The 144,179-nt window shown below is 42.1% G+C and overlaps 5 protein-coding genes across 7 annotated transcripts; 1 reads left to right on the top strand and 4 right to left on the bottom strand.

Annotated features, from left to right (window-relative positions):
- Nucleotides 1–38,021: 38,021 nt before the first annotated feature.
- Nucleotides 38,022–57,798, bottom strand: ANXA5 (annexin A5). 2 transcript variants are annotated; one of them, XM_084204707.1, is made up of 13 exons: nucleotides 57,681–57,798; nucleotides 57,554–57,596; nucleotides 50,979–51,063; nucleotides 49,864–49,958; nucleotides 49,382–49,495; nucleotides 46,761–46,851; nucleotides 45,711–45,790; nucleotides 45,230–45,286; nucleotides 42,717–42,810; nucleotides 42,250–42,345; nucleotides 41,746–41,804; nucleotides 39,610–39,732; nucleotides 38,022–38,562 (listed from the first exon to the last, which is right to left on the bottom strand). In XM_084204707.1, the coding sequence occupies exons 2-13, from the start codon at nucleotides 57,560–57,562 to the stop codon at nucleotides 38,500–38,502; spliced, it is 966 nt and encodes a 321-aa protein (XP_084060833.1). In that variant the 5' UTR covers nucleotides 57,563–57,596; nucleotides 57,681–57,798; the 3' UTR covers nucleotides 38,022–38,499. The 2 variants fall into 2 exon arrangements, with proteins under 2 accessions (XP_084060833.1, XP_084060834.1); XM_084204708.1 differs by having other exon boundaries at nucleotides 57,706–57,766.
- A 22,870-nt stretch (nucleotides 57,799–80,668) lies between these two features.
- On the top strand, nucleotides 80,669–85,335 carry EXOSC9 (exosome component 9). Its single transcript, XM_084204959.1, has 12 exons — nucleotides 80,669–80,762; nucleotides 80,926–81,020; nucleotides 81,462–81,581; nucleotides 81,668–81,770; nucleotides 82,181–82,318; nucleotides 82,432–82,514; nucleotides 82,692–82,824; nucleotides 83,266–83,354; nucleotides 83,502–83,648; nucleotides 83,971–84,161; nucleotides 84,460–84,538; nucleotides 85,051–85,335. The coding sequence occupies exons 1-12, from the start codon at nucleotides 80,697–80,699 to the stop codon at nucleotides 85,130–85,132; spliced, it is 1,326 nt and encodes a 441-aa protein (XP_084061085.1). The 5' UTR covers nucleotides 80,669–80,696; the 3' UTR covers nucleotides 85,133–85,335.
- Nucleotides 85,336–88,535: 3,200 nt separating this feature from the next.
- CCNA2 (cyclin A2) lies at nucleotides 88,536–92,985 on the bottom strand (the record flags this gene model as incomplete). Its single annotated transcript, XM_084204972.1, has 8 exons — nucleotides 88,536–88,587; nucleotides 89,006–89,139; nucleotides 89,415–89,528; nucleotides 90,284–90,488; nucleotides 91,012–91,235; nucleotides 91,568–91,683; nucleotides 92,510–92,744; nucleotides 92,848–92,985. 8 exons carry the CDS (start codon nucleotides 92,983–92,985, stop codon nucleotides 88,536–88,538), a joined length of 1,218 nt encoding a protein of 405 aa, XP_084061098.1.
- Nucleotides 92,986–94,341: 1,356 nt separating this feature from the next.
- On the bottom strand, nucleotides 94,342–110,239 carry BBS7 (Bardet-Biedl syndrome 7). Its single transcript, XM_084203943.1, has 19 exons — nucleotides 110,130–110,239; nucleotides 109,910–109,975; nucleotides 108,618–108,680; nucleotides 107,613–107,788; nucleotides 106,863–107,049; nucleotides 106,128–106,200; nucleotides 105,091–105,207; nucleotides 104,144–104,274; nucleotides 103,491–103,575; nucleotides 101,989–102,091; nucleotides 101,224–101,416; nucleotides 100,162–100,236; nucleotides 99,038–99,103; nucleotides 97,993–98,132; nucleotides 96,870–97,034; nucleotides 96,684–96,793; nucleotides 96,473–96,576; nucleotides 94,928–95,051; nucleotides 94,342–94,615 (listed from the first exon to the last, which is right to left on the bottom strand). Exons 1-19 carry the CDS (start codon nucleotides 110,163–110,165, stop codon nucleotides 94,482–94,484), a joined length of 2,148 nt encoding a protein of 715 aa, XP_084060069.1. The 5' UTR covers nucleotides 110,166–110,239; the 3' UTR covers nucleotides 94,342–94,481.
- An 876-nt stretch (nucleotides 110,240–111,115) lies between these two features.
- TRPC3 (transient receptor potential cation channel subfamily C member 3) lies at nucleotides 111,116–142,680 on the bottom strand (the record flags this gene model as incomplete). 2 transcript variants are annotated; one of them, XM_084204573.1, is made up of 12 exons in its annotated part: nucleotides 111,116–111,258; nucleotides 113,543–113,618; nucleotides 114,109–114,192; nucleotides 114,698–114,907; nucleotides 115,979–116,174; nucleotides 116,683–116,947; nucleotides 118,077–118,310; nucleotides 119,387–119,603; nucleotides 121,682–121,846; nucleotides 126,365–126,550; nucleotides 133,591–134,362; nucleotides 142,454–142,680. In XM_084204573.1, the coding sequence occupies 12 exons, from the start codon at nucleotides 142,678–142,680 to the stop codon at nucleotides 111,116–111,118; spliced, it is 2,775 nt and encodes a 924-aa protein (XP_084060699.1). The 2 variants fall into 2 exon arrangements, with proteins under 2 accessions (XP_084060699.1, XP_084060700.1); XM_084204574.1 differs by lacking the exon at nucleotides 114,109–114,192.
- Between the last annotated feature and the right edge of the window lie 1,499 nt (nucleotides 142,681–144,179).

Raw genomic sequence — 144,179 nt, 5'->3', positions numbered from 1 at the left:
CATTGCTATTCTTAAGACGCGTACTTGGAATTTGTACCTGTTGATGAATTTTTATTCTTTTCAAACTACACCACCTGTTTGAAAAGATCCTTCCAAACATATGCTGAGCTCTATTCTCCCACATGCTTGTGGCACCTACTGCACATAGTGTGCTCAGAGGATTTGAACAATTCCATCTCCGTTCTTTGTCCTAATCATTAATAAAAGTCAGATGTGTGATACCAAGGAATATAGAGATGCAAACCCCCCTATGCATAATCATATAGGGAATTTGGAATGTACATTATTATTCAACAGTAGTGAGATTTTAGCTCCTCCAAAACTAAACCAACATTTCTCGAACATTTTATAGTTTCAGCTTTTGTACTCTTTTTTATTCCATTTACTGAGCTGCTGCCTTATTGTGTAATTCCCTACTTTAAAAAATGCATCACTGATACAATGCAGTTACTGTAATAATTGTTGAAAGATAAACACACATTTATTTTGAGAAACTAGCTTCACACTGACAATGAAGGTCATTGTTTAAAAGTAACAAAAACATCTCATGAAGATGCTTCTCATCTCCAAGAAAACTTACTTTTTTATTTCTCCTAAGAACTGTTTGCCAAGAATCTTTATAATCCTCTAAGCGTCCCTCAAGGTTATATCACAGATGTTCAGAAATTAATTGAAAGTAACAGGAACAAAGTAGAGAAACCTTTTGCTCCTTGAGGTGATTTTTAAGTGGCAGTTAGCTCTAATAATCTCTGTGCACAGCCAGAAGCAGGTGCAGGCATGGGCCAGAATAATTTAAGCACTCGCAGTACTCACAGGGACTGAGTTTTATCCAGCCTTGAGAATCCTGCAAAATAAATGAAAGAATAGCAGGCTTCTCTCAGGAGCTTGAAACAGAGGAGAGTATTTTCTGAATGTGACACCCTGGCTGCTCTCCTGCCATGGCACTGGGGAAAAGGGCTGACACAGCTGTGTGAGCTCCACACCACCTGGCAAGCCCACCCATGAAAGGTGGGGTCTCAGAGCACACTTCCAACCTTTTAGGGCATTGATATCACCAAGGCAAGGATAAAGGCCCTTGAGTAAGTTCCAAATCAGATCAGATACATCCACATTTTATCTATCACCCCTCTGCTTCTGTGGCGAGGAGCAGTAGCTGTCTAAAGCACCATTTGGCAGCACTGTCCAGCAGTGGACAGGCAGTACAATTTCCCATCTGACTGGGACAAGAAGTCAGCTGTAACACACACATCAAGCCACCAGACAGAAGGCTGTTGCCAGCCCTTTGCAGCTGAACAGGGAATCACAAATCAGGCCAACGAGCTGCTGCTGGAGACACCCCAGGCAGCCCTAGGGCCAAGTGAAGCATGGGCCCAGCTGTCAGCTGGGCAAGAAGGGAGCCCACTGCACAAGCTTCTCAGGAGGAAAACCAAAGCAAGCCTGTATAGTTAAAGTGATTCTCTTGGGAGAGGAAAAGTTGAGGTACATGGAAAAATCAGTGGGAAAAAAAATCACATTTTTACTACAGATTCCAAACATACCTTAACAATCTACAAAGTTAAGGAGAGAAAAGATTTGAAAGCAAAGTACCAAAGCTCTGATCTCACTGCAAGATGTCCAAGAAACTGTGAAGCTCAAATAAAGACAAGTCAGATTTAAAGTCTCAAGTCTGTTAGGTACCCGGAGAACTGTACCGTAATGCAGGCTATACATTGTGTTAAACAAAGCTCTCAACACACTCCATCAAAGTGAACTTTGCAAAGGCTACCAAGGGGGCTGTTACCCAATGTAGAAGTTTGTAACAGTCAGCTCAAAATAAAATAAGGGAACTAACATTAATCATAGCACCGGTATCTTTTTTCTCAAAGGGGAGAGAAATGGTCATTTAAAGTAAGAGAGAGACAGATAAATAGATATATGTAAATGTATGGAGACTGGGAAAAAGCCCTGGAGGTCAGAGACCTCTTATTTGCCTAGATCCCACTCCAACTCGCAGAGTAGTGTAGTGCCAGTCCTGTGAGACACAAGGAGAAAGGTGCCAAGAACAGGTGGAGGAAATGACTGCGAAGCACAGATTTTGGGCTGATTGGGACATGGTGTAACCAGGAAGACTACCTGACTGTAAAGATTTGTGTACTAACTTTATAGCCAGAAAAACCCAGTAAAGATGAAGGGAAGGAATTAAAACCTCCAGCTCACTATGTACTGCTGGTTCTCCTTCCTTTTCTCTCATAGACTAACAACTTCAGTTTAGAAGACTTTTTGCCCCTAAAATTGAAGTGCACACAGGTGAAGAAAAGCAACTAAACTAAACCTTGGATATTTTTTTTCCTCTGAATATGATTTGGCTGCTGGTCTGTACAATTGAGTCAATGTCAGTGAGTGCTGTAGAGGCTGAATCACAGGTATCAGCCAGTCCCAGGCAGTTTCTGTTTGAAGGGAACACTTGCTAAAATCTCACCTTTTATTGGCACCTTTTCACAAACTTCATACAATCTTACAAATAATGCCAACTGTTATTCAAATACCTTCATATCAAAGTAAGTCTCCAACTATTCAAAAGTTGTTTCAAATCATTAAAACACACAAATAGGTTTTGGCTACTAAATACCTGTTATTGATTTAACAAAGCTACACAATAATATTTGTTTCTCTGCTGTCCTCAAACCAACTTTCAGTGGTTCTATAATCCTGGCTTACTTTCATTTGAGCTGTGCAGTCATTGAAAGACTGCTAGTAACAACTAAAAGGTCTAAAACAGGACCCATTTTTTCATAGCTGTCAGCACATTTGCCTGCTGTGACTTGTCTCTTAATAATTTTTGCTGCCCCGTGTTTATCCCCCTAAACCATATGTCACAATAAGACTGTACAACTCTAGGGTAAGCAAATGTAGAAGACTGAGTCAATAGAGAAGCCAATGTTTTTGATGGCTGACAAGTCAGGCACCCCCAGAAGTCACAGCTCAGCTTTACAGCTGCTTTTCATATTTTCCAGGCTGTATTACATTGAAGAGATTTCTCTTGCTCCTTTGGGCACACAGAACACTGATCATTTACAGTTTCATTCAGCCATCTCTCATTTGCATAACCCACATTTATTAATCATACACATTTTGGTTTTCCTCCATCTGGAGGCTCAGCAGACTTGGCAAGTCACCAGCAAACTGGCATTTGCTTTCCTGGGCCTGAGCTGAAGCGGCTCCCTTTAATTAGGGAAACAGTGACAAAACCCAAGCACACGCTGGTCAGCTGGAAGCAGTAGCCAGTCTGATCCCACTCCCAGCCACGTGCCTCCATTGAATGCATTCCCCCTGTTGTCTCAACACCCAAGGTTCCTTTGTACTGCTCAGTCTCCAATGTTTTGAAACAAACTAAAGCAAAACTCAGTGTAAATCTTTGTCCCCCACAGTCAAACACCCTACAGCATCTTTTTTTGGATCAGTTGACCCACTAATCATTCAAATGAAATTTTGAAGTGAAATGCCACATCTCATACCACAAATGTAGTTTGAGTCTCAACTTGATCCAAGCATCTTCACTTGAGATGCTCTGGTTTAATGACATGATACTTTTTCCACCAAGAGACCATAAGAATGGAGCTAAAGAATGAAAACACTTGATTTTTTTCCTTCCTTCTGAACTTGCACACAGACTTACAAAACAAGAAAGTGCAGAATTTGGCTGATGCTGTATCTGAGGAAATAGCTCCCAGGCCAACGTCACAGCTCTACTAACTCTAACTGGTTCATAAAGAGTTCTTGGAAACCAACAGCAATATTGCAGTCTGTGTCCAGGTATAAAGGTCTCTGAGCTGCCTTCAGCCTGGTAACCAGAAGCAGATTGACTGCTGCAATAATATGGCCAGACAGATTAACCTGCACTGAGCTCTGTGCTGGCAGAGCCACACTGCCTGCTCATGTGAAGAGGCTTCAGCATCTGCTGAGGAGCCAGCAAGCTGCTACAGTAGTTTCTGGATTTCTGGCTCATTTTGAAAGGAAGACCATCTATTTTAATAATAATTTCAAAAGTGCAGGGCAGCACTTTGAAATTCTTATGCAGACACTTGAACTTGGGATAGCTGCAGTTTTAATCTGTTTAAGGGTTGATTCAGCTAACACTAATCATAACAGAGGACAGGTGATGCTTGCAAAAGAATAGCATAGCTATCCATCATCTGAAATGTGTCCTCTGGAGCATCTTATTTGGCATTATTTTTCCTCTTTTCCTTTTTTCTCTCCGCATGTAATCACAGCCCTCATTGTCATCTCACAATAGACTTTATTCTTAGCAGCTCAAGGTGCTTTACCTTTTAAGTGGCGAAGCTCCAGTCCTTTCACACTCGGTATGCTGCTCTTCTGGAGTCCCTTCTTTCTCCCATGAGCAGAAAACTGTTTGGAGTGAGAGAGGCTGATTACAGTATTGCCAAAGGAAAAAAAAAATCAAGTTATTACATTTGTCTGAAAATTTGTTTCCCTGAATGTTCCAATCTGACTTTTCAGACCACAGATGTTTGAAACCTTCACAAACTCCACTGACAATGCTCACTCCCGATAGGATTTCACTATTTCTAATGTGCCCTGTTGCTGTTTTCACCCCTCATCTTTGGGTTATCAGCCATTTATTCTGCCAACCTAAGATTCCATACTGGGTGATAATTCCAAGCCATATAAGTCTTACCTGTCTTCACTTGGAAAGCCTTCCTATAGTCACTTCCTCCATAATTCTGCTTGCTTCTCTTAGTTTTGCTACCTGCCCACAGTCCTGCTTGTTAACTGACTTATCCATAAAGACAAATGCTAATTTGCTTTGCAAAATAAGCCAGGAGCCCACATTTACCCTGTGCTTTTACTTGCTGCTCCTACCCCTCTCCCTCCCATCCCACACTCCTCACCAAAGCTGCTCATGCTGTGCCACATAAAAAGCTGTTTTTCTTTAGCTAAAGTATAAAATGAAGAAATCTGTTGGGATCCAATTTGTCTCTTGCTGGTGCAGAATTTGGACCTCCGGAGGAATCTGAACTGCACCAGCTATTTACCACCTCAGCATCCACTACAGAACAGTTGCCTTAACTGCACATCCCTTCAGAACAGCTTCAAAGCTTTATCAGCTTTAGTTCTGCTGTTGCCCTGAGCCATATCAGCACCAGCAAGTAATGGGCAGGCAGGTAAAGCGTGACATCCAGCAGTGCCCTGAGTTTCAGCATGTTCAGTTGTCAGGGTTAATATAGCTGAGCACTGAGATGCTAAACATGACAATGGGATGTACAGCAAACAGTGTGCCTGCTGGCTGTGCTGGGGCAGAATCACCCGGGGCAGAAATAAAGCAATCAATGGGAAATAGCTGCATTTCATGGCCAGGTCCACATGGCACCAGAGGAAACATTAAGAATGTACCAACTAAACTAACCCCAAGAAAGGGAGATAGAAGTATTTGCATCATGGCAGCTCTTACCCTGTAATTTGGCTGCTGCTTCGGTCATCATTGATTTATATTTTTTTCCTGACCATAGCAAACCAAGGTCTAGTTTATTATCAAATCCATCTGAAAGAAAAGTTTAAGGCCTTACAACATTAAGTACTTTCCAGTACTGGAAAGCCTCAGCACTATCTTTCTTTGCTTTTACTTCCTCAGGTATTTTTCTTGTTAGAGATGCACATTTTTTTGCACATTCTCCAAAATTCCAGGAACAAAATTCTCTACAGATTTAGAAGTCTTTTCCCTTAATGGGCTCACAATCGCATTTTACTGTATTGATAAAAACAGGCTCCCAAAATGGTCTGCTTAAAAGCACATGACTCTCCCAAATTCCATGTTGTAAGGGGCACAGAAACTCACAGTTAAGGGTAATGGCCATGCAGCTTTGCATTGTATTCCTCACTAAAGGGAGCAAATTCAGTGATTTTGGGATGTTTTTAAGTTTTAATTGTAAAATGTTGTGAATGACAAATTCTTGTAATTGAAAACCCTATAGCACAACAGTAGTAGACTAGCTATATATTAAATTTTAAGTGGGGGTTTTTGCACATAATTACATGAAAAATAGTTTTTCAGTGATTTATCAACATTTATCTTGCTCAATTTTTGTGTTTCTCTGAGCAGGTTTTTTTTTCTGCTTTATTATGCCACATGGACCTAAATTTTACAGATATAAGTAAATTTCCATCCATCCAATAACTGAAGAAAACTGCTCCAATGTAAAACATAGAAAGTGAATTAGAAAACAGGATAAATCTTACCTACATTTTACATACTGCTCCTCTAGTTAATTAAAATTCATTCTAGAGTAAGTAGGAAATCGGCCTTTATCTTAGTGCAAGACATGTGGAAGCCCTTTCACTGAAAGCCATTCATATTACATTTTCTAGTAAAAAAAAAAGCAAGAAAAATTTTAAAGAGTAGCTCAAGTATTTCCATGTACCAGCCCTCAGTTCTTGGGTTTTTATCAATGGGAACCATCTAGAAGTGCTGTTCCACAGCTCCCACAAGTCTGCTTGTAGAGCTGGGGCCCCATGCTTAAAAATTGACATTGAATATGTAGACTTATTGTAAACAATTAATGAAAATTATTCTGTTGAAAAATATTGTGAAAAGGACCTTTTTGTAAACTTACCAGTTGCCAGCAGCAGGGCTCTTGAGAGTCTGAAGTCCAAACACAATGCAAATTAAAAATAACATCTGAAAGATGGTTCCTTAGCTATATTTCAAAACCCCACCTAGAACAGAGCTTTATGCAACAGACAATCCTACTGGGGACTGCTTCCTCTGTTCTCAGGGATGTACAATTACTACTTGTACAAATCATTCTAAGAGCATCAGAAAATGCATAAATGATTTATACCATTATTAAATGAAGAAGCTCAAAAAACTTTTTTTACAAGTTTATGACATTAATGTATGTTCTGTAGCTAAGCTGATGTGATAAAAATAATGAAAAGGAAATCAATCACAATGCAGAGATTACCCAGCTCAGATAATAAATGCCTTAATTTCTTCAATACCTTTTGAGAAAAGCATCAAGTAGATTAGAGAGCAATAAATAAATTAGAATGAATTTCACTGAAATTTATCCAAAAATCTGCATAAGGATGATCAGATTCTGTAAGTTTGTAAGAAAAAGTACAACTACTAATGCTGTAATTGACTGTCTGGGGCAACATCAAAATGAAGGCTGTGTGAAGAAAATGACTGGCTGCTCATAGAAATGCAGCAACCAAAAGCAGTTTTCAAAGAACAAACAGCTCACTCCATTCCATTATTCCAGGCTATTTCAACCCTCATTATAGTCATGGAAAATCAGCCCATAACCACTAAGAAAGCAAAGAACTACATTAAGATTTCTAGAATTCAATCTTCAAGGCTAATTTTTTTTTACAAATACAAACTAAGAACCAAGAAAAACAAACAACAAAATCCCCTAACATGATCCACCACAAAACGTATGCCTTAATTCTGAATAGTGTTGTCAGAACAATGATTTCAGTACTTTACTAGCTTGTGATTGTTAGCTGATAAAGCTTTGTACTTTTTAATAACCATTTGAGACATTTTTGCTCAGAGATAACTGGAGTGCAGATAATCACCACTTACCACATTTCATCTGTTCTTTTCTTCCTATGTTGAACAATCACAGGTTTGAAATGTTAGGGAATTACAGAAACTAATTGCTAAACAAAAAGTACTAGCGCTGTATTTAAACTACCTTAATCCTTTCTATCACAGAGGGATTCTATTCTATTGCTATAAAAGGAGCTGAATTTGTCTTTGTGTCCGGGTTCAATTCAGGTTTATCTGTTTTACTTCTTATGACTCATCCTGATGTTGCCATACAGAAAATCACAGGGGAGCGCAAAGTTACTCAGCCTGAGGAACAAGAGTTTGCTCAGTCACAGTCCCTCTGAGAGAACCAGGGGATCAGCCCCAGGTTAATTTCAGCAATGTTTTTGCAGTAAATCAAATAGGAAGTCTGGGCAAAATGCATGAAGTGACTGAAAACTTTCTTTATGAAGTGCACCTAAATGATCTACTTAGAGAAATGTCCTAGTGGCCATTTTTCTACTTGTGCATTCATCCTATCAAGGGGGCTTGGGGGGCAATTTTTTTTGTTCTCTTTGCTGAGGGGGACACATTTGGGATTTGGTGGAGGTTTTTTGTACCACTGAGATTCGTTTCAGAGATAGCTTCAGTACTTGCTTATTCACAAATAATTTCTTCCTGTAATCTGGGCCTAGCCTGGGCTGAGAAGAGCTGTGGTACTGTTGAGAAAGCAGAGACACTTCTCTTTAAAAATAAAACATTTTTTTCAAGGCCTAGCAGGGCTAAGTGATTTTTTTAAAATTTGTAAGTGAAAATGTAGAAGAAAACACTGCTGCAGAAATAAGATAAGCTTATCTTGAATCTCAGAAACCCAAGAATCTGAAGTTTATGAAAAGAGGGGAAAAGCATTTCTGTGACATGATTTAGCTGATGAGCGAGCTCCAGCTGCCCCTTGAGTATCATGGTACAACCAGATCGGCCTTTCCTCCAACACACCATTTCTGCAAAGAGCACAGCTGAGAAGCCAGATAATATTTCTGAAAACAGGAATTCCAGGGAATCAGGTACTCAGCTTTATCTGGCTAGCAAGAGATAAAACCATGCATTCAACTCCATCTTAAGAAAAACTGTTATCTGCTTCAATGGCTAAAATTGTAATTTGAAAGCTTGCTGATGATACAGATATATTTCACATTCACCAGGGACAGCATTTTCTGTTCCCCCCTTAATGCATAAAGGAAATACTATCTCCCATCTTAGCAACAAGCCATGGACCTATTTCCCATGACACACATTTTTCTTCAGCAGCTTACAAATCTCTGGCAATACTAGTAAATGCTGGAACAGTGCCTTCCAAAAATTTTAGAAATGAAAGGCAATTTGATTTGCAATGTTCTTTAGGGCTGGCACTCTGAAATTCTGGTCATCCATACCAAAAAATAAAAATTAATCCAAGCTAAAATGGTGAACAGGGTGAAAAGCAGAGCAGCCACCTCCCCGAGAGGACAGTTATAGATTGCCCTTGTGCAGTAAGCCTGGTAAATTAGGGACTGGGAGGCAGGACGTGACCGCTTCCCCCAAACACATGAAATCCTGTGAGGAGTAAGTGCTTCTCAAGATGAAAGACAATTCTCAAGAAATGGGAGTACAGTGGCTGATTTTGAACTAAAAATTAGGAGGATCAGTAGAGCAAGGATGTCCTGGGACAGTCAGGACAAAAGGAAATGGAGACAAGTAAGCCCCTTTTAAGATGGGATAAATACACATACAAAGAATATTGTAGGATATGATGGCTGTGATAGCAAGGTCATCCAGGAGAGCTCTTTAATCCCATGATCTTGAATATAGACAAAACAAGGAAGAAACATTTTTCCCTCCTGTTTAGGTGAGACACAAATTTAAAAGGTACATAGACAGGTACTACTAGAGTGCAAACTCCAGATGTAGGAGAACAGCCTTTCTGCAGCACTCCTGCAAATGAGTGATTTGGCAAAGAAAGACAAAATTATCTCAATTCTAATGTTTCACTTTCAACATTTCAATCAGTGCAGAAATACCTCACAGAAATACCAATTAGCTGCATCGGGACAACAAGCAATTTATTCCTGTTGATATCTTTGTGACAGTCTTAATTCACATTTCATGAGTTCCTTTGCCTCTTCTGCTGTGCTCTGTTTTAGCAAAAAATAGCTTTTTAAGTGTCAGTCAGGAAACTACAAAGCCACACTATCATAATGAGGGACAATTTCAACTCCCCTTGATTGGAATTGCAGATGCCAGCCCTGACAGCAGCCAGTGCCACTGCTCCCACAGTGGAAGTCTGGGAGTAGAAGAGCAAATTCCCAGCATCACAGAACAAGAAAATGTCATTGCTAAGATTCAAAAGCATGGAATTTCTACCAGTTATGCACAGAAGGCAATGGGCATACTTATTGGCCTTCCTGGACAAAAAGCAACTCTTAATGCTATTTTTTCTAGTTTAATTCTCTTTGCTTGAAGAAATATATTACCATATTCCATACGGAACAGAATTTTCAACAGAAAGTTCAAGTGAGACAAAGCCAACTGTACTTTAAGAGTACTGAAAGCTGCTTTCAGTTTTATCATGCAGACAAAACCCACAGTTTTATGTATTTACACTCCTCAGAGAGAGTGACAGCCCCTGTTTAGGTCCAATCCCTTCCCCAGGCACAAGCTGAGCCACAGCATATCCATGGCAACTACTTCAGCACATTTATTGGATCACACAGACAGTAACACCATGCTCCTGTCATAAGGCTAGTTTAATTCTAGTCTCCTCTTTCAATGAGTTACTGGAATATCGGAACTCCTACAGAATTCAAGGCTTTTTTGAGCTTTGACGTGATCACTTGCTGGATATTGACTTCAAACTCGGCACACCACAACACTTCAATCTCATGGAAGTGCCTTTGGTTTACTATTAATAAAACCCAAACCAAAGCTATACAAAATCAATGCAAAAAGTAGCAGAAATCTATCCTGCATCTGACTATGTTTTACAGTAACAAACAATCTGACTGGAAATCAATTCCTTGAAATGTGCTGCATCTGAACTACTGCTTCTGAATCTTGCATAACTTGAAATGGAGATTTTGTCTTATCTTCTTGCAAATGTTCAAATATGGCAGGAGAACAAGATTTGATTGCATTGAAATTTGTAGTTCATCTCACTTTATGTCTTCATGCTTTCATTTTGCCTTGCTCTTCACTCTCTCTGTAAGAAGCAACACTGGCTTTTCATAATACTGAAAGCCTTGTTTGCATTCACTCCTTACATAATGCTTCCATTCTTCAATATTAAGTTTTAGAAAGCAAGAACAAGGTGACCAGACCTCGCTAATTCAACAGATGCATCACTTCATCCTGAGAGATCAGATGAAATGACATATATATAAAGCATATTTCAGCATCCACTCCTTAGTTCACTCTTTAGTTCTTTGGGAAGGTGAATCTCTTATTCCTTACCTACTCAGAAATGAAATAAAAAGCCTGCTATTTTCACAGCTGCCATTAGCTAATAAATACAAGGCTATCAGTAAACACTAGCTGGAGATGCTGACAGTTACCATGGGTTACTAAATTAGTAAGAGCAACCTAGAATAATTTCTAATCAGAATTATACATGAGCTTTCTTACTTAAAGCCATACAAAAAATCTTTTGAATGCTCACAGCAGAGTAGGCATAGTTTGTGTTAAGTCCTTAGGAATAAATTTTAGCCCAAACAATTACAAAGAACATAGAAATAATTGCACTTGTGAAGCTCTCTGAAGCCTGCAAATTCATTTCTGTCTTTTCATGTATTCCTGCTGCTTGATCCCAAAGCTGGCATTACTCTGTGCAGTGAAAATCTTCATGCACCCATGCCAGAGGCACCGGATTGAGCCAGAAGGGCCAATTTCCTCCTCTGCAGCCACCAGAGGACCCACTTAGGCAGATGCTATGGAGAATGTCATTACTGAGATTGCAAACCCGTGCCTTACATTAGAAGGAGGCTTGTGGCTCCTCTTGGCATGGGGCTGCACTAGGCCACCTCAGGGAAGCAGGGCGTTGTACTGAACCAGGCAGGAAGAACAGCCCAGAAGTCCTGCTATTGTTTCCCCCTGCACCCTCAAAGCCTCGTGTATGCAAGCCCACAGAAAATAATGAGCAGCTCCTCTTTACTGTGACATGAGGGACGCTAGGCCCACAAGTTGCCCTGCTGCACTGAGCAATGAGGTCTTCCTGTTATTTTACTGTTTCTGCTGGAAATGATTTTTAAGGACAAGCATCGCTTTTATTTGAACTGCCAGGAGACAGATAATCTCCTGCCAGGAGACACATAACGGAATAAAATCTTGGGACTATATAGCCTCTGTTCCACAGCCTCTGACAGCACTCCCACATTTATCTCTAGGTTTGCCCATAACCCTGCAGCCCATTTGTACTGTGGTTGCTTTGCTTTCCAGAATCCAGCAAGCCTTTAAACACACAGCTGGGATCCTGTTAGCTCCCAAATCCTGTAGCTCCTCTAGCACCAAATAATACCCCTGTGCCTTGTCTGCTGCCTGACTTCTGTCTGGTCAGGCACCAGCCACTGATCCCTCTTCCCTACCAGCAACAGCCTCCTCCCTCATCACACTCCAACACTTGCAAATCTCCTACCTCCACCCCTCAAACACTAACTCAGATTTCCGGATGTGCTGGGAGTGGGGCTGCTGAACCCCCAGGTAAGCAAAACATGAGCTCTGTGCCAGCCAAGCGCACATCTTCTGAAAAGCGGCACCTGCCGCATGAGTGAATTGCTCAGTGCCCTCAAAGCTCAGAGTTAATTATGCAAAATGTAAATTGAGACTAAACCAGCTGCCCATGGGGCATACCAAAGAAATAAAGACATTAAAATCAGATTCCTGAACATGTTAGTGACAGAATTATGCCAGAGAGGACAAAGTGAGACCTGGGGGCTGACAAAATGTAAATAGCAAATAAAAAACTGCCATCCCAATTCCTGAGTGGGACCAGCAGCATTTCCAAGCAGCTGGTTCTGAGGTGCAGTTATGAACAGCAGGCAGAGGTACCAGGAACATGGACTAACAGATCACACACACAGGGACTCATCTGACAGATCACTAGAAAGTACTGAGAATGGTCATCTTGGCCTCAGCCATTATATATCCGGTTAAATACTAACAAGTAACTTTTAATGAATTATTTCAGAATAATTAAGAGCTAATTAATTAATAATAATGTTGGACCTCTGGTTATAAAAGGCATTCCAGCCCACCCCTGGTTAAGTTGTGCTTTTTAAAATTAAGTACTTGCATGGTTCTGAAGACAGAGGTTTAACAAGCTATAAAGAAAAAGCACCACATACATGAAAGCATTTAGGTGGTAAACACAAGCTGGATTTTTGTATTCCTTGCACATCACCTATTTATGCCAAAATTATGCAGCCCACTACATATGTATTAGGCATCATTCTACTGCCTGTTTTTGAAAATACAAATGATTGCATGATTCCAAATGATGGAGAAGTCATAGGTCAGAATCTGCAGCCCTTCTCTTTGGCTATACCTTTTCCAAATAAAATGTTGGAATAAGATATTCTACTCAGAATAGAATACTGAGAGAGAAAAAAGCTCTATAAATAAAATAATCAAGATTTGAAATGGCAAGAAATACAGACTTGTGCATACAGAGAAAAACAGAAACGGAAGAGCAGGCCCTGTTCTGCCATCCCTCAGCATTATTCACCTAATGGTGGCTTTCACTGCTGTTCCTTGCCAAAGCACCTGCTAACCTATATTTGGCTGTGAGCAAATGGCAGCCTTGGGAAGGATATTTCACCATGCCCATCATGTAGATGTTTCCAGATTAATTTCAACTCAAATGTAATTGAGAAGATCCACATTATCCATTTTAAAAACATACACCACCAACATGAAGCTTTACAATTGATAACTATAACATTCAGAGAGTCTCAGTTGAAAGGCTAAATAAGTACTTTAGTTGTTTTAAAAGATGGTTCTTCTACAATGGGAAATTCTAATAGTGATTTTTTTTTTCTGTTCTGAATGAAAATATCAAAACCAGCAGTCAAACAAACAAATCTCCACCTCAAAAGAAATGCCTCAATCTTTTTTCAGAAGTACAGAACTATTATTTCAATTCAGAACTGTGAGTGGATTTTATTTTACTAGTGAGAAAGATTGGTGCATAGAAGTGGATACAAAGTCATTGAAAACTACTTAAGATAACAGAGTAGAACCAAACCAGAACAAGGCTATTTTAACCTAATTTAGATGGAACCAGGTTGTATTCAACTACTTCTACAACTTACAAATTCAAAAAAAAAATTTTGCTTGTTTTTTCAACAGAAAGAGTTAGCATAGAGTCTGTTGTACTGATTTCCTTTCCCATCTAGTTTCCCTGTATATGCAGGACAAAACCAATCAAACATGAGGCAGAAGTCTAGCAATTAAATTCAGAGGAAGACTACAAGCATCAAAGTCACAATCACAGAGTTAAAAAGTCTTGTTCCTGCATACACCTTGAACAAAAACTTTTACTTCAGGTTTATCTACCTAACCTGGCAGCACCAGCACAGGGGGATAAATGGCACACATTTTGTCCCAGTTCTGCACTTCTCTGTACCCTATGTAATTATTTTCAAGTGTACAACTACAAGCCATAAAGAGCTGAGATAGTTTACAGCCACGCTGCACAGGCATCAGTCAGTACATGAAGTACAGAGGGATGACTAACTGGGCAATGAGTAAGTGATTGACAAGGTACAAAACACCAGGCTGTGTTTTTTGGTAATTTCAGCTCTGGGAGGCACAGCACTTAGGCTGCATGGGTCCCCAGCTCTTAGCAGGGCACTCAGGCTGGGCCCTTACCAACCCTGCTTCTGCCACCTGGAAAGCTTAACTCTTGCTCCTCTAAGAGATGTGGCACATCCACATCTCCAATGATTCAGAAAAGTAAGAAATTGATAAACGGCAGCTCGGGAGCAGATCCTGCTGTGTATCAATCACATCATGGCAGATGGTGAGCAATTCCCACCCTGGAAGTTGAGCAGTCCTAGAATGAGCAATAGAGGCTTCAAGTGAACATGCATTTCATACTTTTTTATTTAACTGAGCTCATTGCTAATGAAGGAACATTTAGGGAATGAGCTAATTTATATGTTTATTAGGGCACTGAGCAGAGCAAAATGCCTGGGATTAATCACAGCAACCCACAAGTTTACGTGAAAGAGAACAAAACCTAAACAGCAGTTTTGAAAACAGGGTAAATCTAAGTCCATGCCTCCCTTCATGAATGCTCATTAGCTTCCTCTCTTTAGTCACAGACAGCATATGTAGGCTTGCTTTCCTCCCCTGCCTCTTTTTCCAAAGCTCTGGAAAGGGACTCGCCTATCACTTGCAGATCTGTTCACGTCTCACTGTAAAAGCAGGCTGCTCTGAAATCACTTGCATTTTCACCACAAACTACCTTCTCTGCCACTTACACTGCCATCCTACCTCAACAGGCAGCATGGAACACAACTTGAGAGATCCTTGAGGGATTTTAGCTACTGAAAGAAAACATCCACTTTGTTTCTTTTCACATAAATTATGCATTATTTATTAGAAATATTTCAACCACCTGCACTCCCGAAACTCACCCCTCCCCCCACCCCCACTTCTTTTCTGAGCTCACCATTCTCAATCAAAAAATTGGTGCTTACATTTTCCCTACTTTAAATTCTCTCCCTGTTCTCAGCAAGCGCCATCTCTTGCTTCCCCTACAAGCACTCCCAGGCAGAATTGTTTATGACCCATGACAAGATCCCAAGTCAGAAGCAGCCCTGTGACATTTTGGTTTCATACACAGCCTAATGCACAACACCAGGACCCACTGGCTTTTTGGGAGGATGCAACCATTTTCAAACTCACTGTAATGAATGAAATCCCGCAAAGCAGACAATTCTTTGGGAAACACTCACCAGGAAGCCTCTCTCCTTCCCATGTTCTATTTAGCACATCCACAGAGGGGGGCTAAGCCTGCAGAGATGAGGTGTCACAGATATTTTGCATTTCATATTTAGGCTTCATGCACACAGGAGATTCCCTTGCAGTCTGCACTGAATGCAGCGGGCGTCCCACTTCCCTTTCCCATCCCAGGCTTGGCTTTGGCAGCTGCCCATAATCTTTAAGGCTGGGTCTGTTGCCGGTCCCACTCTAACAGTGGCACTGACCAAGGGAAATGCAGTTCATCCCACTTTCAGAAAACTCCCAGCCACGTGCCTGAAGGGCTGGTGTGGGCTCCACTTCACCCTCTGCACTGCCTTCAGCAGAATTAGATACCCAAAGCACAATTATGATCCAGTCAGATCTACCCCTTCCTTCTGTGGCTCTTACAAATCACAAACCAAGTTTAACTGTTACAAACTACAGAGCTGTTTCCTCTGATGCAACAAAATCCTCCTAACCGGCTCTGGTGAGACCCACCTGCAGTGCTGCATCTAGCTCTGGGGTCCCCAGCACAGGAAGGGTTTTGGCCTGTTGGAGCCAGCAAGCAAGATGATTAGAGGTAAGGAACAGCTCTCCTATAAGAAAAGGGAAAGAGAATTGGGATTTTTCATCTTGGAGACAGGAAGGTTTTGGGGTTAGCTAATTGTGACCTCCACTGTAACCTGAAGGAAGCCTACAAGAAAGCTGGAGAGGAACTTTTTACAAGGGTCTGGATTGACAGGACAAGGGGGAATGGCTCCAAACTGACAGAGAACAGAAGTTCACATTAGATATTAGGAAGAAATTGTTCCCTGCGAGGGTGGTGAGGCACTGGCGCAGCTTGCCCAGAGGAGCTGTGGCTGCCCTATCACTGGCAGCGTTCAAGGCCAGGCTGGATGAGGCTCTGAGCAACCTGGGATAGTGGAAGGTGTCCCTGCCCATGGCAGAGGGTGGAACAAGAGTATCTTTAAGGTCCTTTCCAGGACATTCTTTGATTCTGTGATTTAATTGTATCAAAGGTAATACAAGAGATAAAAAACAGAAGACACAAGGGAGAGGGATGGGCTTTAGGGGCAAGAATACCAAATATATGCCTAGAATAGCTCTCTGAAAAAAAAAACCCCAAATTTTCTTGTGTTTTATTTTTAAGTTCACGAGCTAATACACCCAGTATTAAATAAAACATGGGACTTGAATTAAAAACGCACCTTGAGATTCATCCAGCAAATTATTCAAGTCCAAGTGTTCCCCCTCAAGGATAGAAGAGCCTAGGCTAAGTGAAATTATATAAACAGTTTTCTGCAAAACAAAACAAATATAACATAATCAACAAACTGCTCTAAGATGCAAAGGGAGGTACATTCACAGATTGCTGGATCTTCCCAAGAGAGGCTAGAAAGGAGAAAAAGAACTATATAGCATGCTAATGACTGCTCAAATCACATTACTGCAGCAATGGGGAAGCATTCCAACTTCCAGAACTGAAACAGGGGGGTTGTTTACATTCCTGCACCAGGTACAGGCTTTGTGCTTACAGTTACAACAAAGGAAAACATCACTCCTGTGATATATTGTTTGAGAGGAAAATATTGGAAACACAAGAAGGAAAGTTCTAGAACAGATGAACTGGAAAATGTTCAATTTTGGTGCATTCTTAATGCACCATCTGTGATCTTCCCATAAAGATGGCCCATAAAGGAAGATATCCTGGATGCTATCATGAGGTCACTGCCCCAAGATTACCATTAAAGAGCCATAAATGTCATATCACTAAATAATCTCTCAATATGCTGCTAATAAAAGAATTGTTTGGAAGGGCTGTCACTTCACTCCAGAGCAACACTGTGAGGTTCCAGTCAGCTTTCAAAATTACACATAACCAAGCACTTGATCAATTTAATTGGTAGAACACTCACTCATCACTACCAGCAGAGCTTGCAAATGCAAATCTTCCCAACAGACATTCACTGTGCATCAAAAACAGGCCTCCAGCATCAGGGTTTTCATGTACCAGTACAATGAGCACCATCTCAATTTTGAAATGAGATCTGCTAACAAGTGTCCAAGGCTACAAATTTTAACTATGGTGCTTGTTAGAGCTGCATAAATAATCTTCCCCCACTGAGATGCCCAGCAGTCCCTGTAAGATGGCTTTGGGCTGCTGGCACCTCCTGGGGCTATTTCTCAGGTGTTCTGGCAGCCTCAGAGTGGTCACTGCATGTGGCCTTTCTTCTCCAGACATCTCTAAAAATGAAGTAATGGAGCCATGAAAGAATAAGACTGAAACGTTCCTCATTTAGGCTACTGGAAAGCTCCTTCATTGTCTTAAGCAGGAAAAAGTCCTTGCCATGGAGCTACAACATCCCTCTCTCTTAACAAAGACAGCTTTCTTTATTGGATCTTGATCAGTTTTTCACCCCTACAGGTTCTAAAACAGTCCCAGCAATGAGGGTTCAGGGCTTCCCAGGAACCGCCTTACAAAGCCAGTAGTTCTCACCCCCCATAAGAAAATTTCATCCTAAATGCTAGACTTGGCTTGATTTCATCCTGTTATTTTGGCAGTAGCCAAACCAATAAATTCTTCATCTATCTTCTGCTTAACGTTTGTAACACATAAGTTTTTTCATTATTTTCCAATTGGTGTTAAGATTCCAACTTGTTTGCCAAAAGTCCTTGTCTAGATGGTATCTAAAATCCAGTCTTCTAAATCGCAAAGATGTATCAGTAGAATAATGGCTTGTTCCCTGCTTGGTAACAAGGTTCCTCAGACCAGCCAGAATGGCTCCCCTTGCAGTTACACAACACAGCAGCTGCCATCTACTCACCCATCTCTAGGTTTCTCTTTCCATTACTTTATTTACCAAGTTTCTGCCTCAGATCTATCTTGGATTATTTTTTCCTTTTTATGTGCTAGTTTGCACTTTTCCTAGTTAACTGTAAAATTTTCTGACCGCATAGCAAGATCTCTGGCCCTGAGCTATTACTCCTATCTAGAAGTGATCTTCTTACACAAAAATTAGCTTTGCAAACTGGCAGTCCCCCTACAGCCAGAAGCATGTACGCACCTCCTATGAGTAAACTGTAAATTAAATAGCCAAAAGTCTTGTATTTTCAATATTAGAAGTAAATCTTTCTGCATTTCAATTAGTCAACCAAATAGACACAATGATTTTTTCCTCATTATTAAAAAAGTCCTTCCTGCTAAGACAAGGTCTTTAATTTCCAAGTTGCTCATGTTCCTCTAACACATTAAATAAGAGAGTTCCAACATATCAAGAAATGCTGAATATTGTACATCTCTCTGCAACTAAGCACATATGACTGAGTACTAGAAGATTCCTTACCTGCTCCCCAAATTGTTCCTGAAAACCAAGAGTAGAGTGACCCTGTGGCATGGCAGCAAACTACTCACTGGTCTACAGGTACCTAAACAAAATCTCCCCCCATCTGAACACAGAAAACCTTGCAGGTCCTGAAGTTCCTGTATTTATCCCCTCTGAAAAAAGATTTTTCTGAAAAGCAGAACAGCTAAGGAAGATAAGCTCAATCGTCCCTTTAACTCTGCTATGACAGCTGGGAGCCTGAAGTAATTGCTAAACGCCACCAAATTACTTTAGACATACAAAAATGAAGAGAAAAAGCACCAACCTCCTGCAGCGTGGTAACAGCAGGGAAATCAACTTCTCTGTACTTCCACCTTTCTTCTGTGTGTTGCACAGTTTATTTGTTCTTGGGATGCACGGGTTGCTATGCGTGGATCCATCAGTCGTTTAATTGCATTCGATTTATTTGGTTTAAGCCACAGAACAAGGTTCCTTTTAAACACCACCACCAAGGAGCAAAAGAAGTCATGCTTTGCCCAAGTCCTGGCTCAAGTTGTGGTAGGAACACCACTCCAAAAAGGAAAGGATTGGGCAGTTCAGTTTTGGCAGAATCTCCGCAAGCACCAGAGAAAGAAGTTTTCAAGACTAAAAAAAAAAAAAGACTGAAATCCAGCCAGCAGCACAAGTGGAGCATGGGAAACAGGCACACTCAGATTCAGGTGTCTGAAAGGCTGCAGTAGGGTTTGTCAACTAAAAGTTTTCAGAACAAATGCAGAACCACCCTTGTGGTAGGACATAGGGAAGACAGCATTACAATTCCTCCTCTACTCTGCTTTGCCTGCCCTTAAACTCTTTTAAGCAGGAGGAAAAAAAAAAAAGTCTACAGTTCTTTGACTTTTAAACCTATACATTTCTTTTCAGTTTGCTCTCATGGAGCAGGTCTTAGTAAGTTCACCTCAAAGGCTGATGTCTCATCCCACACACAGAAATGCAGCCCTAAAGCATCCCTGCTGTGCCAGCACTGTACCCAGAACAAGAGCCAGCTCCAAGTTATCCCAGTATGGCACAACACAGGCGGGGAGAAAAGCTGTTCGTTCTGCAGCAACAAGGGCTGCACTTCCACTCGAGCAGCAGCAGCCCCTTGGTTCTCTCCACAGAGCCTTTCCATCCACATCCTCAGTGCTGCACTTGACTCTCCCAACACTGCAGAAAACACTTGCTGCATCTTCCCCTTGTTCTCCACAGAGATGGCAGCCCAAAGCTCAAGAGCCAGAATGAAAATCAAGCCCCCACTTCAGAAAGCTATACAGGAGAACATCTTACAGCCCAGTTCTCATGTTTTATCAGTGCAGAGCTTTTCTGAAGCTCCCACATTACATCCCAAATGTTGCTGTGTTACACCAACCAGAGTGCCCAGGGTCACCTAATCCCCAGCCACCAGTGGCCCTGATCCCTGAGCAGGCTGCCAGAGAGATGTCAAAGGAGCAGATTAAAGGATTTGTACACCACAACACAGTAATAAACACCACTTTGGCCAGACCAATTAATTCCAGAGCTGACAGCTGTTACAGATGGCATGGCAACAGGTAACCAAGGCCACAATAATGACAAGGTAGCTTCAACCTGCACAAAAGAGAGTGATGCACATCATAAACCTGAAAAGGTATCTGCATCCATATCCTGATTGCTTCTGTGCATGAAAATCTGTGATGTGCCTGTCTCCTGCTTTGTAGGCATGCCTTAATAGGATGTGACTGGATATGGCTTTAATGACACTTTTGCACTCAGAAGCCTCTCCTCTAAGACAGACAAACAGGAGCTGCGTTTTGAGGTGGGTTTTTGTTTGTTTAGGGTTTGGGGTTTTTTAATTAAGCCTGTATAAAATGCTAACACTGCTTTACTCCAAAGGAGTTTTGCTCCTTTATGTATCAGAGCAGATAACGAGCCATAGGGCAAGAAAAAAAATTCTATTTACTACTGTCTGCAGCTTCAGTGACACCCAGGGGATGAGTGATTCACACAATCATGAAGATTTTGAATGCTGCTGTGACAGATGTTTCAGGGACAATAGTTTAAAAAATCCTGCAAAGATGTTTATGCAATGAAGTTGATGCTTCATTGTTTTCCACCTTATAATTGTTTCTTGAAGGCATAAGAACTTATATCCATGAGACTGAAGTTTGGCCTCTAATTCCATGCTTCACTGCCAGTGCCTTTAAGGAGTAATAAACACGCAAAATATTCCAGGTTTTCCATTAGGTTGATATCTCAGGAGCCTGAGTTCCATTCTATTTTGCAGAGTTTTATGCTTAGAGTGTTCTGAAACAAGAAATCTCTAAAGCAACCCTGTGACTTTTTCCTCATTAGACCATGAATCGCCAAGAGCCTCAGCCAGGATATGGTCTTCCAAAATCTGTATAATTATATTTCTTCATCACTCCTGGTCTAAGGGACTTTCTCTAAGACTTCTCTATAAGAGGCACACAGTAGCCTCTCAGTTTGCTGAGAGCTCAAACTCAGTTCTCAGAGAACTGCTCTAAACCTCTGCAGCACAAAATTTCTGGTACAAATAGTTCCTTCATTTTGACTGCTTTCATTCAAACCTTTACTTCTTCCTAATACCTTCAAATACCCTGTATCTCCACAACAATTCATTTCCCCAGGTCCCTCAATCCCTGCAAGATTAAACAGAGCCCATGCAGGCTAACACTGTGATATCATTACAGCCAGTGTCCCCAAGGCCAGATTTGGAGCCAAAAGGCCTTTTGCCAGACACCAGGTATTTCCATACAGGGGAGCTCAGTTTCCTGAAGCCTACCTCAGAGAGCACAGCATGCTGGCAGCATTTATCCCTTCCTAAAGCAGCAGTCTCCACCTATGGATGTCTGTTTTCCTTTACTCTCCTTTAGAGACACGTTTACTCTGAATACCACTGAAGGTAACTGAGCCATGCAAGTCATTTATTGAGTTTCAGAAAGAGCTCAGGAATGCTCTGATGCGTACTCCAAGGAGCAATTTTCAAGTGTAGAGCCACTCTCCTCTTCTGCAGTGCTGACAAACCTGTTGCCTTGTAATGTTCGATCACTGTGTTCTAAAAGCACAGAAAATACATTCTCTTTATCATGTGCCTACTAAATAATTTATTGCAGTCTTATTTTGATTCATATGCCAAACAGAGACCTGCCAGAGATTCAAGAGTCTCTCCTTTCCATATTATAAAGCCAGACTAGGATAAAGAAAGCATCTACATTAGCAAGAGGCTGTTGACTCCACACTGGTCTCACACCAGCAGGAATGACATTTCCAGTAAGCCAGCAAGCCTGGAACAGAACACGCTCCCCAAAAAACTGCTTCACTTAAATAACCATTTTCCAGATCAGCCTTATTTAAAGTCATGCACCAGACTTGACATTCCAGGGAAAACAAACCCCCTGTATTTAAGGTTTTGCTGATTAAGAGCCAAAGAAACACAGGCAGAGTGCAGGACTTCAGTCAATGTTATTTTTGTATCTCTGAGCAGAACTGAAAGAGATTCTACACAAAGCCTGTGGCAAGGGAGAGAAGCACAAGGGAAAATCTGCACTTGTCACAACAGATGCAGGCAAACATAACTGGGCAGGCTGCTCATTGCTCTATGAAATACAGGGATTGTGTGATGTGCTTTCAGACCAACACCATTAACTCCTCCAGACTCCACAAGACATTTCTGTCCTCATCCTTTTAAGCCTGTTCTCTGCCAAACAGCAAATTCCAAAATGAATTCCCCACGGTGTCTTCCTGAAATTAAACACCAAAACAGCTGCCTTTACATACAACCCAAAAGAAACTGATTTCTTTGCCTGGAATTTAATTTTGGGTTATCCATTACAACCTGGCAGGACTTCCCAGCAGCACGGCAACAAAAAGAGAACTGAGCATAGCATGACACAGAGTTGGGGGGGGGGGCACCTACATAAAGGAAAACCAGTCAGTAACTCCTTGGCAGATATCCTAGGAATTCGCTTGATACAGTCACCTGACTGTTAAAAGGACGGCTCAAAAAACACACCAGATTGTTTTTACAAAAATAAATCCTGACGGTTTGCAATGTTGTTAAGGTACAGGGTCTGTAATTTAGAGCCACATGTTGGTTACTTCCCTTTACCCTCCAAACTAGCAGCCTGCATAACCATCAGTAAAAACTTGCATCATTTGTGTTCAGTTTCATTACAGCAATCTGCACAAATCTGTGACAATTTATTTAACAAAATTCAAGAGGGGAAAACAAAATCAGATACTCACCATTATTTGCAGTTTGCTTTGGATACACACCAAGCAAGTATCCCTGTCTATTCTTTAATAATGCTCGCTGAAGCTCAGCTTAGACCTGCTCAGTCAACACAAGGCATCAGAAACAACTTATTGAAGTTTTTGAATTAGCCATCTTTGCTCACGCAAAGAAAAACAAAGATGCAGCCAGACCCTTTTGAAGATACCAGACACTGATGTGGTGGGAATAAAAAGATTTTTCCCCTTCCTACAGTGAGATTTTTTCCAGAATGCACATGAAAATTGTGACCACCATATTTCTCCCCACTTTCTCTTACTCTGCTGTCACTAAAGTATTAGTCATTCCTTCATGTGGCATCCATGACAGGCAAGAAGCCCAGGGGTAAGTTGTTCCATTAAAAGTATGGAGTACTTTGTCTTCCTCTAAGCAGCTGCAAACCCATATATAAAATCCTCACAGCAGCAGTGAGGACATAAGAGAAATGGGATCAATTCCCTTTTCTGTAATGCTTTGTTTTCCCTGTTTCAAGATCAAGAATTTCCTCATCTGACTATTTTGAGCTTTTGCCAGAATCCATTCCCTTTCAGAAAGCTTGGAATCAAAAAAGCCTTAAAGATAACACAAAGGTATAATTTCAAATGACTTTAAATGTAAATGATATAAAGTCTCTGTCTCATAACCCAGCCCAAAGGGCCCAAGATGAGAGCAGGGGAGACAGAGTCTGCAAATACAAGCACAGGGTGGTACCTCATGGACCTCATCCCAGTTTTTCAGCTCCCCTTCCTACTTGTGCTGCATGGATTTCTTTTTCCTTAATCAAACTTATCTGCTTACACATTTTCTAAACAAAACACTTGGATTGCTTCTCTTCTCATGAGAAATAAACTCATTTTTTCATTACATTTGCTCACAGCCAAATGAAACGTCTTTTCATTTGTAACAGTGTAATAAAGAAGCCAAAGTTAGAGTTTGCTCTCCTGCTCCTCAGCTGTCTCTGCGTGCCTGTAATGCAGTCATTGATTTGGGAGTAAAAGAGATTAATACTAATTGGCACAAGCTGCTGTGAGGAAAACTTTGACTAGCAATAAGCAAACAAATATTTACAGCAACAGCAGCTAAGCACTGGAACCAACTGCTCAGCAAAGCTGGAGGATATTCCTGGAGATGCTCAAAACTTGGCTGAACAAGCCCCTGACCAACCAGACTTCACTTTAAAGCTAATTTTTGGTTGGACTATACAACCTCCAAAGCTCCCATTCAATGTAAACTTAATGCTAGATTGAAGGCCAGATATTCATTGCCAGCTTGTGTGCCTACAAATCTTTGGAGATACATACCCCAAATCAATTTTTTATTGCCAGCCTTGTGGAAATGAGGCATAAGCCATACAATTCCATGCTGTTTGTTTGACCATTGTTCCTTGCCAGCTTCTCCCAAGCCTGCAACAACTTTGGAAACAACTGAGCCAACATCAGATAGATTTGATAGAGGGCTCAGAGCTATTCATATTTCCAAGTGTTTCAAAATAAATATAAACATTGACACATACTGAGCAGTCACACAGCTGGAGGCAACCAGAGCACACCATTAGAGTAGATGGCTCTGTCATTAAATGGTTTACAACATTCCTCTTTCCCTGCCTAAGGCCTTCATCCTGAATAAAATACAGCTACAAAGGGACTGGCAGAGCAGGTTGGCTGCATCTCTGAGGCAAGATGTAAGACAGACAGGATAAGACCATTCCTGAGTGCATCAAAAAAATCCAAGGAAAAATACTGTGTGGGAGAAGATGCATTTAATCCATGTATATATGCTGATTTATCTCCTCTCATGACAACTCCCTGACGACTTGCTGTGTCTTAGTAAATGCCTAAAATTTTCTAAAATGGAAAAAAGAACAACAAAAACCACTTTTTATAGAGAGTCCTGCTCAGCAGAATAAGTAAAAAAACAAAAGCACTGCAGTACACACAGGATCTATCAGCAGGACAGGTCCCTCCTTGTCACCAGGAGGGTCACAGCAGCACTACCTACACTAGCCTGGCGCACAGCTTCTGCTGATTTTCTGTGTGGCCCACACTAGAGACAGAAATGCTATTTTTAAGCAGGCATCCAAGAGGAAATCTGCTCTTTCATGAGAAACTACTTCATTGATAAGGGGGTCACAATCCAAATCACTGAAAAAGTAATCAAAAAGCAGATCAGAAGCACAGACAAGAGGCACTTACTGTGCCTTCCCTTTGAAAGCTTCAAAATCTGAAGTGTTTTTTGTGTCTAACAGACAATATTTTACACAATATAGTGGCAAATGCACAAGCTCTAAGAGCTGTCATACCCAGTGTACCTACAGGAAGGAACTTCCACTGCCAACAGTCTCCAAAATCACATGGTGAGCCCCATTCCACCCCTGTTGAGAAGAGAGGTGCTTTTACACTTTACGAACACAAATCCGCCTGCAAGAAACTGAATGAAGGTTTTCCTTCTGCTTCAGACAATTTTTGAGTACTTCAAGGTCACCTGAGCACGATGTCTTCTTTCAAATGGGGATTTGGCTTTTAATAACGCAGTAACTGGAGTCCCCATTTGAAAGAGAGGGTTCCAATTCAGGTGTGGCACTTCAGTAGTAAGATGTGGCACAAGAAATTTTAGATGTCTTTTGTCATAGCTTTTCTGTTTAATTATTCCATTTTTGGCCTTTAGGACTCTCAAGTAGTCCTGAAGTCTTGAGAACCAGCTGGCACTGAATAACTCTGCCAGTAGTCATCAAGTAATTGTACATTTATGCCATTACTACAAGCAAGTTGTTACTGTGTTACTGTAAAAATCATTGCTTCAAACTCTCTCTTAGATCCTATGCTCACTCCTCAGTAAGTGTTAACAATTAATTCATTCATCAACTTGCATTAGCTTACCACATAGCCAGGTCAAAAAAAACCTAAGAATTGATGTTCAGATTTATGCAAGCCAACATACTCATTTGCTCTGGTCTACTGAGTGCCTAATTCACCAGTGAGATTCTGGCTGAGACCAATTTGAGCCAGCAACAAATAGCTCTCAGCATTCTGTTTTTATTTCCATTTTTTGTCTCACCTATCTAAATCGTGGAAAGAAAAACATTTCCCAATACACACCCCTCCCCCTCCAAAGAAACAACCACTGTTTTTTTCATATCTACAACTCAAGACAGATCCAAAAGTCATCAACAACAATGAAAAAAGTCATCTTTCCTCAAACCTCAGTAGATACAAGAAATTAAATAGCCCAAGGGTATCATGTTCTATCTTTTCTTAACATTATAAAAAAATTTCAGTCCTTGATTTCCAAGGACTTTGTTAATATACGCTGGTTTAATTCCTGTAAGTTTAATCACAAAAAGTAATTTAATCTTACTTCTCATATCAGCATATTAGCATTTCATTTTCAGAGTATTTGTTTCAGCTGGTTTTATAGACCTATCTAGAAAAACCAATATCTCCCAACATTTTTCTAACACTTTTCATTCAAAACAACATCACATTTTCTGTAGTCTGCGCTCAAGTCTCCCCTCTCATTTTTCTCTGTACTTATTTATTGAGCCAGGCCTCACAGAGCAAGCTAAATATCTGTCACCCTTTAAATAATTTCTTTTTTCAGAGTTCCAGCAGGTTGTAAGCTAAAGAATATAACTCTCTTGTGGTGCCACCAGACAGCCATGTGTATTTCACTGGAACTCACAGAGATTGCTCAAGTGGAAAACAATCACATACATCAAAACAAAAAAAAAAGACAATTCTGATTTATTACTCAACTACCATTTTTCAGATTTTATGCAAATGCATGCATTAAGTGTGTTCTACCCTCTGCCCAGAAAACATTTTACCTCTCAAAATAAAGCAGCTGTTCAATGCTGGCATTGGAAAATACATTTTAAAAGCAAAACCAGCATAAAATCATGTGGTATTGTCATGGCAAGTTCCCTTCTTCCTGCCTTGCTTTCTCAGCTCTCCTTTGGGAAGGCAGAGCTCTTCCCTAGCACTTCTCTTCTCCTGGCTCCTCACCACCCTCAGAAGGGGAACACTTTTTCTGCTTTTGTGACTGTCAACTCCATGGAAAATTGAGGGTGTTCCAGGTTCCCTCCTCCTTCAGCACTTTCATGATTTCCCATCTCTTCCCTCATTCCCTTCCCTCTTTCCTTTCTGCAGGTCCTGGAAATAGTTATATATCTGAACAAGAACATTCTGTTACAGCCTAACATCTCAAACTATAATTTGTGGCTGCATATTAGAAGCCATAGGAAAGAGACTGAATTCAACCATCAGTCAGGAAAAGCATTATTGATTATCTGCACTTACCTTTCACAGAAAGCCACCTCTGTATTTCATGTCATTCTTTAAGTGTAAATTCCCCATGACAGGGGTCTCTCATCTGTCATCAGTTACTGTGAGAAAGCCACTGTTCCACACAGCCACAGACTCTTACAGATTTTAAAAGTCATCATCATATTTGAGATCATTCTGTCGGGCTGGTGAGTGCTCTGATGCCAAAAACCACATGAGGCAGAAAGAGCTGTCTGTGAACTGTTTTGCAGAAAGCAAAGTAAAATACGATTCTGGGCAGAGGGGAAGATGCCAGGTATCCCTAAAGCCCAGGTAACTGCCACAGAGCAGAGATAGGAAGGACAAGGCTGGTAGACTCAGTGCAGCCCTAAGGAAGGAGCCAAGAGGTAGGAGCCCCTCTGGGCCTGCCCAGAGGAAGTGGAAGGGAAACAGCAGGTAGTTTGAGTTTCAAAAATTATTGACCAAAGGTAACAGTATGTAATGACACAGTAATTCTAAGAGCCCTTGCAAAAAGGCTTTACTGAAGTGGCCTATTCAAACATGTTAAAAGCAACATACATACTTACCTTACATGATCCCAAGGTCTCAGTAATCTCCATGTCATTAAAAGGCTGCATAATCATGGCTAGATGTGATCTAGCCTGTGTAACACAGTGCCTATATGAGGCATCCAGTACTCTGTTGTCGGATTGCCAGCTCTTGAAATCCCCTAGGTAAGATATTCTGGCAGTTTCTGAAGCCTGAAGACATTGAGGTGCATGATTTCTTGGTGGAGGCACATCTGTCTGCCCACCCTCAGAGCTCACCATCAATGCCAAATGCAAGAGATTTTTAACCTCAGTGCAGTGAATCTGCAAAGGTGCAGGTCTCTGGCAGAAGTGGAAAATGGAAGCTCTTCTCTGCCTCTCTGCTATTTTTCCACATTAAGAACAGAGTGACTTCTACAAGCAATTTCCTAAGGAAATGCTATGACAGTGCCCTGCTTTCAATACCCCCCTCTGCTGGGAAAAACATGGCAAAATGTGAGAATCTACCGAATTCTCTCTGGGGGGATTTATGAGTTTATTCAACACTAAACTAAAACCTTCTCCAGATCTACTCAGCAGACATCCATAAAATAGAATACCCATTTAGCTTTATCAAGTTCTATCAAGTATGTTACATGGAGGGAACTAAATTACATATCTTCATAAAGCCAAATGAACTAATAACAAAAGAGTCAACAGCTGAATTTCGCTTCATGCAGAAAAAGTACAAGTTCAGTATCTTTTTCCACCTCAGTAGATATTTTTCTCCTCATCTATGCATAATTCTGGTGCCATTAAAATGATGGATAAGATGACAAAACTTTAAATCTCCTGTACATCCAATCAGAGCTCCCAAATGGCATGCCATCATAAGCACCCCAGGAGTCATCAATTACCATTTCTGCAGCTTTTTGAGCCTTTTGTTGATTTAAAAACAGTGATCCCAGCAAAGAGGGAACCATCACTGACTTGCTGTATTGAACCTGGACAAATATTTGTGCTTTTGCTTCCATTTCCACTACCCCAAAAAAAGACAAAATTCAATCTTCATTTGTGAAAGCCTCTCTTCATGGGTTAAGCAGATGGATAAGGAACAATCTTTGTTGCTTATTCCCTTTGGGCTTTGGTGGGAGATACAGAGACTTACGTTCAGAAGTTATCAGTCTGTCATTCTTAGGCAGACACAGAAAAAACAATTACTACAAACCTACAGTGAAGTTGCTTAAACATTTAATGTCTGATTTGGGGCATGCCCAGAAGTGCACCAATTTTATGGGAGCTCAGCCAACTCTTGGAAATGGAATTTGCAGCAAAATCTTCAGTGACATCATGTTCTGAAGTTGGCAGTGCATCTTTAAAGCAGGTATGACTACAGCTATTAAAAGTTCTGTTAAGTAAGCACAGTGTTAGAAATAACATGGTAACAGGCTCTCAGTGCGAAAGGCTCCATGAGGTTCTGTTTTCTAGGTACTAAACCAAACCAGTACATTTCTGAGTAACTGGTGTCTCAGGATGGATTTTGTTTCTCCCTGCTCTCTTCCCCCATGAATTTCTAAAATGTACTTTGTTACTGTAGCACTTGCTAGAAAAACGATGAGGAAAAAAATAAGCTTACACAGTCCGGCATCAGAAGGCAATTTTTTCAGGCCAGCCATGGTGTTCTGCAAGGTTTTCATTATGTGAGCATCAAGTGAGACTGAAAGGCAATCAAAAATTGTTCTGAAAGTGCCAGAAAACCTTGATTTCCTCCTGTTAGTCTATTCTCTAGAAACTTGCCCACACTGCAGCTTTTAGTGTTGTGACTTGACACCGCTTAACCCTAATCACAGCTCTCTCCCTGTAAGCCCTTGGCCACACTGCTTTCTCTAGGACTGACAGCACATTTATGGAATTAAAACCACCCTCCTCATCTGTCCCATTTCTCTGTCCAAGCCAGCAACAAATGAACACACTGCTCTTTGGAGCAAAGGGGTGTCAGGGAAGGAATGATATCACCAGGTTAGTGTTTCCTAGGATAACTTCAGGGTGACATAATACCCCAAAGACCCTAACTGCTGTGATCTAAGGCCAAAATCAAATCATACTTCCAGAATTTAGGGAGGAATATTTCTTTGCTCTATATTGCTCTGTTCATTGCACTTCCCAGTAATAGTGGACCAATCACTGACAGTATAGGAAATGACGTTCTTTTTATAGACAAAGCCCTGTAATCTTGCAAGAAATTTTAGGGGAAAGAAGAATGCAGCTAAGCACATTCACAAGTCCTTTTATGGACAATGCCCAATTTTGAACTTGCAGAAAAGGTTTAGACTTTGCCAGAGAAGCAAAGAACAAAACTTCTGATCAGCAAAGCAGCAAGGTTACTTCTTTTCCAACTTGTCTCTTTGACTGCTGCTGTGAAAGCCTGTTACACTTGCACTCAGAGAATGCTGAGATTACAGATCTCACAGAAAAAACATCCAGACCTTTCCAAATGGAAAAAATGGGACAATTACAGACTCTGTAGAAGTTGTCAATCCACTGCAAATGCACTCAGCCATGGAGTCCTCAGCGCCCCTCTGGCAGAGTGCTCTAATCAAAGGTCAAACTTTAATCCCATTTCTTTAATGTATGTTGCAGCCTGATTGCTATTTCCAACATGGGACCCTGTAACAAGCAGCTTAAAGCCCAAACTGCATCCAAGTCTTCCAATAGAGCTCTTGTGTGCTTCAATCTACAAGGACTACAAGACAGTTTAGGAACAGATTTTGTAAAAGCTTCTCTACTGTTTCAATCGACATAAGCAGGACTCTCAATAATTTGGGGTAACTGATACAAGCCCATGCACCCCCCTCCTGGGTCACTGGCCCAAGACACTCGGGCAGGAAGCCCCTGCCTGCCTCTTGCTTGCCAGGGCTACAGGACTGCCAGGGAAGTATCAGCTGCTGTACTGGAATGGGATCTTTGAAAAGATTAGTTTCCCACCACCCACCGGGAACAAAATGACTGCCAGAACATCTACCAAGAGATATCAGGGCAGTCCCAATCTGCAGAGCCTTGTTGGGGAAACAGATCTGCTGAAGTGATCATTTCATACAGCAAAGCCCACTGCTCCAGGGAGCAGGTTTTGTACAGCGCACAAAATTTTATAGAGCAGAACATTGCAAGTGGAGGGCAATCACTGTCAGAAGCAACAGGGGACTTTCAGTCCAGTAGAGAAAGATTGGGCTCTACAACATAATCATGCCTCTGTCCTTTCTAACCACTATTTCAGACTGAAAACATAGACTGTATGTTCAAAACTGTGGCTCTAGAATGAAAAAAAAATCAGACTTTGACGTAGTCAAGTATCAATTTGACTGTATGACACCAATCTGCTGCAATGACAGCTTTCAGTGTTACCAACACCATGAAAGATACCCTACAGCAAATCCAGCCAATGCTGAAATAAGACATTTTTGTCTACACAAGTCTCCCATCTATGAGTTTCATGTTCTCATTTTACAAATAACAAGTCCCTTGCCTCAGGATGCTTGGAAAGCTTTGTGCTATTGACTATTTGACCTTTCCCTTGCTGTTACTGGGGAGGCTAAGTTTACCAGCTTGAGAAAGGGACTTCAAAACCCAACTGTTAATTGTCAGGCCTCCAAAAGTAAATTTGTCCTGAGCAAGCAGTGTGTGCAGAAAGGGAATGCAGCTGGAGAGGAACAGTGGCAGGTTTTAGCACATGTGGACAAACAAGAGAGTAGCTGTTCCCACTGGCAGGTATTAATAGAATTTAGTCTGCTCATTTATAGCTGGGGTGGTTGTTACAGGCCAGGTTCAGTGTCCTGCACTGACAGCTGTGGGAACCCTGAAATATAAAACAAGAAGAAAGAGACAGACCTGCTTCTGTTGGTGTCACATCCTTGCTGTCCATCAGTTTGGCACTGCTGCAGGCAAACACAACCTGTAGAGTAGTGAGGGGGATACCTCTCTTCCTCCCCTGTTTCCAAGACTAGGAAATGGCCGAAGTCTGCTTAAAACAAAACTCCTGGGGCACACAGCCTCACAAACCACTGCAAATATTTACCAGAAAGGTCTTGTTCATCTCCACACACAACAGATATCCCCATACAAATGAATAAAATTAGAGGGAACTAGGGAGGAACAGATGCATGTCCAAAGCTTCCTTCAATTTGTGTTGATTTTTGGTTTATTTTTCCAAAATGTTTAGGTGAGTCTGCAGCCAAAACAGGTCGAAAAACACTGCCTCATCTTCTTTCCCCAAGGCAGGACCAGCCACATCTACAACACTCCTGACAGACTGTTCTCCACTGAATGGCTTCAGCTCATCTTGGCTGAGGTCAAGCTCATCAAGGTCAGCCCCAAGAGGCCATTAATTAACAACCTTCTGACTATATCAGCCTTTTCTTGTGTAGACCAAGTCTTACAGGAAGAGTTTGCAGTTTCAACCTCTGACTCAGCAGGCAGCCACGGGGAAGACAAACTACCCTGCTGGCCAGGGAGGTAAGGAGGGGGAAATAAACCCTGGCACCCGGGTAGGGGATAGGCAATTTAATCCAATAACTGGCTGCCAGCAGTGACAGTCACAAATCCATCACACACAGGGCTCCCAGCTGCCTCCCAGGAAAAGCAGCAGGGAACAGTGGGAGCTACACTCTGGTTTAAAACTTACCCATGGACCTCTGCATGAACTTGTCTTGTTAGCTTCTAAAAGTAATTTATAGCCATGGTCTCCACAGTGCCATTTAACAGCAAATTCCGTAACTTAATCATGACACAAGGCTTTTTTCCTTTCATTTTGTTTCTAAACTTCCTACCTGGCAATATTGCTAGCGTCCCCTGGTTCTTCTAGTCTGAGGACAGTAAATGATGATTCCTCTTCTCCAGGTCATTCATCAGCTTGCAGTCGTCTCTCATCCTTCCTTCCCACCAGTCATTTTCAAACTCTAGGCAATGCATACAGTCTCTAGGTCACCATAACATCAAGGCTCTACCTGCACATGGACTGAAGCAAGTGTGACAAGTGACCTTTTGTTTAAATTCAGTGTTCACTCGAGCCATGCCTGCTTGGATACTCATCTACAACACAAGAGCCTGATAAGACAGATGAAACAAACAAGGAGGCTCTAAACAAATACACATGTCGATACATCAGTGCAGAGTAAAGGTGACACATAGGTGCTGAGCCAAGGCAAAACACCACATAAACTGGTTAAATAATTAGGCAATCATTTTGACTGGGTTTTGTTTCCTCTAGCCAGGAGACGTCTCAGACAGATCACAGTGTATTTTTACTCAATGTAAATAGCATTAAGAGGTGATTGCTCTGTTATGCCCTTAAGGTTAACAGATGCTTTATACCCAGCTGCATGGGAGAATCACTGTGTATGCTCCTCATGAAGCAGCAAGTCAGATGACCTGCAGATGACAGCCTCTATAAAATGTTTTAACATCTAAACATAAAGCAGGAAGGAAAAGGGGAGGGGGCATAGGGGAAAAACCCAAAAAAAAAAAACTAAAAGACCCCAGCCTCATTCTTCCCTTCACAGGCTGTGCCAGCCATGTCTGCACCATTGGTAAGGCAAAGTTTGGCTGTGTACACTAAGGAACAACTTCACAGACCATTTCAAGTGAAGCCCACATGTGGGACTGCCCATGCTGCAAGCAGAGCTGCTGAGACAGTGAATATGATCAAGTGCAAACAGTGACAAAACACTGCCTTACTAAATTTGTTAGGAGCAGTGGGCGGCCATGGCGTAAAGTCAGTTTTCTTGCTAAGCTCCCACTGCTGAAAGTCCTCAAAAATGAATGGATCTTTTTTTTTTTTTTCCCTTATTTTATCATTGATATTCACTCTGTGGTGCCAGCACAGTCAGGATCTATAAACTCTCAATTTCCTTTGGTCATCTTTATCACCAGAAGACTGTTTTCTGAATGTAAACATCAAATGGCAGAAGAGTGAGCAGAGATAAATAGGTAAAGTAGTTAATGAGGCTATAGAGGCATCTGCAGAGTAACTTCCCTGATTCAATATTTCTGCATACAAAGACAAAGCAATCAGTGTGAAAGAACAGAACATGATGAATACCTGGCAACCGATACAGAGCAAGACTTCTAATGGCATTTTCACTGGATTTCACAGATACTGCCATGCCTCATTATATGCAACCTGTAGCCTTACTGAAGGAGGCTTTGAGAACAGGAAGGGTAAGAGGCAAGCACATTTACTGCCAAGTGTGTGGAAATAATCACCTACACTATTTGGCTTCTATCTCTATTTCCTTCCTTGAGGTTCCTTCACTGTCATGACACATTTCATAGATGTGTGTAAGAATGACTAAGATTTGGACCTTTTGGTATATCATTCTGCTACCTATTGAAATAAAGGCTAGAAGTAGCCGACAAGTTAAAGCTATCAGATTATTCTGCGGATGAAATTCTATTCACATGTGCTTTAGAGCCAGGAAGATTCATCAGCCCATTTCCCACAGATATCAGTGAATGATTACTTTGGCCATTTTTTCTTGTGGTAGCAGACCAGATTCATTTGTGTCCTAAAACATTGTTCCCCTCTCCTGCTCTAAGAGTTTTTCATGACATCCTACAAATGACACCTCTATTACAATGCCTGTTTGAAAGTAAAAACAAAACAAAAAAAGCCAAAAACCCAAACCATGATCTTTCCTGTCCTTTCCACCCCACAAGTTTTTCCTGCCAATTACACTGTTACTTTCTAAAATATCAGATCCTGCACAGTCTCCGAATTTCTTTGGAGAGTGCAGGGTAGTTATGCTGGTGCTTGAATGATAGAAAATAACACCCTAAGCCTACTAAAACCTGGCAGTAATTCAGGTATTGCAGGTTAGAAAGCTCTGTGAATCAAATAATACTGCACAGGAAAATCTGTTCCACTAAATTCCCAATTGTAAATGTGTGAGTTGAACAAAAACATTTTTTCATTTCCCATAACTGGGGAGTGAGAGTGGATATTGTCTATGCTCAGACTGCAGCAGGTACATGCTGAACATTAATAATGTCATGTGTATGAACACAGCTTCTATTCCAAAGAAGTGTTTTGTTCACTGTTCTCTCATTTCATAGTGGACACAAGATTACATTAAAAGATTCTGAAAACATAAAAAATTCAATTTTCTGACTCATGCTTTAGGTAAAGGAAACCAGATAAAGCAACCTGAAAAAGGTACCAAAAAAAAAATCAGTAAGCAATTTAAGACAGAATGAGAGAATTTGAGCACCATCACAGGCTGAATGAGATTAGCTGGAACAACAGCACCATCCCCTGCCCACATGGCAAATGGCACAGGCCTGGAGAAAATGACACTCCTGTCCCATTTGGGAAATGGGAATTCAACTCGCTCCATCGACACCCAGAGCAACTGGAGCTGTGACTACAGGCACTAAGAGATGAGACAAGGCTTTCCACTTAGCTGTGTTTGCTGATTACAGCAACAATTGAAGGCACAGCTAGAAAAAGCCTTGTTGGTTCATGTGCAGCCACTCCATGGGGTTTCAGTGTTTCTGCAGATGTTTTGTTGGGAACAAAATAATTATATGCCAAAAGCTTTGCTGAGACAGGTGAAGCCTTTTCATTTGCATGTCACAAGTGCCATGTCAGGATGAATTACAGACAGTGGGCAGGTGAGTTACCTACCAAGTGCTGTTTTAGACACATTCCATGTACCTATTCCAGGTAAGTTATCATATGGCATTTCCAGAGGACACCAGAAATACTCCAACACCACCAGAGCTGTGACCCACCACCTCTCACTGGAATGACTCACCAGTTCTGATTTCTAGAGGAATTCTACACTAAATCAAAAAGAAGAGTTATTGCTCAGGCTTTTCATGCATAAGATTGCCTTGTTCATAAATTACTGCTTTCAGCACATATTTGAGTAACTGGATGCCCACAGCAATTCCAGCTGTCAGAGAGTTGATATGAGATAACAAAATTAATAGCATTTATGAATTTAAACCAAGCAAAATCATAACTTGAAATGTATCAATAAGAGAACTGAGGGAAAAGAAATCCAGTGAAGAAGCTCATAAGTTCCTTTTCCCCCATACACTGTTCGATACTGCAAAGACAAACACACTGTGATGAAAGCAAACAAAGAACATCATACTTCTGGCAGTAAAATATGAGCCCTTTAAAGACTTTCCTGTGGGGGGAAGAGAAAGCAGGAAGGGACAGTAGTTTTTCAGGGAAAACCAACAATATTGTACTTAATGAAGTTTGGCTTTGCAAAGAGATTGATAGGATGTCTCAACCCTTCTGAATTGTGGCAAAATGAACTTAACACCAATTTTCATTACTCAAAATCAGAAGATGATTTTGAGAGAAAAAGCCAAACATGCCAATGATTAACTATTGCCACAGAGGAAGTAATTAATTCATTGGCAGCTGTAATTTAAAGCTCTTTTAGGAATGCACTGTACTGAAGATTGCCAATCTCATATTCCTAGAGAGCTGTTACACCGTAAATACCACAAATATTGCAATTCTGTTAATTCCTTTACATGTTAATTAGACTTCTTAGAGCAAGAAAGGTTCTCAGACTTTGTTTTCTCTGTTTAATTTCTTCAAAAGGGAAATTCAAATGCTTTTGCCTATTTGCATCTTAAAACTTCCTGCAGATGACTGATACCATACTGACCCTTAACAACTCCAGGCCAGAGCCACTACTTAAAATTCTGCAAGGAGTTTTGACCATTCCAATTAAATCATAAGTACCAGGTTTTTGACAAGGGTCAGACTCTGCTGGAATAGCTTCACATGCAAACCAAAAATCTACCAAACAACTGAAAAGAGACCATGAAGATCAGATGGTGCTTTCCTAAGAACCCTAAAGAAAATGAAGGAAGCTGAAAAATACAGTGTCTCATCTCAAAAGGAGTAGAAAGCAGTGCCTAAAGATTTTTATACATGATTTTGTCTTGGCAAATATTAAGCCATTAAAAAAAAAGTAAAAAAAAGATAAAAACCATAACCATCAAAAACCCCCAAAACCTCCTGCTATCCATCCCAAGTATTCCCAGGCCAGTGGTCATGCCAAGCTGGCAGTGCATGCAGCTGGCGATGACATTCCAGGATGAGTAGCTGTAAATTAACAATCCTTGCTAACACATTTGTAAAGGTTCCACAAAAAGCAAAACTGACAATTCATTTCAGGAAAGGAAAGAAAGCAAAATCTCAGCACCAATATAATTTTTTGTTCTGCATATTTTACACTGAAAACAAAGCACTTAGTAGCATGAAATCATGACTGATCAGTACTAATTCAGAATTACAATGTAAAAAATTGAAACTTTACATTTATTCAACATGAAAGTTTTAAAGCTCTTAATAACCTATGAAGACTCAGTTTCCGGGGGACTATTAAAATGTGCCATTTCTTCAGCTGGTGTGACTGACTGATAAGCCACGTTTAGAGCCATGGTGTTCAGACCTTACCAAGGCATGCAAGAGAAGCCTCTTTATTCTCCTTCACACACGTCAATTTGATTTTCAGATCCAGTCATAAATGCTGAACCAAAGCAGAGAATTCAAGGCAGCCCACCAAAAGGGCTGGTGCTTCTCTCCCCCTGCACTCTGCTCCCTGATAACCTGAGGGGAGGGATCCTGCAGCCATCCTCCTTTCTCACAAGACCCCTGAAGAACAGATCCAATCTCTTCTTCACCTGCTTCCATCCCAGACATCCTTGACCGGTCCTAGAGTGCAGCACATCTGCTCTATATTGGCCCTGCACAGCAACTCTCCTTCCTTCCCTGCTCCAGCTTTAGAGGAGAAGAAAAACACAAAGCAGCACAAAATGAAAATGCAATGCCCAAGCAAGCACCAACATTTTGGTTTTCCAACTGTACTGAACAATGGCATCACCACAGCACCCATATGCTAGGCTAGACATGAAGATGGAGAGGGGCAAAACACCATAGATACCTTAAAGCCTCAATAATGGGAGGAAATACATACCAACAGTCTGAGGCAGTGAAACCATATCAAAGGGAAAACATATAAAAAACATTACATTAGATTAAAAACCACATACAACTGTGATAAGAGGGGAAAAATTTATTGGTCCTTGAGATTTCCAATGATTGCTTGTAATATGCTCAGCAAATTCATTCCAATATTACATACAAAAGATTTCCTTGCTTGCCATCTTAGAATTAGCTTAACACTCAGTGGAAATGTAAGGAATAAAAAGCAAAAAAAGGATACTCTTGAATTTGTTGTGAAATACATGATTATTTTTTCCTATTTCAGCAAAACACCTGTAAAGAACTGGGTTCTGTGCTCAGCACCCACCTTCCATGAAAGTGACTCTCGCAGATCACAGAAGGCACTTGAAATTCCTGGAAGATGGGACATGGGGAAGAAGAGGGATAACAATGCGCTCCTTTTTACTAAGTGCAATCCTAGTGTAAATTCAAGCAGCCACAAAGCATTAAGATACAAAACCTCAGGCAGACATGCTAATGAAGGGCTGCAAAGCTGGAGGACGAGGAGAGCTGAGTGTCCCCTGCCCGTCAGTCGTCGTCTCCGCCGCAGAGGAGCAGCAGCGCTTTCCTGTAGTCCCCGGACGTGTCTTTCTGTCAAGGCAGCACAGCGGCACCGTGAGTCACCAGAGCAGCTGCCAAGGAGGGCCCCAGCCTGTGACACACTCATCCCACCCACAGGAAATCCACACGCATGACTCTCTGCTCAGGAATGACACAAGGAAATTCTCTGCCTCTTACATGAGAGCTGAATTTACACAGACTGCCAGAGACAAAAAAATCTCCAAAAGCTTTACTAGAAAACAGAGCTGCCTGTTGCACATTTGATGCAGTTGTCTGCAGGGGAGAGTCCAAAGGAGAAGCCCAAAGCAGCATCAAAAGCAGCACATGGGCAAAGTGCACCTGTCACTGCCTAGAAAGGCACCGGCTCTGCTCCCTGTAATCAATGGGAAGCTCTGATATGAAATCCATATGGGCCTGGCAGGCAGTGCCAAAAAAGAAACCCCACCCAGGCTAGTTAAGGGAGCATAATGTCAGGAATGACAATAGAAAAATCAAAAAAGCAGGACTTTCAGTATAAAACAAGAGGGAAAAAAAAAGTATTTTGACTTAACTTTGCAGCAACAGCTGGCTCCGGATTTCTTGCTGGCTCCTTCCCTTCCTGCTCCTTCCCATCCACTCAAAGGAAATTATGACTCAGAGTGGTTCCACAGTGAAAACCCTTTTCACTTGGAAATGTTGCCAAGGGTTCCACACCACAACCCAAGACCTAAACTTCAACCTCACAGTAATTCAGACTCCCAACCCCAGTGATATTTCTCTGAAGCCAGCAGCCTCTCTGCAGCACTGCACAATAAGGAACCCAGACAAGAACAAGGAAATGATGCAGTAGCTAAATATGGTGTGTGAGTAATTGCAATTTCAGAAAACCACATTATCTGCCCTAGTGAACGCTGGAAACATTTTTCCATAGGAAGTGTCCCCCTCTTCAACAATGCCATATCAAAACTGCAGAGGAACTCAATCTCAGAGTCCAGGTCACCCAGCTCTACCCACACTCATCCCCTGCCAAGAAAAACAGTGAAAACACTGACATCTCAATCACCCCTGCATTCCCTGAGAACAGAACAGTAATTTTACCTGAATCATTTGATACAATGATTTTGCAAAATTCTTTCTGAATTCTCGTCTAATATCCAGCAGATCAACTTCACTTCTTGAAACCATGACTCTGATCAGGGTGTCATCATCAGTGCCAGCCCCCTAAAGAGAAAAGATCAAATAACTCAAATACGAGTCTGTTCTGGACAGATGCTGCAACAAATTATGAAATACAAACAAGTACTGTACAACATGAAAGCAACAAGTGGCATCTCAAACCACTCCTGCCACAGTTCAGCTCCAAAGCAGAATATTTGGAACAGTATCATGAGACATTCACACTGAAATTGGCCAACAGAGGAGCTCTGATTCCTGGACCTCTATCAAGTGCCAGATGCTCAGGCCTCTCATTTCACTTTTCATCTCAGGCTTCAGCTGTGAATAGTCACAAATTTAAAAGACCCCAGTTCTAAGCTCACACAGTATCACAGCTGCTCACCACAATCAGAATCCCATATAAATCCCCCCTGCAGTGCACCCTGAGGCTGCAGACCTGCACTCAGCTCTGGAACTGGGCACCTCAATCCCAGTGGTGACCAGTACAAAGCAACAGTATACAGGTAGAGCAACTCATCCCATGAACTCTCCAGCTGTTCATTATGGGGGCAAAGCTTCACAAACCTTTTCCAACCACACAACCATACCCCACTCTGTTCATCATCCTCAGTGCTTGAAACATTTCACCTTCCTGCACAGGCCGAGGCCCTGACCCCTCTGCTCAGACAAGGCAGACTCCACACAAGCTGAAGCCGTACAAACTTGGATGTGCTGACCTGTGGATGCACCTCAGGGAAGGACTTGGCAGAGCCCCCACGGTCATCTTCAGCCTAACGTCCAGGGCCACTCAATCCTTCTGGGTGCAATATTCCTGGATTACACCTAAAAATGCCCTAAAGCTGCTCAAGAGTTATGCCATGAGTTCGGTGGTTTCTGAGGAATAAAAGCCAAGCTCTGCCCTACCTAATCGTTAAAGTCAACTCAGCCCAGTGCAGAACCTTGTTAGGCCAAACCAATAATTTGGAAGTACAAATTCCTCTGTCAAAGTAAAAATTCACAAAAATCTTTCTTATCTGAAGTGTTGAACAATTTTTATTCATATTAAAAAAAAATCTGGGGGATCTCACCAGCACACATTGGTCAGGCTCCTCACAACAGAAGTATATAAGAATTAAAGCCTACAGGAAAACTGCCTTCTTTAAAAAACAGAAATTAATAATTGAGAGAAAAGTAATCCTCCTCAGACAGCTCAGCCTACTGATACAATATTTTGTATTTTTCACCTGAACCTTATTCTACATTGGTATCCACAGAAGCAGTAAAGGACTTTTAAAAATTAAGCTACCATTTTGTGAGAGTGATGCGTCTCATCACTCTCAAGCTGTCACCTCATCTTCTGACAAGGGTACTTCAGGGCTCTCCAGCAAGGGCAAGGGAGTAATTCCCTCAGGGAAGCTGAAAACTTGCCTGAAAACAATAGAGTACCTGCCTGTGGGTTAATTAATAATACCCACTGGGAGTTAAAAACTACAGCTTTCCCTGCTTATCTCTTCCCATCCAAGAGAAGGTGAAGCCAACAGAAACATGGATGTACTGCTAATGCAATTCCTGCATGTAATCTTTTGCAGCTGTTTAAGCCTCTCCTTTTCTCTGCTGAGTTTCTTTTGCTTCTCCAAACAGGATATATAGTAACCAAAATGTGTTCCAACGCTACCCAATGCCCTCAGTCTGTAAATACTCACATCTAAATCAAAGAACACTAATTTGCACAATCTACAATTCTTCCTTTCCTCAGTACATCCACCACCTAAAGACACTGGTGTTTAATCAGCTGGGAAGTGCCCAGTCGATATTGCCAGATGTTTGCCAGTGTAGCAACAGCAAACTAAAAAACAGCTGATGAGACTAAAAGGTCTGTGGTCTGACAAATCCATAATGAACTCCAAAGAAACCATGAATTATTTGCACCTCTCCCAGCCCTGCACTCCCTGAACCTTTTGCAGATAGTTAGTGATACTGTCAGCATTTACAGTGGCAGAAGAAATTAAGAACAAGCTAAAGGGAGAGGATTTGTAGCCAGAGGAGATGGAAAGTGATCTAGGGAAAACAGTTACATACCTTCATGGAATAATACAGGGTCTCAGCAAAATAGGCAGGCACACTTCGGATGCATTTCACTGGAAAAGACAGATGATTGAATTATTGACTGCTACTAAATACAGGGCAATCTGATTGCCAAAACAAGGTGTGTGTTACTGGGTTATTCTCTCCAGTGGTGTCAGCTGGTCTGTTCCTCTGTTACAACTCTTTGGGTTCTGGGATTTAAGAACAAACATTTGTTTGTAGCAGAGAGATTTTACTAGTCAAACTCTCCAACACGTTCCTAGATAAGCTGCCAGGAATGCAGGTGAAGGCAGAGCTCTGTCTCAGCTCTGGCAGAGGTGCACATGACCAAAGAGAACACAGTTCACCACCTCTTCTACAGACATAAAAATAGATCCCAGGTGATTATGCTCCTAAAGGAACCTTGTTTTCACACCAGCCTCTGTGACAACTGCAATTTCAGGAGGCCTGGGAGCAAGCAAAGGCAGCCTAGTGCTAGACACGCTAGGACTCAATTACCCACTGCCAGAAGCAGCTTCTCCAAGTCACCAGAGGTCTCCCGGTCAATGGTCTCTTCAATCTGGAAGCCGGAAATGGTCATGTACTTGTCAAACACTGCAAAACAAAGCGTGCTCGGTCAGGGAACAGCCAACATCCCTGCCAGTGCCCCTCAGCTCAGGACAATGCCACCTGTGTGTGAATCCACAGCTCAGGTGCTACTGCCCACTCACTGTCTTGTTCTGAGCATCCATTTCCCATCAAATGCCCCCTGTACAACCCCTCCCTGCATCTGGAAGGAACAGCTCCATGCATTATTCCCAATGGCCGAAAAAAATTGGTAAGAGATTTCTGGATGGGCAAGGAGCAAGGAAAAAGGTATTGTCCCTCTATTAGCAGCTCAGAGTAGGCACCTCAATATGGGCTGAGCTTTTCCAGGCTGGATTTCAGGCAGAGGCTCTCAGCCCCTCATTAACCACACTACCTACCCCTCCTCAAGTGGGAAACACTGCGGGTTCCCAAGATAGTGATGAACTTTTCTTCATCTGTTCCCCACTTCAGCTCCCCGGCTCTGAACAAAACCTGTTACAAATTCAAGAGATCAAAACATCAGCATTTGTTTTGTGTCCATGCATCCTGTTGAAAAGCTCTATTTGTCTCACTCTAAGGAACATTAAATTTACTAACAAGCTATAGCTAGAGGGAAAAAAAGTGAAATGAAATGGCCAAGTACTGAATTAATCTTAGAAATAAATGTAAAAAACTGAAATTGACTGTGAAGGCATTTCCATGAGTAATGTAGCTTCAGGCCCTGAAAGTGACTGTGCACAGTCCTCTTCAAAAGGACTGAAGTTTGCTGAAACTGTGATAATACAGCAGACAAAATCTGTTCACAGTACTGCCTTTCCTGCCCATATTTCCCTTCCCTTTTTCAAACAGAGCAGCCAAAATTTGTTACGATTGGCTTCAACAGCAAAACCACACCAACCAGGCCCAGAAGGAAGTTCTCCAAGAAGGAGGGGAAGATGGATCTAGAAGCTCTCAGAAAGAGGATTTCCAGGCTGATAAATTCTTAGCTGTTTGAAACCAGATTTTAATCATGGTTTTAGCACATTTGTGGCTTTTCAGGCAAGTCTGTATTTGATGCAGACAAAGACCTGGGTGCATTTTCAGCACCAGGAAAGTAAAGTACTTCAAAAAGTTGGAATGAGCAAGAGCCAGGAAAAAACGAAAAAGAAAATTTGGAAAATGAAACAAGTTATTTTCCCGACAGTTGGAAAACTTTGCCTTTTTCCAAACTCTGTAAGGAGAAAGTATATATTGTAGTATATATGATCTTTTTAATATTAATGGTACAGAATGAAAAAAGGGTAGAGAGGAAAAAGCTCTAAAGGCACTCACTGCCAGGATATTTATTACAAATAACATATGGTAAGCCCTCCAAATCAATACCAGCACTCTCCATCCAGTAGCAAATGAGAAGTCCCAGTACAGCATTTAGAAAAATACCAGCAAAAGATTGATTTAGAGGCACTACAATTTGCAAACAGTACTTTATGTCAGCTTTAAGTTTGTACCTGCCTTGCCACTGGGCAATACACCAAATGTACCTCAACTGTATAACTTTAAAGAAGTGATATTCACAAAAGCTTTCCCAAAAATGCAGACTCTCTCTCTCCTTCAGGCATTCTCAGAAAAGTCCCACAATTGCTTTTAATTATTCTTAGTAAGCATAAACAAAAAATTTAAAAATCACCACTGAGCAAAAAGCTTGCCTTCTAATGTATCAAGTCCCTTCCAGAATATATGACTCGAGAAAAGCATTGGGAAGCCAAAATACTCCTACATCTGCACAGTCATGTACCTCAGTTCTGACCATCTGTACCTGGCAATAGCAATTAGAAAATGACTGAATCTGTTCCAGCTGTGTTGGGTGGTGAATGGAAAAGTCCATTGACTCGAGGTCCCAGCCCAAGTTAAATGCATGCAGCAAACCACAGAGACTGTTTGGAAAACCAGGGCCTTTTCAAGAGCTGGGTTTTAGTGCCTCCTAAATTTAGCTGCTCATTTAAACCCAATTAAAGGGGCCAAAAGGAATCTATCTGCCTACCTGGGCCAGCGCTTCACATGTTTCCTCAATTACAAAGGCCCAGCTAAAAGCAAGACTGAATTTCATGGAATAGTCTTGTTCACAATTCAAGCATTTGCCCCTCTAATTATCCAGCTGTAACTGTCACAGGAAATTAACAGCAGAACAACAATGCTTGCTGAATTTAAGTGACAAGGGATAGGCCTGTACCAGTAAAACATATTTTGCCAATCTGTCTCTCCATCTCACTGTGCTATCAGGAGAATGTTTTATTGATCTAATATTGTGTGTTTACTCCGTGTCACCTTGAACAATCCCTGTATTTCTTTCATCTCAACAGGCAATTTATGAGAGGAAAATGTCTCATGCAGAGTTGTCTGAAATAACTGAGAAGAAACATGTATCGAATGAGTTGTAATCAAATTGCTGAAATATTGACCATTACTCCAACAAAGCAAATGGCACCAGCTAGAGAGAGGCAAGGACACTGATTAACTGCTGGTACTCCTTTCCATCCAGAGCACAGGGTTAGGGAGCAGTCATGGACAAGGGATTAAATTCAGAGAGAAGTCCAAGTCAGGTATTAAGGAATGAACTGTTAACATCTGAGTTTTCCAGCAGTGAGTCCCTCTGCATCACCAAGCCTCAGCCTCTCTTCCACTGATCTACTCACTGTTTTATTCAGGCCCATCATTAAGTAATAAGCAAAACTGAAGTGTGAAAGTGCAAAAAATTTTGATCCCAGTATTTCAGGTTTTAGCACTCCTTTTGTCTAGAACATACATGAAAACATAAAAAACAAAATACCCCACAAAGAACCTTAACTATCACTTTCACATTTGAATTCCAGCTGTTTGCCATCTTTGTGAGATAACTTGTAGAAATACCCCAAACCCTAAGTCAGTCACCCACCTGAGCATCCTGCTCAACAAGAGCCTCATCAACTCCAGTATCAGGATCTCTGTTCCCCTAAACAGAATTTCAGAAGTTGTAAAACTGAAGAATTAGCAGATAAGTCAAAAAGCAATTATCTGTTATATTGAGCTTGTAAGTTACTGTGACAAGTCACCCCCTAATGCATCTTGTCCAAGACCACCTTGTTTTTCCCTTTTGCTTGCATGCGCCTGTAGGAAATAAGGGTCCTCTTCCCCTCGGCCCGCCAAACCCCACATAGCAGCACCTGCTACATCCATGGGCATCACAGAAGTGTTTTGCTTCAGTGATGTGGAAATGACTCAGAAGAGAGCCCAAGGCTAACCCTGCATGTCAGAGCAAGTGCCTCAGCTCCAGAGCAAGTCCTGCCTAGCACTGGGCCCATCCAGAACCCAGCTTAGTAAGCAGGACATGCTAAGTGCACCGAGCACTGAAAGTCACCCCACAACAGGACACCAACCTGCAGCAGCACCACCAGCAGCCTCTGGAAATGGCCTGATGTTTCCCCTGTGATCTTATCCTCTAGGTCGGCTTCATACTCTGCAAAACAGCATCATCTACTCACCACCTTGCAGGCTCCCTGGCTGTTCTCAGAGGAGAGCAAGGAACTGCAAAAAGTCCACTTGACTCACAATTTGTAGAATGATGTATCAGAAATATCTTTAACATTCAGGACATATTCTGCTTTCACTTACAACATAACACTACTCCAGAGATGGAAACTAGAGCACATCACATGTCATGCAAGGAAGAGATTACACACAATATTTTGAAGGACAAGGTGACATGCATGGATTCAGCTCCTTAAGAAACTAAAGGGGATACAGACATGGAGTCATGCTAAAATATGGCAGTCTCACTGTACAAAAATCGTGAGCCCATAGAAGTTTGCTACTAATAAATCTCTCTAGAGCCCCTAGAGACTCTGTGTTTGGGCTCAAAACTGGTTAAAACGAGAATTTCTTGTGTGGCAGGAATCTGCACAGAGCTAAAAGGAATCTGTTGATTCTGCACAGAGCTAAAAGGAAACATTGCCCTGAAAAACAAGCCCACAATGACAGGGTAAAAGCATCTACTCCTGTGGACAGCCAAAAGCTGCACCTGCTTTAGCATAAGTGCACTTGAACACAACACAGAACAAAAAGCAAAAAAAACCACAAACCCACACTTCTGGTTTATTATGTGATCTGTTTTCTTGTTTGCAATTACTGAAAATTGCCTTTCAGTCAAAGGGATGAAAATAATGGGTGGAGGAAATAAATGCTATTGAAAAAATTTTAACCATAAAGCACGAAGCACCACAACCTGCAGCCATAACCCTGAAATAAAAACTATTTCAATTTACAGTTCAAATTCTAGTACCTTTCAATATGAAGTTCTGCAACACAGCAGAAAGAATTCCCTCGTATTGGACACATCCATCAGTTCAGAGATAGACCTTATTTGAAAGATGAGCTAAAATCATATTAAAGGAACTGCACAGAGACCCTTATTTTATACAGAAAATTACCTTGCTGATAAACCTGTTTAATATTCTGTACTTCTGCAGGTGTTCTGGAGGCAAGAATTTCAGTCAACACTTTCTCATTGGTTCCTGCTCCCTGCAGGGGTGCAAGTATGAATCAGTTGATGGAATAACAAAAGGAAAATAAGAAATCCCTTTGACAATCAAAACCAAGCATAAACACGTATTTGGATCAAATAAAAAATTTCTTCTGATATACCGTGGATGTTTTGAAGATAATTTCTCCAAGTTTGTCTTGATCTCAAAACCAACCCCACAAATTATAAAAGCCCAGTGCTATAGGATTCAGAAAGGCCCTTCCACACCCAAACACAGCCAGGTGTGCCTCCTGTCACAGCACATGCCACAGTTGAGACAGTGACAATATACAGAGTGCCACCACATAATATCAGCAGGCTTCAACCCACACAGAGTAACACCACACCACTTCAGAAGGCTGCAGGCATCTGCCCTTCTTGTCCTTCAGCCCAGCCTTTTATCCCCTCACGCTGATGCCCTGCAGCTGTGTGCCCCTTTGGTGGTTGGTCAATGCCCCTGGGCACTCCATGGCTCATTGCTGTCAATGCTGCTCACACTTGCAGCTCATTGGGGATGGGGGTCAGGCACAGCCCCACTCCCAATCACCACAAACAGTGTGCCTACACCTCAGGTCCTTGCCATTACAATCAAGGACATCAAGAGAAGTGAAGTTTGCATCTTAGCTCTAATTCATACAGTGTCTACCACCAGCTGGGACACAGATAAGCACAGAGCCACCCAGCACAGATCTGCAGCCTGCTGTGAACTGTGTCTTTAAACCCCTTCTTCCACTGGAAACACTTTATACAAGAATTGCTAACCCAGATAGTTCCAGCAATTCTGCAGTTCTTATTGGCAACAGAAATAACAGCCATTCTTCCACTTTTACAAGGATAGGACTTACAAAAGCCAGGCCAATATCTTGTTTCCACAAGTCTAATCCTTTGTTTGCAAGAACAATCCACTGCTCTTTATAAGTACAAAGGAGTCATTTCACAAAAGCAACACTGAAATGCAATGCTGAGCATTTTTTGCTTCATCATGTTATTTACAACCTTTCCTGTAAGGAAAACACTGAATACTAAACATGTACAAAAGATATGCAACTGCACACAAAGCTAACCAGAACACAAACCTGCCAGGTTTCAGGCAATCATTTCCAAAATGCAGATTCTTTCATGAACATACCTACTCAACAAGGGAGGCAGGCACAGTTAAACTCGCTGTGATCCAAGCAGCAGCAGTGAAAATGGATGGCACGGCCTTCAGCACAGAGTTGGTGCTCTTAGCTGAGTTACCTTGCAGTGAGGTCCCTGCCATCACACCTGCTTTACTGCTACCCTCCTTGGCCCAACTGCAGCCAGTACTGACATTCGTTCCTGTGCTAACACATTCTCTGAAATTCCATGGTCTTGGGTTTAACCTTATTTTTTTTGAAGTGACAAGACCAAAACTACTCTTGTTTCACAATCTCTTTGCTGCCTACACCCATCTGTTCTGTCATTTCCCTGTCAGTCTTTGACTCCTAAATCAATAAGAGGAACTTGGGAGTACAATTTTTTATTAATCACCATGGCCTTTATCAGTTTCTCTGTCAGTTATCACCATCCCTTCCCCCAATGCACATAAAGGTATTACAGAAAACCTCCAGGAAAGAAGTTCGTTGCCTGAGGGACTATCTGCTGGGACACAGGTGCATGAGCACTTGCTTGCACAGTTGACTAAAGCCTGCATATTAACCAGCTGCTCATCCAGGATCTTGGGAGTTTGCATGGAAGTGTCATTCAACAAAGTACTACCTCATACTAGAGTCAAGTTCAGTGTCCTCTGTTTTGATCAATACTGTAAATAGTCCAGGGACATCCAATTCCTGAAATTCCATAGATGTGACAGAGGCAGAAAAAAAGACCACACAGAAGAGACACTGAAATTTCTACACATTCACATTGTAAATTGTTTGTTTACCTGGCCTGTCCAGAAAGTCACTAAATGCACTCACTAAAGAAAAGATTTAGAAGGGTAACACTGACAAGCCCATCAATTATTCCCTCTGTGTTACTGAAGGCAGTTTTTTAGAGGCCATTCAATACTACAGACAATACCTGTTCATAATTTTGGTGGACACCAGTTTACACAAGCTCATCAATTCTGGACTTGCACTGCAATCCATCAGGGCTAACACACTCTGTAGCTTAAATAACAGTCAAGAAGAAACCAAGAGCACCACATTTCTGTTAAATGCTCTGAACTAACCTTCAGACAGCTGCATAGTTATAAAACCTCAGCCGCTCACAGCAGAAAAATCCAGAGCCCTCTGAACTTCAGCACTGCACATCTACTCGTTGTCTTTAAACCAGAAGGAACAATTCTTATGCTGTGTAGATTTCTAAACTGCCTCTGAGTTACTGGGATGAAAAAATACCCAGGCAAAACCATGGCACTGGCATCAGACAGCATAACTTGGCACTTATTTTTTTAAGTCTGTTCCTATTAGCTATTCCCTTTAGTAACCAAAGATCATTCCTGAAAAACAAAAGTCAACCAAAAGCACCAATCATTTAATATAACAGAATTCTTTTTCCTCTTACCTTGATGGCATGCTTCAGTGCATGAGCATCAAAAATATATGCTGGTCTCATCAGAGACACCATCAAGGTTTCAAACTTGCCAGTAAGTTCTGATTTCAGGTCATCCACAAGATCCTAGTACAGAACAAACAGTGCTGTGATGAACAAGGACTACATTTTTTAAAAGGAGGCACAAGTCTGCAAGCTGAAGGGCTCTGGAGACACAGCAAAAAAGACAAGGGGCACCTCTCTTTTTCTTATAATTGGTACCTCAGCTGAAGCAAATAAGGCAGGAGAAAAAGATGAACAGGCATTTGGAAAACCTGAAATGCGTTGTGATTTTTTTAGGATAAGGCAGGGCAGAGGAGAGGGGGAGAGAAAAGCAAAAGTAGATACTCTTGCAAGGAATGTTTTACAAGGAATATGGTGAACGTGCCTTGTATTTTCGAGTAATCATTGTTAACCAGAACCACTTTGTTTCCAGAGGTATTTTTCCTTCTTACCCTGCCAAATAAGGTTTTAAAGGCAGAAGCTATTTCTTGACGCTGAGCATTGTTTCTGGTGGTGAGGATCGTCAGCACGGTTTCTTCATCAGTCCCTGAAGTTAGAAAGAAGAGCAAGTTACAAACACACTCTGAAAAACAAACTGCAGTGGCACAAACTCAAAAGGCAGTTAAAGATGCTCAGACAACAACAGCCTACTGGCAAACAGCAGAAGCATCTAGAGTAACAAATGTCACCATACCCCAAGCTGAGCCACCAAGTTTGGTGCGAAAACATGACTGGAGGAATGAACATGTTTGTTCTCCATCAGTGCTCTGATCCAGATTCTGCTCCAAGCACCAGCTCTAACATTTCGTCAGTGTTCCACAGAAAGGCCTTGCCTTTGGGCTCACTAACAAACGGCCAACTTCCCAGCAAAACTCAGACCAGCAATCCCAAACACCCCAGAGGGCAGCTATGTGGAGCTATTATCCATTTCATACACAAGGCTTGCAAGGTAGGTCCTCCCAGCCCTACTGAGTTTGCCTGTAGGCTGAGGTGTATCACATGTCTCTCCTTCCCCTCCTTCTGCTTCCTTCCACTTCAGAGAAAGCAGCAAATTGGTGTTTGTTCTCCCAGGAAATTTTAGGGCAGAAAGCTCCAGTGTGGGTTTACAGACCACTTCTCAGTCTGCATTCACACTGTGCACTTGCATTCCTTGCCCCAGTAACTGCACTGTGCTCACACTCTTCCAGGGCCAGGAGGCTGTTGCGGATTTTCCACGCAGAGCTCCTGCTATGCTGCTGTAACTCACCACAGCTGTCCCTGTAAATCCAGAGCTACCACGCTGCAAAACTTTAGTGTGCCCAGAACAGCATGTGGAACATCCATTTTTTAATGGGGAATGTGCAAACCCCTTCTTTTTTCCCTTATGCTAACCCAAAAATAAACACCCTTGAGAGCTGTGCAGTCACAACCAGGACACGCCCAGACCAGCGCAGTCCTGGGGCTGTCATTCCACGGCTTGTAAGCACACGCCCCACTTTAATCTACTGAGACAAAAAAGTAGATCACAAAGGAGGTTTGCAAAGAAGGAAGAGCCTTTTCTTTTCTGTAAAATAAATATTATCCTTACCCAATCCCTTCATGGCCTTACGAAGGGCTTCTGCATCAGCTCTGGCATCAAAAGGAGCAAAGGCTTGCACGGTGCCTCTCGTGTACTGAGGGGGAAAAGGGGTCAGGGAGAGAGGGAAAAAGCCATGAAATAGAATATTGCATCTTTCAGTTCATACATGAGCTCAGGCTAAATTTGAATTCATGATCCAAAAGCTGACTGTCTTTTTCTTGCAATTGTCTGGCTAAAGAGCAGTCTGTGGGTGTTTAAACACAGCTCACTCCAGAGGGACTACTATGGCTTCCCTTGGCAGTACAGCTAAATTTGGGTATATTTACATACCAATTCTGCAAACTATTGTTATCTCCAATACTGGAACCTGAATACAGGGAAATGAATAAGAATTTATCATTTGTTAAAGTAATTTTAGAAATTATTTGCACAAATCACGTATGCTAGGCAAATGGCACAAAGACACATATGGAAATAAGAACTTCTCCTCAAAAAAACCCTACAGGAACTCTCAAGCAGTACCACACCAATTTTTTCCATTGCCCTGCAACACACTGAACTCTACAATGGCTTTCCATTTTTTATCATAGTGCTTTTGAAATGAGCAACTTCTTAAAAAGTGATTCAGCTACATTAGTTTACAACTAAAAAAAAAAAAACCCAAACCGTTCAAACATAAGGGTAAGAGATCAGTTTGTCCAAACACAAAACAATTCCACTACGTTTCCATGGAACATGACTCTTAAGGGAATTTCTCTTTGGATTAGACACAAAAGGACATTCATCAGCTCTGTGGAAAAGTTTTGCCTTTATTTAAATAGGATAGCTCAAGAACCTATATGTGTTTAGCACAGTAGTTAATTAACTATGGAAGTGGCCAAAAGGGGAAACAGCTGTGTTTGGGGAACAGGAAGGTGTTTCCAACAGCTGAAGAGGGGAAATTTCCTGTAAGCACAGCCATAGAAACACAGCAATCAGAACAGGCAGGACATTTTTCCACGCTCAAGAAAGAGCACGATAGCAAGTGCCAAGTCACCTACTGAGATTGGCACCAGATTACTCCAGAGGCAGCACAGCCATCTGGCCTTCCCTGGAGCTAGGAATTTCAGCCACTCCGGTCTCCAGTCAATGCACTCATCAGAGACAGGTCAGCCAGAAGCAGCAGGGAGAAAAGAGCAGTAACCAGAAACTGCCCCAGGGCTCCTGTGCGCTCCTGCCAGCAGTGACTCCCCAGGCTCCCACTGCGCCAGCCAGGACTCAGGTTCACTTCTCACATTCTGACAGATCAGGACAAAAGCATCACAGCGCTAAATGGCAACCACACATTTCTTTTTGGGAGATGGATTCCAATAGCCAGGTTAGCTCAGAGGTGTGACAATCCCACTGGAACACTCTGCTTGCCCATTATAAGCCATTTTTTTTCAGGTAGTACTTGGAAAATATCTTCCTAGCCAATTCCAAAGGCTACCATGAAAGCAATCTCAAAGATTTGGGACTCACTTTTATGAACTGAATTTAATTTGGTAAAACAGACAAAGACTGAAAAGTCTTTGCCTCTTCCTCCCTTACTACCACTCCAGCCAGAGAGGGGTTATTTATTTTATTTTTGTTCCATATCATCTCAACATAATGAATATTACACAAGTACCACAATTCTCCTTTGGAAATGACCAATGTCAACAAATCTCAGAGGAAGCAGATACTGATGTTTTGCTTTCTTTTGCTTATCTTGCTATAAGTGGAAGCAAGTGGAATCCCCCTTGACAATTCTTAAGTCTTGTGACAACAGCCCAACATTCCTGTGTGGCTGTTATAGACAAAGTATGTGTGAACACTAAATGCCAGATGAAATCTCTCTGCATGGCCCTTCTCATTTTTATTAACTGACAGGAATCCTTCAAAACTCTTTTCCAAAGTGCTGCATAGAAAGCCTGAACACGCACTAAGCTTGATGAGAAGTTCCTGAAAATCTCCTGGTGCTGCTGAAGTCTAAAAGACTTCTCCTGATGTCTGAGCACCGTTTGCATTCCAGGCATTCCCTTGTGGCACGAAGCACTCAGTGGGTTTTGGCTCCCCACCCAGCACAACCACTCTCCACCAGAACTTGAGTCGCACCTGCCTTTAGGAGCCACGTGTGGGCAGATGTGATACTCCCAATAGTTGGCCCGGTACTGGGAAAGGGTGAAGCCATCCCTAGCTTCACATCAGAGACCAACCCAATGCTTTTTAGAGCACTCTAGAGTGGCCTGACAGTTGGGGTACAGCAGGGAATACTCAGGCACACTGTGTTCAACAACCACAAATCCATCTAAAACACTCCACTATTCACAAGTGCCCTTTTAGTTACTCCAGATCAGATTTCTCATTTGTGGAATACATGGACAAGAGCAGAAAGCTCTGTAGCAGTAAGACACTCAGTCCATGGAGGGAAGAGCTGTCTCCCCCTTCCCAAACACGGCACATTTTGGCCACATAAAGAGAAGGCAGCACCTCTTCTGAACCACTGTGTCACAGCCTGACCCAAACTTGCTGTGGCAGCAAATCTGAAAAGGAGCTATGAACCAGACAAACTTCATTATTTATTTACCTCTATGAAAAGATCTCTTTAGTATCGCTAGAAACATTCCTTGCTGTTTAAGTAAGCAGATACACAGTAACACTACCACCTCATAGGTCCTTTTTTCTTTGGATAGTAAATTCCCCACCCAGTAGCACCCAAAGCATATCAATGAAAAAGACAAACAGTCTTTGATATAAATCCTTTGTAATCTGGAGTTATCCTTTACTCAATCACCACACCTTACATCAGGTAGTAAAATATAAAGAGAAGCACAACACAAAAAACCTCAACACAAAGTGTACCACAAGATTATAACACCCCAAACCTACACACATTCTTTTCTGTCTACATTCCCCAATACAGTGATTGTTGTTAAGGAGTCACATGTACTGCAAGTGAAATTTGTGACCACACACTAGAAATAAACAGTGGCTTTCATTTTCTCCAGACACTTTTCAAGCAGACTAATGAAGCTCCTAGAAGCACAAAATGAGCATGAAAAGGTACAAGGGAAAAAATTAAAAAGACTACAAAGCAAGAAATAATACTGCTTTAGAATTTATGCCACTCCAAATGAGGAAATTCTCTGGTATTTTTGTCCAATTCTATGCTAGCATAGGTTCCCAGGAGAAGATAAAACCTCAGGTGAAATGTTTCTAACCAGCACCTCGAAGTGAATGTCTCCTGAGAGACAATTTAGCATCACAAACTAATAGCGACACATATCCTGGCAACAGTAACAATAGCCACTTAATGAGGTTCCTTTTCATCTTCCTCACCAAGACACAAAATATTTCCCACCCACAAGCCCCTGTGTTTAACCACTGTTAAATGCAGAGCATTGATATTAGCAAACAACAGACCATACTTGAACTGACAGACTCCTTCCCCACTACCATAGCTCTGTACCACTGACAGCAACTTCTCAGTCACAGCTCCACAGATGAAGAGCCACCCCCTTTCTCTGCAGCAACAGAAGCAGTATCTCAAACATTTGCTGCTGGAAAACCCAGTATTTAGTGTAAAGAAGGTGCTGTGAGACTTTTTGGGGTTTTTTTTAGCAGCCATTTGTTTACAAGATGGCACAGGAAACCGGTGGAGTGGTAAGATTGGAAATGGAGAATATTTAGCAGCAAAGAGAGAAGGTATGCTATTTCCAGCAGACAAAGGAGAGCTCAGAAGGTCATGTGCTTGAATAAATGATAGACTGCTGCAAGATGTCTTACACAAGACCCATCTTGCAGATAAACACAACACTGTGTTCACTGCTGACCTGAAAGCCTTCAGAGCCATTGGAGATCCCACACAGAGATGCCAGTTCAACCTGTGATCTAAAACCAACATGACACAAAAAATATGCCATTAATTCCTGACATTTCAAGGGCAGTACAGTGCAAATGGCATTGTAAGAGGATGGACACAGGCGCAGAACTGACGCAAATGTAAAACTAAAACGACATGTCTGCAAAACGCCTCTCCAAGTTCAACAGTTCTTCAGACCATCTACTTAAACAGGAGGAGTAAGCTCAGGTCAGCAGACTACTCACATCTGCCCCACTAAATTTAAACTCTTGAGAAAAAACAATTACACAACATCTGTGGTGAACTCTGAGTCAGTACACCACAGAGATATCAAAGATAGGGAGGAGGGATGGAAAAAAAAAGGAGGAGGGGGGTGGGAGAGATGGAGAAGAGCAAGGAGCAGCCACATAGGAACCAACAGAGACATGTGAGAAAGCCATCCTCAAGAGTAACAGAGCCAGAGGGGGCTGCTCACAGCACATTTCTGAAGGAGTGTTTGTACTTTGGAATGTGAGACAGCCTTCTGGAACACTATGGAGCTGGCAATACTATCCCTGTGTTCCAAGTCACACGTGCACATTGGCAGAACAGGAACTCCAGATATAGCGCAGAGCAGCCACACCTTCAGCAGCAGCAAGCGATCCTTTCCTGGCAGTTTACAAATGGCCACACCGAATACTCCCAAAGTTTTATTCAGGAAAAAAAATTAGTAGTAGCAGACCAAAACAGATCAGTCCTCAGCACCTGCTGCTTTCTTTCTAGATTTCTGAGCCAGCAAGCACAGGGCAGCAGCTCAGCCTGTTCACTGAGGAGGAGGAGATGGTGCTCTGTGCATTGCTGCAGTACCAAAGACCACTGCACACACAGCTGGGAGAGAAAGGGCAACTTGTCAGGGCAGCAGTGCTCCCTCCGAGAAAGCAGATAAACACAGGCAGGGAGAGACCAGCCTGTGCAGCACATGCTGTAATTTTCCTACAAAATGAATACACCTTTCTATCCTGGACAGTGAACACACAAAGTTCCCCAGGTCTTTGGGCAAAGAGAAAAAAAAAAAAAAGGCTTCACAGAAGTGGGCAAGGACAGGTACTTCAGTGACCAAGACTCCAAATATAACTTACCTTCTTCAAAGGTTTTATTCTTCAGTGATGTACCTAGGCTAAATTGAACTCCAGTACACTGTGCTTGTGCAGCCTTTGTAAACTCTGCAGCTTTAGCTGTACACAAGGAGTTTCTGTCAACTGACAGTCAGCATTTCATAGGCATTTTCACTCTTACCTCCATTTTAAAATGCAACATATAGAACAGGTGGCTGTCATGAGAAGTAGAGCTTCTTTAACTTGGCTTTTTTATTTTCATAAAATGACTTACAGGCTACAATGCTTCAACACTCCCAGTCTTTTGTGGCTGCCTAACTGCACAGGCAATGAATACTGCTTCCGTGGAAAGCAGCCCTCTGAATGGGGAAACTGGAGAACAAGGCCTCCCTAATAAAAACCCTCATTGTTCCAATGACTTCCATCTACCATCACAGATAAAAAGCCATCCCCGAGTGTCACCTTAGGCAGTAGAAAATTTACTACCTGAAGCCAAGAGTAACTGGTTTGCACCAGTGAAGAATGAAACATTCCTGTTAAGATGAATTAAAGTTTGTCTCTGAGACAGACAAGAATATTGTCAATTTCATGCTATTACTAAAAGGAAGTCACCCTTAAGCCTATAAACAATGCTACATAGACTGTAATAAAAGGCTTATTGTCCAAGTATATCCCTCTGGCCAGGTGTCCTGCATTGGCATGGGTAAGGGCTCCTGTTCTCCTAACATGCATCCTACAATTCAGGCCTGATGTTTAGAGAAAGAAAAATCCTTTCTTTGTCACGCAAAAGAAAACCCCCAAAAAACCCAATAACTTCAAGAATTTAGGAAAATTCTATTAAACACTTTTTTTCTTAAAAAGAAATTCCCTCTCTTTTATAATGAAATCCAGACATAATATGAGTAAATATTCACAAGGGTATTAAAACTACTAATCACTCCACTCATTAAGTGCAATTATTCTGACCTTTGTGAGAGCCCTAACAGACTTTGATTGCTTTCACTTTCTACAGCAGTACAAACCCCATAAACCCATTACAAACCCCTACAAATAAGCCATTAAACTCCTATTTTACTTTTCAGAGTGTATGCATTTGATGCAATTATAGAAACAAATGCTGGGGTCTGCCCCATTATCCACACCTTCATCCAGGCTTAAACCACAGCAACCAAAGGGCTGCAAAACAAAGTCCCCCCCCCCCCAAACGAAGAACTGCACAATAGCTCCAAGGCTCCCAGAAAAATTCATGTTAGTTATGGGAAAACTGGGAATAGAAACACGGAGCCCCAAGTGCCCACTAGGCACTGCCACGGCGATATTTTTCTCCTTCCTTTCAGTGGAAGGAGCCTCCACCCACGCACAATATAAACACAGGGTACTGAAAACTTGGCCAAACTAGTGGAAACTGGTGGAAAAAGAAAAAAAAAAGTTGTGCCTGACGTGTCCCTCACATGATCCCCGTTCCCCTCCCGTCCGCGTCCGGGCTTGAGGATGGACTGGTTTAGGAGAGCCCGAAAAGAAATCGCTGAGGACTGAAAGTAAGGAGAGGGATAATACGAGGATGTCCCCGGGAGCGGCCGGGCACGGACCGTCGGGCCGTGTCCTCCCAGAGCCGCTGCCTTCCTCACCTTCGCCATCTCTGGGATCCTCCGGGTGGGGCCGAATCCGAGTCTGCAAAGAGAGATGCGACAGTGAGGAACAGCGAGGAGCAGAAAGCGACAGCGCCCGCCCGCCTCGGCTGCCCGCGCCCCTCACCTCCCGCCGCGGCGCCCTGAGCTACCGGGAGCACCGAGTGAGGCACCGAGCGGGGCAGGAGAGAAAAGGGAGGAGATCCCGCTGCGGCCCCGCCGCTCTTGCCTCACCCGGGGGCCGGGCCAGCCCCACCCGGGGCGGGCAGCGAGCCTCGGGCGCCTCCCGGGGCCGCCTGCAGGCCGGGCACCGCCGGCCGCGTCCCGGCTTTCTCCTCCATCCCTCCATGCCCTGGGAGGGTGGCATTAGTGCTTTGTTTCTTAGCGATCGTGAACCTTTTGAAATAAAAATTACATTTGCCGATAGCCTCCAGCAGGTGCTCAAGCGCCCTTCGTATGAAGTCTGTATAAAATCGGTTCCCATGAATCTGAAGGGGATCCTATCCCAGCATTAAAGGGCAAGTCTGGGCTGAATTCCGTAAAAAGCAGACATTTCATCAGCTGACCTAGCTTGGCTTCCAAGTAAGCCAGGTTAGCACAACAAGCACAGTGTTGAACAGAATGTTAGGGCTGTAGTTCTTCAGAAATTACAAGGATTTCAGGTGATGACACTTTTTTACTTCATGTCTTCCAGCAGGACCATTTCCCTGGCCCAGGAATAGGGAAGATATACCCAATTTAGGAGAGCAAGGAGGATGCAGTCTGTAGGGCTACTCAAAGAGCTGCTCCATCTAAGCTGCAGACAGACTCACTCCCTCAGCCACACAGCCTTGAGTAGTCAGGAGGAGGAAAAGTGACTGCAACGCGAATGGAATTCACTGTCTCTGCCAAAATAAAGCATGAACTTAATCCCGCTGTGTGAGCAGTTTAACATGTAACAGTCACTTCTGTCTGAAAGTAAGTTGCATTTACCTCACAAACAGCAAGACAAACATAGATCATGATGTAAATTTAAATATTTTGTCCTGCATTTCTAGTTGCCCCAGCAGTGCACATACAGTTCAGCAAAAACATGGGATCCACCCATCTGGCTTCCTCTTCAGGACCAAGGAACAAACCGTTTGCTAAAATGCCCTGATTTACTTATTAAACTGTGATTTCAATCTAATCCATTGAAGTGGCATTCCACACATGCCCAAAGATGCATGAAGGGAATGAGAGCTGCTCAGAGCATGCATGTGGAAATGCACATATGGATTAGACTTAGAATCACAATATTAAAGAAAACATTATAGAGTATTCTTAAAAAAAAAGTTAATATTCAAATTGTTTACTATTTATTTAAGCACAACCTTGCTTAGACACCCAACCCTTTCTGCAAAATTAAGTCCTTTTCTCCTTACACATCCTACCCAGAGGAGACACAGGCCACACTGGATCATGCTTCAAGCTGTACCATCTAGAGAGTGCAGACATACAGAAATGCAGTGGGAGCTAAATCCACTCTGTTTAACACACTCCAAAATTCTGTCAATCCAAATAAGGCGCATGAACACTGCAGTAAAGGCTCCTCGAGTGCCACATGAAAGTCAAACCTCCTTAGTGAATCAGATGTGTGATAAAAATTATTGGGTGAGGTGGAAATTTTAAAAAAGCTGTATCAGTATCATGTGAACAACTAATGAGACTCTAGGAACTAATAAATCTGTAATCATCATTACTGTGAAATATGTTAATAGAATCTCTACTACAGTAAATATCACACAAAGGTCAGTAAGTTACTCTCCTTGACACAAAAATATCAACTAAACTTCACAAATAAAACAGACCCTTGCATAACTTGGAAAAATGTGTCTGTCTGACAAATTATTCAGCAATTAGCATGGGACCACCTGGAATGCATCTGCTCTACCTCCCTATCCTGGCTGCAGCAAGCCCATCCCAGCTCCCAGCACTGCAATCCAAGGTTTGAATCCTTGGCTCCCTGAAATGCTGGGTATAGTTTAACACAGGCACAGTGACACACAATTCCTGCTACCCTAAAAAATCTGTTCCAAGTGTGTCATGTGTATAATAGCACATTAAGAGGCAAGGTGGGGACAGCTTGGCTTTTTACCTTTCCATTTAGGAGAACGGATTTTTCTGGATTATAGGATTTTTGTTTGCTATGCCTTATTTGGTATACTTACTACTTTATAGCAACTCTCAGATTCAAGGAAATGATCCAAGACATGTGTTGAATTCCATTTTGCCCTTTAAACTTTGTGTTGGGGGCTGTGGATTTGGGATCAAATTAACACATGTCTTTTATTCTGCAGTAAATGTCTCTGTGTACACTTCGCTTCTCATTTCCAGTGTCAGAAGTCTATTCCATTCAAAATCAAAATATTTGAACTGGTTTTCCACTCTTCTACCTTCAATCAGCTTGTTATTCTGTTCTTTGTGAACAAACATGAGGTAACATTCAGTCAATGGGAGGCTACCACTGGATTTCTAATCAGTGAATAACAAGGAAAAGAATCTTGGGAGTGAGAACACAGAATATTTTTCTATTCTAAAAAGGGTCTGCAATGCATGATCCAAGATGAATTGCAATGGTAGGAAAAAGTTAAACAGAAGAGATTGTTCTTCTTACCAAGAGATGCTGGAAGTAAAACCCACTCCAGTCAATCTGAAATGTTATCAATGTGTGTTTAAGCAAGGGAATATTTACATAACTTCATTAAGCAAAGAGGCCTGGGAGAGCAGGGGGAAATGTTAGAGTAAAACCATGGGAAAGATTCATCAGGCCATTTGGAAAGAGCAGATGTTTGAAAAGAAAATAAATCAAATTATCACGGAATTTCAGCCTTTGCATCAATTTGAATGTAAAGGAAAAGGCAGGAATAGCTCTATGAGCAAATCTAGGATGAACCTGAAGACATGAATGTGTGCCTGGAGAGTAATGCATTTTGCACTGATTGCCTTCAGCAGAAACAATTCAAGTCGGTTGGAGATGGTGACTCACAAGCTGCAGGACCTTCATGGCCACCGTGGGCAGGTAGTTCACCTGACAGCAGCTCTAACAGTCAATAGTGCCCACCCACGAGTCACAAATAAGCCTTCTAGACTTAGTATAATTCTTGTTCTCATTCTTTAAAAATGAAGACAAATTCTCACACAAGTTAAGAAACCACATGAGGTCATAGCAATCTTTTCACCTCCCAAGCCCCTCCCTGCTCTTTGCATCTTCAATCACTAGTAAAACCATACCAGGATGTAACAGTCTGCTTCCCAGGGCTGCTTCTGGAACAGTGCACTTCCAATTCTTCCTTAACACAGAGCTGCAAACACCTGGAATAAAAAACAGCAGTAAAATATCAGAAAAAGAGTGGCATTGCCTTAACAGTATATTTAGCTCTGGCACACATTGAGACTTTGCAAGCAGGGCCCTGTCAGTTCCCAGTCCATTTCAAGGCACAAGTCTTGTCCATTCAGAGTGAAATCCTGGGGCTGTAGCTGCACAGGAAGGCAAGAGTGCATGCAGGAATCATCAGACATGTGAAATAATTAATTTGATATGGGGTTTCTAATAAGGGGCTTGAAAAAGTTTTCAGAGTCTGCTTGTAGCACTAAAACACATCTGGGTGTTTTTCTGGAAACAATGGAAAAGTCCAGGGGGATGAAAAGCTAGCACAAATGCAGTTCATTTCAGAAGCACAGCCCCTTGAAATTGTTTTAAGGAGTTTATAAAAAATAAGTAGGAAGATGGATGGTTTGCTGTATCAAGGCAGTCTCCCAGCAGGTCCTCACCTCCTGCCCAAAAGCATTCTGCCTCATTTTGCTACCAATGCTATTCCTGAGCTGTTATGTGATCCTACATAACCACCTTTAGATGCATCACAGAAGAGAAAAACAGAGCAAGGCCCTCCTTTAAAGCAGAGTTTGCTCTGCTATGTATCCAGAAGCTGCTGAAAATGGAAAGGTCCTTCAATTTATCAAACAGAGCTGGAGCACAGGAATCACATTAAAGCACTTCTCACACAGGACAGAAAGGCCAAGGCCTGTTATTGTCCTAGTTAAAATATTTCCTCCTAAAAATAAAATCTCATTGCAAAATAATAAAAGCCTATTGTAGAGGTACTGAGGGGCAATAGGCTTACCAAGGGAGATATTCAGGCTTTGGAAATCCCATGGAGCAGACCATTTCCTTATGGAATTATAAATGAAGATCAACCCTTAATGCTTTTCTGCACTTTAATGTCTCTATGGAAGTGAAAGAGTCCAAAATCCTTGATGAGCCACTGTCAGAAGCAAAGGTGAGGCTGGGAAAAGCAGAGCAGTTTCAAGTTCATGATTTGATTAACACTGACAGAGAGGAATCTGTTTTGTTCCAGACTTGGTGCCAGAGGATAGAAATTTCCCAGTGCCTCCTTTCCCTGAGCTCCTACTCGAGGGCAGCTCAGCACAAGTGGAGAGAGCTTTCAGCTGCACTCCAGCACCACGTGGGTGAAAGGTGTGAGGCAAACACTAAGCAGTAACACCATTAAAAGAAGGGACAAGAGGAGAGTTTTACTGGTTTACAGACAGGGGAAAAAAAACCAAACCTTCAAAGTTCAACACTGACAGGAAGTTTATAAAAATCTTTCCCTGCTGCATGTGCTGGCATCAGGGGGCTGCTGAAGGACAAGCTACGAGTACAAAGTGTAAGATTTTGTTGTTTCTTAAAGCACTTTGAGAGTTGCTTTGGAGACTAAATGTTGTTTTATATTCCAGCAAAGACAACTTCCTGTAAGTGATTCATTACTTCTAATCCACAACCCATTACAGAGCAGCACTCTGACAGATTCTTGATTTCTCTGGGGACACCAGTACAATGTGAAGAGGTTAATGGGAGGTGCAGGCATTCATACCAATTACAGCAGCAGGCAGCTGAATTTCTCTTACTGGAAAACAATGTTATTTTCATTTACTCAGAGGAGGTGCAGGTTTCTTTGAAATTGTCTTTAGAGCAAGACACATCACAAGGTTGCCATCAGTGCAATAGTCTCAATTCAAGCAAAGAAAAATCACTGGAGCCAGATTCTAGTCTTGGTTACTAGGACATCTCTACAGCACTATACTAAGGCAGGACTTGATTTCCAGGCTAATTCTTCCTGAGGAACACAGTTTACATCCCTCATTACTAGTCATGGAGACTCCTCCTCTAGGGAAAGGAGGGACAAAAGGAGCCAAGTGCTCAGGCTGTATTCCTGCATTTCCAGTTGTTCCAAGCTACAGCTTATCACGAGCAGATCACTTGGCTTTGTGCTCTACACTTCCACACAGAGATGGTGTATGAGGGCACAGCTCAGCTACAATAGCAAACACTTGTCTTGTCCCCCATGCAGGAACTTTGGGATAGCACTAAGTAACTATCCAGAGCAATCAATTCAAGTTCAGAAAGCTACTTCCCTTAACCATTACAGCCATTAGTTCTACTTCAGAGAGAAGAGCAGAGAGGAAAAAGAATTGAGTTCTGTTAGCTTAATGGAAATTCAAAAAATCTGAGGCACAAAAATAAAAATCACCCCTGAGTGGTTGTTTCCCTCTCTGTGGAGAAGAGAAATAAGTTTAGCTGAAATGAGCTGACATTAGGTCACTAAACAAGTGTGGGCTTTGCATTTACTGTTCCCTAAAACTCTTCTAAGTGAGGTCTTGTAACAAGACCTCTTTCTCACCAGGGGGATTTCCATTAGAAGCCACACAAGAGTCCTGGGATACAGGAACAGCATTATCTTCATTTCCAAATGGAGAACTCAGTGGTGTCCCCAAGGTCACTGCTGTGGACTGATAACTGAGCCCAGGTTTCAAGTCACAAGCTACTGACTTTGCACTGCTTTGTTCTTTCTCTCTCTACTTTGCCAAAGGCCCTCAGTGTCACTGAGAACTGCCTCCTTGATTTACCTATTGACTCGTGAAGAAGAAAAGAATCCATAAATTATTCTGAAGGTGCCAGGATAAGAAGCACCCTCCCACCTCCATGTGGCTGTTCTCACCTGACACAGCAAAAACCTTGGCTCCCATAAGGAAGAGCAGAACCAGGCCCACAGATTTCTGCTTTGGTTACGAGGAAGTAAGCCTGGAGACAAAACCAAAGCCTACATCAACCTCTTTTCTCTTCAGCCTTTCATTAAGTTTCTAAAACATGCTGATCTCAACTTTCCAAATGGCTGTTCACCAAAACCCTGACTAACGTCTGATTTGATTTCAAACTGTGTAGAGCCCACATCAAACCCAGATAACCTAGATAAACAGTTTTATCAGGAGGCATTTGTGTCCCACAGAGCTTTAATGATTTGTTTGGAACTTAATTTCATCCTTTCTGTCTATAACTTTCCATATAATCCTCAACACTTTGTGTTTAGTACTCTAAAACACAAGAAATTTTTAGCACTTAGTGCAAGACGTCTAAAGCCACTTTCCTGGTTTCTACAAAACATTTTGATATCTGAACTGAGACAAACCTGCCTAAATGGTCAGCACAGAAGTGTGCTTTCATTGCTCCTTGCCAACACACACCCAGACACTCTACAGTAAAATGCTCATTTCTTTATTTCCTAATTTTTAAACTTTAAAAGGCAAGCAGGCCACTCAAAGGTTCATGCATGAACAATGCCATTTAAACAGCAAGCTTTGGGCATAATCATGGATAGGACAAAACTCCATAAACCTTCTCCTGTTCACTGTCATACACAATCAAACAAACACAATATTTTGAGTTAGAAGGGACCCACAAAGACCAAGGTTGAAGGACCTGCCACTGCCTAAACTCCAACATTTGCTTCAAGAAAATATTCAGACACTTTAAAAGAGCATTTCTTAGCATTCTACTAATCTCACCTTGATCACTGCCAGGCACAAGGGGGCTCTGCCCTTCATGGATTATTGGCCCTACTGTTAACAAATAGGACACTGTCAAAGTTTCTCAGCTCCATCATATTTTCGAAGAGCTGGCTGTACGACAGAATATTTTTATTCTCCCTAAACTAGCTGTTTATCTGGGAATAAACTTAAAGTTCAAGAGAAACATCCATGGTATTGCTCCTCTACAAAGCCTCAGTTCCTCAACAACTCTTCTAGTGGAGTTTTTGTTACTTTAATTCGCATTTTCAAGGTTAAAACAATTAATATAGCACACCAACAACCTTCAGTAGTGTTAATGACAGCAGAGCTATAGGTAAACCAGAGCCAGGTTAAGGTCCAGAAATACAGGAACAAATGACATCCCAATGCAAACTATAGTTCTGTTTACTGAAAGATGCTCCCTCTCCCATCCCCAGCAATAACCTTTATGTAGTTATTATGCAGGTATTCACAAAGAAAAACTCGGTTTTCTTGATTCTATTGATAGCATTTCTAATCCTATTTTTTTTTTTCAGATTCGAGGATGAATTCAAAGTCAGGGGCTGCAAGTCTTTTCAGATGCACTCTTAGGCTCCTATGAAACCTCAAGCCTTTTCTTCTAGGAGTGATATGGTTAAAACAGTATTTACTCTTAATAATAGTGCCTTGATACAAATCTCTACCCAAGAGCTAATAGCAAGTACTAAACCCTAAACCATAGATTGGAATTGGTTTTGATGTGTTCATGTAACGCCTTCCACATCTCCTGACCCCTCACCAGACCAAGAACCAGAGTGGTTTTTTGGCATTCAGGTGCTACAGAATAATCTTACTTGCAAGGGGAACCGCAGACTGCCTGATGTTAAATGTCATTCCTTGCCTCCTCCTCAGTCCAGAGCTCCTTATTTTGTTGTATCTATTTTCAGTCAGTGGTTTGGCTGACTTCTCATGAGCTGCCTGCAACACCACCCGCTTGACCATACCCCAGGTAATCAAAACCCTAAAAAGGAAATTGCTAGTCCACTCCAGGTCTGGAGGCCATTGCTCAAAAAAGCAAATGCCCAGATCCAAGAGTGGAGTTAAGAAGGAAAGATGTCATAACTGAGCCAGTCAAATCAGCTTCCCAGAATGAGAAAAGAAGTATCCAGACATTGCCAACCCCTGGCATGGGTGAAACTGAGGTTGGACAACAGAAAAGTTTTGTCACACAACTTTTCCAAACACGGCAAATCGTGTTCCTCTAACTGCACAGCTCCTAACTCTGGACTGGTAAGAGGGAAGAAAAGGGGAGAAATTCCTGCCCTGATCCATCCAACACCTCTAAAGTCCCTAGGCACAACAGCACAGGACTTGCAGCATTAGGCGGTGAGCTGCAGGAAAAGGTGGTGCAATCCCATCTGTGCCATAGCACCTGGCAAACCAGCACATTTCAACTTGGCATCCAAACTACCAAGCAGGAGCAGATGCATTTTATTATTTTAATGGCTAACCTACTTCCTTCCTGGTGTGCTATTATTTGCTGAAGACAGCTGTGGACATAAACTACCTTTTTGCCTTCAGCCAGAATAAATAAATACTTATGGCTAATTAGGACTTGCCTCTCAGGGTTGGGAGGTGCACCTAACTGAACAACAGGCAATGCCATAGGTCCTAGGAACAGAGAGCAGCTGCTATGCCTCTAACCAGAGGGAGAAACCAGGAAACACCAACTTCACAGCAACCCCAGCCTCCATCTGCACCAGGATCTATACCCCAGTATAGTAGGGATATATACAATTGCTGTACAGCATCTTAATACCAACTGACCACAAGCTATTCTGCTGAACACAGTGGCAGAGGAGAATGGATGCCTGCTTTTTGTCAGGCTCCCTGTCTCAGTCACTGTAAGAACTTCAGTTAAACCACCTTAAACCACGCTCAGTAGCAATCTTTCCAAAAATAGGTATGGTAATAGTCAAAGGGGAACTGAAGAGATGCATAATGTAAATGCTAACGTGCTGCAATCCCTTCCTATATATCCAATAGTCCCAGGGATTTTGACAGAGGGCTGAACCTTACAGAAAGCGCGCCATCTCGTGGCACTCCTTGGGAATTGCGGCACTACAGGGGAAAAGAGGAAGGTTTTTTAAACCTACACATCCTAATATTTGATCCCAGAATATTTCTGCTTGCTAAGCGTTCCCAGCAGCTCTAGGCAGGTCCCCCACAGCTCTGCTTTCTGTAGTATCAAACTGAGCAGGTTTCTGTATGCCAAATTTTCCATAGGAACAGATCATCTTGTGCCAAGAATTTGTCTTTAACACAGGGAAACTCAGTGCTGAGCTCAAAATGAATCCAATACAGATGCAGTAGGATCAATAGGGAAAAAAAATAAAAGGTCCTGGTTTGGGTTTTTAAAAATTTTTTTGTCATCAATCCTTATTAAGACTTTGCATTTAATTTTGTGTTATATATTACACATTGAGGAAATAGTCCATGCCCAAAAGACTGCAAATTAACCCAACAGTTGTGATGAACAAAAGAGAAAACTGCAAAACCTGTCAACTGGTCAGGTTACTTCAGTGGAGACTGCAACCAAAATAATCACAATTCACAAAAGCATTCCATGCCTTCCTCTGTACTAGCATTGACTAGTATTTCAGTGCTTTCCAGTGTTCAAATAATTCCCCTCAAAGGAAAACTGAAAGAGGAAAGATTTTACAACAGTGAGATGTCTCTAAAGTCAAGGCAGGTTTTGGCCAAACTTTTTTTTATTTTTAATTTGATGCTTATAAATGACATCAAGCAAACAGCTTTCAAATAGTCAACGAGAAATCCAGCCATGCCTTGACTATGCTCAATGGACCAGACTAAAGTGGAGGAACAAGATTTAAATAAAAAAATGAACACTTTTTAATTTAATTTCTGTTTAAATTAATATTGCACAGTTCCATGACTATGCATTTCCTTTAAAAGTTAAATTATTTCTACACAAACTCCCAGGTGATACTTGGCTTCTCAGAGCAGCATGCTGAGACAAGCAGACAAATGAGTTTGTTACAGGTCACACAGCTCTGCCCTGTCACAAGCATTTGTTGATGCCTGAGGTCTTTTATTCCTGAAATGTTGTCAAACCTTAGTGTTTTCCATGGAGCCTGCTGTTACTTACAGAACTGGTGGCAGAAAGAGAAGCTTGAAAGGGAAATTTGTTTGGGGGCTTAGGGCCACATGTAAAGGCCACCAAGCTGCTATCAAAGGGTGGAGGAGACCTTTGTGGGTTCATTAAATAAGTTTCCTCACTGCACTCCCAGTAACCAGCCACCCATGGAGCAAAACAAGCTCTTTTTCCTAAAGCAGATTCGCCTGCCTTCCGTACCACAACAGGACAAGGGGGAAGCGCTCTTTTCCATGAGCTGAAGGCCAAATTGCAAACTTTCTTACCTGGGATTATAACACACTCTCTAGCAGCCTTTTGGGTTTCTGACCTGCATTGAAGTGCCAGGCAACAGTGCACGTAGAAAAAGCTCTGAACCCATCTGTATTCAGCTCCAGGAACCCAAAGTTTGGCTTCAGCCACCAGGGACCTTGAGGCAGGTGGGTCACTGCCCACACTCAGGTTTTGAGAGGCACACTGACTCAGGTGATCCCTACCAGAGGCTTGCATTGTATCCCTCCTCACAACCACTTTATGGCTCTGTTTCCCCACCTGAGGAATTAGGGTAACTAGCAGCCAGGAGAGGATAAGCAGGGCACACACAGGCCAGGGGCACACATTTCCCTCCCAGTTTTTTTGAGCCATGGATAAAGTAATTGAATTCTGGCATGTTTGAATGAGGTATGTGAATACAGGGCTGGGGGCGGAACAGCAATGATCCTCTTTGCCTCCATGCTTATTCTTTGCACAACAACATATTGCAGACCTCTAATTCCTCTGCTAAACATCCATAATTTTCTGACAGGTGATGAGGCTCCAGGGGTTTATATGTGAATCAGGGCAACAGACATAGACAAGTCCATTAAAGTAGGCTTCACTAAAGCAGAATTATAGAATTTATATACTTCTACTTCAACCAAACTGTGCATTTTCACAAAGAAATGGTTTACATCACTTCAATTACTGTCATTCTTAACAAAATTATTTCATTAGAGGCTTATGAAAAGATCAAGTCGATATACTGTCTAACTTCCACAATTTTAAAGTAAAGGAGGGCACATCAACCCAAGACATGGTAGCCCTCTGTCTAGGAAAAGGGTGCTAAGCTGTGTTCACAGGACAGACAGAAAAACCTCTATGCAGACATCAAAACCCCTATGGAACTGCTGGGGAGATTTGGCAAAGCAGGAGAGGCCGCATCATCATCTGCTTTGTAAGATCTCAGTTTTCCTGGGGACCGTTTGGCTGAAGAAGACAAAAAAGCCTCACATACACATTTCCCTTCACCCTCCAAGGAGGGCCATGCCCTGCTCTTTCCTACACAACAACTCAAGCAGAGTGAAATACATATAAACACATCACCTGCTGTTCCTGGATCTCCTCTGCCGTGGGCCCCTCCATCCTCACCAGCTTCTCTTAACAGACACCCTCCAGGTTGCTCCAGAAGGCATCACTACTGCCCAGGCCAGCAGCCAAGACCTGGGACATGGCTTCCCAGCCCTCCTCTCTCTCCAGAAGACCCACAGGTGCCTGTCCCAGTGCTTTTAACCTCTCTGAGTCCAGCCTCAGCTGCAAGTAAACAAGCCTGATCCCCCCTCTCTATTGGCCACACCTGTGCTTTGTTCTGCTCCTCCTTCACCTCCTGTCAATCCTCACTCCCTCCATGGCGCCCTCCACCATCAGAATCCCCCAGGGCTCACAGACACAGCCCTAGGCTATCCCAAGGAGTCGGCGACACTGTCACGATCTGAAGTTCTGAGAGTTTTTGTGAGTCTTTTCTCATTTTCAGGATGGGAATATCAAGTTTTTCATGCCACGTCTGATGTTACCTGGCATTCACGTCCTGTAGAAAGGACTGGTTTGAATACATCAATCACCCCAAAGGAAGAGAAAACAACAGAGGGAAAGTATACACCAGTGATCCTTTCTCCAAGCAGAGCAGTTAAACTTGTCTGCAGCTATCAATCAAAGCTCCAGCAAAACCTGTTCTACCAAAGACAGGTGATCTTTTGCCAAAGAAGACCAGATTCCTCTGAAAACTTCATTAGCATGCGTGAAGACAGAGTGTTGCCTCTTGACAGGCTCCTTAATGTGACATAAATTTTAATAAGCCAGCACAAACCACTTCCCAGGTGTTAAATAGGTGTGAGCATGCCCTGGTGAGCGCAGCAGACTGGCAGTGAACTCAGCTTTTAAAGATATTAAATCTTTGAAAAGCAGAAGAGCCATTTGCTAACACAGAGATTAAGGAAAGCCTTGTGCACAAAGGTTGGAATGAAAATTAATTTGTTTTTCTCTATCAACTGCTTTCTTCAGCAAGCAGGGACTTGTCTTTTAACCATTTTTGCCAACACAGATCCAGAAAAAGTACAAAATTAAATTTAAAAAAACCCCACCCATAAAGACAGAAATAATAAAATAAGCAGACTGAGGATGTACATTTTACCCCTATTTATTAAAAAAAGGATCCAGGAAATGCAAAATATCATTTTAATACCATTGCTATTTGCAAGATCTGTTCTGAAGATGATAATTTTTCTGGAATCAAAAATAGGATATGCATTTTCAGAGAGAAGTCACCTGAAGTACATGCTGCTGAATTTCACTGAAAGTCACATTAAAAACATGTAACATTTGGATTTGTCAGGCTTTCCATAAATTTCCTCAATAATTATATAGATTTCTCACAGAACTGATTAATACTTCAATTTTTCTAACTACATGAAGCAATATATTCCCCATTCTCTAAAACTTGCAGTCATTACTATGTGGTAAAATATCAAAGTAGCAGTAGTAGTAGTAGTAATAACAATAGCAATAACAATAACAATAATAATAATAAATTTCTTCTGTAAGTCCAAATAAGATGGACCATCATATTCTGTATTGAAAGTTTTGTCAGCTCAGATGTGCCCATACACCTGAACAGAAAACCTGCTTTGGCTGAAGTCCTCCCAAGGCGCCTCAAAACAGATCTTAAATGACTGTCAGAATTTTGACAGCCCTTCACAGAGGTGGATTTTCAAAGTGGAATTTGAGAGATGTAACAACGTTTGAAGGGAAGCAACAGAGTAGAGAGTTTCTAGGATCACTGGAATGCCAAAAAATTAAGATACTGAGCAGGCCTTGCACAGCTGTGGCTGTGAGTGGAGCTATGCCACTACCTGTCACTGTGAAAATACACCAGATTAATCATCAGAAAAAGAAACAGATTGCGGTGTTTGCTTTAGAGTATTTGTAAATACCCAAATTAGGACATTTCTGGCATAATTCTTCAGGCCTCACTGGGAACTGTTCTGGTCCAATGAGCCTTCCTGTCTTTTAATCTACAGATGGGAAAAGAGGTGACAACATAGTTAGTGCCTCTTCATAAGAGCACAGCATTATTCCCTCTAGTGACAGTCTAATTTTCAAGGGGAAAACATCGAGCTTTGTGTGTCTTCTCTGGGAGATAATTTCTTGAGTTAACACACCTTGTTGTCAAGTACTGCCTCCTGCCTTTAATGTTAGTAGTTCCCATCTGTACTCTCTTATGCCCTGTTACAGATCATGTTAAATAAATTATCTTCTTCCTCAGAGTTTGTATCTTTCAAATACTTGCAGATGATTTGGTTACCCTATAGCTGCCAGCTAACAAAAGCATATATTTTAACTGCTTTACTCTTTCCTTCTGGATTCCCCAAGGGCTTTTCGCGGGTCTTATCTGACTTCCCTCTAGTGTTGCCGGCAATGGCCCAGTAATGAGGCGTCCCAACACCTCGGTGCTGAACAGAAGGGAAACCTTGCCCCCTCCCAGGACAGGATACCTGTGTCCAGTGCAATTCAGCAACACGCAGGGCTCAGGAGTTATTTCCTACTAACGATTCCATCTTGTGTTTCTCTCACCCTGCAGCTTGTTTATATCTTCCCTCGATGATTCATCCGGCTAATCTTTTAGAGCCTTTGGCTTACTTCTGCCTCTCATCAGTGATTAAACAAAAGGGTGTACACCTTCTGTTGAGAGGTCAGACACTGGGAATTTAGAAACTTCCTAGAAGATCTCTGGACAGTGGGAAAGCTCTTTGGATAAGGGGCAGCCTGCCCTCCTTCCTGAGGAAAAGGATCAATCAAAGGATTGGCAGCATCAATCTTTGGGAAAACAAATCACCTATAACACCAGCACTCGAGAGTTGTATAACCATCCACCTTCCACCAGCAGAGGGGAAAGTGCTGCCTCTACAGCTGTGCCCCAAAACACACATCAGGAAATGGAAAATGGTTTGAATGGAGCAGATGCCACTTGGGTGTGTGATGCCAAACAACTCCCCTGCTTGTCCTTCCAAATTACACTGCAGATGACCGCACTGGAACATGGAGCTTACTTAAAACTCATCTTGTGAATTTGAGGTATTTATTGCTGCACTGCAGGTATTTGTGAAATGACAACATTTGAGATGCAGTACTAGTACCAAAACAAGACAAAGCAAAGAGATTATAATCCTCTGACGTGCAGATGTTTCACTCAGTAGCCCCCTTAAACGTTTCTCCTGTACTGTTGGTGTAAAATGCTTATATGTCTGAAAAATCACGTACTAGTTTTCATTTTCCAGAGAAAGGTAACTGTGCCCTGTCAGCCATGCTTGTAAAGAGTCATTACAAAAATCAGATTCTCTCTGCTCCATGCAATACAATAAGTATGAAGGACTTCTGCAACACAAGTAATTAGAAGTGCCCCAACCATTCCCAAGATTTTAAACACTTCACTTATCTGTGAAGTCACATTCTCAAGGTAATCTCCTGGTGCTTATGCAGAATATGTGTCGCAGTTTATAGCTACTCATATTAATTGAGCAAAACCATTAGTCACCTTCTTTCTAATCACTGATGGGAGGCCAAAATCATTCCCACCATTTTCACAGAGGAAGAACAAGAAAACCATAGAGATATGAGGCTGGCAGGGAAACCTACACTGGATTGTTCTCTCTTAATTTTCCCACGACTGAAAAAAACAGCCAAGAGTGGAGAAGGGCAGCTGGGGCGTCAGGCACTAGAAGGGGCTATAGACTGCAAATTCTCATGGCTCGAGGAGTGTGAGGCAGCATGGCATCAGCTCCAGGACTAGTACCCCAAAGAGCATGTCCCATGTCTTACAAAGCCCCTGCCAAGCAGGACTGCACGCTGGGACAGTCTGCATAAGAGATGATGGATCTGTAATGATGCAAATAAAAGACCTGTTCTAAATCCCAGAGTGTGCAACAATTTAAAAAGCTTGAAATAAAAAGCCACAGTGAGCCAGCTGAAAGAAGGGCCAGAGCAATGCCAACACCTTCTGGAGGAGGGCCTCTCCAACTTGATTGTAACTACCCCTGCACCATTAGCAGACTCTTCCCCCATGCCAAGTCACCCAGCAGCAAGCAGGAGAAGAGAGCTCAGATCACTGCAGCAAGGGCTGGAGGGCTAGTGTTATAAACAAGAAATAGGTTATCCATTTTCTTAGGCTGCTATGCTTACAACTAGAACCCAGAATTGCCAAGTGGGAGCCCAATTGAAAGTTTGTAATTTCAAGTTGTTGGAATGTTCTGTAACAATGTACTTTTTGCTGCCTGTTCTCAGTGACTGCGGGCCCAACCCCCCACCTTCGGCGCGGTCCCGCCGGGGCAAGAGACGAGTGGAGGCGGCTCCTCCCCAGCGCGGGTCCCGGCGGGGCCGGGGCAGCCCCCGCGGGTGGTGTCAGCGAGGACCGGCCCGTCCCGGGAGCGTCCCGGGAGCGGCAGGCTGCCCCCCCCATGGGGCACGGGATGACAAGGGCGGGGAAGAGACTGACCCCCAGTCCCTTCCCAGCAGAGACAGCTGCAGGGCGTAACCTACTGTCCTCTAAATGCTAGTAGATTGAAATGCTAATGTAGTAGTTAACGCTGTATTGTACCAGTATCACCTTGTCTGGGGCTGTTTCTCTAAAGGGATGGGAGGGGGATATCCAGAGATATGCAAATAAATCCTAGACCCAAGGTGCAACGGGGGGTGAAAACCCCCAAACTCGTCTAATAAACCCCCAAAACAACGAGCCAACTCAACTAAGAGTAGAGCGGGGTCAGGATATCAGAGTCCCAAGCCTGCAGAGATGCTGGAAGCCTCGGTTGCCCCTCACCCTAGCTGAAGAAGACCACAGCTCGAGTGAGGACCCCGGGACTGGCCAGCAGGAAAGACGGGTAATACCCTAGCGCTCTTGTGAGGACGGGACCCCCAGCTCTGCCCCTCAGTGGACAGAGCTGCTGCACGATTCCTCCTCCTCTGAGTCACCCGGGAAACAGCGACAGGAGCTGCAGACCTGCCGAATGCCCCTATCCTGAGCTGATCACTTTTAATAAAGGCATCAAAAGGAGAATTGTCTCCTGCCCATTTATTACAGCTAGAATATTCTATGTTCCCTCCAACAGCATCCTCGTGCTCACAGCACGCTGCCTTGTAACAGAGAAATGCACAGCAGGAGCAAAACAGGCAGATCGTGTACTGAGAGGCACTTGTTGAATTAGCAGCAACCTACCCTGTAAAAATACACCCCACAGCAATGCTGGAGACCTGGCTGCCTGCAGCCACACCGCCCCAACAGCTGCCATCTAAATGTGGCTTAAAGAAGAACCCCAAAACCCCACACTTTTAAACAAGAACATCAGCTCTATAGCACTAAAATAATTTCTTTTTGCCAGGCTCACTACACAGCTGATAGCACCTATTCTTAGTTTCTTCACAGGTCCTTCCTGTAGGGACAAACCAGTGTCTGTCCATCTTTTGCCATGGCGCAGAAACTCACCAGAGTGAGCACAGGTCAGCACTCACGTTCGCTTAAGTTCACTCTCTGAAAGACACCCTGGTTCAGAGAGCTATCAAAAAACCATGTGAAAGGTCTGCAACCAAAGATCTGCACAAATTTCCTAAAGGCCTCAAACACGAATTTCCTAAAAGCCCAGTGGCTGAGTTGCTTAGTTGTCGGTGCCACCCCTGATGCCCTGCACACGACGGGAGCAGCAGGAGCTGGCTGCTCAGCCACACTAAATCGACACCAGCCCCAGGCATTACCTGGGGGGCAGCAGGTGCTGTGCTGGAGCCAGAGTGGTCTCTGGGGGACACCAGAGATGGGATAGGGTCAGCTACGGGCTGTTGCCAGGTCTGCTTTCACTCTACAGGGAGTGAAGCTTACTTGGCATCTTAGCCATATGATGGAATAGCTCCTGTGGAGTAAAAGGAGGAAAACTGAATTAATGTGGTTGAAGCTGGGGCGGGGGGGCAGAAGTTCTTTTAAAAGGTGAGTGTCTTCGGCACTGGAAAACGCTACACTTAAAAATTCTGTAATCGGGTCAAATTCGGATCTCTCTATGCCAAAGGAAAGCAAACATAACCTCCTCCGCAAAGAGAGCCTAAGGGGAGTTTTATAATACTTTCTTACAGAGTAAAAGCTGCAGGGTGGGCGCACCTTCAAATTTCCCATGAATTTTACACGGCAAACGTAGCTACTCTAGAGAGAGCGGGGGACCGGAGGGCGGCGGAGGACCGGGGATGCTGCATCGGCGGAGCAGCACCCAGCCCGTGCCTTCCCGGGGGACGCGGAGAGGCGGAGGCGGCCCCGGGGGCGGCCCCCAACCCTCCCTGCGTGTCGCGGACTCACCTGGGGGCGGCCCGAGGCGGCGGCGGCGGGCGGCTCCCAGCTCCCGGCTCCCGGCACTCAGCCCAGGGCTGCCGGGGTGGCGGGAGGCAGCGCGGGGCTGCTCCCGCCGAGCCCCGCAGCTGCCGGAGGAGCAGGCACAGCAGGAGCAGCAGCAGCAGCAGCAGCAGCAAGAACAGCGCCAGGTAGAGGAGCAGGTTGAGCTCCCACTCCATGCCGCCCGCGGCGCGACTCGGCTCCCCGCGGACCGCTCGGTGCCGGTGCCGGTGCCGGCGGCGGCCGAGCCTCCTCCCCTGCGGCAGGAGAGGGGCACCGGGCGGAGGGGCCGCGGAGCCCGTCCTGCCTTCACCCCCCGCCTCTGCGGCACCTCCCGCCGGGGCAGCCCCGGCGGCAGGAGGGCACCGGGACAGGGGCGGTGCGTGCAGGGGGCACCGGGGCTGCCCCACGCCAGTGCTCCGAGCTGGCTCGTGTTGTCCCTGCTCCTTGGGCACAGGTCCCCTGTCACAGAAACGATGCTCCGAGACCACCTGTCACCGGCAGGGAAACTCCTGGGGTGGCTCACTTCGAGTCGGAGCTCCCGTCCAGACTGAAATGCCCACTTGTGCACCCATTCTCCCTGCCTCCCCAGCCTGCGTCACCTTACACCGGCACAGGCCAAACAGCTCCGAACTCCACCAGCACCAGAAAATGTCTCTCCCTCCCCTTGAAGACATTTGAGAACCCTGCCCTTGTCCCAAAACAAAACCACTCGTCAGGTATTGCCATGGCAGTGGGAAAGTTATGAGTTTTGGCCACTTGACTCAGATTTTGGTGAACGATACGATTGTGATGGACCCACCATAAGTTCTGCTTTTCATGGTACCATCGGTCCACTTCCCTGCAGGATTTGTCTTGGCTCAAATCATATTCCCAAAATTTCCATGCATTTACAAGTCAGGGAAATGAAATTTCTCAGAGGGAACATTAGCACGGCTACATATACTGCAAATTTTGTGAGGGCCTGAAAAACTATTGTTTTCTGAAGAAATGTGTATAAAAAAAAGCTCATAAATTCTACTTCACCAAGCCTCCCAAATTCTTAACACCCCAAGTCTGAGCTAAGGAGACAAATATGTATTGAGTTATGATTTTACACCAAATCTTCTATCCTTGTTGGACCTCTGAATAATACTTCACAATAAAGCTCCATGTAATAATTTGAGTCAATTTGGGAAAATTATTACTTACCTTTTCTTGAAGTAACAAAACATCATTCTGACAACTTCATCCATATTGTAGAAAACATTACCTGGTGGAAAAAAGGCAAGGCCAGCATCTATCATTCTCCAGTGCTCATCCTGGCTGTGTGGTATCTGACACAACAATTGGACACTTTCCCATTTTGCTTGTATTACTGTGAGGGATTCAACTGCTCACAACAGTTTGCTTGTAAACATTTCTGGGCAGGGAATGAAGAATTGGGATCTTTGGAAAATATGGAGAGATTAACACTTACATGTGGCATTCAGAGAAAACTTCATGTGAGACAGTCTGCTCTTGTGCATGAGACCCTGGTGAGTGGCTGTACACAACAGGGGCACTTCTCAACCACACTTCTATCTTTTAACAACACCTGCATTATAAGATACCACTGTAAATGTGAAATTTCATTTAAAATCAGCCGAATCAACAAAAAGACGCATCCCCTGTTTTAAAAGAAGCATTTTAGTATCAAGATTCTAAGACAGGCTGTCCATGCAGAACAACAAAAATACTTGATTGAGAAAGATTATGACTTCCAGAATTTCAAGGCAGTCAAAATTAATTTCTTGTCTGTAACAGATACTTGGAAGCTGAATAAGCGGGAGAAATAATTGAAAAAAAAAGCCATTTTGATTTTAATGGTTTAACTGGATTATCTGATTATCCCCAATGTTATTAAATGTGCTGTCATCTCTCAGGGATCAGATGGGACTCATAAGCTTGTCAGCACTCTGGATTTCCTCTGTATTGTAGGACTATCAATATGTGGTACCAGCAAACATTTTCTGACACCTTTCCAACAGAAAAAATAAACAGTTTCCAAATAGATATTCACTTCATTTTCACACTCCTGAGCTTTTGCATCAAGCCAGTATTTAACCTACCTCTCAAGTAATATTTAAGATTAGGATATGAGAAAGTGCTTCTTTTCTGGCAACAATTTTGGTTTATTTTTGCCTATTCCTCATGAAACAAAATTACAGTTTCTAGTTTAACATGGACATCTGCTGCTTCTTAAGAGAATTTGAAGATGCTTCTAAGTGGTTTGAAAATCTTAAAACACATTAAAATCCGAACTCAGACATTGGTTTTGTATATTCAGAGGCTTCAACTCAAGCTGTGACAATTCTGGCTTAGCATGGCACTTAACTCAGCAACTGGTTTCACTTGAATCCATAGAAATCATGGAAACAGTTTGCCCGAAGACAGGGAAATTGTAGGGTGTGGAGACAAAAAAAGGAGAGGTGTAACTTATTTTCCTCTGATTTTGTTGCTTGCCTGGCATCCAGCCTTGGAAACACTTCCCACTTTCCCCAAAGGATTGCTGAGGGCTGGGAACCAGTGTTCATTCAATGCAGCACTGTCTGCAGGATCAGAATTTCTGGCATGACTCTTTGGAGCAAAATAATTCTTTCACGAGAGCAGTAAACCCCAAGAGGTGATGTGAAGGCTACAGTACAGGTGGAAACAGCAAGACTAAGTTGGGGTTTACCCTGAAATCTAGCCTATGGAACATGATCAAGCAAGAAGCATCCAGCACGAAGATGAAGATGTTATTACCAACTTGCCTTAAGCTGGTGTTTGGATGATTTTCTGGCAGTTATTTTGTTGTTGTTTTGGCTTTGGGGTTTTTGTTTGTTTGGTTGGTTTTTTTGGTTTTTGTAGGTTTGTGGGTTTTTTTAAATAAAAATTATTTGAACATATATACCAGGCAACTCCTTTCCTAAATTTTTGCCTTGGAAGCTGTGACACATTCCTTCTAATATGTAAGGGACAAAGGTGCTTATCTGTGCTTCAGATAAAGGGCTTGTTTGAGTGCTTCCCTGGATCCTGGCCAGAATATCCTGTTCCTCATCTCAGCGGGAGGTACTGTTCCTGCCTCACTTCTGCCAGCAGCACTGCTTGCAAGGATTGCCCATCCTCCCACCCCCACCCCCCTGGAACTGTTCATCATAAAAACAAATTATAAATTACATTATTACATCTAGGCAGAGCCTTTCTTCCCAAATAACCTTATCAGCTGGAATACTGCATACATCATGTCATGCATGGATGTGTTAATGAGCAGGACTTGCAGCCAAGCAGCAAAGGCACATTGCAGTTAATGCTGCCATGGAAAGAGAAGGTCAATTTCTTATTTATTTTGATTAGGCCATAAAAATTGCTGGCATCTTGCTGTCAAGATGCAGAGATTCTGATGCAGTTTGGTTTTCTTCTCCAGTCCTCAAATGAGATTTTCCCTCCAGGCTCGGTTCAGTAAGATAATCCAATTCAAGCATTTCAGCCCACAGAGCATTCAGCTCAAAGGAAGAAATGCTTCCATGTGGGCACAGTAGATCATCAGGATCTTCTTTCTGAAAATTCCTGCTTTAGCCTAAGTACCTGTGATTTATTTGCTCATTTATTCACTCTGCAGGGTGCAACACTCAGTCCTTCTGAACACCCAGAGTATTTCCATTATTTCATTACCATAGTAGCCCTGCCCTTCACTGTTCAGAAACACAGAAATTACTCAGCTTCTATTTCATTAACCATTTATACTGATCTTATTTTCTGTGTACCCTCCTCCTACAGATTTCCAATGCTGTGGTTTTATGCCTCCTTAATTTGTCCATTAAATCCTTCACTCTTCCTAGCACATGTCCAAGCACCAAAGCTGCAGAGTAGTCCTTGTGTGAAGGAGACAGGCATGGATCAAAGGGGACACAGCTGATTTCCAACCCCAATACATGACATTTTCCATGGAATTACATCCAGCTCCCCCTGAAGTTCACCATCACCACCACCTTCTCTGTTTTGAAAAGGGTGATTTGCCACCAGCCTGATGGATCGAGGCACCTAACAGTTCACTGAGAGAGCAGGAACAGGAATTTTTCCCACTCCACTTCAAGCAGAAATCTCAACATACGGTGAGGTGAAATTAACATCTTTTTGTAATTGACGAAGAGTAAGGTGGTTTGGACGACTCCCACAAACAATAAAATTCCTTCCAAATTTGCTGTTAGTAAACTTGAAGATTTAGAGAATTTAACCCCAAGCCTTTACTAATGAATATTGTCACCAAATTCACGCAACAAAAAAGTAAAATCAGACAGAATTTCCACATAAAGATTGCCAGTAAAACTCCAAGGGCTATTTGATTATTTATGTCCTTGGAGAAGGAGTGTCTTTCTATAATGTCATCGATATTGTCTTACACTTAATATTTTTCCTAAACTGAAAGTACAAAATCAGCGTGGGAAAATCAGACAGCACTTGTCCTCACCAGCACAAACTTGTGAGTTTCAAAAACACGACTTATGTTTTAGTTTGTACTAGAACTGTAGCGTGTTAAAAAGGTTTGAAAAGACAGCTAACTGAGATATTTCAACGCTTTTGTGTGGAAAATGCCGGTGTCTGGGCTTTAATGTTGGTGGGAAGATAACAGATTTTTCTCGGTTTGGCTCAAACTAAGCATAAAAGCCACTTGTAAAGGCCTTTTTACTTACGGGCAACATTTCAGAACAGCGGGGAGGGATGTTCTTCTGGCAGCCTGGAAGTCTTGGCTGCATTTTTGCCTGCAGCACTGACCGCCGTGTTCCCGACACCGGCCCGGCTGTTTCCTGAGAGCTGCAGGGCATCCGCGCCTTGCAGGCTGGGCACCACAATAGTGTTAACCACTCGAAATGTCTGGCATGCATGTTTTGTGGGGTTTTTTTAAAATTCCAGATGGTTTTCTCGACGACCGGCACTCCGGCGGCGTCAGCTCACGCTGCCTCCGTCCCTCATGCGCCGCCCCACGGCTGAGGCGCACACCCTGCACGGCTGCGGCTTCTCCTCGGGGCCGTACGCAATTTTAGGCACCGAAATGGAAACGATATGGAAAAGGCATGGAGCTGCTGGGCAGCACGAGGATGCTGAAGGGCCTGGAGGGGAAGCCTTGTGAGGGGCGCCTGAGGGCACTTGGTCTGTCCGGCTGGCGGACACTGAGGGGAGAGCTCAGCATCCTCGGGAGGGGGAGCCGAGGGGCAGATGCCCATCTCTGCACTCTGGTGACCAGGCACGGGACTCGAGGAAACAGCATGAAGCTGAGTCGGGGCAGGTTTAGCTTGGAGAGCAGGGAAAGTTTTTCCAAGCAGAGGATGTTCACGGGGCCGTGCCCTCCTTGAGGGGACGCGCGCGAGGGCGGGAGCGCGGCGCGTGCGGCTGGGCAGGCGCGGCGCGCGGCGATGACGCGCGCGCCCAAGCCCGTCAGCCGCGCGCGCTGCCCCCCTGACGGCGCGGCCATGAAGGCGACGCCGCTCTCCAACTGCGAGCGGCGCTTCCTCCTGCGCGCCATCCAGGAGAAGAAGGTGCGGCGCCGGCATCCCCCTCCCTGCCCCTTTCCCCATCCCTTCCCGATCCACTTCCCGGGGAGCGCGGCTGTCCCCGGGATCCGCCCCCCCGCGCGGTGCCGTCGCATGCCGGGCATGGCGCGCTCACCCTCTCCCTGTGTGTGTCCGTGTGTTCCCGCAGCGCCTGGACGGGAGGCAATGCTACGACTACCGGAACATCCGCGTCTCCTTCGGCGCCGACCGCGGCTGCTGCATCGTGGAGCTGGGCAGGACCAGGTGGGCGCGGGGGCTCGGCCCGGGCCCCGGCTTAGATAGAGCCTGAGGTTCCCAGAGGTCTCTGTAAACACATTTTAACCTTTCAAGCCTTAATGTCGTAGTATTTCAAGGGTAGGAGCAAAGAGGAGGAGATGGAAATTAAGGAAGCGGGAAAGGGATGGGGTTTCCGTGATGATCGTAGTTAGTAATAATTTATAAAATGCAAAATTGTTCCCAAGTTTTCATCTCTTTATTCAGTGATCTCTCATTTTGCATTCTTCCCCAAACCAAACGACCCTTTTTTGCCTGTGTAAAAATGAAATATATGCACTTACATGAATATTTCATTACAGTTTCTCTTTCAGTTTTTCAAACTAAAACCCTTACCACCCCAAGTATGTGTTTTGTTTCTAGATTTTCCCCGGTGCACTCTGTGACTTGGTGCTTTATTTGCCTTGGCAGGGTTCTTGCACAGGTCTCGTGTGAACTCGTTCCCCCTAAGCCCAGTCGGCCCACAGAAGGTGTGCTCTTCTTTAACCTGGAGCTCTCACCCATGGCTGCCCCTGGGCTGGAGCCTGGCAGGTAAGGAATGTCTTAAAAGGACTAAACAAGGATGGCATAAAAGCCACGGTAATCATATTGAGTTTGGGTTAATTTTGTTCCAACAGACAATCTGAGTTACTGGTGTCACTGAACAGACTGCTGGAGCGATGCTTCAGAGATTCCAAGTGCATTGAGACTGAATCTCTCTGCGTTGTTGCTGGTGAAAAGGTAGGAAAACTTAATTTCTGGTGGGTTTTAACTAAAAGATACGTGTGGTCCAATTTTAAGTTGGTCTCTGTCTTGTGTTGGATAGTAGAAGTACTGATTTTAGGTTTGTGTAAAGATCCGCTCATCTGATTTGAGAGGTATTTTTAATTTTGCCGGTCTGCATAGGCTTTCTGAAGTAGCTGGGACCCTACAGAATGATGTTTAAATTGTGCTGAAGTGCTGCATACTTTGTCATAATTACATCTGGGTATCTTCAAATATACCAAAATCTCTCATCTTCCTAATCAAACACCTAAGGAAAATATACTGGTTCTTTTTCTGGTTTGAAAAAATGAACTAGTTTTGAAAAAAAAAAAAAAACACAACTTCTGTAGAATCAAGCAGTTTTGTATTTTTTGTATTTTTGTCAGGTTTGGCAAATTCGGCTGGACATGCACCTGTTAAACCATGATGGCAACATCACTGATGCTGCCAGCATAGCAGGGATTGTAGCTCTGTGTCATTTTCGCAGGCCAGATGTATCTGTGCAAGGAGAGGAAGTAACTGTGGTAAGTTGTTTTGGTTTTTTTGGGTTTTCTTAAAATTTCCTGACATTTCTTTGTCACTTTAAAATCAAACAAGTTTCATAAATAACTGTGTTCTGGGCCAATTCCTTTCAAAGTACACTCCTGAAGAACGTGATCCTGTCCCCTTGAGTATCCACCACATGCCCATTTGTGTCAGTTTTGCCTTCTTCCATCAAGGGTAAGATTTTGAGGTCTTATATATACCCATATAAGGGGTATAAACCTTGTATACCCGTAGTTATTAATATGCAAACCAACTCCTTTGTTTAATTGGGTTTGAGGGTAGTAAGATACCCTTGAGGGTAGTAAGATAACAATTTCTACTGTTGCCTCATATTTCAAACTTTGATTTTAGGACCTATTTGTTGGTGGATCCAACTGAACGTGAGGAGCGGGTGATGGATGGGCTCCTGGTAATTGCCATGAATAAACACCATGAAATTTGTACCATCCAGTCCAGTGGAGTGGTCATGCTGCTGCAGGATCAGGTAAAACTTTGCTCTGACCGGTCCTTCTGTGGTGCACAGACTACTTCCTGTGCTGCAGTCTTGATGTGGAAATATCCATGACATTTGGAAGCTGAGAAATCAATTAACTGTCTGGTTTTATTGGAAAAGATTATGTATTTTTTGTCTTAGTGGAAGAGCATAGTCCTGTGTACCATGCTGCAGAAGGGATGTAGAAAATGCATTTTTTTGGTCAGATATGCATCTTTTTATTTTCCTGTGATTTGGCTGAAAAAGCCTGCAAAATATTTCCAGTTACTCTGGAAGCTGTTAACTTTTTACATAAGTCTCAGTGAGTCCAGTCCCCATGCTAAGGTGCCATATTGTGTTTGTAATTCCTGTGATTTAAATGTTTGTGATGCTCTATAGTTTCAGTTAAAAACTTGATTTTGTGGTTGTAAGCTGCTTTTTTATGTGTGACAGATTCTGAGGTGCAGTAAAATAACAGCTGTTAAGGTCGCAGAAATAACAGAACTGATTCAGAAAGCCTTGGAAAATGACCAAAAAGCCAGGTAAGTGTTTTGGGAAGGGACAGAAATGGGGATGTCAGATTGTGGTTTCAGCAGCAAGTAGTCTCCACTTGCATTTGTATATTTGAACTTGAAAAGAGAAGCAATCTTTTGGTTCTCTTGAAATAATGTCTGTTGCTGAATGACCAGGAAAGAAGGCGGGAAGTTTGGCTTCGCAGAATCCATCCCCAACCAAAGGATCACTGCCTTCAAAATGGACAGTGCTGCTGTGGACACCAACGACGTGGAAGAACAGGCTGGAGAAATCATTGCTAAAGCTGATCCTCCCTCAGAAGTGTATCTTTTCCAGGGTATTACTCAGGGGAAAACCAGGCTAAACACACATCTAAGATTCCTTATAGCATAGGTAGCCATATAACCTTGAGAGGAAACATCATCAACCTCATCCTCATCATCCTGGTCTTGGTTCAGTTGGCTTTTAATTCATTGCCTAAAGTGCAAAGCTGAGGCCAGAGCTGTGATTATTACAGTGACTGGGGAAGTGGCACTCTGAACTCCCCTTTAGGGCTGTTCTCCCCGGCTTATAGACCACCTGGTTTGCTCTCAGAATACAAAGAAATTTACCAGCAAACACCAAGGTTTTTCTTAACTCCTGCAGTTTTGCCAGTCCAGTATTGCACACTCCTGGGACAGCCCAAATTGGGGAAGGAATAGAGAGCTCCTGGGGAGACCTTGAAGAATCTGAGAAGGAAGAAGCAGCAGAAGAGGAAGGTGAAAGTGAGGCAGCTGCTTTTGAATGTGAGAAAGTGGAGACTGAGGATACAAGTGCAGTGAGGGAAACTAAGAGTGGTAAGTATTTGTTTTTCTTAATATCAGATCTTACTATATCACTTCATTAACAGTTCATAATTAAAATGTGAAAGGTCTGTAGGAAGAAAGAACCACTGTAGCCACTTCACACATTTGCTAATTCCACTTGACCGAGTCAGTTCTTTTCAAAACTTGATTTCTGTAGTTTAGGGAGGGCTCCAAATGAATCAGTAGGCCCTCTGGATGTTTCTTTAAAAACACTGTGGTTATTATTTAAAGGGGTTGTTTGTACAAAACTGACCAGCAGTTTGGGGTTGGTGGGGTTTGTGTTTTTTAGATGAACCTATTGTACTGTCTGACAGCGAGGAGGAAGAAGTTGTCATTCTGGAACCACAGGAACTACCAAGGAAAACAAGGTAACCAGCAAGTGGAGTTAGGAGGGGAAAAAGGGTTTGTAAGGAGTATTACCAGGAAGGAGAGGATTTTGGCAAGGCCAAGAAAGGTTTCAATGGATCAAAGGGAGTCCAGATATAGCTGAGAGCAAGGAAGTTTAAATCTAGGCTAAATCTCTTCTGTCCTGGGAGGCCAGAGCCAGGCTGGCCTGCAGCTGAGATGGTTTTGGCTATTTGATTAATTTTAGTCCTTCCAGAGGGAGTGAGAACATAGAAGTGGATCTCAGTCAGAGGCTCTGTAAAACTGCTGCAGACATTCTATGTGCTGCACTAGAGCTGATGTTGAGTTTTACCTCCAAGAAGTGAGATTTGCTGCTGTATCCATGGAAACCCTTGTTGTTAGTGCACTTTCAAAAGATTAACTTATACCTTGGCCCCAGGCGTGGTGGGGAGTTGCCAAGTTATGGATAATCAACCTGTGTTATTTTGAAAAACTATTCAGTATGTTTCCTGACACAACTGTTGTTTGCTGACAGAACACAGGCCAGCTCCAAACAAGAAAATCCAAGTAAGAAAGCATTTAACAAAAGGAGAAGAAAGAAGAGAACTTCTCGTTAAAGCCATGATCCCTCCTGCAGGAATGCTGTATAATATGGATTTTGGTGTATTATTACTGAGCTTATTTTTGTAGATAATTTTATTTCCTCCCCTCCCAATATCTGGTTTTTCTTTTACGTATATATTAAAGTATTGTACACAGATTTAAAATAAAAAAATGGTGCCTGTAACTGAAATCCTAGGTTTGGCATCCAGCTGCAGCAAAAACTCACCTAGTTCAGCTTTCTCCACAGGGGAAAATCAATGTGCTGTGATTAAAAGCTTCTTGCCCCTGTACTCCACATCTTACCTTGTACTCAGACCACTTTGTATGAAAATCAGCAGAAATGCATGGACTTAACAAACTAGCACAGAACTTCAGCAATGGAGTTTCTTTAAAAGTTTAATTAAATATTACATGCAACAGACAGGAATGCTTCTTGAACTATAGGTGAAGAGTTATGCTCTCAGTTTAGGATCAGGCAAAACAAAGAGACGAGGAGGATTGTAAAATACCTGATCTGGGCACTGTTTGCAAACAAGTGACCCTAGAAACACACACATATTTACAGAATGAAGCAGGGCTATTTTACAGGTGACCTCAGTGTTACATGAGCTGTGAACAGGAGAGAAGTTACTGTTGCAGATTTTACATTCTCCAAATCAGGTAAAGAACTTAATGTAAAAAAAAAAAACCACAAACCATATGTATATAACATTGCTCCCAGCCAGGCAAAGCTTGAATCAAGTTGTGCTCTTTCAGGAAGGGACCAACACACAAAACTTCTTTTCTCCAGGAGCTAAACCAGTGCATTTTCTTAGTGTCAGTTCTTCCAACCCAAAGTCACTGTCCTGAGTACAAAATCGGTGAAGATGCAGTTTCTTCTTAGTTCCGTAGTACCACAAGACTGTAAACTTCTTCAGAAAAAAGAACAGTATTTTTTGCACTGCTGTTTGTCCCTTCTTCACACGTTACATCCCTATATTCCTTAGAGCCTTTAGTTGGAAAGGATTAGAAGTTAACCTGGATGGGTTTAACAGTAGTACAGTACAACCTGGGATATTTTGTTCAAGGCGTCAAAGCAAAAGCTGGAATTGTCCCATATTAACTTCGGAAAATGAGACGGTGGAAAAAGATAGCACTTAATAGCAGAAGCAAGAGCTGCCCTGAGGAAGGATGAACATTGTCATGCTGGGCAGAGATGCCAGCCCCTGACTGGAGATTTTTTGTTAGGCTGCAGAGGAAGTCGGGTTGATAATGGTGAAGATAAAGCTCAGGGAGCATGGAAGAATTTTTCTCCATGCTATGGGAACAGTAAGGGAACAAATTCCCTTGAAACTTGAGCACAGCTCTTTCATTTAAGCACTAAATTAATACTAAAACCCACTGAAGTCTTTTCACCTAAAGTACTGCTACGTGCTCCTTTTCTGGAGAAAATACTTCATAAGCGTCCTTTAAATTACTCCTCCAATGTTGATATTTCTCAGTGGTCTTGGAATACACCACAGAAAGGAAGGCAAAGGCAGAACTCATTTTCCCAGGAAGAGCACTGTGGCCTGGAACCTTCAAGTAATTGCTACCAGTCAGTGTTGCCAGTTGCCCTTCCAAGGTCACAAACAGTGAAAAACACATTCCTCCCTATATAAACTGCCTCTCCTGCAAGGTTAAAGTGTTTCCAACCCCAAGCACCAGACATGATACACTGCACAGGCTGTCCCAAATTCATTTTAGCATTTCAGTAGCAGCCCACTGAAATCAAAGGCTGTTGACCGATGAAATATGGTTCTGCATTAACCATTAGAACATGCATAAAAGTCCAAGTGCATCCTAAGAAGATCAGATTGGCCAAAAAGGCCACTCTTGCTGCTTTATTCCAACCAGAATTTTGATCACCACTTGACTCCATTGGTGTTAAAGTTGAGGTGGTTCAGGGAAGGCTCGGGCAGGAGCACAAGGGTGGGGGCAGAGTAGTAACTTTGTAGCTGCTGAGTTGAGGCAAGGAGTTCTGTCTCTATAATTGCTGCTGCTCAGCCTGACAGAGATGACAATTTGAAAGAAATTATTTCAAATAGCCCACACCCTAACAGCTGTTGGACATCTGTGAGGAGGAGTTTATACTGCTGGGTGCCCAGATAACCAGAGACAGCACTGACTCCAAGTTGAAGAGGCACAGGTTTCACAGGGCAGCCCTTTCCAAAAGGCTTTAGGAATGAATGCCAGTTTAGGATGACAGCACTACCCCTCAGTGATTTTAAGCTATTGGCAAGACCACTAACATCAGATACAAAAACTGTTTATTGGCCAACCTGGAAATGGCTCAATTCAGCCCACTTCCGTGCACTCGCTGCTTTACATGCCAACAGCAGCGGTACAGGGCAGCATCATTCCATTTACACAGGCTGAAGGTAAACATCCACTTGATCTAATGCTGATTGAATGCCAGTTTGCTAATGTAACAATTCCAGAACTAAGGAAAAACGTGGCACATTTTTGCTGTGTGCCAGAGAGCTCCTCCCAAGCGTGAAGGGTGTATGGAATTCCTGCTGCTCTGCATGCAGCCCATCCGTATCAGAAGACACTCCCTGCTCTTGGGGCCACAGAGCAGCAGTTCACCCACTGCAGTTTAACCCCTCCACCACCCCTAAAAAGGTACAAGGCAAGCAGACTGAGGACTAATTTTCTCAGTAGGCATCAATGGACTTTTGGGACTGCCAACACATCAGTGGGCACTCCATGGGTTTAGATTAGTATCAGTTTTACACTTGGACCAGAAAATACTGACAGCAAGACCATTTTCTGTGTAGTGGAAGCATGAGGTATGAATTGGTGCAGGGGTTTTAACTGTGCAGTCCCTGCAGCAGAGCATTCAGCCTTTCCCCTGATGAAGATCTGGCACTACATTATACAGCAACTGGGGCACGTCCTAAAGAGCCTCATGAGTTGGTCCCAGCAAGGAGCTCTCCTCGTGGCCATAGAGTTTCTTCCAGTTTTGTAGCCATTAAGGCAACATTTTGGATCTATGCTAAGTCTCAGTTTAAACTAGACAGAATAAAAATGCTACTGATACTCTGTGGAGACCAAATCTTTCTTACTCAGAAGGAGAAAAAGCCCTACTATAATAATGCACTGCTAGTATTAACATTTAGTCTATAATTAGATAAGCAGTCTCAGACTTCACATGGCTGCATGGTTAATTCTGTGCCTGAAGAGAACATTTTGATAAAAACACAGCTAAAACTCTTAACAAGATTGCATGTACAAAAGATTTACATTAAAACCAGATGAAACTAAACTTCATAATTGAAGTCATCAAAGCCTGTATTCGTATTCTGAGTGATCATATCTAGAATCCTGAACCATGTTTAAAACTGTACATCATTTCCTGGTAATATACATCTCTTAAAAAGATCAGTCTCTTGATTATTACAATAAGTTTAGTGTGTCTGGTGGGTCAATGAGCGATACTCCATGGTACCTAGAGAGGGAACAAAAGAGGAAGGATGTCATCTTGCTCAAGTGCGCTTTGCCACAAAGAGCAGCATAACTGCAGCGAAGCACATTTCCTACCAGGCAGGAAACATTCTGGGGCTTGTTGGCTGCCATGCTCCACACACATTTTTAGGAGCATTAGGTATCACCAACTGTAGGAATGTCAAGAAAATTCCTCCAGTTTCTACCTGACAGTTCAGGCAGCAACAGAACACCAAGTATTGCCTGGCAAACCACCATGTACAAATAAAAACCCCAAGGAGTCTTGTCACCCTCTCACTGAAGAGGTGAATTTGGTTAATTCAGTCTGCCTGAAGACTCAAATGATATATCCCACACCCACATCCTGCCAGGCAGTTACCTGCTTGGACAACTCAGACGTTAACACCTCCACAGATACTCACTTGGTACTCTTGTACTTTTCCCTTATGGACTGTTGTGTGTGCTGGGCTGCTTTGAGGTAGGTGTTGTGTAGGTCTATGAGGCAAGGCTTGATGTCTTCAAGGGTGTAGCCAGTTACTTTGCACAGGGATTCAGGCTGAGGGGAAAAAAGAAAGGGAGAGGGGCATTTGAATGTTGCTGTTCACTTATGCTGATCACCAGTGGTAAAGTTTTTAGCTTCCTGTTGAACCATATTTACCTCACCCACCCATCCCCATTTTTCAAATGCCACAGGGAGCAATCCTTAATTAACAGCCCAGGAGCACAGAGGGGCTGCAATTCCTGCAGCCCAGGCCCAGCACTCAGAGCTGTGTACAAATACACTGAACACACACAGAGGCCCGTGAAGGCTCACACCGGAGTGCTACATACCCAGGTTTGTCCAGTGAGTGTGTAATCTGCCAGATGAAATGCTGCAGCAGCAATAACTGATGGCAAGTATTTCAGGTAAGGATCAGCATCAATTAGACTCAGCTCTCCCAGGTACTGCAAGGGAAATGAAAAAGGCAATCACCTGCTTCCAAAAATTAACAGTTGCTTTAGAACCCTAACTTGAGCTTCCAATCCTGCCATCAGTTGGAATGACACCTTTTGTCAGTTTCCACTGACTTTCTCTTTAAGCATCTCCTGCTATCCCAACACATGCTTTCCCAGCACATTTCATATTTACAAATATATAAGAACTAGAGGGAAGAGTGTAGTCAGGGCTGACCTTTGCACAGTGAGACAAAGGCTTGTGTTTAGGACCTCTGGAACCTACCACACAGCTAGGATTTACTATAACTTCAGCTGAAATGTTATCTGTGCTCTGCTCTAGAAATTAGCCTCTGGATTTAGAGCTTGCTGCTGGCTGAGGAGAAAACCAAACCAAAAGTCCTTTTTTGCCAAAGTGTGTTAGTGGTCTTGCCAAAGTGTGTGGGTGTGTGTGGCAGCTGTAGATAAGAGAGAGGGAAACATCTATCTGGCAGTGCAACAAGCCCCAATTTCAAGTTCATTAATCTCTGCCTGCTCTGAGTAAGGGTGCATGCTTGAGCCAGGCCAAGTGCCAGCCTCTGATAAGAATGGAATATCCCAAACAGAAAGTGGCAATAGGAGTGTTAGTTCCCAGCAGTGGGACACTGCTTCTGGAGAAGTCCAATTCATAAGGTGTACCTAAGTTACACACATATACCTACATGTGCAATAAGTATCTGCAATAAAACTCTCTAATTACATGAGCTGAGCAAGTAATTTCTACTCACCATTGACAGGCTCTCCACTTTAGCATCTGTCTGCTGGTGTAGGAAGTACTGGGTCAGGAACTGGTTGATTGTTGGAGCCGCCAAGTCAAATGACAAAACCTTCAGAATTAAGTGCTCCATCCTTAGGACCTGCTTCTTGGTGTAGGTGTCGTCTGTGATGTAGACAAACTCAGCTACTTCAGGAGGGTAGATCTCTTCAAACTTTCTGCCAGGAGAAAGGTTTATGAGTAAATAATTGAGTACTAGAAAACCACTAACATTTAATGAAATGCTCATTTTAATTCTGACTTGGGAAGGAGCTGGGCACAGGTGCCAAACAAGTTTGCTGCAGTTGGTTCAGTAGCTCTTGAACCACCAGGATGTGAAATTAGAGAACTACAACAGCATGATAATTTAGGACTAAGGAATTTGGTACTCGGAGTCACTGAAACTCCAGAATAATCCACTGAATTAGCAGCTGGGGCCAGCACAACTTGCTTTTCACATACCTTATGCATATTCCCTCAAATATTGTTTTAGATGCCAGCTGCTGCAGCTGGAAATAACAGATCCTCACATTAGAGGCAAATTTCAAAGATAACTGCCAAGCTTTTAGCTAGATAACTCCTGATTTTTATCCTAGTGTGAAGCCCTCCCAAGTCAGTCCTGCTCTAGGCAGCAAAGAGCCACAAGATTTTCATCTGTATGAAACCAGCAGGTGGAACTTGAAATGAAGCAATTTCACTTACGATGCGAGCAGCATAGCTGCAGTACCCACAAGCTGAAGTTTTCCTCTCAAAACAGACATGGAAGAAAGAAACCTATCAATGTAATTTACAGCTAAGTGCAGGGTTTCGTTCTGTAATTTGTATTCTTCTCCAACTTCCACCAGCCAGTCCACAAGAATAGCCCGCATGTTGTTTGTGATATCAGGTTGCTTCTTCATGTAACCTACTTTGGGCTTGCACTTCACCTGTAGGTTTAGATGACAGATAGAGTTGAGGCTGGACCACGTGCTGGTAGGGAAGCAACTGTTTAAACTCCATTTATCACAGTTTAACAAATCAGAAGTAAACACTGGTGAGTTTAGGATCAATAAGTTCTATTTCTGTAATCTTGCTTTTCAGCTTGTGCGTGGCACAATAAACTTTAATCACAATAAACCAGTCCCGTGCTTTTACTTCTCCCTTTCTAGCAAGCTCTAATTTAGTCACTGTCTTGGTAACTCATGTTCAGATACATTTCTCCACCCCAAACTCTTCCCCCGTGGGGTGTATGCAAATAAGAAAAGGGAGAGCAGCTCACCTCCATTTCCCTCAGGTATGTATGGATTTCATTGATATAGTCTGGCACGTTATTAACGTTTGGTGCTTTCTCTTCTGTTTCTGAGGTTATTGAAATATCCATAATACTTGGAGAATCTAAGCAGAGGATAACAGCCATGTTAAAATGGGCACCATCACCTCATTTCCTCACAGCACAGGGAACCTTGCGCAGGCTCACTCAGCTAGACTGGGAGTTGGGGAGGCTCTACAGAAGTGAAATGTTAGGGCAACAGGGAATTTTCCCCTTCCCCTTTCCCTTCTTCCTCCTAAGAATAAAGAGATGAAAATCTCTCTTGCAATTATGTAGTGCTCACGGTGCCCTGTGTTACCTTGTAACATAGATGTGGATCCTGCAAGCTTAGATTGTGGTTTAAAACAGGGCAGGGGTGCCGGAGCTTTTTGTAGCCTGCCGAAGTGGATCACAGAAAATCAGCCTCCAGATATTCAGACATGTGCTAGAGAACACGTAGTGTTCTGGCAGTTCCCATTTTTCACCTACTGGCAAGAGCTCAAAACATTTGCATTACTAACTGGCAGAAAAACCTTTTACATCTTGGGATCTGCCTGGGTAAAGTCCTCTTCTAATTCTGTAATGGTAGCAAAGGGCAAGGCTTTATGGGCTGATCTTTTCTGTAACCTGGCTTCTCTTATGAGGTACTGACAGTTAAAATTATAAAGTATAAAACGGCCTAAAACAGCAGGGGATAAGAACACAGAGGCTCAGCTGCATGGAGGAGCTGTTGCATCCTGGTAGCAGGCTGAAAGGAACCAAACCAGCCCGCGTCGCAGGCCACAGTCCTGCAGCTGGCTCTGGGAGCCCTTCCCTGGGCGAGCTGCTCCTCGCTGCCCGGGGACAGGGCCCTGAGGGGGGAGCAGGTGGGACGCGGCCTGCACGGCGCCCCAGGGCCGGGCTCGCACCTACCGAAGCTCAGCTCCATGGCGTTGCCCAGGGGAGCCAGGGGCCGCCGCTCGCCCAGGGCACACACGGCCGCACGCAGCCCCAGCGCCGTCTCCTCCTTCTGCCCCGCCGGGACGGCCCGCTGCCGCCGCGGCTCCCGCTCCCCGTCGGGCTCGTCCACATGGATGGAGAAGGGCTGGTGTTGGTGCTGCTGCAGCCCCGCCGCCGCTCCATGGCCCTCGCAGCCGCCCCGCGCCGCCTGTGGGGAGAGCGGCCGTCAGCGCCGGGCCCTGACAGCTCCCGCCGCGCCGAACCGGCGCTGCCCCTTCCACATCCCCCCGCTCCCGCCGCTCCCCCCTCACCTGCAGCGGGATCCCGGCGCGCTGCTGCGCTCCCCGCAGCAGCCCCAGCGCCACGCGGGTGCCGGCGGGCGGCGGCGCCGCGGCTTTGCCGGCCGCCGGCGGGGGCACGTTCTCCTGGTTCTCCTGCTCCGCCAGCATGGCCGCAGCAGGAGCCGGGGGGAGCACGGCAGAGGGGACGGCGGGGCGACGGCGGGGCCGGAGCGGCGGGGCCGGGGACGGGCGCGCCTGGAGCCGCCCGCGCCGTTCAAGTAGCCCGCGACTCTTGAACCGCCCAATGGGCGAGCGCGGCGTCACGGCCGCGCCGGATGGGGCGGACAGAGGGACAGACACGGGCCGACACGGAGGGCGGGGAGCCCACGGGGAGGGAAGGCGGCTGCTGGCGACACCAGGCGCCGCGCCTGCCCAAGGGAGGAAGAGCCTCGGGCGCTCCCGCCGGGAAACGTGTGTGGGAAGCGAGCTGGAGCTCGCCCAGGCGGGCTGGCGAACGTGTCCCGGGAGATGGGGGGGGGGGGTTAGTCGGGAGAAAGGGAGGCTGGGGGGCGAGACCTCATCGCGCTCTCCAGCTTTCTGAAATGAGGGGGTAGTGAGGTGCCCGCAGCGAGGGGACAAGAGGAAAGGGCCTCGGGGTGAGACCCTAATAATATTTCCATTATCAAATAATCGCAGACCACAAAGGTACTCATGTTCCAACCAGCCTGCTCTGGGCAGGGACACCTTTCATTTCAGACCAGGCTGCTCAGAGCCCCATCCAACGTGGCCTTGAACACTTCCAGGGAGGGGGTATCCATAGCTTCTCCAGGTGAGACAATCAGGAAAAAAATAATCACTGTTAGGGGGAGTCACCATCCCTGGAGGTGTTTAAGAGGTGTCTGGAGATGGGGCTGGGGGATGTGGTTTAGGGGTTAAAGTGATAATGACAAGTGGATGGTTGGACTTGATGATCTCAAAGCTCTCTTCCACCCTTGGTGATTCTATGTCACTCCAACGGAGTTTGGTCATTTTTACTTGCAAACAGATCTCTGTCTCCACTGGCCGCTTCATCTCTCCTAATTTTAAATAAAACCAAGTGAGAAGATAGGTGGAGTTTTGAAATGAAGCACAGGGAGGCTGGAGAAGCACTGAGGAAGTTTAATGCCATCCATTCCTAAACAAACGTGGCTTTAAATGGAGCTGTCATCAGTCTAAAATTCAGAGTTCTCCCCCCTCTGTACACACCAGCTACATCAACTCTGGTGAGATTCTTACACCACATTCCCAACACAACAGGAAAAACTAAGGTACAGCTTAAACACACAGATTTCTTCCAAATCCATGCAAGTTTCTGGAAACCAGTTTCTTCATCCATTCTTGCAGCTGAGGGACAGGCTACTCCATGTAGTCTTAAACAGCAGTGAAAACATTTTTCCCAAAAGGATATTTGGTATTTACATCTGGTCTTTCTTGAGCTGTACATAAAACCTCTGCACACAGTTAACATACACAACAGGTTATATGAAGTTTCTTACTGTATCCAATATAATATAAATATGAATAAAACCTAAGAGCTGACAGTACAACAGAAGAATAAAAGTGTTTTTGACTTGATACCAAAATGCCTTGGTTAAAACCAGAAAAATTACTCTGCTTTTTCCTTGTCAGGCAGTATCAAAAAAAGCAATCAATCCATCTTGATCACAGCCATCCAGAATTTCCAGAAGGAGAGGAACTTTGGTTTTCACATTGGTGCCTTTAAATTTAAATTTATCTATGAAGAGATCTGTGATCATACCTGTAAAGGTAAAATTCCATGAATTACTATTTATTTTCAGTAGGAGGTATCTCTACTTTTAACTCATGATTATGTACCAAGTATTCCAGTTGTCAGAGGAGTTTTTAAAGTTCACGTTTTAAACAATGGTTTAATTATAAACTAATCCAAGCCACTTAACTTTTATACATTCTTAAGTGCCAACCTGAATTTGAACACAATCTTTAACCATGTCCATAATGACAAGAATCCTCTAAATATAAGCAGCTGTCTAGTTCAGCCATGTCTCTGGACATTAAGCCCTATTTAAATAAAGCTGAATTGTCAACAAACCATAAAGTCTCTCAAGATGTGCAGGCTGTCTCTTGTATTCCTCCAGCAGCTGATCTGCCTCTTCCAAAATGCTGCGGTATTTTGGGAGCAGGAAGTCCACGTTGCCTTCATGAACTTGTAATTCCTCAAAGACAGTTTAAAATGGTAAGAGCTAAGAGCAGGTAAGTATCATAAGAGCAGGTAAGTCAGAAGAAATTAAGCTTAGATATGTCAGAAGGAAGTACTTCAAAGGCAAGACAATCCCCTTCTAAACTAGCAAGTGTTATTTTCAGCGTGCCTCATTTTCTAGTCTTCTAATGAAATGCCAGATGTCACTTCATAGACTAGATTCTCAAAATCCTGCGTATTTCAGCTTCCAGCTCTGAGCCAGAACAGGATCACACATACCTTCATTTTTAGAATAAGTGAATTCCTAAAAAAGTTTAGCACTCAGTGAAGTCTGAAGGTAAACTCTGAAAGTATCACTCAATTTGTGACAGCAGAAAGTTTTGAATGCCTTTTCTAAAAAGCCTTAGTCTATCAGCACACCAATTTGGGATGGTTGATAGTACAGACCTTTTTATCCTCCAGAGAAAGGCACTTCTTTTCTAGACAAGAGGTAATTATGTTGTGCACTGTGAGTCTGCTGGGATAACAGCTTTCATCAATCATTAGATTATTTTACTGCCTGTCACTAAGTTACCATCCAAAAAATGAGTGACCAAAAAATTTGTCGAAGATTTGCTGTCTAAAACAAACAAGATGTACAACACCTGACACAAAGACAATGTGCATTAAGAATTATTTCTCTATTACTGTTTCAATCCCTGGTTTGCCAAAAAAAATATTGTTTAAATCCCAAACCAAGCCCAAGTAAAACCCTTTTAGTGATAATAAAGAGTCACACTGTTCACACTGGTAGCCAGCTTTTCTACTATTTGAAGAGCTCTAACAAGTATTTGAGTCCCCCAAAAGGACAAAAGAGAACTGGCTGAACATTGTCACCTCCCCTCCCTTTAAATAATAAATACCAACTCAATGATGGTGAGCTTTTGACAGGAAAACCCTGGTTGTTGGAGAAAAAGTCTAAGAACTGAGATGAGCTGCCTAACTGGTACCTCCCAAAGGCTATTGAGGAAGCTATTAAGTAAAAGATTCAAAAGCAGGTTATTTAGAAATTATGAGACACTGGGATGAAGTGAAGTTGCAAAGCAAAGAAGTTGCATCTGGCCTGAGTGACCTAAAAACCTAAAAATGTTAGTGGGAAGAGGGACAGAAGGAGCTGGAAAATAACAGCAGGCTAGGAGAGAACATTAGATCATAAAGCTGGCTGCCCTTCTAAGCATCCAATTTAAGCATGTTCATGTAATCCTACATGTTATTCACTAGTTATATAGCAAAAAAGAGAATTTCCCTTGAAGAAATTTGTCTCCTAGACACTTCAAATACATGCTTTAATTTAATTTAAGGGAACCTGACATGACACACACCTGACTTGAGCCATGGTTTAGTATCTGACAGCATAACCCCCCATAAAAATCAAACCCCAAGATTTCAGATACTTACTCTCAAAGCATCTATTAAGTGCACCTTCTTGGCCAGCAGCTGCTGATACTCTAACTTAGGGTGGATAAGCTTTAATGTGTGCCTCACAGATTCTTCATTTACATCTAGCAGGGAGGAAAAAAGAACCCCAACAAGCAAATGAGTAGCACATATTCCATTTATGGGAATAACAAATGAACTGAAGGACAACAAAATAGGGAAAAATTTTTACCATATGATATGTTGAGATTAATCTTCCTTTTAGTAGCCTCTTTGGAAAGCACATCTTTGAGGATGGATATTGTAGAGATGTTGTCAGATTTAAAATATCCCTCACCTTTTCTACAAAAGAAGAACAATTTAAAATAAATCAACTTGAACACACATGCGTGCATTAGGTTTAGTAATTGTATTTTACCTGTAGGTACTTTCAAGCTGTGTTCCCAGGAAAGTATTCTGAAAATAAAAGGTGATGCACTCTCCAGCAGGAGTCTTTTCAGGCACCTCAGGCAAACAAAACACAACCCAGGAGTGAATTTCAGCAAAACTGAACTGGCCTTTGAGCATCAGTGTATTCATGGGCCTGTGACATTGTGAAATTAAAAGAGAAAAAGGACAGTTAATAGTTAAGGAGGGGCACTGTCCATGTAAAAAAAAGTTCAGTCCCACAAGGTGGTTTCCTTTAATCAGCATGCTGTAAAAAATCAGGTCTCTCCCTAAGTGCAGATACATATTGTAGATTACAGCTATTTTTCTGTACTTCAAAATGCAAAGCTACATGCACATTCAAGTTTTACCTCCCACTAGGCATGTCAGATCTGGGAAAAAAAAACAAGCTGGAAGTTTTTGATGTCCTACTGCAAGTTGTTAAACCTGAAATTTAGACAAAGGTAAATAACTGACAAGAGCAAATATGACTAAGAGCCTCAAGAGCCTCCCATGCTGTAAACCTCAGATGTAGCATTTTTATCAAGAACAAGGCATGGTGTAGCTCATTTGCACACTGAAGCCTTTGGTATCCTCCCTTCAGTCTTCCAGTTTTGGTTTGAACAAGCAGATCCTTGGAGGCAATACGAGATGTTAGTGAGGTGGGCAAAAATCCATCAGAAATTGTGTAAAATACAAAACTCCTTTAACAGAGAGATAAAGGTAAAAAAGTCTTGGCTCAGTTTTGGGGCCAAGTTAGCTGTGAGAAAAAAAATTGAGGAAAAGGGTGGAGCAGAGAATGAGGCTGAAACTGAAAACAGTTACCTACAGAGGAAAGCTTCCTTTCTACCACACCCTCAGCTCTACTAACTCATGGGGCTGAACTATAACCCAGGGCAGTAAAATGAAAAATAGCAAAACCCCCAAAACAAGAGCGGCAAGGAACCCATTTAATCCATAATTTCCATTAGGAAATCCACGAAATGGAACTGCAGGCTCAAAAGTGTATGTTAGGGCTTAGAAATTCCATACTTAAGTTTACTGAACAAACGTTTCAGCTGCCTTGTGTCATCTTTTCCAAGTGAAAAAAGGCATTGATTTTCCTTTGCACATACCTGTCCTGATCAATAGAATGAGTTCTCTGGTGAAGTGAAAGTGGCTTAATTTGATATTGAAGAACTTGACAGGTTTTTGGTTGGATTCTGGGAGTTACGTACGCTTGAAGCGTCCCATACTGTCCTTCAATTGAGCGAACCTGCATAGAGGAATGAAGAACCCACAGAGAAGGAAAGGGAAAAGATTATTCCACTGTTTGGAAATTTAGTGAATATTCAAGGTATGTTAAAGAAAGCAACTAGTATTTCAAGAATATTTATAGTACTATATTTACTTGATAGTGCCACTATAAATAAAGCAGATGAGTTTTAAAACTAAATGGAGCACAGTCCAGTGAAGAGCTGCTGTATTAGATGAATTAAATATTAATAAAATAACACCCTCAAACTCATTTTCTGATCAGTTAAAATAAAAAGCCTCAAATATTGAGAGTTTTACATAAACATGTATCAGATAGGAGGCTGCAGTAGAAAAGAGAAAACCTCACGCCTGTGGGCACGCTGAGGATTTTCCTAATCAGGATTTCCTTCATTATTTCCTGTGGTGGTTGCCATAAAATGTGTGCATTTGGTGGATCCTTAAAAATAAATTCCAAAACACCCACATGCCTTTAAGTATAATAAGCATGGGATGATAGGATTTGCTTCCTCTCCAAAATACAAATTGAGCCTATATTCCCTTGTTAATTCCCAATGTAACTTCCTTCTACCACTTCCGAGAATAAACAGTGCCAGAGCTTTCTTTCCCACACCTCCCTCAGCTTTAAGTTCTACACATTGCCTTCAGAATCCTGTGTTTTCCCAATCTGTGGTGTCCCCACTGCTTTCATCTTAGGGACACTCAAAAAGATCCCTGGCTCTCCTCTGACATATTTCTAGAAGCCCTTAGAAATCCTAAAGACAAATAAAAAGGAACAAAATCCCCAGGTTAGAAGGTCTCAGGAAAAAAACAGCAGTAGAGATTGGACTGATCCACATGGAGAACTCTTCATTCCAAAACAGGACTAACCATTAATTTTATGAAACATATTTTTGAGCATTTTACCTTAAGTTCAAGTCTGGTAGTATTTGCTTGGCATCTGTAAGTTGCAAGAAGAAAGTTGCTATTTGGCTGAAAAAAGGAAAAAAAAAGGACTAAATAGGAAAATAATACAAAATAGGTCTGTGGATTCACAAAATTTCTACTGGTCTTTTTTAACTGTAGCTATGTTACAGTGAAGTTTTTGCTATGCATGCACAGCTATTTACAAGAGTTAAATAGAAAAAAGCAATCCTTGGTTTCCCTGAATGTTCTAATTAGCTTTAATTATGATGGAGTTAAATAAAATCCCTCTGTAAGGAGAATACAGCCAAAGCCTCTTACACTCTCTAATATCTCTACAAAGATTACATAGATACCTACTTTTCATCTGAAAAATGAATGCCTGCCCCACTCATCTGCAAAATGAGTTCAACATTCAAAACTAAAGCAGGATCAGTAAGAAAATACACCCCAAAAAGCACTAAGTTAATCATCACAAATGGCACAAAATCTAAAATAAAAAGCTGATTTCCGGCAGCTCCAGGGCAGAACAATGATGTGCAAATTCAGTTCTTAAAACTAAAATAAAGAACTGTTAGAAGGGAAAAGATTTTACAGAAGATTTTAATAAATCCTAAGGTAGCTTCAGGATTTTCTCCCCACCCCTCAGTGTCAACAGTATTTCTGTAACTATTTAAGTCTGCAGTTATTAGATATAAAAAAAAAACATGCAAACATTTGACTGCCCACAGAGCAGAATTGTCACATTCTAAAGCTAATTTTTAGGAATTACTAAGAAATGTAACACTCTTCACCTAAATTACTTGCAAGTAAATGTGTATGAGCCTATGAAATCCAGAGAAGAGAGCAATACTGAATGTGTCTCTCACAATCCTCCTCAGGAACAAAAAAAAAGGAAGAGAGGAGATATTTTTGCATATTTAGGTTTGCCTTACACCACCTGCCTTTAACTCCTAATTCTGCAGTATCTCTACAGAAGGTGTGCTCTCCACAATTACCAGGTGAGTAGTTTACCTGAATGTATTTTAAATCAGAGATCTCTACATCCAAGTTCTATTTTTACTACACAATATTTAGAGTTTCCATCACGCCATCTCCACAGACATCCCCTCCTCGGTTTCACTCACCTCAGAATCACAGCTGCTAAAACTAACAACGGCAGAATTTTTATCCACATCCAGCAAGTCTAGTGGGACATCACTCTGCAGAACACAGGAGGAAGGAAAAAGAAAGAGCTTGCATTCCTGAGCAGCTCCAAGTGCATTTATCCTCTGACTGTCATCAAGCTTTGTAACAAGGGAGAGGCAAGGAGATTGCTTCATCTCAGAGGCAAAAGCCTAACAGACATGCGGCTTACTACTTAATCCTAGAGTAGCATCATGATCTTTCTCTTATTCCCTTACAGAGTCCTGAACTCCTGGGGGGCTGGTTTAGCACAACTTCAGTGTAAAATCTGTAACTGTCTTTCAGACATGAAAAGTAGATTAAACAATTTCAGTATTTCTCAATTAGCTATTGAAATATCTGATATGAATATCTGATATTATGCTGTGGCAAATTAGCTGGAGCTCTCTAACACCCTTAATAAAAGCAGGATTTTTATTAAGAAGTGAAAATAAAATCCTACAATACTTCTTTCCCATTTGTTATAGAAAAATCACTCGATAAATTCCTCCTTGTCACATTTTTCTCCTCATGCATGTCCCAAAATAAGGTAATTCAGTACTGCTATTCCCTCTGCCTACCAAAGATGGCGTTAATTTCAGCTGACACAGTAGGAGGAATAATTAATTAAGGTTGCTGTAATGGGCAGGACTATTTCTCCCCAGCTGCTCACAAATCAGACACTGTTCCACAGTGGAAGTGAACAGGTGGCCCATAACATTCTGAAATTAATTTTCCACTACAGAGGGCACTTAACTGGCAAGTGAGGACGTGCACCTCATTTAACTGGCGTTTAAATTAGGACATGCCAAAGCAAACACAAAGTTAGAAAGAAATCTTCTGTTACAGCAGCCACTTTGGTCTACTATGGTAATGTAAAGCTGCTCTGCTCAATATGAATTTGTTGTATTTGCTCCCTAACAAGCATGTCCTTAAGATGCTGTAACTTGGCCTTCTGAACTAGAAAGTCTCTAAGTGTTTCATTTATGCATCAAGAAATCCAACAAGAACAAAGCCCCACTGACCTGCACCAGGACATTATCTATTGCTGTCTGCACCTCCAAGATGAGGCTGTAGCTGGCATCATCCTTGTTCAGTGTGAACTTGTCGTTGACACTGAAGGCAGGTACCGAGGAAACTGCAGTGCTGGACTGAGAGGACTGCTGGTATTTCTCCCGTTCCTGAAGTACTTTTATCTGCAATTGTTCCAACTCATTCCTAGAAAAGGGAAACCACTCAATGTCTTCAAAAAAGACAACTGTAAAGCTGCCCTAGAAATTGATAAGTTTAAACTCGCAAGGCAATCATGTTTATCTCCTTCCTGTCCTCAATTTTCCAGCCAGAAGTGACTGATGGCTCCCCTTAGATGCACTTAGCAAAGATAAAATATAAACTATCACATGGACACATGGATTTTACATGTTCCTTGCCAAAAGAGGGTTTTGAGACACAGGAGTGGACAAACTTTTTCTTTCAAGAGTACAATGCATTTTGAATAATACGGTAGTGACTTCTTTCCTGACATCATTTAGAAGCTATAGAGCAGCAAGGAAGAAAGGTATCTTATCTTGCTGATACTGAGGCAGAAAGCATTAAGACATCATCATGTGAAGGCAAGATAGAAAAAGACTGTAAAATGAGGCTGCTATTCATTTCTACTTTGAAAAGGTTTGATTCTACTTCTAAATATATTAGTGATAAAGAAAATTCAGTGAGATAGGAAGGAGAGATGACATTTCAGCTCTTAACATTTCCATTCTTCCATTTAAATTTCTTTCTAGCACAATTACCTTAAGGATGAAATCTTGTTCTGCATTTCTTGACTTAATTTTAGTTCTTCACCTGATCCACCTTCTCTATGGACAGGTTCTGTAGTCAGTCCTGTCAGCCATCCTAAACCAATATATGAAGTTTATATTCCTTATAAGCTAAAAAGAAAATTCTACACTCAGCTATTGTATGTGTGATGTTTGTTCCACACACTGGGTAGAGAGAATTGAGCCTAATTTAATGGTTTTTTTGTAGAATCCATCCTAGACCCTGAGCATCATTTTTTATGGGTTTCATGCTTAAATTGGAAAACATTGCTTTTTTTTCTCAAGTGATTTGAGCAATAAATTCCTCTTTAACAATTTTTAATTGAGCAGTTGGATTTTTTCTCACAAAACCTCGAATTACTGGCAGTACTGAAAGCAAAACAAAAGCTGTGCAATGTGTTTATAGCAAACTGGATGCTGCTCAGTGAGCTTAGAGGTTGGATGCTGCTGCTTGAAAGAAGTTATACTTTTGCTTACTACGTTACATTTATTTGTAAAAGCAAATACTAACTGATTATATTCTGATCCCCCATGCATGATATGCAGAGATGACAGGCTGTTTATAGCTCTGGTTCCCTGCCAAAATCAGCCTAGTGCACGTCCTACCAGAATTCACCTTTGAAAGCCCACAGGGGAACACGGGCTTTCACTTCTCCCTTCCTTCTATGATCCAGGACATTTACAACATTCCCACTAAAAGAAGCCACAAAGGACTTGGGCTGCAACAGCACCAAGTACTGCCAATCATACCAAACCACTTCATGTGGTCAGGTGCAAGGGTCTTTTGATCACTCAAAAATGCTTACAAGAGGTACTTGAACACCATTATTTCTCAGTAACTGACTGAGGATTCCATCTTGCCAAATGACAGGATTTTCATTACAAGAAGTTTCAATAGGATAACTTTTAGTGCTGAAGGTAATTAAAGGGAGAGAATTAGCAATATTTTAGCTCCCAGCAGCTGACAGAGGCAGCATGTTTATCATGGCCTCTGTCACAGACAGGCCAATAGCTCAAGGCTTCCAGAGGAGCTGCTGAGATGCCTCACGCAGGGGAGCTTGATTTCCTACTAAAATCAAAATCAACCCCATTTAAAGCACTGTGAAGCTGGAAAGGAATGAAATTACATAAAAGATGGAAAAATAAAATAAAAAAAATGCTTCTATATCAACATTTTTCATATCTATTAAAAAATCATAAATAATTCCTTCAGACATACTCAGTAATTCATCACATTAAGGCAGCAGTTTACACCAAAATATAGTCAGCCTATGTGTAACACATGATGAATATCTTAAGATATAGAATCCCCACAGTTTAAGTATAGGAAACTTTTTTAAAGTGTAAATATTAAATCAGAAGAAATCTCTTCCACACAAGCTTTAAGAGATGTGAGTTGCACTAACAACATAACCTACTTCATTTTATCACCTCAGCATACATGGCATTTATTGTGTCAATGATATGAGGCTTACCTGAGTATGTTGCTGCTACAATTTCATCATAGCCATCTTTTCCCACACAGCCACCCTGGATTGATGCAATGCTCTCTGACAAAGCCTTCAAATAAACACATTCAAGCAGAGGGAAATATCACTGCACTCATTTTAGAAGTGTTTAGAAGATTCTACTCTACATAGCAAACAGATTGAAAAGTTGAAAGCAAAACAATGATAGACTGTGTTTTTCCAGCAGAAATTAGCAGTCTGACTGAAGTGAAATGATCCCTCTGGATCCAATTACTATTTTAAACAATTGATAACCAAAGTAATTATGCTCAGTGAAGCCCTGGCAGCTTCCATTTATTAACCTGTAAATCACAGACTATATACAACACTCTTGGGTTTTTCACTCAGAGAGCAACTCTGGATTAGGTTTCATCCAGCAAAACTTCAACACACACTCTCTACATTATTTTGATTTTTGCTCAAATCACAACGACTTCACCTTCTGGTTCTTACACGTTACCACAGTGATTTCAAGTTCATATTGTCAATGTTACAAACCTCTTAAATTAAAACCAAACCACTTATTTTAGCAGTAACGATCCTGTAAGTTTTGAAATACAGATTTTCATTTTTACTTCATGGGGTTTTTTCCCAGCAGAGTATGAAGAATGAGGACTTACATAATCATGTCGAAGGACAGGCTCATCAGCACTCTCAAAGTTATAAATCTCTACCATTCCATCATCTCGTCCAACAAGTAATTCCTTAACTCCATCTCCCAGAATGTCAAAACTATCAATGCACAGAATACCTAATGAAGAAGAAAACAAAGTCATTTGCTTCATCTTTATTAGTTTATGATACAATAATACACAGGCCACACTCAGTTACACAGAAACAGAGTTCTGGCCAGCTTTTAATGAGATTCTGGAGGAGTCCTCGAGGCTCAAGTCCCTCCTCTGTGCTTCAGGTTCAAGGTTAACTTTTTTGGCTCCATATTTCACAGAAAGACTAAGGACATACTAGGAAGCATCCTAAGAAAATAATGTGGTGAAACTCTTATAATCAAATAAAAATGTATTTATACATTCCATTCCTGACCTTGTCCTTTACAAAGCAGTAGGGGCTAATAGATGTTCCAGAAGCAGCACACCAAAGCCCAAACTGGCAAAGTTTTGATCAGTTATTGTGGAGACACATTCCACCTTCAGACAAAGCCCTTTATTATGACTCTTTAGAGACCTTAAAACCACTGAACATCTGATAGGTTTGGCAGGTGTATTTGCCAAATATACACACATTTAGAAAAATGACAAACATCTCAATCAATTGAATTTGAATCAACACTGTTTTACAAACACCACTTTAAAAACAGTGTAAAAACAAGAGTTTGCTAGAATATTGGAAATTACATGAACACAAAATCCAAATCAAGACAAACTGATTATTCAAATTATTTGTCAGAAAATCAGAAGAATGAAGGAGACCTTAGTCATATTAATATCACATAATCACAGTATGTCTCCAAAGTTATCTATGAATAAGATTTCCTGATTACCCTACTCTTAACAAAGCCTCAGGTATGCTGGAAAGCTAAAGAGTGAGAAATTTAAGACACACCACATACCTCCTCTCTTTTTTTCATTTCCAATTTCCCACCTTGGTATTGCCTTGGTACCAGTAATCTGGATGAGACCCAATTTCCCATCAGAAGTCCCATACACAATTTCTTCCCCAGAATCACCTGAACATAGAAACTGAATTTAAAATTTATAGAATCAAGCACACCAACTTCAAAATGTTGTGTAGTTACACTCTGCAGCCCATGGGAAAAGAAAACACTGAATTAGTGGCATGCAATAGACAGGCTTCAAATCTGAAAACAAATCCATGAAAACTGCACCATCCTGATCATTTCCTTGTGGCTATCACTATTCTGTGTTTGGCTGCACCCCTGCACTTGAGTTCTGCCTAAAAAACCAGTCAGAATTTATTGCTATCTATTTCAGCAAAGTTAGGTTGAAGTATAAAGGCCATTCAATGGATTTTACAGAAGAAAACCAGAGAAATCCTTTCAAAACACACACCCAGCAGTGAATGTTGTGCCAAAATTTCAGCAATTAAGAACTACATTTCCAAACCAGCTCTGGATGTTTGTCACACAATCTAACTGAAACTAAATTAAGCACCAGATTAACAGCCTCAAGGGATTTCTATGAGGTTAGAGCAGATTAGCAGGAAGGATGATCAAAACTATTTTAAGTTTGAACCTCCCAGGCTCAGTTTATGTTAGCTCTACTGAATATTCTCATCCATCCATGTATTCCAGTTATGGAAATCCATGTGTAAGAGAAACACAAACCCAAAAAACAAACATGGCCCCCAAAAGTCCAGTTTGTTTTTACACAATGAGACCCCTCAGACCTCACTAGTGTTGTAAGAAGCCTTCAATTAAATGTGAATATAATTTAGAACTGTCTAAAACAGTCATACCTCTATGTCTATTTACATGTAAAAAAATTACCTTGCATAGTCACTTTTCTGCTGCATTTTTAACATCAGCTTAAAAATCAAGATAAAATAACTAACAAAGACAAGCTATAAAATCTTAAAAATATAGTAAAATAGTATTAGTAATTATGTGTATATTCAAAGTCTTGTTACCCCCATTTCCATTGCTGAGAGCAAGAACACTAGGTGGTCCAGGAAGTTGTACTTCATACAGCAAATCAGATCCCTGTAGACAAGAAAACAATCTTCAATGAATTTGTTAAAAAAAAAGAAAAACTACAACCAAAACAAGAAAAAGAAAACAACAACCCCAACCTCAAAACCAGCCATATGCCAAACCAAAGCTCCACAATGACAAAATTATTATGGATCATACTAAAAGGTAAGATTTACTTATTCAAACTCCTATGGGAAAACCATTTCTAAGGCAAATAAAGGGTGAACTCTGAAGAAATAAAACATAGAACTCTTGAAATGTTATTATCATTAAAAATTATCCAGTAACTCATCTAGCAATTTAATTTGTTAAACAGCTTAGTATCACTCAAGACTTATCACAACAGTAACTGATGAGAGCAAGAATTCCCAAAGTGATAAAGACTTCAGGAAATGAAATGTGTATGTGAGCACTTTTAGTTAGAAGGGACCAATTTGTCATCAACTTCCACCTATCAATTCCAAAGCCTGTTTATAGTGGTTTCATTAATCCTCATTTTTTACAAGTTTATGATAATGATTTTCCTTTAAAAAACCAGCAGCAACACTTCCAAGTATGGCCCAATACACAGATCCTTATGATGTTCAAGACATGCTGATATCTATCCCCTTAATAATTAGTCCAATTCCATAGCATCCATACATAAAACATAAAGAAGGAGGCATTTGAACCTGTAACACCCTGAGCACTCTGTCCTGACACGCAAGCACTGGTGTGATGCAGTTCACTTTGTCTACAGGAAGGCAGAGAACGTCGTTGATTTTATCTCCTGAGAGGAAATAGTGCTGGTCCTTGCAGTCACAGTAATGGTTATAGATGTAGCTTGCACAGAGAAAGAGATCTGCTCCTGAAATGTGCCTGAGGAGAAGAAAACACTTCCTATAGCATCTTGCTGCAGCAAGAGTCCTTTATGCTTTTATGCCTTACTATGCTCACAGCTCCAAGGTATTATGGGGCCCTGCAAGCTGTCCCAGCTTCTAGAGTTCCTTATAAATACTAAAACCATGTGGTTTCTACAGCTCTCATACTTCTACTCTGTCTTCAAGTAAATCCCTAAAAATATCTTTCCAGAAATTTCATTATTATATTTTTTATGCTGATTTGTCTATGGCAGCATCTTACAACACAATCAAAAAAAGATTTTGCTCCAGGAGCTACGTGGACAGGACACACTGTGGCAACAACCCCAGCTCTGCTCACACAGATTTTGCACTGCTGTGAGTACCTTCAGACCACTCCTAATTCCCCCCACACTTCCAAGACTTATCCATGATATTCCAAATTCCTCCTACAGGTCACAGCACAAGCTGAAGCTGGACTGGCACTTAGTGTCACCTACACAATATGCTTAAAATTATTGCATAAAATCGTAAACTAACAATCTGCTACAGCTGTCAAAAAATACAAAATATCATACATACATAGCTTTGATGCTTTCAGTAAGGTTAGTTTCAAAGGAAAGAAACTGCTTCCCTCTTTTTGTGAAACCTCGGACTTCAGATCCTATAGCCACAAAAATTTTCTCTTGTGGAGTATTAAGAGCTCCTCCCAGCTCCAATCTGGAGATCTTTTGTCCTGGCAGTGTCTTGAACACTGGCTGTCAACAAAAAACCAATTTTCATCAATCACTATATCATATTTATGGTAATCTTTTAACATAAAGGATAAGAAATTTACTTTCCAATTTCTGGCAAAACTAAGATGCAATGGGCTGTACACAGACAAAAATATTCTGTATATTTATTTCAGAATCACAGAGTAACCAAGCATTTTATGAGTAAATAAATACAAAAAAGCTTTAAAACATAATAAATTAAGACTTCAATATTTCATTGTTATTAATTCATCCATGGGAAGAATTCAGCACTGCTGTCAGCTGTTTTGTTTATGATTTGTTTTTTATTTTAAAGAACAACACACATGCACTCCCTCCCTCTCACATGTTACATTCCTATTCCAGAAATCTACACTGATTTATTTGTATGGCTATAGAATACTTATGAGCTACCCATCAACTTCCTGGAGAAGAAAACCTGTGAAATAAAATAATTTTTTATTGAGCTGGGCATAAAAAGCAATCAGTTTGTCCAAATCCCTAAGGTGATATAATCAATCTCTACAGGCTTTTGTCCCATTACAATAACTGTGCATGTGTCCAGGCTTAAGCCCAACTTAACTGAAGTGCAAAATGTGTAGAAATGACTTTTTTTTCCACATTAGTTTTTGACTCTGTAACTGTGAAGGATCCTGTGCTTGACCAGGCATGAGACCAGCATGCCCTCACCACAGTTAGGCATCAGTCCACTGCTCTACCTAGACACCTTCCACTGGCATCTTATTTGCCACATCAATAAAAAGTGGACTTTCAAAGTTCACTGGGAAGAACATTCCAAAAATAAAATTTTAAATGCAACATTTGCACTTACCACAGCTTCGCCCTTTTTGATGCCAAAGCACGTAACGACCCCATCCTGATCTCCAACAACCACCTTCAAAAGTATAACTCATTGTTATTTTTTACTACACACACCACTGTGCTTTTAAATAATCCTTTTCCTGTATTCAGAGAATCACAGAATGGCTTGGGTTGGAAGGGACCTTAAAGATCTCTCAGCTCCAGCCCCTTGCCAGGGACAGGGACACCTTCTACTATCCCAGGATGTTCAAGTTCCATCCAACCTGACCTTGAACTCTTCCAGGGATGGGGCAGCCACAGCTTCTCTAGGTAACCTGTGCCAGTACCTCACCACCCTCACAGGGAAAATTTTTTTCCTAATACTTAATCTAAACCTACTCTTTTGTCAGTTTAAAACCATTCCCCCTTGTCTGGTCACTACATGCTATTGTAAATAGTCCTTCTATTATAAAATTAATTATATTTTCATATATTTAAGGACTCAAAATTCCAGACTATTTAATTACATATGGGAGCATACTTTAAAGATCTATATCAAATACTAGAACTATGATGTTGAACAGCAGTTCAAGTACAGGCATTTACAATCCTTTTCCTGCTTCTACTTGTAAATGTCAGCAACCATGAGGTGAAGACATATTTGGGAAAAGTTGTGTTTTCACACTAAGACTTTATTACTGAAGGAAAAAAAATACAGCTATTTATATTAAGTTTCCCTAACAAGGTTTCCTTAACTTGAACTAATATTAAGAACCTAAAAAGAAATATTTCATAGAAACATCAAAGAAAAGACCTTAAGATCATCAAGTTCAACCATCAAGTTGCCATTATTCCTGTAACCCCTAAACCATGGTAACCAGTGTCAGATCCAGACACCTCTTAAACACCTCCAGGGATGGTGAGTCCACCAGCTCCCTGAGCAGCCTATTCCCATGCTTGACCATACTAACAGTAAAAATATTTTTTAAAATTTCTGATCTGAATCTCCCTCGTCTCAGCTTCAGGACATTTCCTCCAGTCTTAAGTGTTAGTAAAACCAAAATAGAGAAATATGGAAAAACTCCCCCGTGGTTACAGCAATGCTGTAAACTGCAAAAATTCCTTCCTGGTTCTGAAGTTTTCCAATCACAAATTCAGATTTTTTTTTTTTAATTTTCTCCAAAAAAAGGTTTTCCACACCCCCAAAATGGGGTTGCATAGTCTTTTCCTATGACGTTCAATATCTAAGGAAACTCTGGAGAGGATTAACGATAGGATGAGGCACAGGACAGGAGAGGCAGCGAAGCACCAGGCGCTCGGTACCTTCTGCGTGGCCTTCTTCCCGGAGGCGGGCAGCAACCTCATCGTCTTCTGCGCCGTGACTCCCACCTGTGGATGCAAGAGACGCTCCAGAGCGGGGCCCGGAGCGCCGGGACGCGCCTCGGGCCGCTCGCAGGCCCCGCCGCACGGCGGCCCGAGGCGCCGGGCGGGCCGTGCCGCCTCGCCCCGCAGCCGGGGGGCTGCCGGGCGCTGCCGTGCCCACCTGCAGGTAATCCACGCGGGCCAGGCTCGGCTCCATCGCTCCCGCGGGACGCGCGTCCCTCCCGCGGGCACGGCGCGCCCGCCGCCCGTCACCGCGGCAACCTCCGCGCGGGGCCCTCCTCCCATTGGCTGGGCGGGGGGCAGTGGGCGGGGCTTTGGCCATACGGGCGCTGCGATTGGCTGGAATGCGCCGGGGCGGGGAGAGGGGCGGGCAGAGCCGGGAGCGCCCCGGGGCGGCTCCCGTGGGAACGGTCCCGAGGGTGATCCCGGGCTCGGTGCCGAACCGTGCGGGAGGAATGGTTTGTTTAACAACGAAGCCAAAAAGACCTGCCCTGCGCGGGGTCTGAGTTCAAAAAACAAATCCTTACTCTCCGCAGGGTAAATACACTGAATTAAGAAAGGCTCGGTGCGGGTACGTGAATACACTGACATGTTAAATAGCGCTGCTGCCATTACAGTCCCACTTACCTGGTTCGCAGCAATTCCTTGTGGTCATAACCATGAATTCTGGGCTTACACGCGTTACTAGCACCACTAATAAAGAACAAAGATTTCAAGTAATCCTCCACTCATCTCTAGTTTGTTTATTGTAGTATGAAAAATCCTATTTTGTACCTGGACACTGCAAGGAACAGAGTATTACGCTGTATCTGTTAATTTTTTGTCTTGCAAATTTAGTGCAAAGAATTCTCCATATGTAATCATAAACCTGTTAAAATATCAGCAATCGATACCATTATACTTTTTTTAATGCATAAATGCAAAAAAAAATGTTATGATAGTTCTTGCTTTTAGACAATTAAAATGAATAGAGCAATCTTTCTGTGGTGAGTTAATAAAAGTTCCTAAGACTAAATTCCAGAGAAGCTGTACATAAAGTTATTTAGTGCTAAAAATCTACAATACATTTTTTCAAGTATAAGATACTGAAATATTATTGCCAATAAATAGTTGTGCTGTAGTCGAAGCCACGGTTCCTTTGTTGAATCATTCACATCTCAGCATATTAGGATTTAATTTCTCACTGAGTTTATGTATTAAAATTGCCAACTCTTCTGTTGCTTGGGACTTATCCTCCAACAGTTCATAGCGAAGACTGGAGATGTCCTGTTTGATTTCCTTTAATTCACCTGCATTAATAACAGAAAGAAACACTTGTTAGTAAAGTCTGACATTCAGTCAATACTCTTCTGTTAAATCACATCAGTGCCTATTTCAGATTATCATCCCAAAATGTTCATGAGAGCTGGTACAAGATGGGTCAGGAGGATTTACCTCACCTTCATTCTCAGTGAGATGTCTCTCCAGCCCTAAATAGCCCTAAAGGAATTTTAACAGTCCATTGTGGTCTTGCATTGTGCTCCATGTGTATACAGAAGACCAAAGATTCCCAAAGGCTGTACAAAGGTTAATGAATTAATCACACCAACACTGCTGAAGAGCTGGTAAATATTAGTATCCCCTTTTTAGAGAGAAAAGGAAAAGAGGTTTTTGTCTGAAGGGGTGTGCCAAAATCACAAGGAAAAGTGTGGCAGAGCTGCCAGTAAAACTCACAGCTTCTGAATCTCTCCTCTTCCTTACCAACATCCTTGGAATTAGAACAAGTCAACCAATTTGACATGATGTTATAATTTGACACAAATACAAAAAACACATTTAAACAAAGACAGCTGTCAAAGCCAGGCTCATAATAAGCAGCAGCATGTGTTCCCTTGTAGGATATTCAGTTCAAGAGCAAAATGTTAAAAATGTTCAAATCCTGTTCTTCCAGCAAGCATGAGGGATGTGAATTCTTACACAGCACCTGCCTGGGGAAATGATTTGTCATGTACGAAAGAAACGAGTATGAAGAGACACCTAAATTCTCTAGTGATGCAGAACGGGGAAAATCTCTAGATTTTTGTTTAAGTAGTTGTAGCACATAGAAATGCCAATGTTTTCTGTTTAGGATATGGCAGACTTCAAGAATTGTGTCTTCAGAGGCTGGGTCTGTGCTTGGGTACCAATGAGATGCTCAGAACACAGAGCACTTGGCTGTGCAGCTGAAGAGTGAAACTCAAGAACTCAAGGGTTACTTGCCCTGCTCAAAGTGGACTTTCCTCTACAAAACCTGGTGCAAAAGCAGAATCATGATGTACTTAAACCCTGATTCTTCTGCACTGTCTTTCTAATTTAAACACATCTCTGCCACCACCAGTGGCATCAGGGACCTGGAAAGGGCTGGCACTGCTGGTGACAGAACAGTCTTTTCATCAGTCACTAGGCAGATGATTTCCTACATCACAGAGCAGGAACAGGAGGAAAGCAGTGGGAATTCAGGAGAGCAGCACACTGAGAGGATTTACTTTTAGGAGCCTTTCTGCTTTTGTCACTGACAATCATAGCTCTGTACAGCCGCACAGGATGGGGAAGTGTCAGGATAACAGTCAGTGCACAATGCGGCCTTTTGAAGGCACTGAGAGGGATTTAATTTAATCTTTTTTGCTCCTTGCTTCTTGCTGAAGAGAGTTATAGGTAAGCAGAGAGCAACTAAGGAGAAAAACAGAAGCTTTGCTGTCTTAGCTGAGAGCTGAGCAGCCCTTTCAGGCCCCTCACATCACACATGCACACAGCTGCCTGATGCTGCCATGCCAGTACATCTTCTGCCCCCAGGCTGTCCATCACTGCATCACTCTGTTTCTTGATAACATTCTAGCTAGAGTTTTTGTTTGGGGATCTGCCCAGAGCACAGGAGTTTCCTTGTTGGACTGCAGGCCTGTGTTTCATTCCTGGAAGGCTGGAGGGAGGAGGACAACCTTTGCCATAATGTCATCCCAGTGGTGAGTTAGGGTGTGCAACTGGAGCAAGCACCTCTCCCATCTGCCAGGGAGCTCAGATCCACTGTTTCTCAAAAGGTTCTCCCACTAAAATAGAGGTTACATTTGTCTTTTTTTATCACCATGCAGCTGACTGTGGAGCTTTTTTTAATGATGGGCAGCTTCACAGATGATTATTCCTCACAGCTTTATGAAGGAAGGGAGGACAAATAGTTCATGGTGTAAAGTGGTAAATTGTGTATAATTGTGTGTTCAGTTGAATGAAACAGAGAGGAAGATCCTGCAGCTTTGATTAGGACCCTGGAAGTGTGAATACAGTTAATGGCTCCTTCACAGATATCTTCTGTACATTGTCTGTGCTCTCGTTTTCTATCTGTAAAATAGGAGCCATAATATTTCTCAGTTCTACTTCTTTAGTCCTACTTTTCCTATTTTTTTTGATGACATGGGCATACTTTCCCTTACTATCTGAGCTTCGGTGCATGTGAAATAGAAACAATCCCTCTTTTCACTCAAAACCCCCATGCATCAGTGTAATACTGGTTCCTAATACAACATGAAAAAAAACTGCCTCTGCATATTGCAGTCTCTTTCTTACCTTCATTGACTTCATCATTTTCTTTGTCCACTTGTGCTTTCAGAACGTAACGTTTTATCAGTCTCTTCATTATTTGCTGCCAGATTAAAAGTTATATAATCAGGTGAGATTATATAATTAAACATTGTTCATTTTTCTTTCTTAGCTCTCTCTGTCACATCAGCCTAAGAGAAAGAATGAACAGCCCCAGATGAAGTACTTGCCTCAAATGGGCTTTTCTGGGGGCATGCTGAGAAAGGAAGGGAACAGCCAACTTAGTCAGCTTTCACATCCCTTACCCAGAAACCCATTTCAGATATTCCTGCACCAGTTTCAAATGTTTGCTCCTCACATTCTCCCAAGGGGGACATCAAAGACCAATTTTAAGTACTGCATGAGCTAGTTTTGTAATGCTTCAAATAATGGGCTTGGACAATAACTCTTTTTTTTTCAAGGAGCATCCTAGAGTTTGATTTCTACAGGAGGTTTTCTTTCTCTGGTGAAGGTAAACTGTACTTGAAACACAAAATTCTGCTAGAATCTTCTTAGTTCTATTACTCAGGACAGTGGACACTGTATGCACTTACCTGATAGCGTGTTGGCTGATTGAGAATGCTGTTAAAACTGTGGGATTCAAAAACTCTGGAATTTGACTGAGTGAAAAGGTTTAACTAGGAAGAAATAAGACAAAATTAAAATAAATTATGGAATTCAAAGTTAGGATTCACCTCCACTATTTTTTTTAAGACCTGTTGTTCCATCTTTTACTATAGCAGAGTATTATTTTTCAAAAAAATTAGATTGCCTTGAATTATATGTTGGTTTTGGTTGGGTTTTTTTTTAATGCTGGTAATTTTAGCCATCCTGCTCTGTGGAAATAGGCCTAAAGTATCTTTAATCAATATTCAAGTAACTCCTCATAGGAATTATTTGCATCTTTGAATACTCAGCAATTTTTGTTTTAATTGTGTTTCCCCAGATTTGGTTGTTCTAACAAAATTTAAGTCCATTTCTTGTTCTGTGCACTATGTTGAGACAGTCTGAAATGGAGATTTATTGCTATAAATGATTAATTACTCTATTATCATCAGAAGCATGGATTATAGGCTAAAACTAAAAAGAAAAGAAGACTGCTGAAACAGTTCTACCCTGCAATGAAAAGATTCTAGAACCTACCCTTGATTTGGAGTTGCCCATTCCCATTTCAATGTCCTTCTGTAGCCGTCTCCTCCTGCACTTAGAAAAGTTAATGATCCTCATGATGAAATAGAAAAAAGATTTGGGGCTTGGTACCAGACTGAAAGGTGGAGGTAATGTTTTTCCATCATCAAAATACGACAGCCAAAGTTTAGAACGAGCAAACTTCCACTCTACATCACTGTCATCCTGTGTTAGGAAATAAAACAGATGGTGCTCTTGGTTTTTAAGAAATGCAAAGCTTCTTTCAAATGAAGCTGCTATGAAATATCTTTCTGGTTTTAGATAAAATACTATATTCTTGCTAGTAAGACTTCCAGCAGTTCTGCAGAAATGCAACCACTTTACTTAGTCTATTTTAACCAAATTTCATTTGTCTCTTTATGGCAACATTTCATTGAGAATACTTAGTTCAAGCACATGAAGCATTTAAGCAAGCATAATTTTTGCATCAAGTGAAAGCCAACATATAAACTCCCTGCTATTTAAAGTGGAGCTTTCAGAGGTTTTTCAAGCCTTGTTTTTCTTATTAAAGTGGTCACATGGACTTGGTACTTGCAGAAGTGTTGAAGTATTAGACTCAAGGCAAAAAATGGCTTAAAATGGTAGTGCTCACAGCTTTTTGCATAAGCAGGACAAGCAACTCTGATTTATAATGGAGTATAGAAAATGCAAACTTTGTGGTCCTGAACAAATTGTGTTAAATACTGACAAAGCTATTTTGTCCTCATACATTCCTTACTGAAGTATTCCAAGGCTGGATTATAACTATTTTCCCCTGCTGAATTCCCTAACAGTTCCCAGAACTCATTGAAAAGACTGGGAATGACATATCCATTTGTACACTATGTCTTAGATAATGGTTCTTCCTGTTTGTGTGGGTGTGTGCCTGCATCTGTGTGAATGCAGTGCTCTTTGAACTCATGGTCTGGAAAGCTGGCACTATAAATACACTTTTACTTTCATTTCAGCGACCTGAGATTTATTTTTGAAACACAAGGATCTTCAGTGCTATACATTTTCTGATTTGTTATTTAACTGCAGTTGGATCCCAAGAATAATGTGTACACAACGTGAGATAAACTTGTTTAGATCCTGAGGTTCCACAGCTTGGCTGAGTTGTTTGATAAAGTCAGCCTTCTTTTATACATTTTGTGATATCCTTTCCTGTGGTAATCTCTTCTTGGTACTTTTTGCACACCACTGAAATAATTCCTAATTAACTCTGCCCTTTTTACAGCGTAACAGAAGAGAACCCACCTCAATTTCTTGATAAGAACTGTTGATCATAGCAATCAGCATATTGAGCAGAACCACCACCATTGTGACATTGTATATGCCATAAAGAACATAACCAATGTTCTCAATGAACTTGTGATCATATTTGAGGACAACAGAGGTTACTTCAGACAAGCCAAATATCGACCAAAATAAGGTCTTGAAACTTTCTTCCACTCTGTAGGGAAAAAAAGAGGAAGGCATTATTACTAACTACACGAAGAAATATAAAAGTTGTGTTTACAGTGACTGATAAACAACCTCAATTAATTTGTCTGTGAATCAGAGCACTGATCAAAACAACAAACATGCAAGGAAGCATTTTTCACAGCACTTTCCATTTGTCCTCTGTGCTCCACCTATCCATCACAGCTAATAGAGCTGTAACAATACATGAAGAACAACAGGAACTAGAAAGGTATTTTATATCAAGTAATATTTTCTTCCAATTGGTTGCCCACAAGTCTATGTGACTGAAATATATACAGGTGAAATTATTTCAGGCTGAAATGAAAGCTTCCATTATACAAACAGGGAACAATTGGTCTTTTGTGTTCTGCTTTCTGAGGTCTTCAGTTTTATTTTAATGCTAAGAGAGCACACAATGTCTCACAGACTTTGTTACCTTAATGAAAAACCTGAAAGTTTTGATTGGCTTTTTACTTACAATGAAACCTCATACTTACGTTGTAAAGGCTGGGTTTAGTTTAGCTCCAAGGTAGTAGGAGTACAGTATGAACATTCCAATCATAAATGCAAGAAATACCATAATAAAAAGGACCATAAACTTGAAGATGTCCTTAACAGTCCTTCCAAGGGAGATCTGCAAGGGCCCAAAACTCTCATTTGCAGGCAGGATGTAGGCGATCCGAGAAAAGCTGAGAACAACAGCAATTGCATAAAGGCCTTCAGATATTATCTGAGGATCAGATGGGAGCCATTTATCTCTAGCTGGAAGATATGAAATACAGGGGTTACTCATTTATCACCATCTTCAGGAATAAACCTTGATAGGATTTTCTCCATTAACATGTCTGAATTTAGTTGAGACAGATATTTGAAGAGTCTAATAGTTGCTGCTCTATTCCTTTTTCATTTAAGTCACAAATTAAGAGTATGCTTTACATTACCCTCTGTTAGAAGAAAAGTGACTTGAAAAAACATGACATTTTCTTCTGCAGTTTGCTTTTTAACCTGAACTAGACAATAACTAATTTTTACTGCATTTTTTAACCTGCCTGTATTAGCTATCTTAACAAGCACAGCCGGGAAATTTATTCCTATTTGGTGTTTTATTGATGGGAAGTTACGTGCTGCCTGATGAACAATTTCATTTATTAGTCACACCAAGCTTTTGCAGGATATAACCTAGCTCCCATAGTGACCATAAAGATTTTTGCCAATTACCTCAAAAGAAATAGGATTGTGGGTTTTACACACAATGTGCACAGAAACAATTGAGTTACACAGAAATTCACAAATTATTATGTGAATTCATGCACCATCTTAGCAGAGCAACACTGAATTAAAATGTGCTTCATATCAAAATACCCAGTGTTTCTAAATGTGTATTTATATATGCACAATGGTTACATTCAGATATTATATTCAGTATACAATATTCAGATTGGTTATATTGCAATTAAGGTAAGTAACAAAACCAAGTCTCCTGTTATAATACATTGAAGCCCATCCTAAAATACACTGTCAGCAGCATTTTTTTGTGTTGTAAATACAGATGAATCACACCTTTATTGACAATTTATGCTCTGCAATAAATATTTTGTAGTTTTATTCTATTTAAACAGACCTTCACAGGAGCAGCATCCTTCCTTCAGGAGGAAATGCTGATAGATGTTTATGAACATGAATAACTATCAAACAACCAAACCAAAAAAAAAAGGAGAAAGGAATCACATCAACATTTCATCTATTGTGCAATTAGCCAAGAATAAAATATAACTTGGAAATGTTCAAAATCAAGGGGGTCAAATGTAGCTCTAGGGTAAAGAGAGGCTTCTAAATGCATCCTTCAGACTTTCCTATGTTCAAATCTGTTTGGCAGAAAAACTAAGCTCACCATAAGTAAAATATTCAATTTCTGGAGGAAGTGTGACCTCAGAGAGGTCGTTCTCCTCAATGTAGTTGTCCACATACTGTTGTGCTTTTGTGGCCTGAAGGAATGCCAGGAGCCTGGCTGTGAAAGCAGCAATAAAAATGGACAGCATCCCAAAATCCAGAACATTCCATAACTGCAAGATGTATTCCCTGGGTCCTTCCAGCCACAGCTCTTTGCATTCTGACCACATCATACCTGCAACAAGAAAGGAAAAAGCACAGCAATGTTTGCCCAACTGTTGTCATTTAAAATTCCCTGCATTCTCCCATTTCATGGAAGTGCATAATACCAGTGGAGCAGAGATTCACTTATTTGCAGTATCACAGCATCATCACTAAGGTTATTCTCTCTTGCTTTCAACAGGTTTGATCAAATAGCAAGGCATTAATTGAGATTAATTAGTGGAAATATAGTACAGACATCACCCCACAGAGGGCAGAGTAGAGCCTTGACTTTGCAGCAAAAGTATTGTGGCCAAGCAATAAAACCTCTGTAATGCCAAAGGAGAAAAAATAAAGTGTGGGGAAAAAAAGTCCTCTTACTTTCTTACCATTTACATTCCTAAGCCACTTCTGAATCAGAGGGTTTAATTTTTCCACAGGAACACAACTACCCAACAACACAGATGATCAAATATAAAGGGCACAATTATACTACTGTTTTTCCACTTTACAGAATGAGATTCTTTTCAGCATAGAAAGTGGAATTTGGCTATGTGTAATTTGGTTTTCTTACTTAAACTTCTCAGAAATTAATTGATGCGAATTTAATCCAGATCACAGCCTTGCCATAACCATGAGATGCAGTTGCTGTGATTCAAGACTTTTTGCTTGATTCAAAGAGGCTTCTTAGGGAAAATAAAATAAGAAATAACAAAATCACAATCCTACAAACTTTTGCTTGTTCTCCTGGCTGTGTAATTCAAAGGGGCTGCTACTGCCATCCCAACCACACTCAGAGCAGCCACACATTGGATTGGAAAAATCCCAATCCTTGCATTCTGTCAAGTAAAGAGAATAAACTAGAACTCCCAAAAGGCAGCATGCAAGTGATACTCACCTCTCTACCCTGACACAGTTTAGGATGAAGCAGTGCTTAACCAGGACATCCAAGTTATCCAAAATCTGTTCTAATGCCTTGTTACCTACCCGAAGGTTTATTTGTTGCTGCACACAGCAGCTGGGTCAAAGGTTTGGGACCCGGGCTTCTCTCCTCTCTTTCAGAATTTCTATTTGCAGGAAAACAGGAAGATGAAGGGGCAATATACCTACCAAGAACCCACACCATGATCAGCATTTCTGTCCAGGTGAACTGGGTGGTCTTCACCCTAAAGATCTGCTTGGGGTAATCAGTAACAGTGACATTGGGCAGCGTTGTTATGCCCTCAAATCTGTCTGAAGCATTGAACACCAGCAGGCCTAGGAAAATAATGAAGGATGCTGCATGTGCCACAAATTTCATAAATGGGCTTCGAAGAATTCTTCCAAGCTGCAAAGGCAGAATGAAAGCAGTCACTCAGTTTTCTCAAAGAAACACCAGGCATTCCAGAAGCATAAATGGGCACTCAGAGCTCAGGACAGCCAGAAACCTCATTCTCAAAGGATATTCTTCCAAGAGCACTCAACTGTGCTGCTTTGCCATTTCAGACAAAAGGCTCCCACAGGGAGCTCACAGAGTATGTTGTTCTGTTAGTGAGTGCTCATGATATTCCACAAACTCTAGGTGGCAATGTTTGAGGGGAAACACCCCAAGGAACTGCAAATGTACAGTGGCCATGACCAGGAAGGGTTTGTAAAGCAAGCCCAGGGAAAAATAAATTATTCACATCTCCCACTCCAGAAAAACATTCTCCCTAACAACAAGAGTATATTATTAACTTTTCTATAACTACATCTATAGGAAGAATTAGTTGGTTTCTTGTGTCTGGTTACTATATTTTAACCACAGAACACGTTCAGAGCTCTAAGTGCCAAAATAAGTACCTGTGTCCATCAAGACTAACGACTGTTCCACAAAAAATGGACTAAGAAAATAAGATCAGAAATATTAGTGTTTTTTAAAATAAATTCAGCAGGTTTAATTCATATCTGCACCTAGTAAAAGAACAGAACAGCAGCAGTAGGGGCAGTCTGTCTGCACCAGAAGAGGGGACCAGCTGCTTTCAGAAGACCACATGAGCTTTCTTATTTCAAGGAATTGTTTTCCTTGAAATTTGGCTCAGTTACTATGAACTAAGCAAACCAGCACACATTAAACTGCACTTACTACCTGGGCAAACAATCTCAGGTTCCCTTCCTGCTCCTGACCTTTAGAAAGCATTTTGTAATTGCAATATCCAACCACTGACCTGAATGTATAGCACTATTATTTGACATGAGCACTGAGAAAAAACATCAGATGTTTCTGCTACTGGGAATTAGAGCTCAAGGACAAATGTCACTTTTCCATATTAGACACCAGTTAAAAATATATTAAGATGCTCCTATTATATGGAGCTGTAAGGAATATATTTACTAAAAATATTAATAGAAAGTGATATTTCAGAGGATAATGAGAGTAACAATTACACTATTTTCATAAAGGTTTATCTTCAAAGTAAATAAATATTTAACCCAAAAAAAAGATCAGGTTCCCTTCAAATATGTAGATGAGAAAGACCTTATCCTCTTTGAGATGAAATAAAATAATGAAATATAAAAAACTCACATTTCTTTGATTTACACTTGCTAAGAAAATAAAATTGAAAGACCACATTCAGCACAAGAGTAAACGTACTTAAAATTTTAAAAAATGTAATGCAGCAGAGAAATCTTCCTTCATCTTATATACCAAAGATCTATGAATACACCTGATTTGCAAACAATTAATGTGCTACAGACCATCAGGATTTCAAAGAAACTGCTGTTCCTTTCCTTCTGAGATGAGTAGGAAAGGTGGGAGCACCCTTACGCTGTCACATATTTTTTAAAAGGTAAGAGTTTACAGCTATGCTCTCTTACAAATACACCCCACGACATGGTCAGAATGATGCATTTAATTTAATTTCTGCTCTATGGTTCAGCTGGCAAACAGACCTCCTAGGGCTGGGATAACAAATATTTTACTTAAGATTAAGTTCTGCATCAGTAAAGTCAACAGATGTTCTGCTAATGGTTTATATGGGAACAGCATGAGATCTGAGGATGCCACCAGAGGAGACTTAATAAAGAATCTGAGTGGTGACTTTCAAAAACTACATGTTACTAATATTATAAATTACACAGCAGATACAGTGAGGTGAGCATAACCTAGGGAAATTTAAAAAAGAAAAAAAGCTCTCAGAGAAGATTATTTTTCTTTCCTTCAGTTTAATGTTAATTTATATTCATACTTCATCACTGTGGTCCCCTCTTTACAGTGCAAGTTACAAAAACCCCCTTAGCATCTTTTGGCGCAAGGTTAGGGATTGCTAAAAATATCATTAATTGGTTAAAATTTGGAAGCAGCAGAAGTTGCATGTTGACTGCCAGGAAAGGAAAAGCAGCTCCAAGAACAGCACAAGACACATAATTTATAAAATTCAGTACCCTGCTACATGGTGCAATCCAATAACCAATGGCTAGAAAGGGAAGGCCCAGTGCCACAACCAGCACCACCAGACACTTGATAGCTATGGTCTGCTCCCGTAATCCTGAGAGGTTTTCATACCAGATTGTCAGTAGCTGTTGCTGACAGTTTGGATGGGCCACAAACTGTAAAGGAAAGGAAAAAGAAAAAAAAAAACAAGACATGCTGTTATTAATAAGAAGAGTTACATAACTGCCACATGCACAATTGCAATAACCTAAGGTCTAAATTAACACCAGATATTTAAGAACCATTGCTTTTTTCTCATTCCCTTTAAAACAAAGGTCAATAAATTAAGAAGAAACTGCCACATCACAAGAGCATGTGGGACACCAGTTAAGCACAAGGGTGAGCAGCCTGGTTTTCACAGCAGTTTGAAGAAATCTGGTAATACAGTGACTAGTGAAGCAGAATAAAGAAGGCTAGGTGTTTCACAAAAAAGGGTTTGAAAATCAATCTGATAACTGATAATTTGTGTTGGGTTAAGAGGGAGATTTGATATCAGTTGGTTATACTCTGGAAAAAAAGAATGAAAATACTATAAACCTTGGATACCCATTTTATTATCCCCTGTACTCTGCAGAGATCATTATGTACTACATACACTGTTGTTTGCCAGGTCTTGCTTGCAAAACTCTATTAATATTCCAAATCTCATTAAAAAGTGCATAGAGTAGTACAACAGGACAGACTTCTTAAAGAAAATCAAATTAAATCATTGGCAATGAAAACAGGGAACCTTAAACCTCTCAAGAAGAGCAATCTGAGACTGCTGCATGAACTTTAAAAAGGAAGGCAATCTTCATACTTTAATCTACTTTGCTGTAAAATTAAAGTCCCTAAGCATTTTGGTGTGTGATGCATTAAGCAGTTACTTCACATATTAATGCAGTTTGTACATAAAGTGGAGTGGCCAAGAGAAATAAATAAAGAGATTGTAAAAAAGTTCTTTTAAGAAATTAATGTCGACTCAAGCTGCCTCTGTTCTTTTTATTAGGCTGTCACCTTTGAAGCTTATATGCACCATAAAAACTGCCAGCCTGGCCCATTTGAGAAGAGATTGGGTTTTTGTCTGTTTGTGCATTCTGACATATGCCCCCAGCCTCTTCTTTTGCTAAGATAAATTTCATTGTCAACTCAGGACATCAAAGGGACAAATCCCACAGCAGATTAACTGTGGACAAAGGCAGCAAAGTAAATAATTATTTCAAATTACAAAGACATTTTAAAAATCAGGCTTAAAACCGTAGGGAAGAAGAGGGAAGAAACACCCACATCATTCCTTCTGTTACCACAGGGAATGGGAAGAAACAGTAAAGAGCTTTAAGGAAGTTTACCCAGGGCTGGGAATCAGCCCATGGGCCCTGTGGCACCTCATGCAGAGCTCTGTGCTGGTTTATTCTCCTGATCTATCAACATTCTGATCTGACATTAAGAGGAGATCTGCTATAATTTCCAAAAAATTAAAAAAAAAAAAAAAAAGAAAATTAAAAAAAAAAAAAGAAGAAAAGGGAAGACTTAGTGAATAAGATGCCAAGAGTTATGGGCAAGATCTTCTCTGGCAGTGAGTGTAAAGGCTCTTGAGAGGATCTTAGTGACTTATTTAACTGCTGGCAACTGCACAATGTGCACCACTTCCAAGCCCTCGGAGCGAGTTGTGTCACTTCTCATCCATAAAAGCTCTGAAATTCATCCCTCCTCTCTGTCTTTACTGAAATATTTCAGCTTATGATTATGTTTGTTTTGTTTTCAGCAACTTTAAACTATGCCCACCCCTGTTGCATGTGTGTCTGCATTACCTGTATTTGCCTGCAGCTTCATCTCCTCCAAGGACAGTAGGTTCACATCACATTTTACCTACTGCTCACATCATCCTACAACCTTGTTCTTCCTGCATTTCTCCTCTCACTGTATTTTCCACGCAGTTTCTCACTTTTCATTACATATATTGAGCTTATTATCACATGTATCTAATACTTTCAGCTCCAAGGAGAACCTCAGTGAACAAAAATGATGCATGAGAACAGTATCTGGTCATTAAAAGAAAAAAATATCCCAATTTTAATGTAGCTGCTTTTCCAAGCATAATTGGCAGTAACACTTCTGATGTTTTCAGTTTCATGACCGTGAACCAAGTCATCAGTATGTAAATATTTTTCTGTATGACTCAGAGTGATTATGTTATTTATTTCTGTCATCATAACGGCTGGGTTTAGATGGAGCAAGAACAAATCCTGGCACACTCTGATACACTAACACACAAAATACAAAGAGAATTTTGCATCTTCTTTCTTATCTATAAGTTGAACACTTCAGGGTTTGAAAATTAACTCCTGTGATTTTATTCCAGCTCCTATTGATTTCACTTGGAAATTCCATTCTGATTTTTGTCTCAGCAAGAACTGCAGATTAGTTGGGCCAGTATCAGCTCTTCTCTGGAATTTTGTTGTCAATCTAAAGACAGAGTTGAGACAAAACTAAAAGCACTACTACAGCAGTAATGCAGCATACAGAGCAAGATTAATTTTTCTTTTTTTTTTTTTCCTCCCTTCATTCCCTTAGTCCTTCTCTATTGGGGCTGCAGTTTCAGTCTGAACCTTAGCTTCAAAATCACATCACGTTTAAAAGATGGGCTCCACTTTGGTGCAGTACCCAGGGCATTAAGTGCAAGAGTTTCATTACTAATAGAATTAAAAACTCCCTTTCCCTAGCAGCGAGGTTCTGAGCACATTTGCTACTTGTCGTATGTTTTTTCCTGCCTCTCCTCCCTCTGGACAGGGCATAGGCTCATTACCTATTTCATGGACGTGCTGCTGTGTTTGGCTGCACTGCTAGCAACAGGGAATTGACCTTGATGGACCTGACCTGGAAGCACACCTAGAAATACAGAAAGCTAAGGAAATCCACCACATCCTTGTCTGCTTCCTATGGTGAGAGGGTTGAAGTAGTCCCTTGTGGAGTTCCCACATCTGAATCTGTTGCAGTCAGGAGATCACTAGCATCTGTCACAGCCCTGACAGAGCAAATCCCAGCATGAAAGGACCACCACGGCAGAGACATTTCCATCCTTGCCATGCCCTCTGTAATGGCCACTTACAGGGAACTGCACATGTATGAATATGGTAACAACTCTGCACCATCTATTTCCTCCCAACAAGATCATTCCTCTTGTAGATTCTGAACTCTATTTGTCATGAACTGCAGCCAGCACTCTGAGTTTCTCTCTTGCAAGAGAAGAGAACAAGTTTGCTATGAGGAATTATCTTTTTTTTTTTTTTATAATTTAGATTTCTGCTATTCTTAACAGATCAGTGTGGCCCTTTGCTCAGCAGTGAATTTTATCAGTGACAACGAACTCATAAAAGAAAACCACAGCTTTCAGTGTGAAAGCTGAGACATGAGCATCAACAAAGTTTTGGTACACATTACACTGCAATAGCATAAAGAAGTATATATTTAGACACTAAAGCATGCTTATGCACTTTGATATTGTTCTCCCTAGTTCCAGTCTTTTAAACTAATTTAATGCTTGTATATATTTACCTTGATTTTTGGCAATTAATATGCATTTATCTGCTGTAGACCAATCCTTTACTGGAAATGATGATTTGCTGCTTGGGATCTGTGTTTACAATTTTTATTATCAATCTTTTGGGGCCGTCATAAACACCAGCAATCCCCAGTTGCTCTGGCAGGGTCCTTACAATTTGTTTTATGAGGCAGATTGGCTCAAGAGGTGGCCACAGAACACAGGATTATTTATTCTGAGAGACACAAGGCTTCTTGTGGAGATGATGAAACTATAATGGCTGTAAGGAATGGAAGTGATGCTAATCACACAAATAGGTAGCTGTAAATAATACATAGGCACTGCTGTACTTCCTGCCTCCTCTCACAATGGGACACAGCATTTCTGTGCTAGCCTAATGTGGGATCTTGAAGAGAACAACATTGTAATACAACAAAAACTACAATGAAAGGATATGTATTTATGTCAAATATGTGATGCACAGCTCCATTTTTCAATGCATAACGTTCATTCACAAAATACAAACTACTTTGAGAGAGGCATCTACTGAAAACACTTACCAAAACACCAATAAGCCCAGGTACAAAGGTGAAGAACTGACATTAATTGACCAAGCAGCCACAGACATATTCCATGCATTTCCAGGCCTGAGCTTTAAAATATTTTTAAAGGAACAAGCATGGTAAATCACGTAGAATTTCTTACTATGACACACAGTTGCAGATGAGTTACTTATGGGTTGAAACCAACACAGACTTCTTTTTGGAGTAGGTATTATTGCACTGACTGACGGAAGACATAGCCTGAGTGCCACTGAGTGAAAAATCTGGTTCTACTGAAACACCTTTTGGGTTAATCAGGAGAAGAATCTGACCAACTGTGCAAAGCCTGGCTAGCACACCTCATTTATGTCATTACAATCTCCTGCCACTTCTCAGCGGTGGGAAGTAGATTAAACTGAACTCCTTCATTACAGTCCCCTTCTGCCCTGTGAGAGCCTTGATTACTCACCCCACGTCTCAGTTGTGCATCTGACCACGGGTTCACAACACCTGCAGAAGGAGGAGGTGGCACTGCCCTCCTGCCACAGTGCCCGAGTGCTGTGAGGAGTTACCTTTTTGACTTCGTACTTAATGGCCAGCTTGACGCGGCTCAGGGACGCTCGGTGCCTCTGCGCTTCCAGCGGCTCCGCATTCAGATCCCCGTTCAGAATGGCCTCCACCTCTTCTGAGTCCCGGCACAGGTCCAGGACGCCAACCACAAAGTCCTTGCACTGCATGGACAGCTTGCGGTAGTCGTTCTGGAACAGGAGGGGGACAGAAAACGGCCTGTCACAGATGTGCTTAAGAGTCAATGGTCAGGAGAAAAGGACCTCTACAAATGGATAAAAATAAAATGTTTGGTTTTTACTGTGTCAAGTTCGGAGTGTATCAGATATTACAGAATTTTTGTACAGCAGAATCATTCATTGTCTGATAAAGTGAACATCTAACAGCAGCTGTTTAACAGAGCATGGGAACACGTATCATTATATAAAAATAACCTGGATGGGCAACAAAGGGCAGCTGAAAATATAAGAATTTCACAAACAAAGCAGGACCAGGACTATAAAAAAAGTAACCTCATTCCTGCAAAAACTTTGCTGACAACTAATGAAGTAATTGCCTCTGAGGATACAAATATCTTTTAGCTCTTTTTACACTGCTAAAGCGGCTGATGGCTCACTACCCTGATGTACACCAGATACATTTCCCCCTTTTTCCTTTCCCACCTTCCCTTGGAACTTCTCACACTCAACAATTGGCACAGTGGGTTACAAAGTAAATGCATAGAGTAACTGCAGGACAAACTTGGACACCAACATTGTGGGAAAAATACCCCTAATTTCCTGTAAGATTGCTCTGGAATTAACAGGAGAATTCATCTTCCACACCTGTTCAGTCTTTCCAAGGACCATCATATAAACATCAAATATTTGCTTCTCTCTAATCTTCCTCCTCCTCTGACAAAACATTAGTGGCTGCATTTCAGAAATTGTACCCAACTCTGTAAAGCATGCACATCTGAAATTTTGCTTGTACTTTTGTTTACACTAGTAAATGTCTCCCACCACCTCTGTTATATTACCTATGAAGTCTTATCTTGATCTCTGCTTCAACACAAACCTCGGTCTTCATTTTTGCATCCATGTCCTCTCAGACAGATTCCTAGAAATTTCATATCTGAGATGTGGCCTCTGATTTCCTCACATGAGGCTACAGCTGGAGGAGGAAACTTGACCGAATCCACCAATTTTACCTTCAGTGCCCAGCTAGAAACAGCACAACCACCTTTTCCAATTACTCCATAGCTTTTCTTCAGGTTTTTTTTCCTCCACCAGGCCACCAAAACACTCATTTGAGCCCTCTGCCTCTCCATTTGTTGTGTTTTGCTGTTCATTTCTATATATTGCCTTTTCAAAATCACTTTTTGAGGGTGCAGATTTTCCCTTAGAGGTGCCTGTCTTCTCAAAAATGTTTCCTTACTGCTTCTGCCCTCATAATTTTCTCACTTAATTTTTTTTTCCTGAAACCCTCACTTTTTCCTCTTTTCCTAAGTAATTTTACCTCCTCCAAAACTACCTACTGGTAGTTTTGGTCAATTTTCAACTTAGCATCTATACAATGAGACAGAGAAACTAATGTACTTTCAGTAGTTTCAAATTATTTTGGGAAACGATGGGAAAAGAGGCTGCATAGGGTAAGTGCAAGAATCAGCCATCAATCCCGTAGGTCAGATTCAGATATGAATCAAAATGAAACATTACTGGAGACAAACAAATACTCCTAGAAGTTGTGTTATTACACAAGACTAACATCCCTGATACAGACTTGGAAACAACCAGTCCTAATCATAGGCCTTAAACAGGATCCAGTTATTTCCTTTGGTCATAGAGGACAAATTAATTCAGTTGTCAGTGAAGCAACAGGATGTAAGGCTATTTTAGATTTGTTTGTGGTAACCAAGGAGAACAGGACAGAAGAGCCAATTATAAAAATAATACTGGGATGTGTGATTAAATTCAGTGAAGGGATAAGCAAGCTTATGTATGACCAAGACTTAGGACTTCAAAAAAGGCAAGGTTTCATAAAAAAGCTAATCAAGGGAGTGAAATATACTTGCCTGCATGGAGGTCTGAATGTAGATAGAGCTTTTACATGAAACGTGATTAAATCTCACACACTACAAAGATAAAAACCCTGCAAAAGAAGACTCCATGGTGGTGGCTAGAAAATAGCAGCAGTCAAAAAAAAAAAAAAAAGGAAAACAACAAAGAGGAACAGTATTTCATGACAGCCTAGTCAAGAAAGCTTCATCACAAAGGCCAAAACTCTAAGTATAAAAAGCTAGAATTCAGGTTTTGTATTATTCGAGTGCTTTATGACATAACACAACCCAAATTTTGTCCTTGTATGAATGAACATGTGCTGTCCAGTTGCAGGGAGAGACTTAAATTACAAAGTGTTTTCTCATTATTTTGCTAATTGTGAAGAAATAGAAGAAGTAGTAGATTTCTAATAGTTAGGAAATAAAAATAGTTAATATAACTAATAACTATTAGTTATTTCTAATAGTTAGGAAAGAACATATTTCCACGCTTTGCATGTTTGCCTACCAGAAGAGTTACCCAGATTTCTTCTAATAGCAGTAAAATAACAGTAGAAACATGAATGACATGTTTCTTCACTGGTATATGCACCACTTGCTTATAAAAATGATGCTTATTGCCAGACAAGATTAACAATTTAATGGATGAGTTTTTATTCTGTCAAATTTAAAGATAAAACAAAGCCTACATTATTCACAAATGCTGTTATGAGAACTGCAAACCAGTATGTACATTCTTAATATCCCACTCTAGCTTTGAATCTTATAGCAGGAAAACTTGTCAGATTTCCCTCTCCAGGTCTTTATTTACCTATGTATTAGCAAATCAAATTTATCCCAGTCTATCTGATTGCTTTACAGAATTAAACAGACAAACAGTACCTGATTCTCAAACAACCTTCTACCTCTAGGGTGTTGTGTGAATATCAGAAATTTTAATCTATGGTCCCAGTCATCCAAATCACCTCTGCTCACTCCTGAGAACATACAAATTAAGCCACCAGATCAACACTAACAGTTGCACAAACATCTTTGTAACATCAAAAAAATATCAGCCTGCACCCTGCGTTTCCCAGGTTCCGCAGCTGACTCCAGCACATTCAGGCCAACTGACGGCGACTGAAATTGCAAAGCTGTGTCTCGCAAGCAGTTTCAGAGGACTGTGACACACATCAAAAGCTGGATCTCAGCCTGCCCAAATTCGTGTGTTCTGCTCTCACTCATAACATCAAGCACTGCCCTGTGAATTCATTTGGAGTCTTGACAAAGAACGTATCGGTCTGTGTGCAAAGAGTGAAGCGCACAAACAGAAAACCTTCAGCTGATTCCACTCAAGATTTGTAACCGCTGCAAAGGAAATTTATACTGAGCCATCACATGCAGTCAAACAAAATGTAGGGATCTGTCTTCTGTTAGACAAGCCACAGTCCTGCAAGCACCAAAGTTCACAAGCAATGCACAACTAATTCACAGCCATGATACTGAATCATAAATTTATGTTATTATCTGGTAAACGGCCACTTTGAAATCGCATATTGGGGGAGTTTGCACGTGTAACTGTATATGCAAAGAAAGCACATAATGGCACTAATGGTTATGGATCTGGGCCCTGTCCTTTCAAAAGCTAAGCCTAAACCTAGATCAAGCTTGCACACTCTTTGTTAGTTCAGCTGAGACAACACTATGTAAATTTACTTGGAACACTGACAGATTCTGCTTTTAGATGCACGTCCACATCTTCCGTTGGTTCAGTAGGAGCTTTTAGCAAAACTGGGAACAGGGATTTATCCTATAGAAAGCAGGACTACAACCTTTTTGATCCTTGCCAGAGCAATTTCAGCTGGGAGAACTGAGCTTGCTTACACAGGACAGTATTCAGTTGAAAGCTGGTATAAAGAGATAACCACAGGACTTTTTAGCTACCTTGTCCTCTCTCTTCCTATGGTGACTCCAAATTAAAGTTCCATCGGCTGTTCTGATTGCCAGATATCCTCCCTTCCCTGGGCAGTAACAGCTTTAAAGTTCCCAGGGAGGAGGGTGAATATCAATTAACTTTGGTAACCCAACCCTTCATTCCCAAAGCCAAGCTGCAGTGGCCATGGTCTGCTAGAAACAAGAGAACAGGAAAACATTAAAATTGGGAATATTTGTATTGCAATGTATTTTGGGGAGCTACTGGAAAGGAGAAGATAATTCTCCCACTATGGTAATGGTCACTTTTTAACATTAAGACAAGATACAGTTTTTACAATTGGTAGCATTCCTGACTGAGATCAAACTGAAATTCCTGATGTCATCTGAAATCCTGCAGGCAATCCCTGGAATTAGGAGACATGGGGGACTAGGAACACCAAGTCAAGTCAGAGAATTACTGTACTCCCTGCCCTGGCCATGAGAGAATTGAAGAATACATGGGAAGAAGACAAAGATCAAAAAGGAGTAAAAATGTCAAGAAGAAATAAATATAATAGATGAAGAGCAAAAGGACAAACAGCAGGTTGAAACAAGGATTTCACAATTGGAAGTAAGGAAGCTTGGAGATGAAAGGACTAGAATGAAATGATCTTTAAGGATCCAGTTTCCTCATCTATTTTTTTAATTTTCAGTACTTAGTTTTTGGCTAGGTGTCTTGCATCTTCCAAGAAAAATCAGGGCTCTGGGGTTTCTTTGAATCCTTTCTCTTTACTTCTAAAAGGAAAATACAAAACTCTAAAAATCAATGTGATTAATCAGGTTTTATTGAGGAACTGGCTGTCATGAATGAATGGCCTGAGTCACCTTCCCACATTTTGAATTCATTTGTGGAAACACTGGTTTGTGCATTAGAATTTCTTAGTGTAAATGATAAGCAAGAGAGGCAGACTAGACTTTGCATATGCAATGGATGTTGGGTTCAATTTAACAAGCATTCACCAGGAAACTTGGCTCTCAGGTGTTTTTAAACAGGTTCCACCTATGCTCTCTGTGGGGAAACCATCCAGAACAGTATTTTCTGTAGGAGTGCTCTGAATCTTGGAAGCAGAGCACACACAGAAAACATCATGGGCCTTAATATTCCATAGATACTGAGAATAAATCATGATTTAAACAGATTTGTCCATTTTTTTGTTGTAGAGAGATGAATTATTTTGCCCATTTTTCTCCACACTGAAGCAGTTCTGCTCAGTGCTGTGCTACAGATTGAATTTGAGTGGAATACTGGAGAATTTCCAGTGATGATCCTAGAGGAGAGTGCAGCAGAAGTCTGCAGGAATGCAAATGCTGGATTAGAAGCCTTCTCCTCTGGGATGTGACAAAGCACACAAGTTATCAGCCAAACACCTTCAGATGACAGATCTGTAGGGAAAAAAGCACTGAAAAGGGAGTTACAGATGGGAGGAACTCCAGGGAAACACTCAGCTCTCCCATCAGACTTGATAGAAACAGAAGGAAAAAAAAGAGATGTGACGTCAATCAGGAGAGTAATTACTTCACTGGAATGTTTTGACGTTGATGAGAAGCTGGAATTTCCATGCCAGCAAGGAGTCTGGAACAATTTCTACTGTAGGTGCCAAAACTGAATCATCTGATACACCTGGCAAGATTAGTAGCCATGTAAGTGCTATCCAAAAATAATGAAATCTGTGAAAACAGTGAATTTCTTGGGGTTTGAGGCATCCCAAAATACCAGGGAATTACCATTTTAAAAACTGAAATAATTTTTTAAAGCTCTGGTTTGAAATAAAAAGCTCAATCAAAAAACTTCACCTTTTCTCCTCCAAAATTTCAAGCTACTTGTTTTTCTGATGAAATTTGTATGCATGGTATTAGTACCTGTGAGATGGGAGTCTCCCATGAATTTCTTTCCACTGTAATTTTTCTATGCAATTCTAATCATCTACATCCTTGCCTAACAAAAACACAATGCAGCTTGCCCTAATTTAGCTTTTGGTGGCAGGGTACTTTTTCATCTGAGGAAAAAGAAAAATCTGACATTTTTCCCCTGAATAAATACATTGAGGAAGTACTCAATTAATTTGCCAGGTTACACAAGACACAGCATGGTATGAGCGAGTTCCTTCAGCAAGGAAAGGGTAAGAAGGGTTAAAGCTCAATTTTACATTTTGTCACTGAAAATTTATTTTTAAATTATATTTTACCTCACTCAGCTGAATATGGACCTATTCTTTCTCAGGAATTTTCTTCTTCTTCTGTAAAATTTCACTTGGTTAATTTCTGCTTGTCTTTCTCCATGTTGTATATTCCTTCTGAGTACTCCTTAGGATAAGCATGTTTGCTGCTGTTTGGAGAGGTTAATGCATCTTTTTCTCTCTCAGATCATTTCTGAAGATATTAAATGAGCAAGTGGTACCCAACACTGGCCTTGAAGAACCCCAAAAAAGTTGCTGCTACACCAAGAGATAATGCTGTGAATATCTCTACCCACTGAGAGCAATCTGTCATTCCCCAAGCCAAGCTCTTCTCATTACAAGCAGTCTACTAGAGTTTGATTTTGGCTGCAGGGGGAGAATGGAGAACAAGAGGAAAGGTCCTTTTCAAGGCATCCAACTGAACAGAAAAAACATTAAAAAAAGCACTGGGCAACAGTTAACTAAGCCATTAATTGAAATATATAAAGAAGTCAGGACACTGACATACAAAACCAGATACAGCTGAAAGCCAGGTAAGAGGACCAACACCTGTAAGCAGTCTAACAGCTGGTTTTGAACATTCCTAAAAGGTGCATCCAAAAAAAAAATCCACTTTGGGTATTTTTAACAATTTGGAGACATCAGTCAAAATCAGTACAAATTAAGAAGAGGGAATAAGGTCAGTGCTGCAGTGCCCCCAAGAAAAGCCAAATGTTTTTGCTTTTTGCACTTATATTACTCAGCATTTGTAACTAAGAACAATCCTTGTGTGATGCAGCAACCTGAATTGTTTTCTGTCTGCTGCAAGGTTATCAGAACACACACTTTTTCCAGTTTCCAGTTTTACCAATTTTCTCCAAACACAGCAGGTGCAAAAGCAATTTCATTCCATTAAAAATTCCTTCTAAAGGCTTATGTATCAAGAATGAAAGAGACAATAAGATGAGAATATTTGTAATTGAAAAAGTAAAAGCACAGGGAATCATTTTAGCATCTAAGGACAACATGAAGTAGCAGCAACTTTAAAACAATAACAAAGACAGAGAAACATAAAAAACATTACCTTGAATTCTTTTTCAATGTTGGCCAACTTGGCAAGTTCATTGCTGAGCTCGAGAGCAGTGAGCACTGGATCTTCGCTGGAGAGGGACAGATAAGCCGGACTGGCCAGTCCTTTGTACGCATTTATTCTTGACCTAGAGTGACTGAAAGAATCATGTTTTTGCTTCTCTGTACAGTCATTACATTTGCAGAAATAATCATGAGGTCTTTCTATCCTCGCTCCTTTCATCAACAGCATGTGCACGACTTCGTATTTTTGGCAGTGGGCGGCTAAAATTATGGGAGTGATGTCTGGAGAAAAGCGGGTACCGTCTTCGTCATAGGAATAAAAATCATCATCCTGGAGCTCCTGCTCACAGGGGCTCAGAGTCAGTCGCTTATTTACTGAAAACCCAGGATGATTCAAAATTGCTTCCACTATCCTAATGTAACCCTTGCTGATTGCGAGCAGCAGGGCATCTCCAATCCGTGCCAAGTTCTCTTTTTTTAACAGAAGTTCTGTCACTTCCAAATGTTCATTCCCCACAGCAAGCTGCAAGGCGTTTTGGCCCATGTAGTCAACGCAGTTGACATTCAGTGTCTTTGACTCCTCGAGCATTTTGCGCACCACGGGGATGTTCCCGTACTCGGCAGCGTCCAGGAATCGCTCCTCCTCGGCCGTCAGGCTCGTGCCCCTGTTGTTGAACATGAAGGCCGGGCCCCGAATGGCCTGTCGCCTTCCCTTCTCCCTCATCATGGTCATACGCCTCAGGGACGGGCTCTCTTCGATGTACCTGAGGAGAAAACAAGGGAAAAGTGACACATTTTCACTCTGGTGGTAATTTTTAACTTCCAATGCTGTGGCTGCAACAACTTATTTTGTGCCTTGTCCTTTGCCCGTTTCCTGACAAGCAGTATCCTGAATTGGGATTGCTCTTGCTTGTCTGCAGTCTAAAGGCACTCACAGGCTCAATGCCTCGGGCTACTGCTGTTCTCTGAGCATGGTCAAGATTTATTAACATTTTTCATTCCTTTAAAGACATCACTCCTCTTCAGAAATCCTTCCCATATAGAAAATGAAAACTCATATACTGCTTTTAGTAGTAGTTAATATTATCCATCACAGGCATTCAATCTGATGGTATAAGTAAGGCAATACTTAATGCTTACCATAAAAATGAGGTGAAAACACATTTTCTTCAGGATGTCTTGCCAAGCAACACATGATGAAGCCTGATCCCAGCTTGTGTTACTATTAGAAACATTAAACCTAGAAGCTTCTACTACCAAGTCACTTTGGTCAAATGACAGATTTTTGGGAAACAATACTACATACACATTCAGCAGACTTTCTGCCCCTAAACTGCTCACAGGTTCCAGGCACCAGGAGTCATCCAGTACAGACTGGAATCAGCTCTCACTCCAGTGGACTCCTGCAGTGCTGGGGATTGTGTTGGACCTGTTTCTACATCACCCATTTCAGGAGCTGAGAGGGTCTGTGTCTACACTCTTGTACCATAATTAAAAAAAAAAAAAAAAAGCAAAGTCAAAGACTTAATGAATGAAAATTGGGATAACTGCTGCACTAGAAAGAAGAAACCTGGGTGTAGGAAAGTGAGATGTTTTAAAGGAAAATGAGAACCAGGGAACCCATGAACTTTCCACAGAAACCAGTCACAAAAGAATAAAGAGGGAGGAAAGAGAAGGGTAGCAGGCAAAAAGAATGGGTGAGCAAGCTAATTTGGCAAACACAGAAACTGTAATTATGAACCAGTGAATGTACTGAGAGAACAGGCAGATTGGATGCTGAGCTGGAACTAGCAAGGCAAGGAAACAAGAGATGGGCGGGGAGGTTCACAGCAGTGAGACTGGATAGAAAGTGCAAAGAGAAGGGACCTAGGATGAGAGGCTGAGGAGCAGACACTGCCTAGCTGGAGAAAACAGCAGCACTAGAAACTGCCTGGCAAGGTCTGAAACAACAGAATGGGTGGGATCAGCTGGGGGAAGATCAGAAGCACTTGTGCCTGCCAGAGCAGAGGCCAAAGGCCTGAAAATGTACTCAGGATACCCCAACCTTCCTTCACCACCATCTGCACATAAACATGAAACCAGCCAGCCATCTCCCTTGCCTTATCTAGTCTAGCTCAACAGTGAGGAAGGCAGCCTGCAACTGCTATCAGTTAATCCAGTAGCTCAAGGGACAGAGATCACTTGAGAAGATTTGATGGGCATGGAGACACCAAGTGCTGCTGATAAACAATATGAATTAATGGAGGGTGTGCTTTGAATACATATGCTGCACTATATATATACATACACAATACACAGAGAGAAAGAAATCTTTTAAGTTCCAAATTTGTTTCTTAGGTCCTCATCTTTAGAAAAAAGAACAGTTGGCTCCCATCTTACAGGACAATTGTGAAAATTAATTTTTTGTTCACTTAGCTGAAAAACTCAGACACAGGAGTACAAGACCAGACAGAAAAACTGAAAAGGAAATTAATCCTTCTACCCTCGGTGCATTAGAAGAGATGTGAGTCCATGTAATGAATGCCAAGGGCAAACCAAAATATTAAACAGCCCTTTTTAAGCAAACCCTGTCAGTATGCAAAAAAGACAGAACCAAGGGAAAAATGACACACGCACCTTTGGGCACGCAAGGGCTCTGCATTCAAGTAGCCACTGGACACAGTAGCAGCTTTGGAAGGTAAATGTCAAACTGATGCAGGTTCAAATCCACAGACAGAGAAACAACCCTCCCGGTGGGGGTTGATTTTTGTGGGTGTGGTCTCTCAACAACGAGCTCTGTTGCCCTGTTGACACTGCACAAAATACGCCCCTTGCCATCACTGGATGCAGCACTGCCAGCCCTAGGAGTTTTCATTGGGCAGAACTAATTCCATTCTGGTTGTGAGGATAGTCCTGCCCTTCCAGCTATCTACATCAAAATGTACAATCTTAATCACTTGATTGCAGCTACAAACATCCTAAAACCGAGTCCAAGCCCTGAGCATTTCAGTGAACACAAATGGGCAGCTCAATTGCACATCAAGCAAAGAGACTGTGAAACTCATTAGCAAGGGCAGGTCTCTCCTGGAATGAAGCATTTGATCTTTTTGCCTTTTTATCTGTGGCTGGCATTTCTGGACTACCTGAAGTAGCCTGAGTGGCACCACAGTATAAGCAATGCTAACTGCTATTTACTTTTTGAAAGATGTGGCAAAACTGCTCTGGAAAACACGACATGATCCATTGTTTCTTATTTTTTCTTTTTTTTTTCCACTTCTGTACCATTTTCTTTAAATCTATAAAAAAGGCTGCATAACGGAGAGGATTTGTAACTGTTAAACACAGAATTGATTTAATGTCTTAAACCTCAGGCATATTTCCCACTTAGGAGTACTCAGAAATAAAGACTTGAGCCCAGAGTGCACATTGTGAACAGCCACAGTGCGCTGCTATCTTATTCCCCAACAAAATCACAAGTAAAACCAGATACATTGTCTTCTTATACTTTCTTTTTAAACAAGGCCTTATTGTCTTTTTTGCTGTTACACTTCCACTCATCCTCCGCATCCAAAATCACACAGATACAGAAATGTAGGTTTAATGTTATGAAGAAAAAAGTTATAGCTATTAAAAATGTAACAAAGACAAAACAAATTGACTCATGCTAACTTCTTGCTTTAAGAAGAACCTAGGCTGCCACTTTGAATCTCATTTATCTTTTATGAAATACACAGTATATTTGTTCTTATATATTCAGTTTAATTTTTCAGCATATTTTGAAATACAACATTTATTTTCATTTTATCTACCTTCCTTTTAGACCCCACTATCTGGGTGATCACTGAGGTGATTCATCTGACTTCTGCAGGGACACACATATCCTTTCAAAATTGTCCTTTCAAGAGTGGCTTCCTAGGAAGGAAGATATCCTTAACTGCAAACCTTGTGACAGAAATGATGTATCTGAAGTGACTGCAATACCTTCTCAAAATAAATACGTACGATGCTTGGTATTTATTTACTAAAATAGTGTCAAGACATCTCCAAAAAAACGAAAAGCAAAAAATCTTGTGCAGCACTACAGGGCCATGAGGCTTCTGTGTTCATCCACACTTCTCCCCTCTTTTTTTCCACTTTTCCCTCAGCAGATTCAAGGACCTTGAAGCCAGCACAGCTCTGGTCAGAGTAATGCATGCAACAGTCGTATACAAGGTCTCCTATTCCATTTTCCACTTTCCTTTACTTACATCTAATATTTTAGCTATCCTGAAGTATGAATAAAATAGTTAGAATTTTAGTTTTAAGTGTTTGACCATTTTCAGCAAATTTTATAGGTATTATTTGCCATCTGAAATAATCAAACCAGCAAAATCTCAAGTTGCATCTCTCAACATCATTAGACTGGCTTAAAAATATGATTAAAATAGAACTAAGTGTGCATTAATTACTTGTGTTTTATTGGCAAAGCCTTTTAAGTTCAAATACTCAGCCTTGTCTCTGTAAGGTGTTGACAATCTACATTTAAAAAAGAGGAGAGATGGGAATCATGATGCTCCTCTTCCCAGCTGTTTCAAATAGTTGAAGGAACACATACACAAAAACATCAAGATATCTGTAGAATGCATGGCATTAAAACCACAAAAGAACCAAGTAATAAAAATGCCCAATTATTCTGTATTAATTAGCCAGTAGAGATAAAGAAGGATGGAACTGGAGATCAGTCATGTTAACGGGATGAAGCACACCTGTCCCACCTCATCTGGGTATGTTTCACTTGGCCCTGAGCCTGCAGAAGTTAAGCAGCTGTTTTGAGGAACTCAAAAACTTCACTGGAAAGAAGGAAGAACATCAGGAACTGTGCAGCAGCCTTCAGGATCAGTCATTCCTCAGCTCTGCTTTGCAGCAGAGCTCCCACACAAGTGAGGCCAAGGCTCCTAAAGGAGCACATTACCTTTACCTGATGGTAAGTATCACAAGCTCTCAGACACAGCAATGTTGTGTGCACTCTGAACGATTAATTGGTTCATTACAGACCTGGTAAATAAGACATACAAAAACCTATCCTACATTATAACATGCTTATGCTTACCTCAAACATTTTCATCTAAAATATTTTCCGTATTTCATATGGGAAATAAAAAATTATTTAAAAAAATATTTTCCACAAAACAATCAATGCCCACTTGTCTCCTCTTTTCGGCACACATCACATTTACTATAACCTTACATTGCATCATATCCTTGCCTGGTTAGAGTTATTCCTACAAGGAATGTACAAAGCAAGACATTTGAGCAGCACAGCAACTGCAAAGGGCTGGGAAAAAAGCACAACAATCTCTCTGCTTCTGCCATGGGCTGTTTCAATCACAGCTTTCTACTCTGTTACTCTACCTAGCCCTTTTCATGTTCAGTCTAGAACTGCGGCAGAAAAGAAATGTGGTATGAAGAGTTGACCTGAAAATTCCTTTTTCCTTATCCCGCTCATTATCTACAGCAATCCAAAAGATTTATAGTCTTGTTTCTAAGTCTACTTTTTAACAGTGCACACAACATAAGCAATTTTAAAGGAAAGGGGAGTAGCTGGAGAAACAGAGATTTTATGCTGGGTCTTCCCAGATCCATTGAGCAATTTGTGCTGAAGAACAGGCTGTTACTCTCCCTGAACTATCACATGCAATAAAAGATGGGATCAACAATTTACAAGCAGTTTGCCCCCCTGCTAAACTACAGCACATTAGTGATCCTGATTCCATTCTAGCCCTGAAAAGGAAATGCAGCCCAGTGGTAACAGACAGATCTGATAAGTACATAATGCCAACAGCTCTTAAAAGAAATAACACCATAGTCAGCTGAGCAGGAGATGCAGATCGTGCCTCTTGTTCTGCCAAAAGTCACCTCTGAGGTGCCAGTTTTAAAATTAAAGACCCATAACTGCCTTACAAAAGTGCTCAGACACGCACATACACAAGAGCAGCATTGTAGCTAATGATGTCTCAAACTAAGCAATCTCAAGTGTTTTATTTGTTACTGTAACAGAAAAAACAGCTCTTCCATGTGAGGAAGCAGCTCCTGGCTCTGAGTAGACCACAAGCAGTGCTGGAGGGGCTATCCCCCGTCCTCACTGCCCCGCCCAAAGGAAGGCTTTCCCACCTCTCCAAGCTCTGCTTCCCATGTGTCAGAATGGGCCACTGATAAATTTGTTTCTTCACCACTAAACTGGCATCTCCTTCATGCATGCTGGCTTGTGTTCCAAAAAATTTGGGAGTCCCTGCAGCAAAATCCAAAATACATTAAATGAGAGCTTCCTTTTCCTTTCGGTGAGCTTCTGCTTGGGCTTCCCAGAAGAGGGAGGCTAATTCAGCTGAACAGCAGAACATAAATCAGGCCAGCTGCAAGATCTGACGGAGGTCTATACTCTCCCACTGGTCTGAGACTACATAATCCATCATCCAAAATGCCCTCATGTCATCTCACAGAAGTGCTGGCTCCAAACTGGAAAGATTTAGTCCGAAAATATGGAAAAAAAAATTACAGTGAAATATCAGGAGGAGGTGTACATGTACTTAGGGGATGGAACAAACTCCTGCCCCATAAAACTATGCAGAGCTTTTTCTGACGATGACCCTTCAATAACTCCTCAAAGGAAAATACCAAACATCTGAATTTCTGTGGGAAAAAAGGACCATATATTGATGGCAGGAGGGCATCCATACACACACAGAACAAGGCAAACATCTCACCAGGAAAGAACCAAGTTAACAGGGCTGTACCAACAAAGAATTGTAAAGCTCCTTTGAAACTTAGTCCTTTCTTTGTGTTCTGTCTCTCCAGCCAGAAAACTACGCTGTGATTTTCAGAGAGACTCAGGAAGTCAGGTATCTGATGCCTACTACATTTAATTTACAGGTTTTGTCCACCTTTTCCCCACTGGAGTATAGAGTACCCTGTGAAACAAATATTACCTCCAGTCTGCAATCTTAGTGGGAATCTGAGGTTAATTACTTTTTTTCCCAGCAATATTTGGCACAGGAGGGAGCCAGCTGTACACTGACAGGCACTTTGCACAGGCTGCTGCTTTCAGAGATTTCAAAACCCAACGATGTCTGCCTTTGTGGGTAAACTCTTTCACATCTTCCTGCCTCTTTCCCTTACACCTTGTGCTGAATATTTACACTACAAATCCTTCCAGACAAGGAAGGCATTCTGTGCCTGCTAAAGCCTGACATGTGTCAATCTGAGCTCATCAGGAGCAAGCTGATGCTCATCTCTATCTCATTAACATGCACAATGATTTTAGGCACTAGCACCAAACACAGAATGCGACTCCAGGAGAAAAATCCCACTGCAACACCAAGGATGATCACAGTCACATAACAGGGAAAATCTAGTTCTATGGCTTTTGCCTCTATGCCCCAACAGTTCAATACACTCCCACTACATTAATCCATGCCAGCCCTTTTGTCAGTCCTTTGGGCTCACAGATTCCCAGCATATCAAGGATTATCTACTAGAAACAATTTCATGAGACAGAGCTTACCCCAGGCTCAAACACCTACAGCTGTGTAAACTGATCTCCAGTCTGATCCCCCCCACGGTGTAGTACCCATTTCTTCAACACAGGAGTATGTCAGCCTCTCTAGAAGGACACTTGGGAACCAGAAGTTGAGGACTCATAGCTTACAATTCATCTGAGCCAGCTTCAACTGTCTAAAAATAATGTGTCCAAGTCCCTTTTTATGGCAGATAAAGACAGGCACCTCCAAAAAGAAGATAAATTGCTATGCTGCTTTTCCCACTGCTATTTCTGCTCCCATTCCATCATCTACATGGGAGTCTAGACAAGTAACTCAAGCACAACTAACTTTCTGACAGCTGAAGACATGTGAAAGACCAATTCACTCAAAGTGCAAATTGCTGGGCACAGGGTATTTGTGAAGAATTTCTGCACAGGGACGGAAAACCCCACTTTTATTTGTGGTTATCCCGTTCTAAGCACTACCCTAATTATTTCTGTATTTTACAGTTGTCTCTGGGGTGATTTTAACTAAGGCTTCTACAAATGCTGAATATCTTCTCTTGAAACTCAGTGTTTGCTATCTGGTAATTAAAATTGAATTAAGAACTAAACGTTGTCATGAAAACACAAAATAGTCAAGCAATCCTCTGAGGTTAAGTCTACCTAAACAGCAGCATGTTATAAACATTGGTGAATTATGAATGGACAACCTATATTTTGCAAGTCAGGGAAAAGAAAGTTAAGATCCCTACTAGTAAAATTGAATGCATTTATCTTGCAGTAAGTCTAGTTGCATGGACAGCATCTCATATATCTACATAGATAGATGTTTAGGATTGTGCCTTAGAAAACAAACTGATATTTTGGAAAAGCACATCCAAGCAGGATAAGGTGCATGTACAGAACTAAGGTTTTTCTGCACATGTGTCCTAGATTTCTGTGGGGAATTCAATTTTATCTCAGGATAGCTTTTAAAAACATATAAGAATAAAGCGGATGCATTAGCAACGGGTTCTCTAAACCTTAGCCGAGCCAACAACTGGCCAATTTCTCGGCAGCTACACTTGCATCCAGGGGGAAAACAAGGGAGGGATGGACTTTCCTCTGCCCCGGCACACACCTGTGCCCGGCTGACGCTGAGGCAGCAGTGCCGGGGGCTGGGGAGGGGGCCGAGGGCAGGCCGGGGCCGGACGGTGCCCTCGGAGCCGAGCGGCCGCTCCCGCTCCCGGCCGCGCTGCCGGGGCCGGCCGGGACGGGGCAGCACCCCCGGGCCCAAAACTCGCCGGGAGCCGCTTGCCTTCCCTGCTCCGGGGAAGTCACCGGGCGGCCCCCTCCGAACACCCCCCCGGGCCCCACTTACATGGTGCTGGCAAAAGGGGGGGGCGGGTAGTATCCGTAGGGCTCCCGGAGGGTTTTGACAGCTCTTTGCGGCGGCGGAGGGGGCTCCGGCCCCCCATTGACGCCTCTCCAGCCGCGGCGCCGGCGCTGCTGCTCCTCTTCCTCTGCCCCTTCGTCCTCCTCCTCCTGCTGCTGCGGGGGGAAGGTCACTCTCCCCTGCTCCTTACCCTTCCTGCTCTTGCTCGACATGGTCAGGGTCCCCTTAGGCGGCGGCAAGCGCCGCGGCTCCCACTCCCGGCCGGCCTCGTCCGGCAGCGTGTGCGGCGGGGAAGGAGGCAGGAGAAGGAGAAAGGAGACACAAGCCCTGCTCGGCGGGGGACAGGGCACCTGGAGAGGACAAACCCCTCACCACAAACCCACGGCCACCTCGCCGCCCGTCGGCAAGCCGGCGCGATGCGCAGCCCGGCAGCGGGAGCCGGGGACTGCCGGCGAGGCGAGCAAGAGACAGGGCTCCCAGCAGCGGCGGCGGCGGCAGCTCTGCCCCCCTCCTCCTCCTCTTCTGCCTGTCATCATCCCTTGCTAGGACGGCATCATCACGGAGGCAGCGGGGGCACGGAGAGCGCACCCGCCTCCCGCAGCGAGCGCTCCGGAGAGGAGGAGACGGTCCTGTCCCACCTCCGCCCCTCAAGGCCCGGGGCGGGGGGGCGTGAGGGGGCGGCGCGCTGCCACAGGAGCGCTACAAAACCCCCTCAGCCAGCCACTACTGCTGCTGCCGGCTTGTGGTAAATCCTTTTCCCGCCGAGCCGGGCGTGAGGGCAGCCCTCGAGAAGTGCCCGCTGAGCCGGGCGTGAGGGGAGCCCTTGGAGGGTGCCCGCTGGGCCGGGTCGGGCGTGAGGGGAGCCCTCAGGAGCTGCCCGCCGAGTCCTGAGGGAGCCCGCAGCCGTGAGGCGGGGGTTTGTCAGCAGCAAGGTAATTTTGGGCAAAACGGCCCAAAAGCGGCCGACAGCCCGGCCAAAGCTGCACCAAAGCTCGGCAGGTGCTTAGAGAAATATCCAGCCCCTCATTGGAAACAGCTGAAGTTAAAATTTGCAGGTAAAAAAGAGGCGCTTTTGACTGACTTACCGAGCGAGCGAGGTTCCCCAAAGTGTTCCAGATGTCTCTGCCTTAGGCTTGACTATTTTACTTCTGTGTGGTGCCAAGCTGAAAAACAGTGGGAGGATGCTGAGACGCCCATGGCATGTAATTAGAACGAATTATGCTCTATAGAGCCCAGTCACAGAGGTTCCTGCTGTACAGAGACATATTACCTCTTCCATTATTATGAGATTGGGGTTTTTTTGGTGCAATATTTCACAGGGAAAATTATTTCATGAGGGCAGCCCCTTTACAATCAAGGCAGAGTGTGTGTGTTTTTTTTTTTTTAAGCAGAACATATGCAGTGGTAGGTACATATAGAGTGCCTGTGTTAATTTATATGTACTAAGGCCACTACTTTGTCTACATCCTGCTGAGATGCCATTTTTCTCTTGCTTTAAACTTATTTGAGTAGTATTGGTATAAATTTCCATGAAACTACATTCCAAATCTGCACTCAGGTGCTGCTGAAATTGAAATTTATTTAAGCTTTCCAATTACTTCAGAGAAAGTGGACTTTCAATCCACAAATAATGCCACTAAGATGAAATTCTCATTTGTGAGCATGATCAAGTAGAGTTAGTGTAAAATACTTATTAGCTCACACTGTTTTC

The sequence above is a fragment of the Fringilla coelebs genome (genome assembly GCF_963513975.1).
Source record: "Fringilla coelebs genome assembly, chromosome: 4".
NCBI lineage: Eukaryota > Metazoa > Chordata > Aves > Passeriformes > Fringillidae > Fringilla > Fringilla coelebs.
This window is presented reverse-complemented; position numbering and strand designations above follow the sequence as displayed.

Bases quoted from the DNA above. Each gene is read 5' to 3' on its own strand.
- BBS7 (XM_084203943.1), bottom strand. From the start codon at position 110,165: ATGGAGCCGAGCCTGGCCCGCGTGGATTACCTGCAG. The intron at 107,789-108,617 runs GTAAGTGCAAAT...TTTTGTTGACAG, and splicing joins TCAAAAAGGGCGAAGCTGTG to CCAGTGTTCAAGACACTGCC. The intron at 94,616-94,927 runs GTTTGTTGACAA...TTACCTTTACAG, and splicing joins ACATCTTGAGAGACTTTATG to GTATGATCACAGATCTCTTC.
- EXOSC9 (XM_084204959.1), top strand. From the start codon at position 80,697: ATGAAGGCGACGCCGCTCTCCAACTGCGAGCGGCGCTTCCTCCTGCGC. The intron at 81,771-82,180 runs GTAGGAAAACTT...TATTTTTGTCAG, and splicing joins GCGTTGTTGCTGGTGAAAAG to GTTTGGCAAATTCGGCTGGA. The intron at 82,319-82,431 runs GTAAGTTGTTTT...TTCCTTTCAAAG, and splicing joins AAGGAGAGGAAGTAACTGTG to TACACTCCTGAAGAACGTGA.
- ANXA5 (XM_084204707.1), bottom strand. The intron at 45,287-45,710 runs GTTGGTGTCCTG...AATTCTGTTTAG, and splicing joins TGCTGGTGGTGCTGCTGCAG to GGGAACAGAGATCCTGATAC. The intron at 41,805-42,249 runs GTAATTGAGTCC...TGTCTTTTCCAG, and splicing joins GAAGCTGCTTCTGGCAGTGG to TGAAATGCATCCGAAGTGTG.